This window comes from Carassius carassius, chromosome 45 (assembly GCF_963082965.1).
Source record: "Carassius carassius chromosome 45, fCarCar2.1, whole genome shotgun sequence".
Classification (NCBI taxonomy): domain Eukaryota; kingdom Metazoa; phylum Chordata; class Actinopteri; order Cypriniformes; family Cyprinidae; genus Carassius; species Carassius carassius.
The window spans coordinates 13,551,441-13,695,619 of NC_081799.1; the positions used below are offsets into that span (position 1 = coordinate 13,551,441).

A 144,179-nucleotide genomic window follows, 5' to 3' on the forward strand; every position below is an offset into this window, starting at 1 on the left:
CACTCATCCTGCTATTTTGCAGGGTGCAGAGGATGGCATTCCCCCTGTACCTAGGCCTGCTACTGACACTGCTGGGCCATCTAAGCAAGGTATGCATTGCTTGGGATATAATTATAATTGAAATATAATTACAACCTTTTGGGACACTGTTTATAAAGTTTATAAGTTATATAAAGCACTGATTATAAACACTGGAAGGTTTCCAAATAATGAACCAGTAGGCTATACTTTTAATAGATGTGCACTAATTGAAGCTGTATTTTTCCAATGTATTTGTCTGAAAGTATGTTTTGTCTTCTCTTTTAAAAGTCAGACAGAGGGAATTGGATGTGGCTCTTATAAACATGGTGGTGAAGGATCTGCAGCCCTTCACCATCGTGGACGATGAGGGATTCAGGGCATTTGTGAACAAGCTTGATCCAAGCTATGTCCTCCCATCCCGGAAGGTGCTTAAAATAATGGTCAGCGAAAAGTACAACAAAGCCAAGGAGAAGACAATGGAGGACCTACAAAAGGCCGAATTTGTTAGCCTTACAGCTGACATGTGGTCCTCCATTAATATGGATGGATATCTTGGTGTGACTTGCCATTACATAACACCAGAGGCAAAAATGGCAACTGTTGTACTGGGTGTAAGGAGGTTTTACCAAACCCACACAGCCCAGCATCTCATGGAGGCTAAAGCCTTGCTAATGGCTGAGTGGGGAATAACCTCCAAAGTTCAGTGCATGGTGACTGACAATGCATCTAACATGATCCTAAGTGCCCAGCTACTCCACCTTCGCCATGTCCCATGTTTTGCTCATACTTTAAATTTGATTGTGAAAAAGGCACTAGATCAAACCCCAGTCATCAATGAAATACGCCAGAAGGCCAGAAAGATAGTGGGGTTGTTCAGATCCAGCTGCAAAGCAAAGGACAAGCTTGTGGAGATGCAGAGCTTGATGGGAAGACCAACTCTGAAACTGATACAGGAGGTTGACACGAGATGGAACAGCACATTTGACATGCTACAGCGCTTGTATGACCAACGTGAACCAGTGGCTGCTGCACTTTCCAACTTAAACAATGATACTGCTCCCCTGACAAGTATTGATTATGACATTATTGAACAATCATTGTCAATACTGCAACCATTCAAACTCGCAACAACAGAGATGTCAGAGGAAAAGAGAGTGTCTGCTTCAAAGCTTATACCACTGTACAGGATGTTGCAGCACAAGCTTGCACAGAAAAAAGGAAATGCAACGCAGGAATCAACTGTTCAATTAGGTAGGCCACAATGACCATACTACCCATGTGATTGGCCATAACTGTCATATTATTGTCATTATTATAAATATGTGTTTCTCCTGTTTTGGCTCATAGGCTCACATCTGCAAGAAGGTCTGCACTCCAGATGTGGAGGTTATGAGAGTTTTAGAGCCTTGGCACTGGCTACACTGCTGGACCCAAGGTTCAAAAATGTGGCATTTGGAAATGCTGCCAAAGCCCAGGAAGCTGAAAAGCATATCACACTGGAGTGTGCTTCACTGATGCGTTCAAACACAAATCCTGGTGAGCAGTTTCAGTCTGTGTTATGTTATGTAATCTGAATCATGTAATATAATATATCCTTCATATATGCCGTCAGTTTAGGATTTGTTACTAATTGCTGTTTTCATTTTTATTCAGACCCAGAAATGTCAACATCACACCCATCATCATCATCATCACCATCACCATCAACATCAACACCAGTAGAAACACAGGACAGTTTATGGGAACTTTTTGATACCCGCATCCATCAAACCAAGATGATACACAATGCTACAGCTGATGCCACAGTGGAAGTGAAAAAATACATCAACGATGCGTATTTGCCCAGAACTCATGATCCACTAACTTACTGGAAAGAGAGAGCAGTAATCTTTCCTCATTTGTATGTCCTTGCAAAAAAATATCTTTGTATGCCAGCAACAAGTGTCCCTTGTGAGAGGATTTTTTCAAAGGCTGGAGAAATTATCTGTAAAAAAAGAAGTAGGCTAAGTCCTTCCACAGCAGATAAATTAATATTTTTGAATAAAAATCTCTAAAAAAGTGAGACATTGTGGCTTGATTTCTTTTATTAATATTCATTTTTCATGACCAAAATAACATTATGCACAGTGAGGAGCCTATAGGTTACAAGCTTCACATATTAGAACATTATAATAATAAAAAAACAACAAATTTTTTTAATGGCTCGTCAAGGTTGTTTCAGATCAACACCGGCAAGTGACCACTAGGTGTCACCGTTGAGACGGGTGTCGGATTGATTCGAAGCCTCGAAACAATATGGCACATTTGGTTCAACTGTTTCATTGGTTCACGAGGCCTCGATTTTGCCATCACTATTCGAAGCGCGCATCAAAACGCCAAGTCACGTGATTTCATGCGAGTTCAGTTCATTGGGCTCAACTAGTGATCGTCTCTGATCTCGGATCAGTTTGATCAATTTGTAGACATTTTTTTTTTAACGAGACATTTGTGTAATTAAAGGATGAGTTGTAGTCTCTTACTGGCCTGTTTAAGCTCTCCATAAAACTAACAAAACAAGCCCTGCGAATTAATAATAATTAATTTAAAAACACATTTTACAGACACTTAATATTTAATGGTATTTTATTATTTTGATTGCATTTAATATATACTTTCAAGAAAGCATTTGCATTGGATTTGTTAAAACCACCTATAATTTTCATTCAAATGATCTGTAGATATTGAAGCGAAAATGAAGTGCACCAAAAACAACAGCAGAGGGCGATGGTATAAAGTACACATCCTCTTTTAATTTGTGATATTACTTAAATCACTGCAAAAAAAAGGTGTGGGGGGGGGGTGGTATGGGTTTGGGAAGAGATGCAGGAACTCAGCACAAAAATAATCCAATAATATTTACTGCTGCAAGAATTCCCTTCACTACAATACACTCATGTTAATGTAACTAGCTGCAATTGTGCAAACTACTGTAATTATACAGATTTTATGGAAGGGAAATTGCTGTTTCATTCCATAAAAGCCTATCTTTGAGCAGCTTTGAGATAATCTGTATTAGTGTGTATCTAAATGTTGTAACTCTGAGTTTAATATGTTTTCAAGAATGTCAAAGCATAACAATTATGCTGCATTTTATTGTACATCAAGCATTATTTAAAAGAAAAGACAAGGATGCCGACAGCTCAAGTGCCTTTATTAGGACCAGAATAACAGCTCAGAGCCACTCATGGTTAACGTGGATGGCTTCTCCTAAAAAAACAAAAAACAAAACAAATGGGGCTAGATATTAAATACACAACACTTGAAAAGCTAAGACGGTGACAGGGAGACACAGGTTAGTGACATCAGTCATCCTCATCCCAGTCCTTCTTTCCTTGTGGAGGTTTGGGTCCACCAGCCGGCTTGGCCATTATAATCTGTGGAGGAGAACAGACATTGTCAGACACTTACAGATTTAAAGACAGTCAATTGTGCACAGTGCAATATCCTGTGTGGAAAAAGTGCTTTTAGTGCAAACGGCATGCAAGTAAATCGTGCCAAAAAACCCTGACTGCATTCAAAATGTCACAGAGAATGACATAAGTTAGTAATGCTCGTGAAGAAAAATAGATCTTGAACATAGTAGGTTTCAAACAGACATTTAGGAGACTACCATAATATCTCTAATTAAAAGGGGATAGTTCAACCAAATATGAAAATAGTGTCATTTACGCAACCTCATGCGGTCCCAAACATGTTGGATTTTCTTTTGTTGAACTAAAAAAAAAAAAAAAAAAAAGGATGTTTTGAACAATGCTGGTAACCGAACCGTTGCTGGTAGCAGTATTTTTTTTCCATACTATTAAAACAGGGGTTGGCAACCTACGGCACGCGTGCCAACAGTGGCACGCAGAGGGATAATCGCTGGCACGCAAGCAATAAGGAAAACTATAATGACGAACAGTTTGATGTAATAACTTCTCATAGTCACACAGCCTGTTAGGAGCTACAAATACTATTAAAGTGTGAGAATTAACTTGCATGGATGCACGTGCAAACACTGCACATACTAGGTGCTTCAGATCAAAGCCTCGGTCTAACAGCACTCGTCAATGTCAAAATGACTGAGATGGCCAATCAGATCAAAGTAGGCGGGGTTTACTGTTCACAGAAGCAGAGCGCAAAGCGTCAGTTTAACGTTAAAGAGAGTGAGGTAAGATGAAGCTGCAAATCAATTAACATTAGTCAACTTTTAATAATACGTTTTACCATAGAAATGTTAAATGACCTAAAGCTATATCCAGTGATGAAAAATTTTCTGAAATATGGCCATTTTGAGAGGAAGAAAGTGTGGGGGGGGGGGGAATTATCTCTCTCTGCAGACAATGAAGCGATTTTGCCCCTTTGTTGTTGAGAAATATAATGTAGCGATTCAGTATCGATTAATAAAAGTAGCGTGACAACACTCATAGGTTTATGAGCTTCTGAATGCTACTTTTTGCACAGCACGATCTCAGATCTCTGTGTGCGAGTGGTGTGTGTGTGTGTGTGTGTCTGTGTGTGCACGTTCATCAATTAAAGCAGTGCATTAACGTTGATTAAACGTTAAACTTTTTTATCGTATAATAAAAAATTGTGTATGTACCGTTTAAATACAGAATTATATCGGGGTGTGGGGGGGGGGGGGGGCTGTGCACACTTGGCACAGTGGTTAACCATAAAAATAAGAAATGGCACGTCATGCCGAAAAGGTTGCTGATCCCTGTATTAAAAGTCGATGGCATTCTACATTATTCAAAATCTTATTTTGTATATAACAGAAGAACAAAACTCAAATAGGTTTAGGACAACTTGAGGGTGAGTAAACGATGACAATTTTTACTATTGGATGAGCTATGCCCAACTTAAACTGTTAACTAATGCTAAACGGCGTAAACCATTTTAACTGTGGTGTAATGACAGGCTAAAGCTAGACTCATTTCGTCAACAAATTCATGGTGAATTTCCACACAGTGTTCATGCAACCCGATTCACACTCCATTGGTTAGGCACTCCAAACAGTTTTTGTGCACCTTAGCAATTATTTATGATTTCTTATCAATGATGTGTATCAAATTTGTCGGGCTCCTCATCCCAACCATCTTTGTCCCAGTGTCCTTGCTGTCTGGGGGCTTTGGGTCCACCTGCTGGCTTTGCCATAATAATCTGGCACATACACATCACATTATAATCCAGAAAGTAACAGGCTACTAAAGCACCTAAATTGATAAACATGAATGGAATAAGAAACTGAAAGATACATAATTGTAAAGCTAACCTGATCCACACGGAGAACAGTGATGGCTGCATTTGTGGCCAATTTGATTCCCCAGTGCTTGACCAGGTATGGATCGAGGATACCAGCTTCCACTACGTCCCTCAATGCAGGCCCCTCTCCCTGAATGGTTTAAAACAAGTATATAGTCATCAATTACAGCTTAAAATGCATTATTTTTGGGTCCTTCTTTCTATTTATTTCAGGTCTGCTGCCTCCAAATTAGTAACAGCTTCTTTTTCTCTCACCTCAATATCAAAGCCAGAGTTCTTGTTGCCCTCGTGGTGTGCGGCGTACAGTTTGGAGATCAGCTCATTACCCTTGATGCCAGAGTTCTCTGCCAGAGCACGGGGCAGCACTTCAAACGCCTCTGCGTATTTCTTGATGGCGTACTGCTCCAGCCCTGGGCAAGACTTTAGAGGACATGTTCAAATTATTGACACTCTTCAGGTTTGCCAACAGCAAAATGAGATGAGCCTGATTTGCTTACTTCTCCATAGGAGGTGATGTGTTTCGCCAGCTCAATTTCAGTGGCACCGGCACCCGGACACAGACGTGCATCCTGAGGGGAAATGTTTTTGTTAGGGTCACATTTTGTAATGATTTAAAAGACTTCCATTAGAAGTGTTTTTTGGGGTGGAGTTTTAAAGTAGCTCACCCTGACAAGGACTTTAAAGGTGTTAACTCCATCATCGATGGCACGCTCAATATCATCCATCAGGTTGTCTGTGGACCCACGAATTACTAAAGTAGCGATGGCACCATCCTCTTTATCTAGAAATTAAAGGAGTGAGATGACATGAGCTGTCTGGATAAATCACTGCAAGACTAAACAACATTCATAAAGATCAGTTTGTCTAACAAGCTACAAAAATCAAGAAAAAAGTCACAAAGACATCTATCTGCATGACGTTCGTGAGTGATTTTGCCACATTTCACTCCAAGATCATAATAATAATAAAATATATTTATATATTTTAACTGTTGGTGCATTTTAGCACTGGTTAACTTTTAGTTTGATTTAGATTTAAGTACAATTTTATCATAAATCATTTAAATCTTTTTCATGGTTACAGACAGACTGTAAATTAGATGGAACGACGCATCTCCACTTCCTTCCACTATAGAAAAGTGAAGCCAAAGCATCCCAGTATGGCCGCTGTCATTTTGCATCATTTTGAGACAGAGTCTGCGCAGCAGAGATTCGTCTGGAGTCACAGTCTGTGCAGCAAAGATTCGTCTGGAGCCAGAATCTCACAGTAGAGATTCGTCTGGAACCAGAGTCTGTGCAGCAGAGATTCGTCTGGAACCAAAATCTGCAAAGCAGAGATTCATCTGGAGGCAGAATCTCGCAGTAGAGATTCGTCTGGAACTGGAGTCTGCACAGCAGAGATTCGTCTGGAGGCAGAATCTCACAGTAGAGCTTCGTCTGGAACTAGAGTCTGCACAGCAGAGATTCGTCTGGAGGCAGAATCTCGCAGTAGAGATTCGTCTGGCATCAGAGTCTGCACAGCAGAGATTCGTCTGGAGTCGGAGTCTGCACAGCAGAGATTCGTCTGGAGGCAGAATCTCGCAGTAGAGATTCGTCTGGCATCAGAGTCTGCGCAGCAAAGATTCGTCTGGTTTCAGAGACTGCGCAGCAGAGATTCGTCTGGCGTCAGAGTCTGCGCAGCAGAGATACGTCTGGCGTCAGAGTCTGCGCAGTAGAGATTCGTCTGGCGTCAGAGTCTGCGCAGCAGAGATTCGTCTGGCGTCAGAGTCTGCGCAGCAGAGATTCGTCTGGAGTCACAGTCTGCGCAGTAGGGATTCGTCTGGAGCCAGAATCTCGCAGTAGAGATACGTCTGGCGCCAGAATCTCACAGTAGAGATACGTCTGGCGTCAGAGTCTGCGCAGCAGAGATTCATCTGGAACCAGAGTCTGCGCAGCAGAGATTCATCTGGAACCAGAGTCTGCGCAGCAGAGATTCGTCTGGCATCAGAGTCTGCGCAGCAGAGATTCGCCTGGCATCAGAGTCTGCGCAGCAGAGATTCGTCTGGCGTCAGAGTCTGCGCAGCAGAGATTTGTCTGGAGTCACAGTCTGCGCAGCAGAGATTCGTCTGGAGCCAGAATCTCGCAGTAGAGATTCGTCTGGAGTCACAGTCTGCGCAGTAGAGATTCATCTGGAGCCAGAATCTCACAGTAGAGATACGTCTGGCGTCAGAGTCTGCGCAGCAGAGATTCGTCTGGAACCAGAATATCGCAGTAGAAATACGTCTGGCATCAGAGTCTGCACAGCAGAGATTCATCTGGAGTCAGAGTCTGCACAGCAGAGATTCGTCTGGAGCCAGAATCTCGCAGTAGAGATTCGTCTGGAGTCACAGTCTGCGCAGTAGAGATTCATCTGGAGCCAGAATCTCACAGTAGAGATACGTCTGGAGTCACAGTCTGCGCAGTAGAGATTCATCTGGAGCCAGAATCTCACAGTAGAGATACGTCTGGCGTCAGAGTCTGCGCAGCAGAGATTCGTCTGGAACCAGAATCTCGCAGTAGAAATACGTCTGGCGTCAGAGTCTGCGCAGCAGAGATTCGTCTGGAACCAGAGTCTGCGCAGCAGAGATTCGTCTGGCGTCAGAGTCTGCGCAGCAGAGATTTGTCTGGCGTCAGAGTCTGCGCAGCAGAGATTCATCTGGAACCAGAGTCTGTATCAAAGCCCCTGCCAAACTCCGCAGGCCCAATGGCAAGATAACAATCATGCCACCACACCCCGTTTTTATAGCATCAAATAACTACCTAAAAGCAAACTTATTAGAAAAATGAGCACATAAATCATCTTGAGAACTACCTCAAATGATGGAAACCATCTTTGGGAAAAATCTGAAGTGTAATTTGATTTAATTTGTCTTGCGTCCCATTAGATTACATGGAGAAGGTGGGTTTTTATGACCTATACTGCATCCAGTCACACGTGGTGGGGGGATCAAAACACTTTGGCTTCACTTTCAGGACTCCTACAGAACACTTTGTTACAAATAACTTTTTTATATACCGTATATATACTTACTGAATAAAACTGTTAATGTATTATAAAAAAAAAAAAATTGGTGGCCCATGTGTGTGTGTGTGTGTATATATGCACATTTACACACAGTACTGTGCAAAAGTCTTAGGCCACTAGTATTTTCACCAACAAAAAATATTTTAAGTCAGTTATTTCTATCTTTTACTGTAATGTCTCAGTACGAAATATCAGTTTACATTTCCAAACATTATTTTTGCCATTAAATGTAATTATCCAGCGACATTTTTGTTTGCACAAGGAGTCTGACAGCAGTCAGTGCTCCACACAGAGATCTGACCTCATCATCAGTCTGTCTGGAATAACATGAAGAATCAGAACAAACTGAGACAGACTCAATCCAGAAGAACTGTGGCAATGTCTCCAAAATGCTTCAACAAATCTGCAAAGCTATAGTACTGTGCAAAGTTTTAGGCACTGTCAAAAATACCGTATTTTCCGGACTATAAGTCACACTTTTTTTCATAGTTTGGGCTGGTCCTGCGACTTATAGTCAGGTGCGACTTATTTATCAAAATTAATTTGATATGAACCAAGAGAAAACATTACCGTCTCCAGCTGCGAGAGGGCACTCTATGCTGCTCAGTGCTCCTGTAGTCTACACGGAGCAGCATAGAGCGCCCTCTCGCGGCTGTAGACGGTAATGTTTTCTCTTGGTTCTTGGTTCTAAATAAATGCGACTTATGTTTTTTTTCCTCAATGACGTATTTTTGGACTGATGCGACTTATACTCAGGTGCGACTTATAGTCCGAAAAATACGGTAATGCCATAAAGTGTTATTAATTGCCTTCTATTAAATTAAATCAACATGTGGCATGACCACACTGTGTGTTAAAAAAGGTTTATCCTAGGTGCACTTGTGCATTGTTTTTCAGGTAGCTTTACAGGCAGGTTTCTTGGAGACATTGCCACAGTTCTCCGCTTTGCATCGGGGTCCTGATCACCCTGTCGGGGTTTATTCTGAGATAACAACCGGCTGGATGTACATTATCCCTATTATATATATATATATACACACACACACACACACACACATATGTAGTAAAATTAATATAAAGTAAAAATAGTGTTAGATTTTCCTTACCATGTTTGAAGACCACAACCTGTGTATCTCCAACTTCAGAGAGGTACACACTATCACAGTGTCCCATCTCTTCTGGGGTCGGTGGAATCTGTTTTGAAAAATCAGATTTGAAAAAAAAATTGGTTTTAAAAAAAAACATTGAAACTGATAAAAAGTGACCATAATTAATTTAACTGCCTTGTCACCAACTCACATCATACAAAATGCAGTCATGAAACATAACTCACCAGTCTGGGCAATGCTGTGGCTCCCACCGTTTTGCATAGTCTTCTGAGGTCCCACTTTGAATTCAGCCTGGTTGTAGTACAAACAGCATTCATAAATTTTGCTTTTATTCTCATTTAACAAGCCAACACATAAAAATACAGAATCAAGCAGCACAAAAAAGAAGACATGTTCCTCTCTCTCACCTGACCACCATGAGCTTGTACTTGTTGGCGTAATGAAGGGCCATGTCAGCGACTTTGCCCCCAGTCACAACCACATTGGCCCCTGAATCAGCGATAGACTTCACCTGGGCCTCCATCAGGTCCTCTTCTCCTTTACTGAAATTCATGAGCTCCTCTGCGTTCTTTATAAGTACTGTTCCCTGTGAAGCATCAGAAAGAAATATTGAAGGAAGAAAGCCCAAAAAGCAAAGGAGAACATGATTTAATGCACTTTTCTTGAGCATCATACAAAAGAAATACTGTCAACCCATATATACAAAATAGGTCCATCTAATCCAGTCCAATAAGCATTTGCCTACCTTTGTTTCAGTAACCATGCCATCAAACGGACAGGAGAACACTGCTATCTTTGCGTCTTTCACTGATGTGATGTCTCCTTCTGTCTCTTTCTTAAATACCATCCCATGAAGCATCATAGAAGAGTTCAGTCCACAGCCCTACAAAGAAAAAAACTGAAATTGACCCACAGACACTCATTCATTTAAAGCAGTGCCTAAAATCATGTTATACTTACCAAAATTTTACACACTCTGACATTGTCAACATTGAAATTGCCAGACTCAGGGAAGATAGAGACTGTAAAATAAGTAGTGATAATAAAATGATTATGAATAATGTAATATATGTATATATTTTAAATCACTAAATAAAAAACAAAATAAAATAATCACAAAATTAAACCACTTTGCTAGAGTACACCGAAGCGATCATGCCTTACCGCAGGCCTGTGCAATAAGGTTGCCCAGGAAGTCTTCATTGCCGTATTGTTTGCTCATGACGGCTGAGCGGATCATGGCTGTGGCCTCATCCAGATCGTGCAGGTTCTTCACAGACGAACAGACGCAGTTGGGCAGAATCTCCAGAGCTTTCTTACATGCCATCTCGTAACCCTCAATCACCTGGGATTCAACATAATCATCAGCTCAGGCAAACATGCTATCAATAATGCAAATAAATTAGCAGTTCTCAATTTAACATGAATTTGCAGGGATTAATCATACTATTAATCCCCATAATGCATTCGGGTCTGTTTTGATCCAGAAAAGATACAGAATTTTTTTATTATGGGAACCAAACTGAGTTGGGACTCTAAAATATATATATATATATATATATAAAAACCACTTAATGCAAGCTCTTTCCTGACAGTGATGTACTGCATTAGTGTGGTTGTTTACCGACCTCTGAAACAGACAGGCCCATCCTCAGCAGCTCCTCTGCAAGCTCCAGCAGAGCACCAGCAAACACCAGCACAAAATTTGTGCCATCACCTACTTCCTGCTCTTGCATGTGGGATGCCATCACGATCATTTTGGCTGCCGGGTGCTGAACCTTGAGGGAAGGAAGGAAAGAAAGAAAAGAGAGAGAGACATACAAATATAAATAAATAACAAAGAGACATATAATCTTCCGAATGATATGCATTAGTTTTTTTTTTTTTTCCACAGCTACTATTATTTACCTCCAGCTCTCTGAGAATGGTGGCAGCATCATTTGTAACAAAGAGTTTTTCCAAGTGGTTGATGACCATTTTGTTCATGCCTGTACAGAATTCAATGATCATGTGATACCACTAAAAAGGTCTAATCCATCAGAGTGAAGAAAGAGCCTCACCATTGGGTCCATATGCAGTTCTTGTGGTCTGTGCCAGTTCTTTGCATGCTTGGATGTTCCTGAAAACAGCCTCCTCAAGACCCGAATAGTGCTAATTGTGGAAAGCAAATAGCAAACGTAAATCCAAAATAATTTCATATTTTAAAAACATAAAACACTTGGGGCTGCTTAGTGGTTTCAATATTTAACACCAAATAATATGCTTGTTGATTATTTCAAAGTGAAATACTAGGCAGAGAGGGATCAGTTGACATTTCTATTATGTATAGGGTAATATTTCTTTAAGAAACTTTGCGTACACATCTTGCAGTAATTGCAGACCCATGCACCATTATTATCATACAAAGAAAACAAAAAGCAATGCTACATTGGTATAGATCTATCAGAAAGAACCATTAGTAGTAGTAATGATATTTGCTGGTATAATGTTTATCCAACCGCATTCGTCAGAGCTACGGGCGTGAACATCTATTAAAAAAATTCAAATACTTAATCATTTAGAAGCTAAACCGTTACAAGAGCAAATTAACTGGAACCGAAAAAACACAATCTCTGAAAGCAAATTGTGTTATTTGGTTGAATCCTATGATTAAATGATATGATCAACATATCAACAAACCGAATATCCAGATTACGAATGTGGAACTGCCCTTTTATGGCAAACTGCATCCTTTAAGGTTGAACTCTTAACGTATATATATATATATATATATATACACACACACGCGTTAAAAACATTTTAATATGTAACGTTACATTTAAAGAGTGTTGTGAATCAATAGCTTACCTAAATCAATGTAACGTTACTTCCTTTAATGACCTGTAAGTCAGTTGAGTGTCTGTCTGTCAGTGGCACATGTCTAAAGCTAACAAGCTAACGTTAACTTCATTCTTCCGTTACTTTCTAACGAAACACAAGTTCTGTCAAACACTCCATATTTCATTGAGACCTAACAGTAATGACGGCCTTGTACACAATTGTATTCTTCCGTTGAAGTCTGAAGCGTGTGCTGGTTTTACCGGCAACGTGAGTTGGGCGCTATGAGGCCCATCTTCTAGAAACCTCTATGTGGAGTCACTGCGTGCGCTCTATAAACAACACAATAAGAGCAAAACACTGCTTCAGCAGCCCTACCTTCGCACCATCCTTTAACATCTGAGCAAAGCCCGGGGCTTTGGGGACGTGAAGAGCCATTTTGAGCAGATAAGATTGATATTGAACTGATGCTGGATGAGGCTGCAGTGCACGAGAAGCACGCAGCTAAGAAAGAACAGGCGCCGCTGCAGAGAGCAGAAACACGGATTACTGACCCAAACAGACGAGAGAGTGGAGCGCCGAATGGGTCGATTGATCCCCACCCAATTCGGTTGTTAAGTGATGACGTAAGAAGCGCTGTTTCCGGGTCCAAGCCTCAACTCGCTTCACTTGAGAATACGACCTCAGCAGACGTTTATGAGCACTGTTTATTCATATTAATAATTTAAGCTAAACGCTTTCAAACTAACGGTATACACTACAGCTTCTGTGCTCACAGTGTCCCAAACACAAATCAAACACTTTTCTTTTTATATTTATATTTTCATTGTCTGGCTATCTGGGACTTCGGTACAGAGTTAAAGCTTAAGATGATAAATTTTTCGCTAGTATTCTATCACATTGTGAGTTTGTATTAACACCTTTTGTTGTTTTCTCGTGGTAACTGATAGAGGTTTGGACGGAAGCGCTGCTACATGACGTCAGACTTAACAAGCGAATAGACCCCTTAATCGCCTACGTCACTGTGACGTCACCGCTCTAGCTGGAGGCAAAACACAAGGCAGAACTCATAGCAGGTGCGCTAAAAGTTTGATGTTTTGACTTTAAAATGTCTTCTTGTTGTGTTTTTGGCTGCCAGAATCGAACAGCACTTTTGTTTCAAAACTAAAGTTTTACCGGATCCCGGCAGACATTCCTTCACAGAAATCAAGAAAATTTATTTATTTATTTGTTTATGAACTTTTTTTTCTTCAAAATCTTTATTTTACATTAAAAAAATAATTTAAATTTGTTAATTGGTCAAATATAATAATAATAATAATAATAATATACCCAATATATATATAGATAATTATTCATCACTAAAACACAGTAATCAAATTGTTATAATTAGTTTTTTTTTCTGAGCCATTTTAATCAATTTAGTCTATGACATCACTGAAGAACTATTATTTATTATTTTGTTATATTGATCTATTTCGTTTTAAATATCTTTATAGTTTTTATTTTATTTTACATTTCTGTCTTTAACATTTTTTTTTGTAAAATATAAAAATGAAATAAAAATATAAATATATTTAAAATAAGCAGACTAAATAAACCAGATTGATAAATAATAGAATAATAATCAATACAGTAGAATAAATTCATAGATTAATTTGGCTCAAACTAGTTTCTCAAATGGCTCAAAACTCTCTCTCTCTCTCTCTCACACACACACACACACACACACACACACACGCGCGCGCGCACACACACACACACAATTTTTTATTTCCAGTTTTTGCAATCTATTTGATTTTAGTTTGTGTGTGTGTGTGTCCATTTAAATATACAATTTTAATAAATATTTTAAATAAATTTAAATGTAAAATTATTTTGATAAACCTCATATATGTTAAGTATTAATATCACTTATTTAATAATCTAATAACAAACAATTAGTTTGAAGCAAATTAATCTTTGAACTTATTTTAGTGTGTTGATTTATTATTCTATTATTTATCAATCTGTTTTTTTTAATCCACTTTATTTTAAATATCTTTAGATTTTATTAAAATGTTTATATTAATGTCTTCTTTTACATATATATTTTTTACTTTTTAAAAATATATTTAGATTTTTGTTCTGTGGGACTCGTGTTTTGCGATCAATCTGATGCACACAGCTCTAAAAAAACATCTAAACAAAGCACAAAACTACTACTATGAAAAAAAACGAAGGAAAAAAAACCCTCAAACCTTTGCATTGTTCTTGTGAATGTGTAGGTGACTCAGAGCTGATTGGAGAGAAGGACATTGTTGCAGTGTAAAGTCATCTGATCCATTTAATTGACATCTGGCTGGCACACAAAGAATTACAGTGCCACTCTGACAGACTCCTGCTGAAGAGCTGTCATTACATTGGCTGTGTTTGTGAGCCTGCTTTTGGCTTCTCAGTGTACACTGCGAGGATTACGACTAGTTTACTGTGACTTTTTACAACATAAACAGAGGGAAGAAGATCTACAGGATTCTCAATGGAGTGTCTCCAGCTCTGTGTCCTCTGCTGATCGACCCTTGAGGCTCTTTTAAGATTTTTATTACAGAGTTTTCTGTAAATCCGTTTCTACTGTCAGGTAAGGGGCTTTTATTGCTTCCTATAGTCTTATGTCATAAAAATCTTCTTTTAGCTTTAACGAAGTAAACTTACAGTAGCCAATGAACCTTTTTAACAGGCTAAATAGTAGCCTTTTCAAACTTTTCATGACATTAACATTGGGCTTTCCATCTTCTGTAAAAATATATACATTTTAAGCAAAGTAAATATATATTGCTATAAACAAATATGATTTAACAAGTCATTTCAAGACTAAGAACACTGTGCAGCCAGTACAGAGGTATGATCTCATTTGCTGGCTGGACGAGGATTCGTCTCCAATTGTTTAATCTTGATGCAGCTTTGGGCACATGATGAAATCTTCTCATGACCCCTGAAAGGCTGCTGATCTCATACATCTGATGCATGAATAAGGTTCATATCCATCCGTTTAATCTACATCTGCTCTTTTTCTAGGAATAAATGATCACCTCAGCTAGACGAGTCTCTGCAGATAAACCTGAAGTACAAATCGCTTTCAGCTTGGACGAAACCTCGGGTAACGCATCTGCAGATTATTATTTTAGAAATTTTTATGCTTGTGACAAAGACAATGCGACTGAGAGACTGAAATAGAGGTCCACACGATGAATGACTTCTACCAAAATGGCAACAAGCAAAACCCACCCAAAGCCTCTCATGTGGGATCAATTCAACTTTTGCCATCCTTTCCAAAGAAACAGGTGCCCCCTCTATTTTAGTTGATCTCTGGCATCTTAAAAACAAAATATCCACCTAGCCACAAAGTCAACAGCGCTGTCAAAGTGTTTTACAGCTATCCGGGAAAATGCTTTGATGGCAGCTGCTGCCTGGGCATTGCAGCATCAGGTTTCTGTTTTAATACCTCACTGCTGCGTGATTCACTCATTTGCTTTTAGAACACTGGCCTAAATTTAAAAGCATTAAATACTTCACGCTTCGTCGCTACTTTGCCCAGCGTCCATTTTTTCTTTCCTAAAAGTGGAACACAAATAAAGTCCTACACATAAACATGCTACATTTCTTCTTTCCCACGATCCTTACTTCTTTACTTTTTTCTTTGTGTGTGTGTGTTTGTGAGAGAGAGAGACTAACAGCCACTCAAACTAAAACATTCAAATTAATTTAGTTTAACTAAAATAAATAAATAATAATATAAAATAATAAAATAAAATAACAGCTGGAGCAGAAAAGCCAAACTAAAATACATTTACATAACTACAAAACTAAACTGTAAAACAAATATATATTTTTCAAATAAATTAAAATGAAATAAATGCTAAAATAAATAATGCTATTAATTAATAAACAATCTAATAAATAATCTCATTATTTAAAATGTTATTATTAACATCATGCATATACATAATAAAATTTGTATTATATATAATTTCTATATACATTTTAAACATTTGTACTTTTAAATAATGCATTTACAAAAATGAATATGTTTTTCTTATATTATATTTTATTATATAAAACAATGCAAGACTGATTTAAAAAAAAATAATAAAAATAATAATAATAATAATAATAATAATATATAATCAGTCAGTTAGCCAAAATGAGTTGAAATGGTCATGCTCCTCCACACCTGGCCACATTCCGCAGGAATCACGTGCATATCATGTTTCAGATATTACCCTTGCAAATTTTTATGTATATTTATCCTCTAATTGGCCGTCTGGCTGATGCATGACAATAAACAGGCCTGTTTTTAGCTGGCTGCATCAGAGGATTCTCAGCGTGAGTGAGTGAGCCCCATTGGACATAGCTGTCTGTCAGAGCGCTCGCTAAAGACAAGCCATTGTGAAGAACCTGGGAGATAGTTACTTTCAATCTGTCCGTTCAGGATTTGGAGTCCATGCCCGGACAGGTGGTGCTCAAATTTGGCTTTTCACACTGATCTGGAAGCAGTTTCTAGGTGAATGGCCACATGTATGTTAACACAAGGGAAACTGGCCCTAGATCAGCATAAACAGCTAACTGGACATGTTGTGGTGTCGTGTGCACTGTGGTATGATTTAGCTGATTAGATGGATGTAGATGTCACCACCAAGGCCTTGGAGTAAAGATCTCGAACATTAGCATACCAGACGTGTTCCTCTGGCTTTCTCTTCCTCTCAGAGTTGAAAGATGCAGAGGATCCCCTTCCATCATTCCCTGACCTTGAACAACGCCTGCAGGTAAAGTTTATTAATAATCTGTTTAATACGTGACGGCATAGTACTGCATGCTTAGAATACAATTACAGGGTTTGCTAGAGAATGCAGCTTTAATAAGCCTCTAGTAGTAGTAGATATTATACATCTGACTTTATATCTAACTACTAAAGATTGTGGTGTGTGATAATCACAGTTTAGGGTCATAGTGTGACTGGTGTGCAGAAAAAAAACTGTAGAAAGACTAAATCCACTGTGCTAATATTAGGGTTGAACAGCAGATTCAGCAGGAGTGAGAGTATTTTAAACAAGGGTGAAGTGAAGTGATCCTGCATGTAAGCTTCATGAGGAAAGAAGTGAAACCAGACAGGAATAGTCCTATATTAACCCAGAGAACTTTATGAACATTTGCAGATCACAGAAATATATTACTGCTGCTTTAAAATGTTTGTTGTTGTCTCTTCTTTGACTGAGGATATTTGTTTCTCCTTTGACTATTTTCAGTTTAATGCGCATCTTTTATTCAGTTTATTGGGACATCTACTGTAAAGAATCCAACTTTCTCACTGAGGAAATGTTTCAGCAATGCTTCCGTAAGACCACAAGATGGCATTAGTTTTATTTACTTTTAGCTTATCATTAGACTTAACAGGAAATCAAAATTGAATGATAATATCAAACTGACAAATGATAAATTAGAAAGAAAAATAAATGCATTTTAAATACTAATATATTAAATACTCAAATAAAATATGAACATTGTAATTTATTGTTATTATTATTATTGAAAATACATTTATTAAATACAAATAATAACTACATTTATTTTTTTTAGAATCCCAATCATGTAAATTATTATTAATACATAATATAAATACATTTGTTAAATAAAAAAGGGTAATTATTAAATGAAAGCATGTATTTTTTTGCTGCTTCAAGTCAATAATTTATTATCATTATTATTATCAATGTTGTTGTTGATGATGTTAAAAATACTGTGACGAGTGGGGCGGGGCCGAGAGCCGTTCTCGGCCCCGCCCCACTCGTCACAAATACATTTATTAAATACAAAATAATAATTATGATTAAAAATTACATTTAATTCTGACCATTACAAGCCCATGCAAGCATTATTATTATTATTATTATTATCAATACATGAGTATAAATACATTTATTAAAGAAAAGAAATGATAATTATTAATTAATTAATTAATAATTAAAGCCCATCAGTTTTATTATTATAATTGCTGTTGTTTTAATTATTATTATTAAATACAAATCTTTATTGCATAAAAAATATAAAAACATTTAATCTTTGTAACTAGAAGCCCATCAGTTTTATTAATTATTTATCTTATTGTTGTTGTTGTTTGATTATTATTGAATAAAAATCTTTATATAAAAACATTTAGCTCATAAATTACATACTTTGTATCTAATAGACTTTTTGGTCTTATTGTGGACAGTATGAAAAATAAATACTTCCTCATAATCATTCATCAAAATGTAAACTTGCTTTTCTTTTTCGGGTTACGTCCTCCAACTTTTCACAATGTCCTGGCAAACTTTTTTCCCCTTTTAAATATGTTGTTTCACTCAAAAATACTTTACAGTAAAATGGAGCGTGAATGCTGTATCATGCTGACTTGAAGGGTTGGGTTTGACCGTTGACAACATGACTAGATGAGTACTTTTTCGCAAACTATTTCCACATAACTAATACATTACAGATAACAAAAAAAGGCTTTGTCACTTATATCATATACCCTCGTTTTTTAGGGAAAAGTCTAAAGGGAGCAAACTCTTGCTTACATGTGTCTCTTCACATCATGAAATGTGCTGACTATTGTGTAGATTTAAAAAATCTGAAATCTTTATCCTTCGATATATTTTAAGCAACCTATAAAGCTGTTTATGAAATTATTTAGTTTTTATTTAAATTTGTGCTGCTAGGAAGATTCCCCATAAAAGTGTCCCTCTCTGAAATGCTGAAATTGTCATGCACACACCCACACACACACCAACACATTAGGGGAAAAACTGGGAGAAGTTGAAGCGTTTTGTCGTGTGGCTGATATTCTGTAGGACTGTGGCGTGAGTCATTGCGAAAGAAGAAGTTCCTGACACAAAAGGAATAAAAAAAGTCAAGCATCTCACAAATGTTTCCACATATTATGTTTCATCAATTGATTGAACCCCTCCAGTCAGGCTGTATGACGATTCTGTGTATATTCCAGGATGTAGCAGAAAATCCAAATATAACATCATAAAGAAAAAAACGAAGTTCCTGATTCCATCTCTAGTCAATGCAGCTACATCAGACAGACTATAACATATGTGTCAACTAACTCATTAAAAAGAGCAATTGTGGTTTGTGCTGAAGTATTAGGAAAAACAAAACACTCATAGTGTCACCAATAAAAAAATGTGATGTAATAATGTCATTACTTTCCTCACTAGCCGGTGCTGCCGTTTCGGTCTCTAAAGGAGTCCATTGAAGTGTACAAAAACCACTGCAAGATTGCCAACGAGTTCAACCAGGTCAAACATGAAATCGCCAGGCTGGAAGAAAGGAAGTAAGCTTTAAAAATAACTCAAACACAAACATGTATTCATGATATTACTGAGATCCATTTCAAAGTCAGAGCTGTTAGTTACTCTTTTAATTGTACAAACACAATAGCATATTAATAAAGTAATCTTCAATACAGTATGATTTATATAAACACACACATATTTGTGAGTATGAACAGACAGATAAGACAACTGATCAAAGCTGCCATTGTCTGCCTTCATGGAGTCATGTTGCTCTACTGGTTAAAAAAGGCCTGTGTAATCATCACCAGACCTGGCATACTGTATTGTGGTATGCAGGACTTTTTTTTTTTAATTGCAAGACCACACTTTGATGAAAACTGTACAGCCTAACAAGTATACTCCAATTTTTGAGTTTGAGTTTTTAAATAGTACATTATTTTATTTTCAAACCACATACACTACCGTAATTTGCAAACTAGTCTTGAAAATGTATTATGTTAAATGCCTGCACAACTTATATTTGTAAACCATAAATACATTATTTCAATATATCACACACACACACACATATAGAGAGAGAGAGTGAGAGAGAGGCTGGTTCTGGTTTATTTATAGAGGGAAACACAAAACCCTTCTTGTCATCCTAATGCCACTGTAAATTTCCAGTGTTTGTTCTCTTTCTCATTTTCTTTTTTTCCCTCATGTGTTTTCCACACATGAACTTTTTCAGGTACACTGAGTTTCAGATAAAGCACCAAGCTCAACCAGAGAACCATTTCTGATGTTCTCTAGAGATGTTCTGTATATATAGTATGTCTCTGATTCATCCAAGTGCAGTTAAACACTTTTAACCCTTTTCGTTTCCCGCAACCTTCATATTAAACAAAAGACACAGAAACGTGGCCGTCACCACATTACAACCCTGCTCAAACAGTTAATGGTCCGAAGGCCATATGCAGATCATCCGCTGACTCAGTGCTTTTGTGAGCTAGTGAAACATTACAAACCGCATACAAGACACTTCATCTAGATGTCTAGTCTATAATATTTTTTTTTTCCGTTTGAGATCATTGTATCAATTCAGATACCCAATGGCATCAACAGTTTCACTTCCTATGAAATAGTTTCGGGTACAGAACCGCCGACTCTAGTCACCTGTCTGACACATGGCCCACATATGATGTTATTTTGGCACTAACCTTCCATATAATCATTACATTAAAACAGTCATTAAAAGATGTGATGTAACAAATGATTATAACATGTTATTTCCCCGTTTGTGTTTGTCACGCTCAGGAGAGAGCTCATGGCAGAGCTGCTAGAGGATGAAAGGGTGTCAATGGAGTTTGCACGACTTGAGGAGGAATGCAGGACACTTACAGAAGAGAACCAAAGTCTGATAACAGTCCATAGCCAATGCGCACAGCAGCTAGAGACGCTCCGAGTGATCAGTCAAAAGAGGCAGAGCTCCTCCTGACCTTTGACATCAGTGCAAAAGAGCTTTCACCTCTGGGTCTTCACCACTGCTTATAAACATCTCAGCATTCCTTCAGTGCTTGTTTAATGTACTGAAGCTGAAAACTGATCTTGAATCATATGCTTATACTGAGCGACTTAATCAGTGTATATTTAATACATTTTAAGATAATATGGATGGTATTGTGGCCCAAACTTGAGCTGAGAGGTCCCTCACTCATATATGTCTGATATTGCATTCTGAATATATACTGTTTTTCTTCTTTGTGTGTTTTAAGGGCGTGTTTGTTGATAAATGTGCTTCACTAATGTAAACTGTACAAATGAAATGCTCTGCTGTGAAAGACTGCTCTCAGTAAAAGTTTTTATTGTTTACTGTCTGCCAAATACATAAAAAGGGAATTAAGGAATTACATTTCTGTTCAGCTATTTAAGTTCAAGCTAGGTGACTGGTGACGATAAATGTATGACTACACACCATTGTTTAGTCACTCAGCAATAGGGAACTTGGGTTTCGAAATGTGATCTGCTCATTTTAAGACTGTGAAACTCTTCAAAAATATAAATGGCTAACATCCCATCCAACAACACTGAAATACCAGGTGCATGTCCACAACCAGTTTAGCAGCATGAAAGGTTTGCTTCCTCCAAATTTAGGGTTTATTTAGTCTAGAGCTTTGTTTAGTTAGTGAAGTATTCCTGTTATTTATCAGAATTATGATTGTGAATGTTAAAAATGTAATGGCATATGCATATTTTGACATTTAGACTATTTCTATTAGAATTATATAACTCACAACTTATGTAAAGACTCTAAATAAAAAAGCTATTTTGGTATTAAATGAATGATTTTGAGCATTATAATTTTTTTAAGTTAAGAATACACAAAGTGTGCTTGTATCTGGCCACATTGGTCCAAATATTCAATATGCTGAATATTCCATTTCGTTATTGTTTGTAAGCCTCCCAACATGGGACTGAAAAGGTTAAATGTGTCTGTACAGTGGACTGTGGGTGAAAACCATAGTGAAAACCACGGAAGTCTGGCGGCGAAAAGCAAGGAAGTAGTGACGTTAATGATTGACGGCACAGAGGGCCAATAAGAAGAGGGCTGTGTTTGAGAAGGCGGGACAAATTTTTCACATGACACCAGAGTGAAACACTAGCGCCTCCTTATTTTCATAGTTACAAGTGAGCGCTTTAAGCTAGCCGGAGTTAGAATGTAGAATCAAATCCAACTTTTCCTCTCACTGTCCAGTGATATGACAGGTGAGTATAAACGATCTCTTGTGCTTTAGTCAGTTTTGTGTGTCAAGAGAGACAAAAAACATTGAGAATTGAGATCGGTGAACTTTATAGTTAAAGTTTAAAATGTCTAATTTAACTGTAAAAACGTATGAACTGGTTTAATTTAGATATAGTTCTGTTGCACGCCATACGACCGCGGGTTTTTCCAATGATCACGACTTATCATTTCTACAGATGTTTTTTTTTTTTTAATCGGACGTAGGCTGTGTCTTACAACATAATGGGCTTTCTACCTAGAGAGCATTTTGAGCGTCGTAGCCGCGTTCCGAGTGTTATATTCGAACATTTAAAGCGCGCATGGGATGAAGTCTATATAGGCGCTCACTAGGGTTTGTGACAGAAGCGTAATGTTGGGGTTTTATTACATCTATGCGCGTCTGTTGATTTTACTCGACACAGGATTAGGGAAATGAGTTCAAATATTTCCGTTTAACGACATAAATTGCTCCAGCTAAACCGTGAGGCAACCGGTCCCTACGTTCCTCGTAAAGAGGAGGAGTTTAATGGAAACGGACAGACGGGGAAAGTGCTTGCTCATCCTTTATCAGCAAAACCAAGTGAGTCAGCAGTGAGCAGCACACACTTGCGCCACACACACACACACACACACACACACACAGACACACAAAAACACTCATGACTTGACTAGGTCAAATTCTCAGTACACGGTTAAGATAAGGAGCTCCCGTGGGTTAGGACACGTATGTAGTGAGTGTTTCAAAAAGCATTTTTTTCCCATAGACAGTAAAATATTTTTCCAGCTTACTTCCCGTAGAACGAGAGTTTTTAAGAAGTATCACGCGGGCTAAAGCGCTGTTGAATATCAAGTCGGCTGTCAGCTAGACAGTTGCAAATGTGATAGTTTTCATAATAGTTCGATGCAAAAGAAGTTAATACGGAGTAGTTTATGCTGGAGACACAAATTGGCCAGTTAATGAGTAAATAATTCCAAAACTCCTAAAGCAAAGCACAAAACTGGAACAGAGTCGTGATTGGAGTGGTATAAGTTTCCCCTCCACAAACAAAAGTGTCACTCCGTTCTGGTTACATTCCGGGTTTTCCATTTCCTATTCCCTGCTTCTCTCTCTCTCTCTCTCTCTCTCTCTCTCTCTCTCTCTCTCTCTCTCTCTCTCTCTCTCTCTCTCTCTCTCTCTCTCTCTCTCTCTCTTCCTTCGGCTTGCTCCCTTTAGCAGGAGTCCTATTCCCTGCTGCTTACTAGTGAAATAAATATGAGTGCATATTTAGAGATTCTGGAAGTAAAATAGTTTTCTCCATTAACAATAACTTACAGATCCTTAAACAGTTTGTCAACCTATGCTTTTGTTAAAGCCGTCAGGCTATTTCAACTTATGTTTTAAATAATCATGTTAAACAGTGGAATTCTGGGTGGAAAACTACATTGCCACGATTCTGCAAAACAACAACAACAACAAAATACATCAAAACAAGAAAATAGCACTCGCAAGGATCTCTGCTTTAGTGTCCTTCTGTGTATATCTGTGATAATTCACCTCTTTGCTAGTTTGTGGGTTATAACTCTTTAACAAAAGAGAAAATGCTTCTGGAACCAACGCTGCTGAAAAAGATGGTGCTGTAATTTGTAAAAATTGTAAAAACCGTAGGGGTTTTTAATATTGTTTTCACGACATGGACATCTTTAGAGTTAATATATATATTACAAGTTATGCTGGGCTAGATGCTAGAAATTGTTCTTTCGGATTGCTGCATAAAACTTCCATAATATGATTTTGAAACATCTTTAACCACCAAAAGGAAAATTCATGGAAATTCAATGTTCAAACTGTTTAGAAATCGTGGTGCTGTATGTCTAATGATTGAGTTTTATAACCAAATAATCTCAGTTATGATTAGTACACACGACAGTTTCTTTGAATTGAGCACATGTTCCTTGTTTTTACCATACAGATTAACTCAGCATGTCAGTGAAAAACTCCAAGTCGTTTAAGTTCACCTTCCAGTCATCTGTGCACAGTTCCCACGTTCTGCAATGTCTGAATGAGCAGCGGAAGAAAGATCTTCTGTGTGATGTGACTGTTGTTGTAGAGACCCAGAGTTATCGGGCCCACCGGGCAGTTCTGGCATCCTGCAGTGATTATTTCAGCTCTCGTTTGTCCAGTCATACACCTGAAGGAATTATCGTCAACCTTCCTGATGAGGTAACAACATAATTAAAGGTCTTAGATGAAAAGGAAGGAATGAAGGAAATTCATGGGATATCTTTGGCCCAATATTGCGACAGAAATATTTAAAGGGATAGTTCACCCAAAAATTCTGTAATTAATTACTCATGTCGTTCCAAACCTGAAAGACCTTTGTTCATCTTCGGAACACAAATTAAGATAACAAAAATAACTTTATTTAACAATTCTTAGGAACTGTCGTCCGTCATTATAGAGACAGAATTTCCATTTTTAGATGAACTATTCCTTTAATTCAACATCTATGTGAGATATTTTATGCATTTTAATGCACATGATGTAAAAAGTATTGTTTTGTTGTTGTTTTTTCATTTTGAAGGTTACCTCAGAGGGATTCGAACCCTTGCTGGACTTTGCCTACACCTCAAAACTCATCTTTACTAAAGAGAATGTGCTGGAAATCCGTAACTGTGCCTCTGTTCTTGGTTTCAAGGACTTGGACAAAGCCTGCTTCGACTTCCTTCTCCCCAAGTTCTTTGAGAGCAGCAGAAGTGCATCAAAAGTCCAGAGGAAGTGCTGCAAAACCAAATGCTGCAAATCACGAAGGGCTGAATTGAGCTCGATTGACGGGGATGATGTTATTGATGAAGACACATCATTACTTCAGCCCTCGCAGCTTCAGCTTGAAGTCAAAGAGCCATCTTGTCCTCCTTCGGTGGCCATTGACGATGTCGGAAAAAGCTGTCACAGCCAGGAAGACACAGATTACTCTCTCCTGTGCCCAAAGTACCGGAAGTTTCAAATAGCTTGCGGGAAGGAGCGATCCTGTCTGGATGTTTGCGACTCGAAACCCATGTCCCTTGACAAGTCAGAAGACGATTGTCCTTTAAACTGCCTACCTAGCTCAAGCAATGAAGACGGCAAGGAGATCTTCTCATGTGATAAGACACCTCTCATTAGCGATTCTTTCTCAGATTCTCTTCTGCCTGAATGTTGTCCTCTGAATCCTGGACCTTGCACAGGACAGCCATCATTTCCAATCTGTAATGAGTCGGCACGATCCATTTGTGAAAAATGGGGAACGCCCCCTCGCTCAGGCCTGGAGGATGTTGTGAGGCCATGTGAGCTCAAAGCTGACCGATGCTGTGAACAGAGGAGCACGGAGGAAATCGAGGTGGCTAAACAACTCACGTTCTGGCCGGATTCTTGCCAGGCGTCTCCCTCTGGCCTGGGCTTGGTGGCGAAAGCCTTGAATCTCAACTGTCTGAAAAGCTGCCATCCGGATCCCAGAGCAGTGGAGTGTCCGTTCCTGCAGAACTTTGGCGCAGTGGGAGCTCATCTGCACGATGGAGAGGGGGGGCCAACGTCACAGGGCAGTCCATACATGCCCTCCAACCAGTCAGGGGAGGACTCTGACAGCTTTGACACAGAGGGGGACAGTGAGTCTTACAGCAGTGAACGAGTGTGTGAGGTGAGGCCTGCTTGTATTTGTTAGTGGTGCTTCACTGGTGTGAACAAACCCTTATCCCTAAGCTTCTGTGCTTCAACGATGCATGAAATTGTGTGTTTGTTGAGGAAAGATGTGCATTACATTTTTAAGAGATCAAATGTCCAGTTGTCATGATGGACAATAAAATAGCCAATCAATCAATCCATCATAAACTCTATAGACTCAACCTAAGTAGAGATGGAAATTGCTTTATTATGAGTAAACCGATCAAGATAAAAAATATTTTATACAAACAACACAATGATATTATGAATATATTATTAATAATATTAATAATACATTATTTTCTAATCTAAATGGATGCAGATTTGAACTTTTTTTTTTATTTTTTATTTTTTTTACAATTATATTATTATTATTATTTTGCCATTGTTATTATAGTAGCATTTGAATAATAATATATTATTATTATTAATTATTATATAGTAGCAGTGTCATGTTATAATATTATAATCTATTATATTAATTAATTATATTCATATAAGTTTTGTAATAATAATAATAATAACAAGTATAATAACTAAAGTTGTTTTGCCATCTAAATGGTCACAGATATATTGTAGCTTTTTAATTCACAGATTATTCATATTTTATACAAATATATTATGATGTTATTATGATCATTCATATTTCATATTTTTGTGGTTGTAATTATTAACAGTAATTTAATAATAATAGTATTCTTATGATATATTGGTATTGTATTATTTCATAATATTTTCTCTAAATTAATGTATATAATTATATTAATATAAAATTATTATTTGTGTTATCCAAAGTTGTCTTTGAATCTAAATGGTTGTGAATTTATTCTAATATTTGTTTTCTAATTGTTAAGCAACACATTTCTTAAGAAGTTTGTAATCATTTCAGAAAAGTTGAGCAATTCTCCAGCGATACATTAAATTAGTTAATAGCATTGATGGGTAATTTCCTATAGAGACACACCAAATGGTGCAATTTAACAGCAGACCTGCTATTAAATCAGTATTAATAAAGAAATATTGGTCAATCCAACAACTGGTGTGTCTTGAGACCCACATCTTATTAAGTCATTAGAATTTAATACAGTTGGAATAAGCAAAAACCCGGCACCTCTGTAAGCATTTTTAGATTTGTTAATGTTGCTTGGACTTTGCACTGTTCAGTGCCTTTTGAGCAGTCTGGAATCATAATTACTTTGCACACCTGATAATGACTTGTCAGAGTCCTTGTGAGGTCAAAAATCCACACGAGTCCTGAGTGAACACCTTAAAAGAAGCATTAACCCATAAATCTTTCCTCACTGAATGTTGAGCAAAGTTGACAGTGTTTCAAATCTAAACAGATCTGTTTCCCTCCAGATGGCGCTGCCGCTGTCTGTGGATCAGATCGTGTCTCTGAGCAGGAATGACTTCCAGCAGATGCTGAAGCAGCAGTGCTTGACACGGGAGCAGCTCGATGTTGTGCATGACATCCGCAGACGGAGCAAAAACCGGATTGCTGCCCGGCGCTGCCGCAAGCGGAAACTTGACTGCATACACAACCTGGAGTGTGAAATCGAGAAACTGGTGAGTATTCAAAGGATGCTTATGGTCGGAGGGATCCCTAAAGGCTCAAAGTTTATATCTGTGCACTCTTCCAGAACTTCAAATACCTCATTCAGGATTACAACTGCTTATTCAGTGAATTTCACAAAAACATGGATGGATAACATAGCATTTTTCTTCAAGAAAATGCACTATTTAAGGGATTTTTTTTTGTACTAAAAAAACATTTCATAAGATAAGTTATTTTGATTTATTTTGTTCTGTCAATGAAAGTTTTGATTAGGTAGATTCAATTATTTATGATTTATATTTTAATTAAGGACAATATCAAAATAATAATTTAAATATTTTAAATAATATAAATACTATTATTTTATTTATTTACATTTTTATTATGGTAAAGAATTGTATGGTACCTTGATAGCCTTAAAATAATATTTTATGTAAGGTAATTTAATTTAAATTAAAATCTGTTTAGTTATTTTTGGTGTGAAATATGACCTGGACAGGTTTTTGTGAGATTCATCCATACATTTGAATTGCTTGGATAATTCACATCCATTTGGATTATTTAGTTTTAACATAAACAGACTAATAAACTTAATGTGATGCATATCTGTCAGCTGTACATAAATAAAACAGGTAAATAGTACTAATAAATTTGTTTTTAAAATACACAATAATCAGGTTTATATAATCATCATCAATAAATGCAATACCATTTTTGTTTCACAGTGAACAGGTTCATGCTCATTTAAATAAATGCATTTTGAAAATATGACCATTTAATAAAGTCAGATAATAAACTATGCCATGAAATCTTACCTGTTCCGTTTATGTATGATTGATAGATGCGTCACATTAAGTTTGAATAATTTGTTAAAACGGTGCAATCAAATAAAATATACAACTCAAATGTCAAAAAAGAAAATAATATAAATAACAAATCTTAAATCTAGGCCTAAATATTTTTTAAGTGTATATATATATATATATATATATATATATATATATATGTATATATGTATATGTGGATTCGGTAGCACTTTATTTAACAGTCCTGTTCTTCATATATATACTATGTACTTACTATAGTAATTACAATAACTATGTTAGGTACTAACACTGAACCTACCCCTAAACCTAACCTACCCCCAAGTTACTTTATATTAGCAGAACTTTCTTAGATAAATACACTGTAAGTACACTATAAGTACATGTACTATAAAATAAAGTTCAACCATGGTTTCTTTGTGCTCTGCAGAGGAGTGAGCGAGAGAAGCTGACAGCTGAAAGGATCAAGCTGAATCAGATGAAGATGACGGCCTGGCAGAGTTACTCAGGCCTGTATGAGAGGGTCTGTACTGAAGCCGCCCTCAGACCTGAGCAGCTTCAGGTGCTGGCCAAATATTCCTCTCCAGACTGCCCGCTATCTGCCTTCCTGTGCCCCTCTCTAGACCTTTCTCAGAGTCCCCAGGCTTCAGACCTTTCCACACACACCTGTTGCTCTGGAGCCAAACCACCAGTTACTTCCTCAGTGGAGAATTCTGTTGCACAGTCAAGCTCACAGAACCTGTTACCTCTTGGGGTCGCAGAAGCTCAGTCACACACCTGTCTTCCTGACACCTCGCCATTGGAGTGTAGTTCAATGGTGAAACTCGCCACTGATCTGCTCATCGGCAATCATGAAACCGACAGATTGCAAAATTAAATGTGTTGGTTGAAGGAAGGACCATAGAAAATCACTGAAGGACTTTAATTACTCAACTACAGGTGCATTTATAAAAACGTGACATCACTACTGTCCTCGTCCGATCGTAGGCTGTACATTACATTTTATTTTTTTTACTCTAACTCTTTAAGCATTAGCATTAAGTTTGTATTGGTCAGTGTTCAATGAAGTATTCCTTTACCTAAAACGATCATTTATAGACTTAACACACATGTCCCTGAACATCCTCATGCTCTTATGGAATCAACCTCAATTCACAGTATCATTTTTGGACTCACAACACCACAAACCTCATCTCGCAGCTCAATAATAACCTTTTTTCTTCTCAGGGGACATAAAGCTATTAGACTACACGGTGCTGTAATCTGTTTTGGCTGAAACTGTGACACTCAAAATGTCTCAAAACTTTAGAAGAGACCATTAAATCTGGGAATTAAACTCTCAGGTGTTCAGAACTGCACATACTGCAGTTTCACTAATGTTGTTTTTATGTAATTAAAAAAAGTGTTTGTTGTTTTCTTTCATCATTTAAATGTAATGTTATAACACTTTGATTATTCTGCTCTAATGTTTTGCTTGGGACCAAATTATCCTCTTATCAGAAATTTTGTTAATAAATGACTTTAAAAAAATTATACATTTGAAATAGACTTTTTTCCCCCTTTTAATGAGCTAATTTGGTAAATATATTTTTATTTAAAAAGTTTAATCCTATGTTGTTTATATATATATATATATATATATATATATATATATATAAGAAACTAACAATAACAGACGCACAGAAAGCACAAAATTCGCTAAAATGAATAATAAATATTAAAATAAAAGCTAATTCAAAATGATGAGCGCTGTACTAGAATATAAATAAAACTAAAATATCGCGTTATATATATATATATATAATTATTATTATTAAATATACGGTTTGCCTGCATGTCGTTCAATTATTATCTGACCATCGGAGAACCATGATCATGCAAATGTGCGGTTAAATTATCTAAATAGAAACTTAAAATCTAAGGGGGTACTTACTTACATGTAAAGTTAAAATAATATAATAATAATACTAGAGCTGGGGTAACACTCGAACTTGGACTCGGATTCCAATTTTGAATGAACTCGGACTTGTCACGCACTCGGGTGAATTTGTACTCGGACTTGACAGGGACTTGAACATTTTGGACTGAAAAATATTCATGTGTAATGTGTAACAATAAAACCAGCATAAAGTTGAGATGAGAAATTAGATTCGATTCAATAAACAAAATTCAACAAAATGAAAAAAAAAATTCAATGAAAAAAAAAAACGGTTCACCAGTTCTTTTACGCTCGACGTAATGACGTCATTGGTGATGACGTAATGGCGTCAAGTCTATCAAACATTCAAATATATAAAGTCAGTAATCATAACTTTAGTCAGTTAAAAACCTCAAAGTCATGAAAAGTTTACAATTTTTGTAAAAAGTTTTGCAACAACGCACCCAAATACAGTAACAGCAATAATGTACATACAAGGATTTAAGTCTTGAAGATATAAAGTAAATAAATTAGGTGTCATCAGCGCAGAAACCATGATCCACTTACTATACATAATCCATTGCGATTTATTTGTTATAAAATGAACTTACGTTTCGCCAGATTGCCCTTCATTCAAGCCCTCGGTTTACCCGCGCTCATAGCATTAGCACAGAATCAGTTCAGAATCAATCACCAAAAGAATCGAAGTTCGGTTCAGACGCTCTGTGAGTCAGTCGGCTTCATGCTGAATCACGCATGCACAGTATTATCAGCTCCTTGGTTCTCGAATCGTACGTGTCCGAAAGAAACATTTTTTCGGTTCAGTGTACTGATGATCCGAAAACCGATGCAACCGGTTCTTGACTCGAGAACGAGAACCACTCTAACCGGCACGTGCTGCAGTTCAGTATCATCAGCTGCTCTACTCCTGATCATGTTCTGTTTACTACAAACTCAATTTGTGAATGTGTCATCATTAACTATAAATACAGTACAGATATTTCATAAATCATCCCTTATTCCTATTAAACATAGAGTCTTTAGAGTCTTAATTATTGTCCAACTTCCCTGAAAACCCCTTTGGCCTATACATAATCTACAATATACAGATTAGAAACATGCAAAAAAAAAAAAAAAAATCTATATATATATATATATATATATATATATATATATATATATATATATATATATATATATATATATATATATAGTTATAGTTATTTTATCACTTTCCGATGTTTAACAAAATACTTGAAAAATTACACGCATGCGCAGTATCATCAGTTCATCGGTTCTCAAATCGGACGCGTCCGAAAGAAACGGTTTACGGTTCAGTGTACTGGTGATCCGAAAACCGATGCAACCGAGTACCAAAGACAGGAGCAGCAACCAACAGATGCTGCACAACTCAGCATTGCAGGATTTGCAAGACCAGAATTGACCAAACAAGCAGTGCAACTTTAGGATGCAAGTTCTCCAAGACAACAAGAAATTCATAATGCCATCATTAAGGATCTCCTCATTGGCTGCACTTTACCTCTGTCAAATGTGGGGGAGAGGCATTAAATAATTGAAACTTCAGCTTTAACTGGAGGACAATATAGTGTGATACAATTATAAAACAGGTTCATTTGTATTTTCATGCACTTGTAATACAATAAAACCTTTGAAACCTTTTTTGATAGGAAACTAGTTCTGTTGACATGAAATAAAAATGTTAAATGGCAAAGACTAGTTGTAACAGTGGTATTTTTTTATTAGCCTACATTTTTATATTGCCATTGGTTTAATGGGTTGAAAGGTTAAAATATTAATAGAATGTAAAAATTTACAATACCAATTTATAATCTTTTTAATTTAATTACTTTCTGGACTCGACTCGGACTCGCCCTTTAAGAACTCGGACTTGAGTCCAACTCGGCCCCTTTTGGACTCGGACTTGATGTTTAAAGACTTGGTCTTGACTCGTACTCGACAAAGGTGGACTCGGACCAAACTCTAAATTGTAATAGAATGATTAGTTATGTCCGAGTATGTGACGTGACTGTTGACGTGGGGGGAACGGAGAGAAAAAGGAAGTAAAGTGTGTGTATAGCGTGGCTGCTGAATAGTTGTAAACGAGTTCATTAATAGTCTCAGTAAAAGTTCAAAGAACATATTCCAGACTGGACATTGAATTCTTTTGCAACACATCAAGGGATTATTAAAAAATAATACCATATTTCTTTATGTACATTGATATAGTTGTACCAACAGATGGCAGCACCCACCCAAACATTGTTGCCAAGTCCGCTGTTTTCCCGCGGAATTGGGATACTTAAACACTGTCGCCGAGGGGTTATTTTTATGTCCTCGGGTTTAAGCGACCCAAACAATGTGATTTATACCAGGGAAACCCCTCCAAAAAGTTGAATTTTACCTCACCGGATTGTGATTTTTACCGGGGATCCCTTCCAAACGTGATTAGGCTAGTTTTGAGTAGCAATTAGGCGGGTTTTGTTGTGAAGACCTGGCAGCCCTGCCCAGACAATATTTCGTATTTTCTCAGTCTCCTCGCGTTTGATAAACTATCATAAATTAAAGCACCTGTAGCTGCGTCTGTAATATGTAAACACGCTCTAGTCTAACCAAAGACAGCTCGAGGATAAATTTGTGATATAATTTCATATTACAATCTGTGTTGTCTCAGTACTAAGAATGTGCGCTGGGATAATGACAGGCTTTGAGGCATTTTTCATCATTTCAATCACTTTTATGGATACGTTCTGTCCGGCTGTCAGCTACAGAACAGTTCATGTTAGTGTTCTGTTCCCTTGGGTTAAACTGGCACATTCATCAGTTTCTGTACAGCGACAGCCATCGGTTATAATTGATCTTCACTTGACAAACGACCATCAGAAAACAGATTCTTTTTTGGTATCTCAGTAGAATTCTGGTATTAGTTTTACAATAAATAAATAAAAATCATATTAATGTTCATATTATAGTTGAAAAAGGACACCGTAATAAGGAAAGAATGAGTGAAATAGGTAAACTCTGCCACTGGATGTCTTTCTTAAAGCAACATCTTCATAAAAAAATAAATAGGCTACATTTTCCAAACCTATATGACCTCTGACATGTAGCTAACACAAAAGGAGAGGTTTAAAAGAATGTCCAAGCTGCTCTTTTCCATGCAGTGAAAGTGGATAGGGACCAGTCTCTCCTTTTGTATTCTTGCTTGGAAAGGCATGAGAATGAGTAAATTATCAAGGGCACAATTTCATGCAGTGTGTCTTTTTTAAAAGACAACTGATGTTTTCTGCCAAGGTTGTGGTCATGAAGCTTAAGATAAGATATCGAAAAAAGAAGAGGTCTTCAGAGAGGAACACAGATGCATCCTTCTGTGAGACAAATTGATTTGGTGGATGATAACTGGATGTGGCTTTCCTTTATGTCCAGGTGCCATGGTTGTATTTTAACGTGCCACAGGGAGCACAAAGTCCCTCACTGTTTTGAGAGGAGTTTCAGGTAAGATGAGTGGTGCATGTCATATGCATTTAACCTGTGACCTCATTCATTCAAGATTACAATGATGAAGACAAAAAAGAGAGGAACGGCTTGGAGGTTTTGATTAAGAGTTATGAGGTTAGCAGATTAGGGACAGGGAAAACAGTATTACGGCAGTCTAAACCGAATCCTAGAATTAATCAAAATACTAAAAAGGAAAAAAAAAACCTTAAGCTGGCAGTAAACATCACATTCAGCAGCACAGTAATATTATGCCATCTGTGTGGATTTGAATAAAAGCTCTTATTCACTGATGCACTACACAAGTATAGAGATATGATATATTTACTTGGTATGAGTCACTGATACGTTTTCCCTGATACTTTTGCTGAATTTCCATGTTTTTCAGAACATCACCCCCACAATCCCAGCCATGCCCTGCATCACTGACAGAAATGGGCATTATAAGCCTGATCTTGATCTTATCAAGACCTTGTTCAAGAGTAAGCGAATAATTCTCCAGTGCCTGAATATAATGGTTAGTAAGATAACAGCACCCACTACACACCTTCTCGCTTTCCTCTCTTGACCTCACACAGACTGGGTGTCTTGAGGTCTGCTTCTGCAAAAGAGTATCATAAAGAAGCTAAATCAAAAACTTCATTAACATTTAAGTGCCACAGTAATGGGATAAAGCTCATAAAAAATGGACACAAGAAACTTTCGACCACAATTAAACTACTCACTTTCCCGTTCCTTGAGTAAAATGTCCAAGCTGCAGTTTTTTTTAATAATCATGAAAGTTGTTTTGTCAGTCTTAGTGCTTGACAACCTGTGTTGTATCAAAGAAGAAAAAAAAACAACAACAACAACAAAACTCACCTGAAGAACAACGTAAAAAAAAAAACCCATTGCAAATGCAACCGCAAACCTAACCAATTACTATAAAAATTACTATAATGAATCAGTCATTGTCAATAAATCAAAAACATACATCGCAACCACCAACTTAAGTCCAACTGCCAAACATGGAATCTTACGAGTTGGTTATTTTTAGTTAATCAAAAACGTAGTGTAAAGGTATAAAAACTCCATAATCACGGGAAGAAGGAGGCGGGAACCGGCGTACATTTAAATACAACTTAATAATAAATAATAATTTAAACAATAATAAAATAAACACAAAACAGCGCGACAGCCCCTTCACGGACGCATGTCGCACACAAACAAAACCAAATCACTAAAATAAAACCAAGGCCTGGTCCTCTCTCGTCCTTCACTGTCATTGCTCCTCTTTTGTATCCTTCCAATCTCCTCCGTGGGACTCGAGACCGGTGAGTGGAGCAGGTGTCGCTCATTTCCCAATAAATCCATCGGCCTCACTCCATTCCCACGGCTCTTGGCCCCACCCCACTCGTCACACGTAGCTATACTTTACAGTACAACAAGTCAGTTTCCAAAACGAAATCCAGTCAGTTCTTTTTCTTTCATTTTGATTCAAAAACCTATAGTGCAACCAGTGAAGTTCAGTTTCTAAACTAATGGCGTTAATAGAGAATGTGAAGCTATGTCACGCTGCATTGCAGGCTGGGGCACCACAGCCATTTTGAGAGGATCACCCTCTTCTACAAATGCTGACAGTTTGAGCAGCCAATGGAGTTAGAAGGTTTAGTGGTGTCACTCACTGATCCAGGATCAGTGATCCGATATCGTATATATATATATATATATATATATATATATATATATATATATATATATATATATATATTTACCGATATGTAGTAAGAAATTCATCATGAATATCGATGAATCGAACAGGCTAGATTGTATGTATGGTATATTTAAAACGGAATGGAATTGTTAAAACTGAATTGTTCCGTTCTTTATTCTCAGCCAGATTTAGAAAAGTACTAGTGTAGGCCTACGCTAAATTATAATCAAAAAGAACAAAACATTCAATTTTGGGTAACTATCCATTTAATAGTAAATTAGTCACATTCAGATTCACCTAATTACAAGCCAATAGAACAAGAGTAAGATGTCTATTTGTTTCTAAACCTGTCCTTCAGCTAAACCCATAATCCCATAATAAAAAAGACCTCACTAATGACACAATGCTGTCTAATCAGTGCAGAGGACAGTCATTAGCTCTAATAGAGCACTTGGACTTGTGCATGTCATCTCATATGGCTTAATGTGCGTTTGAGGGTTCTCCTGAGAGCATTACAGAAACTGTGCACCTGCAGCCCTCATTCAAAATCTTGTCCCACCAATAGACAGGATGGCTTTATCATGGCCAAATGGTTTAGAGTGTGTATGTGTGCGTTGAGTTCTGGGTAACAGGAACAGTGGGCTAGAAAGGCCTGAATAGACATCTCATGCAGAGATAAAATAACCCAGCATGCTGCATGCATCTGGTGTAACAGACAGCAGATGTATATCTTTAAATTTGGTAATTAAATGCACTTCCTCTTTGAATTGTTGTAGGGGACGATTTGGTTAGTTGGTCTAGTCTGGATAAATTCAACATGAAATAAAAATTAAGGAAGCATGCAGTAACTAGGAATAGTTCTCACACACACACACACACACACACACACACACACACACACACACACACACACACACACACACACACACACACACACACACACACACACGTTTGTTTTTGTGAAAAGTGGGGAACATCCCTTAGGCGTAATGGTTTTTATACTGTACAAACTGTATATTATATGGCCCTACACCAACCCTACACCTAACCCTAACAGGAAACTTTGTGCATTTTTACCTTCTCAAAAAAATCTCATTCTGTATGGTTTATAAGCGTTTTGAAAAATGGGGACATGGGTTATGTCCTCATAAGTCACCCTCTCCTTGTAATACCTGTCATACCGATGTCATTATACAAAGTTGTGTCCTGATATGTCACAAAAACACGCCCACATGGACACATACAGTATATTAACTATATACAATAATAAAATAAAAAGTATATAAAACAAAATAATTTAATCCTTTACCCATTCACACTAATGTCGTTCTAAACCCATTCTGTAGAAAGAGAAATTTAATGAATATCTAGTTGGGTGAATTCAGTTAAATGGCAGTATATCATGAATGTCTTCAGCTCCAATTGATTTTGGTTAAAAACAACTCAATATTTAATTAGCTGAAAAGGAAATCATAGGAGCTGCCATTGCTTTCCTGTATGTTAGTCAGCACCTTACCCTCCAGTCCAGTAGATGGTGTGATTAAATTCAAAAAGGTTTGAAACGACACGAGGGTGAGTAAAGTAGGGAATTCGCACCATTATCTGGAAAATACACTGACTTTGAATTGAAGTTCAGCCTGCATAGTTTATGTATGACACTGGGGAACAACCTGATGTCTTTTTCTCTTTACTTCTCTCTCTCTCCACTGCTTCCTCTCAACCTCAATGTTCAGTGTGTTTGCTTTGACATACAACGTCCCATAGGTCCCACCAAGCTGTTCAGCAGACAGAGTCAGAGCAGACCTGTCTGTGAAGTAACTGGTGAATGTGAAACAGAAGAGCAATTTTCTTCTATCTTTCAAACAAAAGCTTTCAAAATGAATCAAGATGTTTGTCAGATTATACACTTCCAAATGCAGGCTTCACATCACAGAAAAAAGCTTAGAAATTGTTGTCCCAAATGGCATGCATTAGCTTAAAAACAAAGCAGAAGACTGATCTGTCATTAGTGTGAAAGTGACACCGTACTCTGACTGACAGATAGTGTCTGTTCTCATCTGATGTTGCTATTAATCATAACAGAGGCACTTAGTAGCACACGGACGGATCAGATCTGCAAGGTGTGTTTACTAAAGCTGATCGCATTTGCTATCAGGGGACATCGATCTGACCCTCGGCTATGACTGAGGCATTGTTACACTGTACTGATATAATATACTTATTCTAAATCGAGCAAACAAATTATTTATGAAGTTAAGGTTATTCTCTTTTATGTAGACCAAATTTTTGGGAGGAGGAAAACATTTACATAACATTAACATATGGTGGGTTATAGAATTCTCAGACAAATGAAAATCTAGGAATCAGCTATACAGGACAGACAGGACAGAAAGACGGACAGACAGACAGACTATTTTTAGGCCACTTATCAGTAAGTTTGTAACATTGTGACAAACCAAATACTAAGAAACTCTGAAATAAAAAAATAACATAAGCATTTGAACCCCACTATTACATGATAATAGCTCCTGCTTTTAAAGCAAGGACTCTATGAAGTTGTTTTCAATGGCCATCACGTGTTCAGTGAAGTCTGAGGGCTTTGAAACCGACTGCCAGACCCAAACAGCCCCGAGCAGTCCTTATCTTCTTAAGTGTGAATGGCCCTCAGTCTCTCTGAAGCGCTATAGTTTCTATACGTTTGCCAATAGCCCACGAGATTCCCCTCACATGTGCACAAACTCACAAACACCACAAAACATCTTTCATGTCTAAATTCCCCGGAGGCCAAAAACTGAGCTAGAAAATGCATTGTCTTTCTTGTCCAGACACAGCTGACCTATATATGTAATACAGGAACACCAGCATGTCCAGTCCTATGGTGTAACTGTCTCAAGCATTGTTCAATAAATTACAACTTTTATAAATGAAAAAGAAAAGCATTAAAATGTTTAGAAATACATCTGGCATAATTGTACAAGTGTTTTAGTAAATGGCAATCATTTCTTCATCCATATATTATTGAAAGCATAGGAACTTGATACATATTGTCTCTGAACCACAAACCATGTCCTCTGGTGTGACACCATATCCTCATTTTAAATCAGCTAATTCCATAGAAAACTTGATTAGATGAAGGACCCCATTCACGGTCGAGCTACTGAAAACCCATGTGAAGCCCATGATATGTGCACATATGTGTGGTCAGTTTTTGTCTCAGAATTGTTCAAATATTTAACATTTTTAGAACCATTACAAAAGTGTTACGTTTTGTTGTTCTTTGGTGTGTCATCCCTAAATTGTATATTTTTTTAAACTAAAAACTGCATGTTAAACTACATAATCATGTAAAAAAAAAAATATGCAAATGTCTTGCTAACCGCTAATGACTGAAAAGTTCTTTGGTGTGACAGAGAATACTGAAACTACTGTCACACCACAGAACAAAGATGTCCCACCAGAGGATAAGAGATCTTTAAAAAGCATTTTAAATAAATAAGATTGGTTTAATATTGGTTTAATCAAATTTTTATTGTTTTTTGCTAACTTTTTATTGTTCTTAAATGCAATAACTACATTAATGAAACTATTTGCGGATGTTTTTACAGAAAACTTGTACTGCTGTACAAAATAATTATAAAATGTTATACCTTGTTTTTGAGATAGAAAGAATTGAGGGAGAGAAATTAGTGGAAGAGAGTGGACAGAAATATATAGAGAAAATTAACAGGGATCCACGCAGAAGGGAGGAGATCATAAGAGATAAATACAATAAAAATGAGGCCTTAAAAAGAGTGGTAATATAGTTATTTATATATATATATATATATATAACTATATTACCACTCTTTTTAAGGCCTCATTTTTATTGTATTTATCTCTTATGATCTCCTCCTTTCTGCGTGTTTATATATATATATATATATATATATATATATATATATCCTAATGAATATATTCTGAATATCAATCATATTTAACTGTGCCGCACATGCAGCTGTGGGCTAGAAGAGTTTCAGTAACATACTGATTGACTAAGAGACTGAATTTTGCTGTCGAAGATTATTTTTTGTTTTGTTTAAAATACATGTTGATATAATTTGCATCAAAATCAAACATTTTTTCTCCTTTGACATGTTCAAAATAAATAGAAATAAACTACCATTTCTGTCTTTTAGTGTGACGTAATGTCCTATGGTGTGACACAAATAAAAGAACCACAGATTTGTTTTTGTCAAAATATCTAAAAAAAGAGTATTGCTATAGGGGAGATACAAATATCACTCAACTTAAAATGGTATAATTTTCAGCAGGTTTGAACTAGTGACAGCAAAGTTGGTCTTGAAATTGTCCAACAAGTCATGTGGAAAAAATGGTTAATTATAACATTTTATATTAACGTTTTTATAGACACACTTTGAGAAAATTCATCTGGAGGACACAAATCTAATCAAGATGATCGCCCTCATCTCGTAACGTCTTATCTTTTCTGATATGCATCTGATGACACATCTGATGTATTTTTGGCAAAAAGGCGTTTAATCTTCGGAGAGTAGATTGTCTGGGTCATGGAGCAGGTAACACTTGAAGCAGAGGCTGACCTTTGAACTTAATTTGATTGTGCCTCAGTTTGAGGGAGAATACTTGGGTCAGTCCCTCGAGGCATGCGCTTCGTGTGCAGCAAGCAGAACGTCTTGAACTGTTAGGGTCAAAATGGGGAAAAAAGTAATGGAGAAACAGTCATGCCTTACATTCCCTTTGGAACAGCCACGGATTAGAAGCATCTTCTCTATTATTTTCTGTTGTTATATAATGCTGCAATTAATAAAACCCACGTCACTGATAAAAGAACGCCTGGAATGAGATAAATGCTCAAGAGTGTGTAAAATTCTTTTACGCTTTTATTTCTTAAATCAAGGACAGCACAAGAAAATGCTACCGTATAATGCAATGTGCTTGTACTTTAATAAATATCTCAAAATAAATGATTCCTTTCATTTTCAGTTCAGATATTACCTGTGGACTTAACACAAGACCAACACATCCCACATAATACTGATATAAAAACCTCCAAATTTATGAATAAAAAGCACATAAACAATTGATTGAAAAAACAAACGTCCTCAGAGATTGATGTCACCGGCAGGCTTCTTGCTCGCGTGGCGGTTGAAGGTGGATCTAGGCCATTGTCTCTTTCCTCTGGACGCGTTTGGGGTTACATAAGACTCCAGACAGGCCGGCTCTTCCTCTGTGTCTGCTTCTCTTCCTCAACGCCTTGTGGCACCTGAGGGATATGCCCAGGTCTTCCATCACAGCACTGAAAGAGACACACTGTCAAAAAAGAACACGAGGGCTTGCGTGAGTCTCCACACACACACACACACATGCAGACAGACACACACACACACACACACACTTATAGTACATACACACACTTCAAACATACACACAGCATCCAGTTTGGCTATTCAAATGAATGTGGTGCTTATAATGTCACTGCCCTTGTTTGATATGGTATAAAAAACAATCAGGAAAATACTTGCTTTGGATTTTGAAATGATGTGGAGAAGAGGTTTGGGAGTACATGGTGACTTTTATTCTCTGAAACTCTCATGCGATGACTTCAACTACCACCCTAAATCTCTTCAAAAGAAAGATTCGGTTTAGACTGCAAGGGCACACTATAGATTTGACTTGCTGTATAGCCCATTTTCTAGTGTGATAACGCAGATTTCTTTGTTTCAGAGTGATTCTACTGGTTTTGGTCTGGTCCTCCATGAGATGTTCAAGGCATGAAAGCCACGTCTTTATGCCGCTGGGGACGTGAGAGGCAGATAAAGACGTTGTGAGCGGTGAATTCGCTCCCGGCTGATTACGGTTATCCTGTGGGCTAATTTCAGACCCTGTAATCTAAGACTTTTTAATTGTCCTTTCTCTTTGAGGGCATCAATATTTAATCAAGTCATTATGAAGACTCTTCTCTTGATGTCATTTCTCTGCCAAATACAGCTAAAGTTAATTACATTCCAGAGAATGATACCAGTGTTTCACAACTACGCTCAGTGTCAGGTGTTTGAACAAAGAAGAAGTGAATGAGTGGAGTTCACTGATTGAAGAAAAAAAACAAAAAAATATAATTGTTAAAAATATAATTCATATAGCGGTGTCAAATCGATTAATTGTGATAAATCACATCCAAAATAAAAGTTTGCTTACATAATATACGTGTACTGTGTATATTTATGTGTATATAAAAATACACACACATACATGTATATATTTAAGAAATATTCACATGAATATATATATATATATATATATATATATGATTTATATTACACATAATGTATGTGTGTGCATTTATATACACGCATAAATATACGTATAAAGTACACACACACATTAAGTAAACAATTAACAATCATGATTAACTGATTTCAAACATCCTGTATTCTAATTTATTAAAGTGAATCCAAGATTATAATAAATATTCCTTAAATATCTGACAGTCTTGGCCAATCTTGAGTAAATGGCAAGGAAATGCACATACTTTGTATGGACAATATAGTGTCACAGATTTATCTAAAATAAATCCTTTAGACAAACCATTTTCTGTTTTGCCTCTCTACTCAAGAATCAGGGGGTTACAGCAGAACAGATCATTATCATAACCCTCATGATAATTATCATTACCTTCACTGTGCGGGCAGATCTTTTGATGGAGCAATGAGAACATGAAAGGCAGAATTTAGGCCATCAAATCTAGAAGGTCAATTATTTTTGCTGCGAATGGCCGTAATTGAATAGCTTCTACCAATAAATAAAAGTTTCAGAGAGCACTCCATTTCTTCTCTGTCTGCAGACAGGGTGTGCAATGAGAAATGAAAGTGTTCTTCATCTCCTTGACATAATGATTACATAATGATCTCCTTGAAGACTAAATTTCTGAGCCGCATGGGCGCTGGATTGAGGTCAAGAGTTTGGGCAGATGGTTTGGAAGTAACCAGTGGATGGGCGAAGGAGGGAAAGGAGTTTATATTTCTTTAAATAACGCACAACCCTTACAGATATGAGAGTGTATGGCTAACATGAAGAACATATGTCATCCCTGAGGAGCCGGCCGCTCTCTAAATCTGTTGATAAGGACGTGCCAGAGGAGGAGATGGAATCGCTTCTTTGCAGCTGCTGGGATTGGACTCCATAAAAGAAACAGAAGGCCTTGTGCATGCAGAACAATGATAAAAATAGAACAGAAAGACAAAAAGCAGGAAAAGATCAGTAACATGCAAATTATTAAAGTGTTAATAAAATATAAGCAGCACTCACATGCAAAAAAAAAAGGGTAAATATATCAGTTAACGTTCATCTTTGTTACGATACTAACCATTGATAATCAAATAAATACCCTCATGCAACTGCAAAAATGTAAATAGGGTTGTTAATAGTTTGGGATAAATTTGACCAGTTATTTTTTTTATTTTATGTAGAATGTGCATATATATAATAATTATACATTTTATACATGCAAGTCAAGGCAATTTAATGTTTTTAAAAATATATAGTTACATAACGTTTTAAGATTTTACATAGAAATATATTTGCATATTTTATTAAAAATATGAAATTATATATATATATATATATATATACACACGTACATAATTGACATTTTACTTAGACATTTCTTATCTTTTAAGTCAATGCAATTTTAACTGCAATAATTAGTAAATAATCTTTCCCCAGTCTTTACCTATATTATAAACTAACCACAAGTGTCTGATGGCCATCTTATTAAAGAAATTATATTTCATACTTTGAATTTTAAAAACTAAATTCTGCTATGAGTGTAAATGACTTCAAATCCAGATGGGATGTTTAACAAAAGTGATCTATAGATCAAACAAAACAATTAAAAAGTCAAATAAATGCATTCCAGACATATTAAAATGACTGTTGTGCATCAACACATAAAATTTTACACTTCACATCAAGCTGCTTTAATTGCTAAACTGTGCTGAAAGCAGCACTTTGTCATCCAGATCAGGTAATAAAACTTGCAAGAGCATGATAGTGTACTACATCAATTTTTTGACTCTCTTTTTTGCTATGTATGTCATGCAAAACAAGCAAAAAAGTTTCAGAAATGTAGAAGTAGAACACCTGCATGATAAACAGCGTGTGCTTTACGTCTGCGACAGGTTTCTGTCCAGTGGGCTGCTGCAAAAACATCCGGCAAGTGTTTCATTTGTGTTTACATGGCTCATTTCGGCTGTGACAGCGGTGAGGTAATTAGCTCCTGAAAGACTCAGACCCCACGGGTCTGTTCCGCCAGCCTCCCACTCACCTCTTCAATATCGCTGTTTTTGCGTGACTTGTAGATGAACTCTCCAATGGCCACGAACACAGACAGCACTAGACCAGCGGCCAGCACGATGAAGATGCCTCCGATGTTCTCCACACCCAGGGCACTGGCCTCTTTGTTGTCCTCCTCAGGGCATCCGTTACCTCGCCACCATTTCTCCTTCATCATGTGCAGCTTTCCCTCTTCCTGGAGCTGCAGGATGGCAATGGTCACCTTGTCCCGGTAGGGTGAGCCTGCAAAAAAAAACATAGTTCTTTAGGTGGGGTCACGCAAAAAACACACCAAAATATATATTTTTTAAAACACACAGAAGTCACACTAAACTTCAGTAATTTTAATTTAGAGATGGAGATCATATTTTGGTATTGCAACTTTCTTCAGGCATTGTTTTTCCATATTGTTAGAGTATACATACAATACAGTCTACTTGTTTCAAAATGCATGGAAATGCAAAAACTTATGTTTAAAATCGAATATATAATTAACAATATTTTCCAAAAATTTACTCATGTTATGAAAATTGCATTACCCGAAGTACTTAATAATGAAACCTTTTTAGATAATGTTTTCCAGAGACAGGTGTACATTTTTTGTTGATAACTGCACAGTCATTTGATACAAAGCAAATACAAGCTCTACTTTTAATTTAAACAGTATTCATTTTGTTTCTTTAAATATAAATTTCTAAATTTCATCAAGGAGCATCAAGTCGGAAGTTGGAGACAAATTTCTGAGATATCTTGCATTCTACTTGCATTCCATCCGGTGCTGATGGAATTCAGCCAATAAGTAGGACAAAAAAAAGCAAAGTAAATTCAATGGGAACTCAGTAACTGTGTTGTGTAGTGTTTCCTTCTATAACAAATTCCCAAAAGCACGTAGAAAAGCCACCACTCTTCTTGCCTTAAGCCTACGTTACACAAGGCAACTTTTTGAGCAATTTTGTTGGTCAATCAGGTGAGACACAGGGCCCACGACTGATCTTAGGTATCCAGATATAGAAAGTTATATTTCTAATTTCCACTCTCAATGAAAAAGTGCCTAAGCAACATTACCTTGTGTACCTTAAGACTAGTAAGCAGGGCTCGAATTGAACATGCTACAGGCCTGATATAAAATAACAAATAACTTGCATAAAGTGTAAATATAAAAAAAATGAAAATCTGTGGAACAATATAAATAAGAATAAAAAAGACTCACAGCAGTCACCTTTATGTAAAAAAACTAAAACAAATTACTCATAGTTTAAATAAAGTAAAAATCAGCAAACAACAAATAAACCAAATAAAGAAATGAAAAAAACTTCCAAAATCAGGTTTGTTGAAGGGCAAAAGTCAACAGGCCTTTCAAAATCCCAAATATTGCAAACAGGAGCTTTTGGATTTTGTTTCAAAACTAAATCTTCAGCCCTTGTCTCATCTTTCTCACTTCATTCTTGTCGGTCAGCTCAACTCACTCTCCTCACATGATAAATGAAATATTAGTCCTACTGATGATTTGTGATGCGACTGTCCTTCAGCACTCTGCATTGAGCAGCCGCGTTCAGTTTAGAATGGTATTGATAATTAATAAAAAATTAAAATGACGGTGGATGGCAGTGCCACGGTGGGCAAGAGATGTTGCTGGTGTTGTGGTCTAATACCGGTGACACCATCAACACCATCGCAGCAAGCCTACTGTACCACCTACTGGCGCATTTATTGTCATCATTATTTATCCATGACAGACCTAAATCAGACAAGGTGCCAGCACTACCAGCACAAAAACCCATTTAGCAAAAAATTGACCAAAATTCCTCCATTTCTGGCACCAGAAGGGAAAAAAAGCTTATAAATAATCGTTTTTTTAATAAGGCTAATTTCCATTAAATAAAAACCTTGGTCCCGCTTTATATTAAGTGTCCCTAATACCTATGTACTTACATAGTAACTAGATGTGTACATAGTATGTAACCACACATTGGTACATAGTATCTACAGCTGTAATGTTTGTCTAACTACACACATGTAATAACCCACTGAATGGTATGTGTAAGTACAAATGTGTAACAGGACATTGGTAACAACACTTTTTGGTAATGAAAGTGCAAATGTGTAACAGGACTTACAGCACTTTTTGGTAAAGAAAGTGGTACACTTCATATTAGATTTATCATGTAATTACTCTGATGTTACACAGCAGCAGCCAGTAAGTTAGGCTTTACATATAAATTGTGGTTGGTGTCCAGAATGTTACACTTTATATTGTGGACAGTTCCCGAGGAGCTTCCATGCAAGTACACTGTACACTGATATAACAGTTGTGCACTGACTCAAGTTTCAACTCCTCCCACTTTACATCTCCCTAAACCTACCCAGCTCCACCCCCTGGATCAAATAGTTCCTATTACTCTTATACATGTTGTTGTTACAAAATGTAGTAACATAATTCCATTTACAAGAGCACTAAGTGAAGTGAAAAAAAAAACTGTTGTTACCAATGTCCTGTTACACATTTGTACTTACACAAACAATCCTGAGGGTTGTTACATGTGTGTAGTTACAGAAATATTACAGCTGTAGATATTATGTACCAATGTGTACTTACATTGTGGTTACATACAAGTGTAGTTACTACGAAAGTACACAAGTATTAGGTACACAATAAAAAGCAGGACCAAAACCTTTTTAACAATTACACAAATTTTGTAATCATTATGTAAAATTTGCTACAGGTACCCCCACCCCCAGCCCAGATGAAAAAGAATTGACCACACCATCCCCCCTGAAATATTTTAACAATTTGACCAAAGCTAGTAAGGGTACAGTTAGGCGGCTAAATAGCTTGTCAGACAATATGTGGGGCACCATTACCTATCGGTGTCCCAACTCCATAGCCCTTAGAGTCGATCAGGCCTCCAACCTGGGTGAGGTTGCAATTTCTCTGGGTGATGTACTCTATGCTGGTGGACTCCATGAGGAGGGCATAGTCGGTGGTCAGGACTCTGGTAATCCCTTCCTTGTTGTTCTTCACCAGGGCTGTGGTCTTCCTGCTGCTCATGAATGCCCACATCTTCTCGTATGTTGAGATTTTTGATTTCTAAAAGCAAATAAAGAGTTTCAGAGAGTTGATTCGGTCTTCAAAAAGCACAATATAAAAGACATGATTCACGCCACCTGGATCAATATTTCTTTTCATTCTTTCAAGTTCTTGTCTTCGGATCTTGTTCTTTCATCAGCTACTGGTATGGGCTTTTCAAGTCTGATAAGTTCTCCCTGATCTCTCATTAGGCTGAGTCAAAAGGGGACAAGTTGTAAAATTTTGTGTCTGAGTGTGACAGCGGACAGCAGGGGGAAAATGGGACAGCTGTGCGCTAAACCTCTCACAGCTGATTTGATTTCTTGGTCCTCCACAGTCCTGTATTTTTCTAGATATACGCGGATGTAATCATAGCCTACAATCTCGGTGGATAAAGCTCACATCGGCCTCTGTACACACTTCTGTGCTTTATCTGTGTCACTTGTTTGTCTTTCTCTCTCTCTAAATGATGAATGGTGCATATGTGTGGCTCATGCTCATAATATAGATCACTGGATTATTGGAATTACTGGAATTTTAGATGGCCGGATTGGTGGAGGTAAATAGAGTTCAGGAGGATTTCAGGGAGATTTGTGAATGTGTACGCTTGAGGTATTAGCAAGGACTCTGTGATGGCATCCTAGAAAATGAAAAGAATCAGACCTTTGTCACATTTGAATCAATTAATTTCATGTGACTGAAAGATTAATTTATCGGTTATACTGTTGCACATAATATTTAAGTGCAAAAACCTGCATTCAATATATATCCTTGATATTATATGATTCTATTTAATATATTATATTCGATTGTAAAATCTAATTTCCCGTTTTTATGTTTAGATGACGTCTGCTGTTATATAAATTATTTGTAAAAAAAAACCCTAATCATTTAATAGCAGTTTATTATGCAAATAGTTATATGTAGTTATATATAAACAACAAATTTGGACAAAGAAATAAATATAAAAATAGATATATATTTCTATTTATTTATATACAGTATATTCATATACAAATTTGGGTTCTTTTGGATGCATTACATTTATCAAAGTGACAGTAAAGACATTTAATGTAACAGATATATATATATATATATATATATATATATATATATATATATATATATATATATATATATATATATATATTCTTTTCTTTTCTTTTTTACTTCGTTAATCAAAGAATCCTGTAAATGGACCACAGTTTCCACAAAAATATTAAGCAGTATACCGGTGTCCAACATTGATAATAATAAATGTTTTTTTGAACAGCAAATCAGCATATTAGAATGATTTTTTAAGGATCATGTGAAAATTCAGCTTTAAAATCACAGGATTATAATACATTGTAAAATGTATTAAAATAGAACAGTTTTCACAGTATTTGATCAAATTAATGCAGCCTTTTGAACAGTAATACATACACACTATATACACATTTTTGAAAAAAAAAATACTATAAAATTTTATTATCGGTTATCGTGTGACTACGAACGGTTATAAGCAAATTGTGTTTAGCACAAATTTTGATCTGTGTTTGCATTGCCACCTGATATAAATTCTTAAGTGAGTCTGCCACTAAAACATCCCAGACAGTGTGTGCAAAATAAACAGCACAATTATCGATCATAATCTATTCGGAGAATTCCCCTTTCAGTATGAGGGGACATTTATTGGATGTGATGTTTTTTTGGTTAACACACAACTCGAAACTCATCTGTGTGTGACGCTGCATAAATTTTATTAGTTTGCATCTTATCATGAGACAGATGCACAAGATTGATCTTCTTACTACTTTTTACTTCCTAGCAGAAATTCAATAAACTTACTCCTAAAAGCTCCAGCTCCCTCTGTGCAGGCGGCCTCTTGTAAAATTGATAATTTGCTGAGTGTGTTGACTGTGGCTGACAGTTCCTTCTGTATTTCAATAGCTTTCATGTGAACAGTGTGATGGGGTGCATCGATCCTGCATGTAAGATGTTACCTTAAAGAAAGTCATTGTGGAGCCATCTCTCACTGCTCCATATTCAATTCTAGTCTGCTTGGCTAAATCGTCAGCTGAATCGATTGGGGAGTCCATTCTCTCCACTGTGAGGAAAGCAGCCAGGTTGGCTGTGTAGGAAGATATGATGATTAAAGTGAAGAACCACCAAATCCCTCCCACGATTCTGGTGGACAAAGCCTTGGGCATCAGCTCAGATCCTGAAATAACATACAAGCGCTTAGCAAAACAGACAGTGGCCACAAGTATTTGGACTCTTAAGCCATGCTGAAAAATGTTTGAATGTCATTGCAATAGATAACAAAATACTGTCACAGTGTCTGGGTTGTGTTCCCTGGGTTTCCACTAGGTGTCCTCAGTTCCCACAGTGTTTATCATTTATCACTTCCTGTCTCCTTATTTGGTCACCTTCCTCCTTGTTTAGTTAATTGATTGTTCCCCACCTGTCTCCTGTTTCCCCATCATCCTTTTGTGTATTTATACCTGGTCTGTCTGAGTCTTAGTCACGGAGTCCTTGTTTAATGTTGATGTTTATTCATGTCCGTCATCTTGCCTTGCCTTGTCTTCGTGTTTTGTTTATGTTTGGATTTGTTGGATATCGACCTCTGCCTGGACTGTTTATTCTTTGGATTGCCCCTTTAATAAATACATACCCGCAATTGGTTCTCTCTCCTGTGTTTTCCATAACACCGAACGTGACAGAAGGACTCCGTCACTGCAAGAGCCAGCGGTATGTCGGCTTATGTCTCCTCCCCAGCCACAGTGCGGGAGAGGAGTGGATTTGAAGGAACTCGTCTGGTGGTTTTCCGGGGAACCAGAGGAGGTCGCCGAGGAGGGAGTGGTCGAGAGGATACTGAGCACCGCTCTCAACCAGGGCCGCCCTTCGACCCGGGGCTCGTGTGGGATGGATTAGAGCCACCGTCTCACCATGGCGGACGGAGAGGAGAGAGGAAGCGCACGTCCGCCACAGTGGCGTCACTGCCCATGATGGCCGCTAGTCCAGCGCCACGAGGCAGGATGGACGCCAACACAGCACCACAACCCAAGGCGATCACGAGTCCAGCGCCACGGTGCAAGATGGCCGCCAGCTCAGCGCCAACGCCCAAGAGGGCCGCTGACTCATTCTTGGACTATTTCGCTACGCTGTCCAAGATCCTAGAGATTCCCAAGACGGTTGACGTCATGGCTGCTGAGCCAGCGCCACAGCACAAGATGGCCGCCAGCCCAGAGCCACAGCACAAGATGGCCGCCAGCCCAGAGCCACAGCACAAGATGGCCGCCAGCCCAGAGCCACAGCACAAGATGGCCGCCAGCCCAGCGCCACAGCACAAGATGGCCGCCAGCTTGCAACCACAGCACAAGATGGCCGACTCAACGCCTGAGTCTCCAGACAAGGTGTCACCGACTCGCCAAAATAGAGGGCGGAGGAGGAGGAGACAGGCGTCTACCGTTCCTCAAAGCCCAGAGGACGTTCCCGAGGCGGTGCCCGATGCTGTTCCGGAGGCCGAGGCGGTGCCCGATGCTGTTCCGGAGGCCGAGGCGGTGCCCGATGCTGTTCCGGAGGCCGAGGCGGTGCCCGATGCTGTTCCGGAGGCCGAGGCGGTGCCCGATGCTGTTCCGGAGGCCGAGGCGGTGCCCGATGCGGTTCCGGAGGCCGAGGCGGTGCCCGATGCGGTTCCGGAGGCCGAGGCGGTGCCCAATGCCGAGGCGGTGCCCGATGCTGTTCCGGAGGCCGAGGCGGTGCCCGATGCTGTTCCGGAGGCCGAGGCGGTGCCCGATGCTGTTCCGGAGGCCGAGGCGGTGCCCGATGCTGTTCCGGAGGCCGAGGCGGTGCCCGATGCCGAGGCGGTGCCCGATGCTGTTCCGGAGGCCGAGGCGGTGCCCGATGCTGTTCCGGAGGCCGAGGCGGTGCCCGATGCCGAGGCGGTGCCCGATGCTGTTCCGGAGGCCGAGGCGGTGCCCGATGCCGAGGCGGTGCCCGATGCTGTTCCGGAGGCCGAGGCGGTGCCCGATGCCGAGGCGGTGCCCGATGCTGTTCCGGAGGCCGAGGCGGTGCCCGATGCCGAGGCGATGCCCGATGCTGTTCCGGAGGCCGAGGCGGTGCCCGATGCTGTTCCGGAGGCCGAGGCGGTGCCCGATGCCGAGGCGGGACCCGATGCTGTTCCGGAGGCCGAGGCGGGGCCCGATGCTGTTCCGGAGGCCGAGGCGGGGCCCGATGCTGTTCCGGAGGCCGAGGCGGGGCCCGATGCTGTTCCGGAGGCCGAGGCGGGGCCCGATGCTGTTCCGGAGGCCGAGGCGGGGCCCGATGCTGTTCCGGAGGCCGAGGCGGGGCCCGATGCCGAGGCGGTGCCCGATGCTGTTCCGGAGGCCGAGGCGGTGCCCGATGCCGAGGTGGAGGCCATTCCCGATGCGGTGTCCGAGGCCGCTCCCGATGCGGTGCCCGAGGCCGCTCCCGAGGCCGTGACCGAGGCGGTGCCCGAGTCCGTTCCAGAGGCGGTGCCCGAAGCCGAGGCGTCTCAAGTCTCCACAGGCAGTCCAGAGTCGAGTCAGGTTCCAGTTAACCCTCCAGAGGCGAGTCAGGGGCCAGTGAACTCTCCAGAGTCGAGTCAGGTGCCAGTGACCTCTCCAGAGTCAGGGCCAGTCACCGTTGAACTTTCAGAGTTAAGTCAAGTCACTGGGTGGTCTGCTGCTCCGCCCTGTTGGACTCCGGCATCGACCACAGGGGCGTGGTGGTCATCTGCTCCACCCTGGAGGACTCTGGCCTTGACCACAAGGGTGTGGTGGTCTTCCGCTCCGCCCTGGGGGGCTTCCGCTCTGACCACACGGACGTGGTGGTCTTCCGTTCCGCCCTGGGGGGCGTTTGCCCTGACTACACGGTTGTGGTGGTCTTCCGCTCCGCCCTGGAGGACTCTGGCCTTGACCACAAGGGTGTGGTGGTCTTCTGCTCCGCCCTGGGGGGCTTCATGTTGTTGTTTTTTTCTCCTTTTGTTTTTGTGTTAATGTCGGTCCCTGTTCCTTTCTGTTAGTCTGGCCCTCCGTCCCTCCCCCTGAGCCTCCACCTGTCCGCCTCCCTCCTGGTCTCTGTTTTGTGTCTGTCTTGGAGCGTCTGGGAGCCGCTCCTTAGTAAGGGGGTACTGTCACAGTGTCTGGGTTGTGTTCCCTGGGTTTCCACTAGGTGTCCTCAGTTCCCACAGTGTTTATCATTTATCACTTCCTGTCTCCTTATTTGGTCACCTTCCTCCTTGTTTAGTTAATTGATTGTTCCCCACCTGTCTCCTGTTTCCCCATCATCCTTTTGTGTATTTATACCTGGTCTGTCTGAGTCTTAGTCACGGAGTCCTTGTTTAATGTTGATGTTTATTCATGTCCGTCATCTTGCCTTGCCTTGCCTTGTCTTCGTGTTTTGTTTATGTTTGGATTTGTTGGACATCGACCCCTGCCTGGACTGTTTATTCTTTGGATTGCCCCTTTAATAAATACATACCCGCAATTGGTTCTCTCTCCTGTGTTTTCCATAACACCGAACGTGACAAATACAAAACCAAGTGACATTTAACAAAAAACAGCTTTACAAGCAAATGACATTTAACAAAAAACAATTTGTTAGGTTTTTTTAAATAATAATAGATATACTGTTTAAATGGGATGAACACATTTGACATCTGCACTGTAGTTCCTAGGAATTGATTCTTACATCCACTTAAAAGTGTATTTCTTTGTTCAGACAGATGGCTGATGGAGTGTAAAGAGCAAAAAACCTGAAATCTGATTATCTTACTAAGAATAACTTTCTTCTTAACTACTATTTCTTCTTATTTTCTTACTTTAAAGGGTTAGTTCATCCAAAAATGAAAATTCAGTCATTAATTACTTAACCCTCATGTCGTTTCAAACCTGTAAGACCTTTGTTCATCTTCAGAACACAAATTAAGATTTTTGTGATGAAATCCAAGAGTTTTCTAATCCTCCATAGACAGCAATGCAACTACCACGTTTAAGGTCCAGAAAGGTAGTAAGGACATCGTTAAATAGTCCATGTGACATCAGTGGTTCAATGTTACGAGAACACTTTTTGTGCCCAAACAGAAAAATAATGACTTTATTTAACAATTTCTTCACTTCCGTGTCAGAACATCTTACTTTGGATTCCAAAGAGGATTGGTCTTGTGATTTTGGAACCACATTAGGGTGAGTAAATAGTGACAGAAATTTAATTTTTGGGTGAACAATCCCTTTTAAAAAATGCATATACTTCTCAAGAATCTTAGTTTTCTTAATAGTGGTTAAGACAAAACATTATATCATAACAGTCTTTGTAAATATGTATTTAAAAGGCCCATTTCAGTCTAGAAAGAGTGCAGATAAATGCAACAGACTACCAGATCCTGAGAAAAGATAATCAAGATGGTAATATGCTAAAAGATACTAACAATACTGAGAGATAATAATATGAAAGCAATGCTGAGTGCTAAACTCAGGTCTTAAGAACGTTCCTTGTTTTTCATTCGACTGTCATGAATTCAGCCCCTGATTCAATCAACATATACATGAACTTTGGTTTCGAATGGTCAGATTGGATATCAGACATTACTTTTTCCATAATTCTTTTCCAGAATGAGAACAGAAAAAGAAACGCTTTAGGAATAGAGATGCTGCCTTCCTCTGGACCTTTATCTGCTGATGTTGCTCTTACCTTAGAAAGTGGTTTACACACTTTCATCAACTATTTCACAATATTTGTTTTGTTTTACTTTTGTTTTTTACTGTAGAATAATTTCTCTTCTCATTTTTTAGAAGCACTGTCTCTTCTGAGAAAACAACCCTGATACACAGGCATACACAACGCACACACACACACACACACATCCCCGAACAATCACCCACACAAAAGGCTGAGAGTCACCAGGGACACCAGCAGCGTGAAGCTCGCTGTGACAGACTAAATTATTTTTTCTTTCTTTTTTTTTTTTTTTATCAAGGGCTCATACTCATACTAGATTTTAACCTTGAGCTTAATGATAAATCTAATGTGTGTTATTCTAACTGGGACTTTTTTACTATGGTTGGATAACTTAAAGCACTGATAGATAGCTAGAAAATGAAACCGTCATGGGAACTGTACTTCATCTTTGAAAAAGCCAAGAAAAACTGAATCCTTATCTTGGATGAACCTTTTTGAACCTATCTTTATAAGCAAAGTCACCATTCTGATTAACTATGTGTGTTATTAAAATACATGGGAGGAGAACATCCTATTAACTGATTCATTTGTGGCAATTTTGTAGTTAGAAAGACATACCTAAGTCTGATATATGGTATATAATATGATATATGAAGCTGCAGTGATTGTCTTTCATGCACAGATACCCAGGTGAGGTGGCTGGAAGTTGAAACGATAGCACAATTCACAGTGTATGTGTGTGTATGTGTGTGTGTACTCTATGTGCATTTGTATGCCTTCAGCGTCATGTGGAGCACAATTTTCAAATCAAATTTTATTGCCAGCTATAATTATTACCCTTGATCTGATACATCTAACAGCAGTGATTACCCACCAAAGCAGTCAGCAAAAAAGAAAAAAAAAAAACACTGCCATACATGCTGTTTTCATTTAAGGTAGTCAGTTATAAGAAAAATAATGGACAATGATTATATATTATGTTACATATTTCTTAAAAGAGGGGAAAAAGGCTAATGTAAAAGTGTTTACTATCTTTCAAAGCACTCTGCTAGCATTAGTGTATCTAAAAAGTCAAAACTAAATATGAACCCCACTGAAAAGTAAAAGGAAAAACTAGGCTAGTTGGCTAGTCAGGTTAGCTAAAATAGTAAATAACCAGCTTGACTTGGCTGGAAGATCAGCTGGTCTCCCAGTCTGAGAAGTTAAAGAAGTGGTCAAAACCAGTCTGCAAACCAGCTATGACCAGGCTGGAAGACCAGCTAAAACCAACATTTTTTTTTCATGATCTTGACCTTTCAGTGATGCTTATGCTAATAAATCCCTTTGAAATATATAAACATTTTTACATTAGCCACCTGGGGAGCAAGAGCTCACTGACAGACACCATGAGGTGTGTTTGTTCCTTTGAAAATGCTGTCTGTGTTGCTTCTCTCAGATAATTAGCATAGCTAAATGCTAACTACTGACCTATGTCTTACTCTTAAATGGCATGGGGAGAGCACAACTGTCAATCATAGTTCTGATTTTATCACAGTGTAAGATTAGACCACAACTTCAATCTATTCACTGAAGCAAAAAAAAGAAAAAAAGAAAAAGGAAAATAAAACAGACAGCTGACGAAACCCCAAACAGAACCGCAGAGGCTAAACTTTGAATAATCCTCTTAAATATTGCTCTGTCAGCTTCATGACAAAAACAAACAGCAACTATTTATCGCATGTTCTCACTGCTTTTCTGCTGTTGGCTAATTGGTACAACCATGTATGCTTTAATTGATGAGATGCTTCAAAAAGATGACAAGGTTATTTCAGTAACCTCATGTAGGAGGTTTAGCTGTGGTAGGTAATAATGCAAATACACACACACACACACACACACACACACACACAATGAATAATTAACTAATCAGCCCAATTAGCACTATGAATGTGTGTGGGATTCAAAAAGCCTGTTGATCCTATTTAGGGGTCCATTTTATAAATATATTTTATCACTTTTTATGATAATGATAGCCAGTGTTTCTTGCACCAACAAATCTAATCTAGATTTACATAACCATTTTTCACTCTCTCTGACCTTTAGAATTGAATTAGGATTAACCCGTTATTTCCCGTTGTACCTTTAAGATTGTAGTTTTTCTAAGTATACACCCACTTTACATCAGTGCTAGTAATTTTCATTCTGAAATTTTAACATCCACCAGTGACACAAAATGCCGACCACTGCACTCCACCACTTTTCTGTAAAATTCCTGTTAGTGGTCCTTCTTCATGGCTGAGCGGTTGTTCTGATGTAAATAAGATTTATCTAATATTTCAGAAGAAAACTCTTTGTAACGTGAGGTCAGACTATGCTGCATAATGATTTGTCTGGTTCTCCAGTGCTCATTAAAGCTGCTCTTGGTGTTTCACACTTTTCTGCACACCTGACAGGTCATCCATTTAGTTTCATACCTTCTGTAGCGGAACCTACAAGCCTCTCCTCACTAGCATCAGATCCATTACACCAGAGGAAACCCAACTAAAAGTTTGCAAGCCAGAACAAAAATCAATTTTATAACTGGATGTGACTTATAATTTTGCAAGGATGTGTTGTCAACTTTATACAACTACAATTCCCTACTGTATGAATGTCACTGCATAACAAATCTCAAAGACCCCTTAAAAAACACTTAACAACGCTTTCTTTTCTGAAAATTTGTATCAATTCATTTTAACCAGCTGATCTCAAGGTGATTTTTAGTGAATGTATAAAGTCCCTTAAGCTCACCTCACAGAGATGTAGCAGAGCAGCCACAGTGCTTGTGCCGTTTTTCTTGATCTAAATAAATGCCACTTGGTTCAGTGTTTTTTGTCAGCTAAAACAATGCAGCAGTCTTAAGGTGTTTTGTGTGACATACCTTGACGCATTAGAGCCGCAACACCAAACCATAAACTATTCAACAGTGTGAAGTTGTTCTCAATCACTTCAGAAGACGGGTTGCAGGAGTGAGGGTTATACCATTCATATGGTGTAAACCTGCCAAGAGTCAAAGAAAACAGCTTTACACAGGAGAAAAAAAAAGATGCAGACAACACAGAAGACTGAGTATTAATACAGCGCTTGAGAGGCTGCATGTTTGGCAATTTCTAAACCGCTTTCGCAGAACAGCTAAAAATTGTCTTCTTGCTACAGGCTATCAATGACTGCTCCAACCAAAGCTTAATAAACATCTTGTTTTACGGGAAAACTTTCCAGTGTTTCAATATCTATGGTTACCAAACAAAGAGAGAACTGGAAAAGGAATCTTAAGTTAAACTGCAATGTGCTTTTTCATTAACCAATTTAAATGTTACCTAACTGTTTTTTTATACCATTATTTTAATTAAAATTACTAAATTAATTACAAAAAAAATAGCCATTAAAACTTGAAATGTTTAATTATTCACTGAAAGAATTTTTGATTTTTTTTGCCTGCATTTTGAATTTTGCACTTGCGTTGTGTTTTACATAAACATAAAAAATATTACTTATTAGCGCTGTCAACTTAATATATAATCCTGTGATTAAAATTAAATACACATATATCATAAATTAAATATGTAAATTTACTGACTGTGACATTAATAAAAATAAATATTTTATAGTAACAAACAAGATCAATAAATAAATAATAACAAACAAGCTTTTTGAACACAAATCGTTGTAATGTTTATTCATTGCATTTGTCTGCCTTGAGCACTGCTGCATCACATTTTTTTTTTAATCAATACTCAATCTTTTTTTTTTTTTTTATACAGTGCTGGAAGCCAAAAAGGGAAAACTGGCGGAAATTTCATTTTGAAAGTGATTACTGTTACACAAGAACATCTGAAAGACACGTTCTCCATTCTTCAACTCAATAATTGGGTCATTAATAAAACCCTCATGGTGAATCGATGCCTGATCAGAACGTGTCACAACACTCATTTGTCATGCCTCACGGTGTGTAGAATCTCACTTTATAAACTGCTACTATCGAAGCTGCCAAATTCAAGATCACAGTTTAAAAGCCCCCCAGCAGACTGTCTCTGTGAACAAATGGGTCATTCAGTACACATGAACCCACACTAACTCTGAGACCCCACCAGATGTCCATTAAAAGAGTCATTTGCCCATTTGCATTTTAATTGAACCAACCAATCATCTGGCTCTGATGGGGTAGCGTGGCATGCATGATATTCTCTTTAGGTAGACGTGGACATCTGCCAATGTTTATGAACTGGGCTTCAATACAGACACAACCTTGTATTCGCTCATACAAAATACAAAACATTGCTAACTTTTTTAATTGCATTATGTATTTATTGAAGAAAAAGTGCATCTGGACAACCATGACTGAAATTTTTACATCATTAATCTATATTCTGACAGCAATATAATATCGTCTTGGCACTGTGCTTATTATATATTGATCTGATTCAAGATCAAATCAGCATTTTGATTCTGGCGTCTCATAAGTGAAGTGATATAATATGAGAGAAATACACTGCTTTAAATGCACCCCCACAAAGAAACGTGATATCTGTCTGCACACTCTGCAAAACAGCTCTACATTTTAAATCAGAGGGCGCAAAAACTTCTTGACAGCTTCAAAGAGAGATGTACGATGTTCCCTTAAGCTGCAGATAACAGCAATATTCTTCAAATGACAGCCTGATAATGTGTCTTACATGTGACGTCAAACTATAAAACATCTGAAGACATTTTTTGAACAATTGGGTCAGTGTTCCTAGATCTGAAACCCAATTTGCACATTTGCTTTGCTATATTTCCAAGAAGCAGATGTTAAACCAAAACGTTCATCCATACCTGGCTATAACAAAGAGCACACAGCTCACTCCAAGACAGGCCAGCAGTACGTACATCCAGATATCTGGGGTGAGAGGGTTGAGGAAGGAGAAGACGCCTGGATTGGTGCCGTTTGGTTTGCGGTACAGTATGCTGATGCCCAGGGTCATGAAGGGTTTGGAGAAGTCAATAACTTTCTCTCTGACATAAGTGATGGTCAGCGGAGCCACAGCCAGGTCAGCTATCTGGTTATAGGGACAAAAAGAGGTTTACAAGAAGACAGGAACTAATTTTGATGCTAGGAAGAAAATGCAGATAATATCACTGAGATGCAAACAAGTGATGCCTGTGGGGATGGATCCCACAATCTGTTTGAAGCTTCCTATTGCTTTATGAAGCTCATTTAAACAAAAGATGTGCAAAAAGACTCTTTTATAGATTTATATTCTAACTGTACTGATAAATACTGCAAAGACACTGGAGGTTGATGAAGGTTATTAAAAACAAAATCTATGTTCAAGTACAAGGTATTCATAATCAATTTAAAACAGACTTTTTACAGCCGGATGAAAGCACAAACGCTGTTTCATATTGAAAAATATCTAATTAATTTCACAAAGTATGTATTGCATACACAAATGTAGTCTTCCTGCCAAAGCTTTAGGCTACTTAAACTTTCTGTAAATAAACATTATCAAGCTAATTAAATCAAACATGAAACAAAACATAATTCTTAGCTCTTCTAAATTGCCTGTGAAGAGCCAAGTTACAAAAACATCCATTTGAAACGGAACTTTCTTGGTTAATCAGGGTATTAAAGGGATAGTTCACCCCAAATTAAAAATTTTCTTACCCTCATGTTGTTCCAAACCCATAAGACCTTCGTTCATCTTCAGAACACTAATTAAGATATTTTTGATGAAATCTGAGAGCTTTCTGATCTTCTACAGACAGCAACTCTACCACCATGTTCAAGGCCCATTAAGCTGGTAAGGGCATCATTAAATCAGTGGTTCAACCATCATTTTATTAAGCTACGAGAATACTTTTTGTGCACAAAAATAAATAAATAATGGCTTTATTTAACAATTTCTTCTCTTTATGTCAGCCTTCGACGCGCGGTCACAACATTACCACGGATGTCACATAGATTATGTTAATCATGTCCTTACTTCCTTGAACGTGGTTACTTGCATTGCTGTCTATGGAGGGTCAGAAAGCTCTCGAATTTAATAAAAAATATCTTAACAAAGATGTACGAAGGTCTTAGGGGTTGGAACGACAAGGTGAGTATCATTTTTGGGTGAACTATCCCTTTAACAGTCTAGTTGTAGTCTCTGAATAGCGAGATCTAAACTGAAATATAATGAAGTGAAAGGCAGAAGGTCATCTACAAAGGCTGCATTTGAATGTTATGATCGAAAGACCTTGAACATTTTTGTAAAGCATCATGGGAGATCACTCACATGATCGATTAGTTCCCGCACCATGCCGTTCCATTCGCCTTTGTCATTCTGAGCTCCATATTTCCCATCAGAAACCAGCTTGACTTCATAAGTGAATCCCAGGATGTTGGACAGCTCTTTAAGCAGGTCTAGACAGTAGCCCTCGAAGCGATCGTTCCCATACAGCACCTTGTCAGACTTCTTATACATAACGTAAGGGTTTTCCTGTTCACAAGATAAATTCACATGCAGTGACACAGTTGGTAAAATGTATTATACTTGATTTAAATATGTCACAAAGGCAAAGTTAGCTGGTCAGATGAGAGACAAAAACCAATTATAAAACAAATGTAAAATTGTAAGTTATAAGTTTACCAGGATTGTGGTGACGATAAGCGTTCTGTTAGCCATAGAGTCTGTGATGTTTTTGTTTTCTTTCATCTCAGTCAGTTTGAGGCCGGTATAAGAGTTCCACACTCCAATCTAACAACACAGTAAAAATGACAAGGCATGAAGAACATGAGTCTCTGTTTCTGAGATGACAATAAAAGAGGGACAGGCTTTATCAGTGAAGACTCATAAAATAGGTCAGGAAAGGAAAGGGAGAGAAAAACTAAATGAAAGAAAATTCTAGGTCTAATCCATTTGATTGTAAAACACTCCTTTACTGCCCAATAAAGCACTCAGCTATCCTATTTAATGCATGGTCTACAAATTATGAATGATTTTGATGCATTCATTATTAAATCACACAGGAAAAAAAATGCACTCTTACTTTTTACCTGAACACAACATCAACATATTTTAAAGAGTTACACATTTGTCCACTAAAATAGAAGATCATAGTAAATATTCTTAATGCATCACACTTGAAAGCCATGCTGAATTGATGTTGTCATAAATAGGAAACCCAATGACATATAAAGATGGAATCAAAAAAGATTATGACAAATGCAATACTTCTTTAGAAATAAAAGCGTGAAACTTTACTGATCCACTTGCTAGCCAAATATATTACACCATTCACAGGATTTCTGAAGGATCGCGTGAAACTGAAAGCTGGAGTAATGTCTGCTTAATGAAGCAGAAACACTCTTTCCAACATTTCAGTAAACAAAACAATGTCATCAGGATATGTTGTATTTTAAATGGAAATACTTTTACAATAAATAAAGAGGATTTTATTGTTTGTCAAGCTTGAGGAGTTTGATATCTTAAATAAATATGATCACAAAAGAAGATATTACCTGAAACACCCTCAGTCTTATTTAAACTACAAACTGCATTAGAGAAATCAAATTATTCTTGTGAAAAGCTTATTCTTTTTTTTTCACAAGTCTCAATTGTGAGATATAAACATGCTTTAAAAATATATAAGGTTCTAATTATCTTGTAAAGGAAATAAGTCTCCGTTAAAATCAACACTTTGCACACTTGTAAAACCTGTTGCCAAATTACTAAATAACTTTTAATAAAAGCTGAATTTATAATTTTAAGGATTTAAAGGGTAGAAAGTGGTTCGAAAAGCTAAATTATGACAGTTTTTGACATGCTAATTTGACTAACATTATACAGGATCTTAAAATAAAATAACAATTAAAAGTACGATATGATCCCTTTAAAACAGAATGTCAGCAGTAAAGGAATTAAACCAAACTTGCTTTTCTCCGCTTAATAAACCCTTTGTTAACACAAGCATAATCTAGTGTATGTTTATGTATGGCACTTGTCACACAGCTCATAGGAGTCTGAAATGAGCGACTTATTCAAATTAATTTTAAAAGTAGATTAGAGCTGCTCTCTAAATATCTGCTCGTGGTTTAATGCACGTTTTTCTGCACGCCTGAGCTGGCTTGTATGGAGATGTGTTACTTACTGAGGCACAAAGCATTGCAGAAAATGCGCTTATTTTAAAATGCTGGATATTGAGTATGGTGATTTAACTGTCATAACTATAACTGGCACACAGTATGCATCTCAGCGAGACATTCTGGCAGAATTGACTGGCAGCGATCTCTTTCCATAAGGAAGTGAAGGGATTTCTGCAGGGAGAGGGAAGCCGATAAAAGGGCACTGGGTTTACTGAAGTGAATATCACACAGGGGAGGAAATCCAAGCTCTCCACAGGTCTTAATCACGAACTCAGGGAATGAAACCAAGACTGGAACAAACCTTTGTCCATAATTTAGTAGGTCGTGATACAGCATCAGGCGCTCGCTTTTAGGAAGAATTGAAGAGTTGTGTAGTCAGCATGGGAGCAACAAGGTCAAAACAAATGATCTGGATAATTAATAGTTCTCCTTTGAGAAAAACATATTCAAGAGTCCACTTACAAGGAATTTATTTAATCTATATTGAAATACATAAAGACCTCAGTTCAAGGTTTCCAATCATTCCTGCTGCTGTGGAAATCATATCGTTGAACCTCTCTCATCAGTGTCCAGCTAAGCTGACTCACCTTCGCTGTGCCATCCTCCTTGAGGCTGATGAGGTCTAAGTTGAACTCTTTCCGCAGACCATCAGTCTTGTTAAGGACTATCCGTCCTGTCAAACCATCCCACTGGGCCTGAAGCACAAAAACAGTATACAATAAGAATGATGCACAACATCAGTTTTACTACTGTATCTTTCAATCATAGCGGTAATGGAATATTATGCAGCCTTGGGGCATGTGTGTCACAATTTTATTTATAATACATCAAATTATAAATTTGGGGTCCATGAGGTTTTTGTTTTTATTGTTTTCTCTCTTATGCTCACAAACGCTGCATTTATTTGATCAAAAATAGTCAAAGTCACCTTTATTTTCAAGAGCTTTATACATTACAAATTGTGTCAGAGCAGTTTCACAGAGATGAACAGAAATATAAGAGAATCAGTTATGGAAACTCAACTAAAGACAGATCAGTTCAGATTCTGAGGTAAAGCAGCTCTAAAAAACAATCATGTCATTATTCAGCTCGAGTTGATTTAGTACATAGAAAAAAAAAATAATAATGTTTAACAGAATAAGAAATCTTTTGTAACAACATAAGTGTCTTTACATAAATTGAATGTGTCCCCGCTTACTATAAGTATTAATTTCTTTAAAAGAAAAATCTCAGAGTAGTGCATGGTGGTGTACAATATATTAAACCAATGTCTCTCAGTCAATGTATGTGTTGTTTTTGTGCCCAAATTTAGTAACAGTATTACAAAACATCTGTGTTGTTCCTCTGTGAATAAATGTAACCAGCTGCTTCCAGTTCAGCAGAAATGAGGGTCAAACCAGCTCCTATGTGCAATATTAAAGTGCAATATTGAAGTGTGGATGACACAGAGTTTTTAAACGACTGTTGTGACTTATCAAAAAACAAATCTTAGAGCATGAACTTTAATAAAAGGGCTATACTAACTTGCTATGGTGAGTTTACATACAGTCTGACATTAATATTAAAGCCATTCTTAACAATATTAAGATGTGTCTAGTGTTTGAGAATGCTTTATATTGACTTCAGCATGTATAATATACATAAAATCAGACCTGACTGTATATTATTTCCAAAAGCAAAAACATCATTTCCCCTAGCTTTGTTGTACCCAAAATAAGATTATATAATCCCAGAATTCAATCATCTGAGGCAACTAAGGAAGAGTAATAGCCCAGTGCAAGCCCTCTCTAGCTTTGATAAGTGGGTGGGATATCAGAAAAACAGCACTTCTGTTCTCAAGGTTGCAGTGTTTCTCAGAGCACATCTCCAAATAACAGGCAACGGCTGGCCTTCAACACATCACCAGCTCATGCTCAGGTGAATACACCTTCAATATCACGGAGGATACTTGGAGACTTGATGATGACCTCTATGTATTGTAAACCATTTCCACCATTTCAGGGAACTGTAATGAAACCACTGGAGACAAGTGGTGCACTGCATAATAATTTGTTCAGATATGCCAGGAATTATGTATATATAATTTAACCCAAGTGCCTCGCTCAAGGCCAAAACATTGCTAGTGCATAGGGCAACTCCTGTGGGATTTGAACCTACAACCTTTGGGTTTCCAACACAAACCTTTAACCACTATGCTGAACTACCAGTTTTTAGATATAAAATACTTTTCTGAGAAATCTACCACAACATACTTTTCTGAGACATCTACCATCTATAAAGATCAAGCCTGCTGGGTAGGATACTAGTCTGTTAGTGCTGACTTACTGTCATATCCACTGAATTGCAGTGGCGGTTAACAATGGTCACATGACTGGTCACTTTAAATTTGGTTTGATTTGTCGGGTGAGAAAAAAAATGCTTTTGGTCATGAAGTCAGGCTTGGATTATAAGCATTGCAAAACAAAACAATGAATAAAGTAACAATTACAAATGCAAAAACATTAAAAAGCAGGAATGTGAATATTTTCTTAAAATATAAACTTGCTTTAACCAGTGTAACTTCAATGTTACAGTTAAGCTGCGATTGTTGCAACATTTCACTTCTTTCTAAAAGCAAAAATGCTCCTAAAATGTCTGTATAATATGATAATGAAAACACATTTCCCTTGTTTTTTTGAGAAGCAGAGGGTGGTGACCCTAATATGTGGATCATAAAAATGTTTAGTACCATAATAAACATAATTATACTTATTTTTCACTTCAACCCTACAATTTGGCTGCAAGCAGGAATAAATACTGTGAAAATCTCCCTTACATGTGTGACTAGAGCTGTTGGTCTTTTATGCAGTGTTGTATTGTCAGAATCATATGCAGTGGAAAATAATCAATGCTCCGTAAATGGGGTGTAAAAACATTTTCCTTTTTTTCTGATACAGTACAGGTGGTCCATAATTTGAAATTATATTTCAGGTAATACATTCTGCAGCTTTTTCCTCATAAAAGGCGGACCCCATAAGCAATACCACACTGATCAGCATCTCCTGCCCAACCGGTCAACATAAACAAATACTACATTTAAAGCTGTTCAGCCTTCTGTCACAGTCGATTAGTCACACTGAAATTCACATTACAGTACTTAAGAGAGTGAAAATGACTTAAATAGACAGGACAAGCAAGAACAAAAGAGTAAATAAAATGAAGAGGGATTTTATTTGTCCTGGCAATCTATTTAAAACCCTTCAGCACTGCTGCTGCTGTAGTTAAAGTGAAGAATTTCAATGGCCGCAGCACATATGAAGTTCACAGAAGGATGTGTTTTTGTACCCTACAACATTTAGCACATTAAGAGTGTTCCTGTAGCTTACAGTAGCGTCTGTACAGAGGCCTCTTACAACACAGCGTTTTATGGCTTTAATGGGGTTGTATTACAGAGTTTATGGGTCATTAAAATGTAGCATCTGGACTCATTAGTGTTCATCTTAGTGTTGGCATGTATAGAAAACTAACTCCACACTTGCTCAACTCAAAACAAGCCTAATTAGACACTTATACATGAAGTGCGACATTTTTCAGATGCTCAATACTTTCTCCATTCCCAGTTTAACATGTGATTTAAAGCCATTTAATGGTTTGTTGGTTACAGTGTAAACACTGTAGCTCTGTGGCATTTTCAAAACATAGCTCTGTGTATTTGAGCAGCCCCAAAATAGCAACATTGGCTCAACTAATAGCATGAGCTTGTTTTTTGATCAATGGAGGATTGTTAAAATGTTCCAGGAAACCTGTCTGAAAACAGTCATTATGTTGATTTAATTTGATGATGCTAGTATAACATTTGGGTTCTGAAAGTAAAAATCCCATTAATTTACTCCATAGGGGAACTGATTTTGAAAGATAACTTTTAAAGATAGACCTACTGTGAGCTAAAAGGCTGTTAATCAGTGACTTTTTGAAGCTTAGGCCTGTCACAGAGACAAGTGTGATTCCTCGTGAAATCTTTTTCAGTGATATCTGTCAGGTAGTAGCGTAGGTAATAAAAAACTAGCTAACAGCAGCTTCAAGTCCTGTGGTGCTCTGTGATTAAGGTGCAAGGACTGAGGGTTCCTAGTTCAAACAAATATGGCAGACTCAAGCAGGGGAATAAATTCAGCCTCTGCAGTGCTGAGCCATGCCGGGCCGCCCCCTCTCTAATGCACTGTGGCACTTTTCATTTTTATATATATTTCTATATAAAAAAAATCTACCATAAAGTCTCTTCCATTTATGAAGCCAGTAATACTTCGACTGCTGAGACGCAATGCAAGTGGAACTGAAAGCATATCTAAAAATCTTACTGAAGAGGATATTCAGAACAAACTTTCATTTCCCTCGACAACCATTTTGTGGTATCACAGGTATTGATTTTTTTGTGTTCTGGAGTGGAGGGGGACACACCCCACACTCAGACATGAAGGAGGACTGTAATGACCTCTCAGTTCAAACATGGTGAGAGCATCCAGCAGTGATCTGGGACTTAAAAAAGATCAAAACGCAAAGGTAACAGTATCCATATTCAGGCACCTCTGCCCTGAAAAACATGTTTTTCATCTTCAAATAAATATTTATGTAACCTTCGGGTCACAAATGAGAAAAAAGCTGTGTAAAGTCTAAAAGAGTTCAAAAAGGCTGTCTGATAAATATTCCACAGCATGTCAAGCATCATTCACACATACATCATGATTCACATCATACAGGAGATGTATTAAATAACCTATTTTTCGACTCGAGTGACTACAACTGTTGCAGATACAATATGGACCCATCAATTGATTTGACAAAAGGTTTAATTTTATGTAATGCAGAGACTACCAACAGGATTGAAGACACTGGAGCTCAAGTGATTGTCTCCTGCAAGACACTATTTTCACTGCTCTGTGGTTTGTTTTTAGGATTGATACGAGAAATATGATGTAACAAATATTTTGAGTAAATTTGATTCATTCATCGATTAGTGTACATCTTGTTAATGATATGACGAATTATGTACTGCTTCAATTTATATACATACACTATAGTCCAAAAGTTTGGGGTGGGTGAGATGTTTTTGAAAAAATTATCTTATGCTCACCAAGGCTGCCTTATTTGACCAAAGATACACTAAAATAGTGATATTTTGAAAGATTATTATAATTTAATATAACTGCTTTTTTATTTGAATAAGTTTATAATGTTATAATAATTAATAATTTATTCCTGTGATTGCAAAGCTGAATTTTCAGCATCATCACTCCAGTCCTTAGTGTCACACGATCCTTCAGAAATCCTTTTAATATGCTGATTTCCTGCTCAAGAAACATCTTCCTTACCACAAACATTTCAACAGCATTGTACACATCACACTTTATTTTAAGGTCCAGTTCTCACTATTAATTATTACTTTTTTTTTTTAAATCAATGAGCTCCTAATTGGCTGTTTATTCATAGTAAAGTATTTGTTAAATGTTTGTATGAGGTATGATTAAAGGATAAAAAATATGGCATGCAAAATAAGGCGTTAATTTGTACTTTATAATTACTTCTAAGCAGCCAATATGCATATTAGTTACTAGTGAGAATTGGTCCCTAAGCTAAAGTTTTACCGTTTCAAGTTTACAATTAGAACAGTCCACCAAAAAACACAATTCAGTCATCATTTTATTTATTTATTTATTTATTTCATTTTTGGGTGGAGTGTCCTTTGAATTGTAATAAATGTAATTCACTGAAAATACTAAACTTGCCAAGTTGGAGATATTTTACAAGTAAAGTGTCTACAATTTTTCACTTACAATCAAATTGAAGTTTACAATTCAAATCAGTCGAATGTGTATGCTACATAAAGTACAATATTCTCACCTCTTTAAACAAGTTCATGAAGCGTGGGCCGTACCTCCAGGGCTTGTGTCTGTGGCACTGCAGGGAGCTCACTGTCATCTGCGTGGCCCGCTGAGATGCAACAGCAACCATGAACACTGCATCATACATGAGTGCAGCCTCAGTCTGTGGAAGGAGAGGAATTTACACATGAAATATGCTTTAAATATAATCCAACTTCATTATGCATTAATATACTGGCAGAAGGTGTTTTTTGTTTACCATCTGCACAATACTGGATGTTACGTAATGGTATTTAAGTTTAATATCCTTTCCATCTGATCGCAGTAAGAGAGCCCCTACCCGCCCCCTGCTGCACGCACCTTATGTTTCTCTTGGTGTTATTCAGTGCTAAAATGTGACCTGGATGGTAAAAATAGATTTGAATAAATCTCCCGATGCTTCCTGCTTTAAGCCCTTCATGCATGTCTAATGAGGTTGAGTGTGCTAGCAGTATCTACACTGCCTTCTGGAGGACGGGTAGATTAGTCAACATTGGTGAGTCTTAATCCCAGTTATTCTAACTGTGAAGGAAGGGCTTACAGGGAGAAGTTAGGCTCCTGTTTTAGTTTTGGTCTTTGTGTAAATGAGGATTTTGAGTAGTGCGATAGGCTCATTTTAATGTGCATTCACACTGCAATGTTTGCAATCGCCAACTGCAACAGATGTGACTACAAATTGTCCTGTTCATGCAAAATCTTACAGAAGCGGATCAAATACTGTCTGTAATACACTTTTCCATTTTGCTGTTTTTGTGACGTAGAATCAATTCTGAAAATTAAAGGGTGTCACTTCAGTTTAAAAAAATGAACTAGATGTGAACAGAAATATATGAGAGCAGACTGATCCTCACAGTCATAATGCCGCTCATGAGTCCACTCTCAGGTTTGGGTGGTGCCAGCTGGCGTTCCATGGACCACTTCTGGATCACGGAAGCCACATATGGATCATCTAGATTCAGGAGGCGGAAGGCTGTCATGTTGACTCCACTATAGCGATACGACTCAAGATCCAAAGCAAACATATCCTGCAAGGCAACGAGAGTTTGTCCAGATTTAGCCTTAAGAGCTGTGCAAACTTTGCACAAGATATAGACTCTTCATGCCATGTTTTTCCATTGCTGTAAGAGATGAAAACAACTGGCTCCATTTCAGTTCATATGGTGGAATTTTTCATCAAACTGGCCACAATACACTTGAAGTTGAACTGGACTTTGAATTACAGAAAGTAGAATTTACTGAATGACTAAATTTATCAGGTAATCCATTTTAGGAAATATAAATGTGTATACTGTACACATCGTACACAATTCTATAGGTGACATTTCTAATAAATCTACACTACTAAGTTTGGGGTCGACAAAGTTTTCTCATGTATTTGATTATAACATTTGTTAAAATGCATTTAATCCTTATGATGGCAAAGCTCAATTTTAGCAGTCATTACTAGTCTTCACTGTTACATGATCCTTCAGAAATCATTCTAATATGCTGATTTGGCACTCATGAATCATTTCTTGTATTATCAATGCTGTAAATAATTGTGCTGCTTAATATTTTTGTGGAAACTGTGATTTTTTCAGTACTCTTTTATGAATACAGCATTTATTTTAAATATAAATATTTTATAACAATGTTAAAAAGCCACTTCTGGTCAATTTAATGGGTCCTTTTATTTTAACAGTAGTGTATCAGTTTTCCTGTTATGCTTTTAAATCGTTCATATTCCAATACTTTTTTTAACCTCTTGTAATTTTCTAATAAGGTTGTCATTGCATAATTCAAAGTTTGTCTTGACAAACCTTTCTTTTTCTGTAGTTAAAAATTAGACTTATTGCAAATTTGCTTTGAATTTGAGTTAATTTCATTTGACTTAACCCTGAATTTAAATTCAAACTGCATTCTGTTTGTTACCGAATTTCAAAATCATTTGAAAACAGTTCTGAAATTGGCACAACAAATGCTAATGCAGTAAATGCTTTTTTTCCCTTTTTTAAAAAAAAAGAAAAAAAACCTTTTCCAACAAAAGCTTTGGATTGTGTGGTACAATTTCACAAATTCATGTGTCAATGAGAATGTCAGCATATGACATTTAAAGCCCTGTGAACACTGTCAAACATAAATCAGGATGAACAGTTCTACAGTCTGACATGAAAGACAGTTGATGTGGCCCAGGGTGCACAAAGGTTTCATGTCACAAAATATCAATAGGCTCGAATCATACAGTCTGACAAGCAACAATTATAAAAACAGCAGAAAATCACTCAACCTCTTATTAATTCAAGCACTCTTATTAATAGCAAGCAGTCCGCTTTTCAGACTCACCAAAGTAGTGAAGAAGAAATGGTAGTACTCCGTCATCATACCCATCGACATCAGCTGTGGGGGAGAAACATAAAACATTTTTTGGGAAGGATTGGAAAGGCTGAGTGTAAAATAAAAGTTTCAGCATTTTGAAGGAAGCATGGCACAAACTTTATTACATCTTTCTGCTTTAAAGTGGAGCTCTGAAATCCTGCTGTGCCACAGCATGCAAGAGCACTTCACTCTCATTTTCAATCCATTTCTATCTGAGTGACGTACTTTGCGAGTTCAAAGAAAGTTCAGAGTGAGAATATACAAAAATAGTGCCGCACCTGTTTGAGAAGCTCTGCGGCTACTTGGTAGGAGCAGTCGAAGATGATGTAAAACTCTTTTTCTTTCTTCATCTCCTTCAGCAGGGGGCGACTGTCACCTCCTCCCGATGCCAGTTGGCGGATACGAATCTTCAGGTTGTTTTTGGACGGAGCTTTGATCAATTCCTGCATACGCATCAATCCTTGAAACAAGAGAACACAAGAGAATGATTGAAGGTGGGGGGCAATGGAAGAGAAACAAACTCATCACAAGCTGCAGTAATTACACTTTTGATTTCCCCATTGTGACAGCAAATGTTTACAGGGACCGTAAATTGGGACTCATCTATTCCGTTGATACATAACAATCAGATGTTTTTTTTTCCCGGCTTCTCTTTAATCAAAAATGTTATCTAAAGGCAGAACAGACCTTTGAAAGGGATAAAAATTACTCTAAATCAGTCAGTGTTATTAGATAATTTGATACTTTAACTAAAATATAATTGCGTACTGCTCTAAATCTCTCTTATTATTTAAACAGATTTAAGAATAATAGTAAAGGCTAGAGAAATCCAGAAATATCCTTTTAAAATGTAACTTGGTGAAAGCCTAACGGTTTCGCCTAGGCCGGATCAAAAGTCCACAGGTCTCTGGGGTACAAACGTCCACAAAGCAGCGTGATGCAATCACCTCCAGAAACACACAATCTCAACTATAAGCCACATTTAATGACATTGGCACAGTATATAAACTGCAGTTGTAGTTTTTATTCACATGTTTATTGTTTTATTAAATATATAAAAAATTCGTATTTTTTAGTAATAGTTATGTGCTTTTGATATTTGTATTTGTTTTTAAATATTTTTAATTAGCTTTAATTTTTGTTTCAGTTTTAGTTATTTTACACTGAAAAATTTTTGAAACGATTTTCACTCAGAAATGGCTAGTAAATTACATAAAAAATACAAGTAACATTAAATCTAATGTGAAATTTTGAAATAGAAATAGAATTGTCATGTGCATCAATAATTTGTTTTATTTACAACTGGAAAATGTTATAGTCTATCATTTTTATTTTATTTCAGTTTTTGTGCCAAAACAACATTTCTAAAATTTCTGAAGCTATCTGCCCAGCACCCACTGCTTCAAGTTCAAGTTTTTCATCTTTATTTAACTTTATTTAACAATAACAACATTGCAACAGATTTGTAAAAACTACTAAACAGGCTATCTTGCAGATCATTTCATCATATGTAAAGCTTGTGCATTAAAGGGATCATATGACGCTGCTAAAAAGAACAATATTTTGTGTATTTGGTGTAATGCAATGTGTTTGAGTGGTTTAAGGTTCAAAAACACATTGTTTTCCATATAATGTACATTATTGTTTCTCCTCTATGCCCCGCCTTCTGAAACTCATCGATTATTACCAAGCTCATCGTTCTAAAAAAGCAAGGTGTGCTCTGATTGGCCAGAGATAATTGGCTGTTTATAAACTTAAGTAGTTTGTAGATTAGTGCATACTGGAGATGCGAACCATTTCAAATGATTCAGTTTGATTTAGTGAACTGGTTCGACCGGTTCATTAAGAAGATATGGTTAAATAGAAAAATTTGTTCATGATCCGGACATCACTATGAGACTAAACCAACAAAACCCAATACAAACAAGGCATTTGTTGCATCCAGTTGGGACATAATTACTGATTATAATGACTTAAACTGTCTTTTTACGCATTGCTTTGCTTATTGCGCTGCGTAAACAAAACCATGTCTTCATTTGTGATCAGAGAAACAACAAGCCTATTCTACACTGCAGTTCCACTTGTGTCCTCTTTCGGAAGTCCAAACAAAGTAATTTTGCTTTTACAACGAAACACAGTGTCTCCTCCACAACATGGTGCTGGCTACATGAGCGAGAATAAAATGTTAGAACAAGTCATTTTAAGGGGGTGTGGTTGACTCTCAACTTCAATAAAGAATATCTCTTAGGATTTGAGACTTTACAGATCTTCATTATGCAACAAGAGCTTGTAACACTCCAAAGAGAAAGAAAAAATTTAAATTGCATCATATGATCCCTTTAAAACGTGATTACTCTGTGAATGAATATCAATTCCGATTCAAATTATCTCCTTATGAACTCCTCAATTGCTTTAGGGCATTAATAATCAAACAAGCTCCTGGGTCCCTATGCTTACGGAATGAGACTCTGATATGGGGCCATCAATTACATATTGGGCTCCAGTACATGTAGGGGCCCCTGGGAGTCACAACGATGAAATCAAAAGCTTCTTCATTGCTCCTGTTTTCTTGTTTTTATTATACTATATTGTTCCCTTTATATTTTCTAAATTGTATTGTGTTATAAACCACAATTCTAAGTCATGCAGTATTATATTGAATGTGCACAACAATTAAAATGGTTTCCTGGTGCAGGATCTGATCAGACCATCTAAGCTACCTGATTTAATTTATCAATTTCAAAATTTGTCATCAAATCATCATGGCTTTGTATTACCACCCTGGCTGTTTGGTACATTCTTAAACAAGCCTTAAATATTAATCTCTACCGAATCTCAAAGGGATCGAAATTGGATTACAGAATTTCATATTTTGTAGAAAATATCCTATGCAAGATCAAAGGGAAATTCAATAAAAGAAGTGGCAGACTAATATTAGGGACATGAATTTCTTATAAAGGCAGCACTATTACACAAGTTCAATGTAAATGACATGCATAATGAAATATGGCATCATAATAAAGCCCAATAACATCCAAAACACAGATCTGAGCAACAAAACTGCTTTGATGCTCAGAAACACAGAGGTATGAAACCCCTTTTAGCCACAGGCTTCAGTTATTTGATTTAGTCTTGGCCATATAATGATGTATTTCCATGCAATGACAAGATCATAAATCATGCTATCAAAGTATGAGATTTCTAGACATAAACACACCGAAAGTAGTGTGTAGTTTGTGTTTTCAAACAGATGGCTCACAGGAATTCCAGACAAATCACACTACAGCAGAGACGGTGTGATGTGTAAATACTAGGGTAAATTTGCGCTGGCATCTGTTCCCTGAGCTCCCCTAATGATTTCGATCCAAGTCACTGGCTATGAATCAGACACACTAATCATTTTGAAACTGGTCAATCTGACACTAATTTGAACAATTTCTGCAAAGATGCTGGCTACAGTGTCACCATGCTCATTTTAAGATGTAGAAATAGAAGTATTTGCGGTGTAATTTTCCATTTGTTTTGCGGTTATTTGTTTTTATGTGTTATTAAACTCTGGATTTGTTTGTCTGCATTTGATTTGCTCTCCAAATTAGTTTGTTGCCATCAGGGGATCTCTTGAAGTGTGTTAGTGAACTACATCATTATGCAGAATTTGCATATAATATGATTATTTTGATACATTGTGTTGTCTTTTTGCTGCTTTTTTTTAATTGAGAGGAGAGGGGATTTGGATCAGGATGTGACAAAAGCCACATTTTCTCAGATTTTCAATCCTAAAACAGCATTAACAACATTTAACAGATTGTCTAGTTGGACATAATGCAATGGCTGACTTGATTTTGTGGATCACATACAATGATATTTTATTGGTTAATATTATATTATTCCCCTCTGTGTGCCACTGATTACATCAAAAAGAAGTAATCTCAGAGACAGAGAAAGTTATTACAATTTGATGACAGATTTGAAACAACTTTGATGTTTGATCTTTTTGATGTTTGATTTGATAAAGTATGCACAATAATGACCAGGCACAATTTATTCAAATGCATACAGAGTCACACTTAACTAATGTTAAGGTGATTTATATATTTCTATTGTTTGATTCTGATATTGATTATGATGATTGATGATTTACATATTTTATCATCTCATTGAGAAAAATAATAATAATTAATAACCTGATTAACTGTCACAATCAAAACATTTCTTGAATATGAGCCAAGGCCTGTAAAATAAATGGCTGTGATAACAACGTGAGAGATGTTGTTCAATATTCAGTCAATATTTCACTGTTTTCAAAACCATTTTGGTTTAGAAAAGGTCACAAAGTCAGAATATAGAGAAAATGAAATATGGTATTGAAATGATGCTGTCAAAAGGAAATAAACTGATAAGGTCAAGGGCGAGTTAAACCAGACTGACCTAGAAAAAACAAATGAACACTTGCCACCTGAAATCACATTAAGCTTGCCAATGCCAGATCTAAAACGTTTCACCACTGTGCATTTCAAATCAGGGATTTAAAGCAAAGAAGCTGAATTTCAATTCTGTGGGTGACAGTGCTCTGCTAATTAAAGTAAAACCAACATTTACGGGCTGACTGTGTGCAATTTGTCGTCTATAAATTTGCTACTAGCAAACCAGTTACAGAATTGTCCTATATCAAACATCGGCAGAACAGAGAGTGCAAGCTGACAGCAAAAATATATGAAATGCATGAGAGCATGTACAGCAAGCCCATGTTTGAGAACCAGCATTCAAAACATATGATGCCATAAGCAGTGCTGGAGTTCCTGTTGAAATCAGATTGAATTCCCACTTGTTTCAAATATAATAGAATGTAAATATATGTGGACATCAGTTACTCTTTCCAGAAGAAAAGAGGATTTCAATATAAATGTTGTGGCCTGTAGTATGTTTTCAAGCTCAAAAGGTATAAAAATCCCTCTTCAAAAAGCCTCTCAACAAATCCTCAAAAAAGCACATTGAGGTTGCCTTCAAAAACCCCTTTTCTAAACCATAACAGTCACTCACCTGTGCTGTCCTCATAAACCACAGTAACAGACTTCCATTTGTAGAAAATGACTATGTCCAGGATAGCCCTGCTTATGGAGGTGTACTCAGGGTAGAGGTTAATGTAAAAATTGTCCTTATTGTCCACAGACGGGTGTTTCCAGCGCGTCTGGATGTGCGGCACCTCTAGGGCATTGCAAATGGATTGGACGGCACTGACCGAGGAGCTGTGTGAGGGGCCGAAGACCGCCGCGACCCCCAGGGCCAGCTGGTCACATACTGAGACAGGGAAAGAAAAACATGTGACATGAAAAAATATGTGGTGGTATGAAAAAAGAGAAGAGAAAAGCACAGAACAAAGCGTGCACATAATAAAAAGCAATAGTCTCATTACATTAGCTCATAATGGCATTTTCCACCTACAAGATGTGTTGAATTAAATATTTTACATCTGCCCCTTAAAATGGTTAATTTGGACTGTCCAACATCAGATTCACTGACTTTTTCAACTGTATTTAATTGATAATCAAATAATAATATAAAAGATTTATGTTTATATTAAATAACTACGAACCGATAAAAACTAAAAAATGTACATATTTAGTACATTCGTCACAATTTAGGCAATTTTTATAGAATAAAATCGGAAAATCAATACATAATACAAACAGAGTCATACCCCTTCGGGAGGCTTCAAAGCTGTCGAAGAGGTTTACTCTCTGGATGTCGTAGGTCAATGTGGTGTTTGGCATCAAGGTTCTGTTTCGGTTGATACTTGTAATTGCAAATTTAAAGGCGAGTTCATCCATGCTGACTGGTTCATTCTCCCGCGTCTCAAAGATGCCCCCTTTAATCAAAATAGAGAGACAAACAGCATTAAGTAAAACTGCTTCCAAGTACAGTAGACGTCTAAAGATGTGCTTATTAAGACAAAAACATTTAAAAACCGGTATGAAGCTAATTAATTAATAAAGTTCAAATCAATGCCTTAGTAAAATATAAATCTTATTAAAATCCAGTTCAAAGCACTTAGGGCTGCAACTACTAATCAATAAAATCGATTATTATCAATAATGAATATCATTGAAAATAGGGCAAATGACATTGCGATATTTTATTTTCTGCGATATATATTGCGATAAGAAATCTAATCAAATTTTTTCTTACAGACAAAAATGGGGTGAGCACACTTACATTCTCATTTTAAATAATTTAAACATCGACACCATCGTGTCAATTGATTAATATGCGCGAGGGAGAGAGAGCAAGACAGTGCTCGTGTTGTTTGAAGACGGTGAGCTTGTGGCTCTCTCTCTCTCCCTCGGTCTCTCTCTCTCTCTGCCCTGTCAAAACTTTCGTTCTATGATGGTTAAGCTGTGCAATTAATCCGCGAATCACATTCGTCAAGGGCCGGGGAGCAGCTGGCCCGTACAGTTAATGAATAACGGATCAACTACGACAGCCTACATCGCACATCCTGCGATGTGACTATCATGGATTCGTACATCGCGATGTCGATGCTTAAATGACAGATCGTGCAGCCCTAAGAAAACGATTCTCATTATTGATTAGTCGGATGTGCCCACAGTGCACGTACATCTTCAGCTGGTCGCATCAAATTACAGCACTGAATAACACATTTTTATGGACAAATGCATCTACAAATACTGGAGGAAACAGAATGAGTTCCTGCAGGAAAAGTACGTGATCCAAGCTGCCCAAAACATGATAAATCTTTATTTTAAACTTCAGGCTGATGCATTAATGTAATGGCTTGCCCTGACAGGCACTTTTACAGATATGTGTGTGCATCCTCAGCGCAAAAAACGTATCTGTAAATGTCCTTATCTGTATCCTTATCTGTAAATGTTCCCAATTCACGCAAGCCTTTCCATTTTTGCATAAAGGCCCGTCCTGACAGTCTGTGTTAAACTGAAATCTTTACTGAAAGAGCGCCGGTGCGGAGGACGCACGCGTTAAACAGACGGAACACAGTGAGAAGGATACACTATTCAGCGCAAAAACTATAAAACTTTTTTATTCTGTGCTGAAAACTGTTCATGAATGATATCATTTGTCAAACAGTTGGCAAAGTTCATATTCCCCCAGTCCAGACCACACTGACGTTTGACACAAGTTGACAATTTAGGATTGCAACAACAGGCAGAGGCAGAGGTCTTGCTGCTCTTTATTAAATAACAGCCCCTTGAGTGATTGACACCACTCAAAAAGTCAGGTAGCCTTTGAGTATTTTTCACTTAAGAAAACATTGTCCTTACAGTCTGTAATAAAATGACGAACAAAGAAATCAATTACAAGCAAAAGAACAAAGACTGCAATATCAATATGTGATGTCATTTGCATACAGGTTTCAGCAGGTTATTTAGCGATCCCATAACATTTAGAAAATCTCGACTCATGCAGATTTACCCGCTTAAGAAATTCAGACTAATTGGCCAACACCTTGTTTGACCTTTAACATGCCATTTTTAAATCACTTCCCTTGCTGGCAGTGAAGCTTATTCTCAAAACTTCACAAGGTTAATCAACATCATCTCTTCTCAATGATCACATGCAAATCAGAAGATCAAAACAGACTGTTCACACCTGAATCAGCAAATGATCATGGCCAAAACATCAGACTTTGTTACTGAATATGCCACTCAGAAACCAATTTAACTCAGTTGGGTGCAAAGTCAACATGCATAAATGTCTGGAGTAAGTGGCCAAGACTTTATGTGGAGTATATCTCCAGAATTATGCATGAGCATCTGGTACCACACACATTGTTATGTCATATTACATGTAACGCTGCAGATACTAGAACTACACATCATACGAATACAATGCAAAATGGTGAGATCCATCTGGAGGACATCCACCTGAGATCAGACTCTATTCATAGACGGCCAACAAACAGGTCTCAGCAGGAAATAATGGGCCATTAACTTGTCAATAAACAGCCAAACTCCAACAGTGAAAGTGACAGATTGGCTCTTTAATGTAAAGACTGTGGATGAAGATAAGAATAATTCAATGGAAATGTTAATGTGTATGAGATGAAGCTCATCAGAGTGTAGATACAAGCTTCTGTGAAACCTGGTCTCAGTGGCTTGTTTTGGCTTTCTGAAAGCTGAATTGGAATGAGCAGGACTTAAAGCCTAGCCAGAAAGTCCTGCTGTGGATAACACCGTCTGATGTTCAGATAGTCCCTTGGGAAGAGCGTGGACCGAGCGATCCACACGGGGAGAAAGGAGAGGAGATTTTGTCTGTGAAAAACTGATTGCTTTCATATAGAGGGAGATAGTCATACTGGGTTGGACTGGGAGGCTGGAGATGAGAATGAAGCCTGAAGCTTTTCTAGACAAGGCAGATGCACTTACATGAAGGAGAGTTGATAACAATGAGTCTGGCAGCCAACAAGCCTCGGTTCATTTTTGTGGAAGTATCAAATCTACAGTTTTGCTGTGTTTATTTACTCTTTTTCCACTATGACTAAGAAGTCTGATCCCTCATTGATCTTTTATTATCCTGGAAACAACAAATCCATCTAGCTTAACTGTTTCTTTAATTGGAACATTAAGAGTCAGCCATTGGAACCGTATAAATCTACAGTGTCTTTAAGAAATTAGGCGGCATTAGATTTGAATGAAAAAGCAGACAGAGTGGCATGTAGACACTTTTGTATGTGTGTGTAGGAGCTGCGGTGGTTACTTGAGCATCCTTTAATGCTTTATTTCTATTCATTGGAAAATGGTCCCCTAGAGATGTCCAAAGCCTCTGCCTTTCACCTTGGTGACAGCAACTTTAATGAATCCATTTTCTATCATGTTTGTGTCATTACATGCATTTCGCCCTTGTGATAAACAATAAGTTAACAAGAACGTTATGGGCTTTGGATCTATATGCTTTTATGTTGAGACAGAGTTTTGCATATTTTTATGATTTAAAAAATATTCTGTTAATACTTTATTTCATATCAAGGACCATGTTCTTCTCAAACGGTAGCAAAAAAAAAGAAAATATAAATGCATGACGGTTATTATAGTTGACTAAAATAAAATAACTTATTTTAATACAGGTATGTAACAAGGCAACATTTCTCATTTTCATTTAGTTTAACTTGATGTACTAAAATATCTAAAACTTGAATGAATAAAAACTATAGACATATTTAAAAATTACAAAAACATTCTATACAGACATTTAAAAAAATTACAGGAATACAACAAAAAATTTACTAAAACATTTAAACATCATATTTAAAATAACAATAAAAAACTAGAATAGTATCTCACTTATACTAAAACAACATTTATACTAAAACATATGTGACTCTGGCTGTGCAAAACCAGCTTAAGTCATTTTTTGTGATTTACTGTTTTCTACATAAAATCATCCTTCAAAAGGTAAAGAACATTCTGTGAAAATGTAACCTTGATATTTTTAATATTGACTGAGTAAGGACATGTCAAAGATATAAATCATAGTGAAACTGATGTTTGAAATCAAACTTTGATGCTTGTTATCTCACTTGTGTGTATGTAGGTGATTTTTCATTTTTCAGGGGTAGTAGCTAAAGGAAGGTGTCACGGTTCGTGAACGCACCGTCTCCAGCTGTAGTCATGTTATGTCATGTTGATTGGTTCATGTGGGTGTGGCCACTGATCGCCTGATCAGCGGCAGGTGCATCTCATTCCAACCGCCTATATAACGCCCTGTCTTTCGTCTCCTGTTTGTCAGATCGTTGTTTGAGGTCCATGTGTTGATGTCTGTTCGTGCTCCTGTGTTCCTGTCCTTGCCCTGTTTCCTGTTCGGTCTACTTTGGATTATCACAGTCACTCACGGATTATCACCACGGATCACCGATCTACCACCACCGTCATCTCTACCAACGCACTCAAATCACCTACCCACCTGTCTGTGCTGCCATCGTGGTTCCTGCGTCACTCACCAGCATTCATCCATCACAACTCCTGTCAATAAACTACCTTTACTTGCATCTGCCTCCTGTCCTCCATTGTTAGCGTCACAGAACGATCTGACCAACATGGAGGCAGCGAGTAATCAACCTTCCTCCCTCGAAGTTTTCCTCAGCGCCAGTGTTCGGAGGATGGACTCCCAGGAGCGGACTCTTAACGACACTGGTCGCGCGGTTCAGGCTTTAGTGACGCAGGTGTCCGAGCTCACCCAACAGTTCCAGCTATTACGAGCTCCCACTGCGCCACTCACACCGCCTGCTCCACCAGCCCCATCGGAGGTCCCCTCCCAGCCGGAACCACGCCTCCCGATTCCGGAAGCGTACTCGGGTGAGCCCGACTATTGTAGAGCTTTCCTTAACCATTGTGATATGCATTTTGCCCTCCAGCCTAGAACCTTCGCCAGTGAGAGGGCCAAGGTGGCCTTCGTTCTGACCCTGCTCTCTGGGAGGGCGGCATTGTGGGGAACAGCGGTGTGGGAAAACCAGGACCCTTGCTGCGCCTCGTTCCAGGCGCTCTCCGCCGAGATGAGACGGGTCTTTGATCGGGCCGCCGCAGGACGGGAGGCGGCCAGGAGGCTGGCGGAGTTACGCCAGCACGAGAGATCCGTCTCGGACTATTCCATCGAGTTCCGGACCCTGGCGGCGGAGTGCCATTGGAACGAGGAGGCGCAGTGGGACATGTTCCTGCATGGGCTGGCTGACCGCGTCCAGAGGGAGATCTACGCCCTGGACCTTCCCCCGTCGTTCAATGGACTTATTGAGCTGGCCCTTCGGGTCGATGCACGTCTGGCACGGATGGAGAGGAGGGGGCTACTCAACACCCCATCCAGGGGACCGGCAGACGTGCGGTTCAGCGGCGGGGACGTGGCCAGCCCCGTCTACGATCACGAGCCCATGCAGGTAGGGCGAGCTCGGCTTTCCCGGGAGGAGAAGGAGAGGCGGAGGTCCCTGGGCCTTTGCCTTTACTGCGGGGGAGCCGGACATCGAGCCCACGCCTGTCCGGTAAAAGGGCCAGGCCCGGTAGTACGCATGAGGCTACTATCGGGTGGGATCTCCGCCGAGAAGACCTCATCATCATCATCATCATCATCACCATCATCTTCTACGCTCCTCCCGGTATGGCTGCGGTGGTCAGCACAGACACATCACTGTCAGGCACTACTGGATTCCGGGGCTGAGGGTAACTTCATGGACAGCACATTAGCCCACAAGCTCCACATTCCCCTCAGACCTCTTCCGCACCACATCACGGTTCACGCCCTCACTGGTCAGCAACTTCCCACCATATCATACATCACTGAAGACATTACACTCATCACCTCTGGCAATCACTCTGAGACCATCTCTTTTCACATCCTTGACTCTCCCCTGGCACCCATTGTCCTCGGACCCCCTTGGCTCCTCCTCCACAACCCTAGCATTGACTGGCTCTCTAACTCCGTTTTGTCTTGGTGTAAAAGATGTCATGAGTCTTGTCTAGTGTCTGCCTGTCCGTCTGTGTCTGTGTCTGTGTTGCAGGAGGAGGCGGTGGATTTGTCTAACGTGCCCGCTGAGTACCTCCATCTGAAGGAAGTGTTCAGTAAGTCTCGGGCTGCTTCTCTTCCTCCGCATCGTCCTTACGACTGTGCCATAGATTTACTATCAGGTAAGTCTCCGCCTAAGGGCAAACTCTATTCACTTTCTGTTCCAGAGAGGGAGGCTATGGAGAAATATATTTCTGATTCTCTAGCTTCTAAATTCATCCGCCCTTCCTCTTCTCCTGCGGGGGCGGGGTTCTTTTTCGTGGGAAAGAAGGACGGATCTCTGCGACCTTGTATTGATTACCGGGGACTGAACAACATCACGGTAAAGAATACTTATCCTTTGCCGTTGATGTCTTCGGCCTTCGAGAGGTTGCAGGGAGCGTCAATTTTCACAAAACTGGACTTACGCAATGCGTATCATTTGGTTCGGATCAGGGAGGGGGATGAATGGAAGACCGCTTTTAACACCCCCAGAGGGCACTTTGAATACTTGGTTATGCCCTTTGGGCTCTCCAACTCCCCAGCGGTCTTCCAGGCACTTGTCAACGACGCGCTGCGAGATATGATCGATCAGTTCATTTATGTCTACCTGGACGACATATTGATTTTTTCTTCGTCTCTCCAGGAACATGTGCAGCACGTCCAACGAGTGCTTCAGAGGTTGCTAGAGAATGGGCTTTTTGTCAAGGCGGAGAAATGCGAATTTCATGCACAGTCAATTCCATTTTTGGGGTATATCGTGTCGACTGAGGGAATACGCATGGATCCCGAGAAGGTTAAGGCTGTGGTAGAATGGCCAAGCCCAGATTCCCGTAAGGCCCTACAGAGGTTTCTGGGGTTCGCTAACTTCTACCGGCGTTTTATTCGCAACTTCAGCCAACTAGCCGCACCTCTGACCGCCTTGACCTCCGCCAAGACTGCGTTCAGGTGGTCGGACACAGCTGAGGCTGTGTTTGCCAAACTGAAGAGCCGTTTCATTTCAGCCCCTATTCTGATTACCCCTGACCCTACACGTCAGTTCGTGGTGGAGGTCGACGCATCAGAGGTGGGGGTAGGAGCGGTGTTATCTCAACGTTCTCCCTTAGACGACAAGGTCCACCCTTGCGCGTATTTTTCATATCGTTTATCTCCGGCAGAACGAAATTATGATATTGGTAACCGAGAATTGTTGGCAGTTAAGATGGCATTAGAGGAATGGCGACACTGGTTAGAGGGATCGGGGGTTCCTTTTATAGTATGGACTGACCACAAGAATTTAGAGTACATTAGCACCGCCAAGAGGTTGAACTCCAGGCAGGCTCGGTGGGCACTTTTTTTCGGACGTTTTGACTTTACTATCTCGTACCGCCCGGGTTCCAAAAATATCAAACCCGATTCTTTGTCGCGTATTTTTGACCATTCCGAACGCCCGTCCACTCCCGAGTGTATTTTTCCTGAGACATTAGTGGTCTCCACTCTCACATGGGAGATCGAATCGAAGGTCAGAACGGCCTTAGAAGGGGTAACGCCTCCGCCCGGGTGCCCACCGAACCGTTTATTTGTGCCGGAGGGATTAAGGTCCAACGTTATCCAGTGGGGACATTGCTCGAATGTAGCTTGCCATCCAGGGGTTAACCGTACTAGATTTTTAGTCAAGCAACGATTCTGGTGGCCACTTATGGCTCGCGACATTCACAGTTTTGTTTTGGCTTGCTCGGTTTGTGCCACTGGTAAGACTTCCAATCGGCCCCCTGATGGGTTACTCCAACCGCTGCCGGTTCCTTCGAGACCCTGGTCCCACATCGCTCTAGATTTTATTACCGCCCTCCCACCCTCCCAGGGAAACACGGTAGTTTTAACCGTGGTGGACCGGTTCTCGAAGGCGGCCCACTTTATTCCCTTGCCCAAATTACCCTCAGCCAAGGAGACAGCGTTGACCGTCGTAGACCACGTCTTTCGTTTACATGGCCTCCCGATAGACGTGGTTTCCGACAGGGGACCCCAATTTGTGGCTAAATTTTGGCAAGAATTCTGTAGACTACTGGGAGCGACTGTAAGTCTGTCCTCAGGGTTTCACCCCCAGAGCAATGGTCAAACCGAGAGAGCCAACCAAGATTTGGAAAGGGTGTTGCGATGTTTGGTCTCCAAGAATCCTTCCTCCTGGAGCCAACAATTGTCTATGGTGGAGTACGCCCACAATACCTTACCAGTATCAGCTACGGGCCTATCTCCTTTTGAGTGTAGTGTAGGTTACCAGCCACCTATTTTTCCCAGTATGGAATCCGAAGTTGCGGTCCCCTCCGCTCACGCCTTCGTCCAGAGGTGCCACCGCACTTGGACCAGAGCCCGTGAGACTCTACTCCAAGCGGGGGCGCGCACCAAGGCCAAGGCCGATCGCCACCGGTCTAGGCCTCCCGTATACGTCGTGGGTCAAAAGGTGTGGCTTTCAACCAAGAATATTCCTCTCCGGTCCGTATCTAATAAATTGGCTCCCAAATTTATTGGCCCGTTTACTGTCACCAAAATCATTAGTCCGGTGGCAGTCCGCCTTAAACTCCCTCCTACGTACAGGAGAATTCATCCCGCCTTTCATGTGTCCAAAATTAAGCCCGTATTTCATTCTCCCATTAATCCGCCTACCCCGGTCCCTCCCCCGCCGCGTCTCGTAGATGGGGAGACCACCTATTTGGTAAATCGTATTCTGGACTCTAGAAGGAGGGGACGCGGATTTCAGTACTTGGTGGACTGGGAGGGTTACGGTCCGGAGGAGAGAAGTTGGGTACCTGCCAGGGACATCCTGGATCACTCCCTTATCGATGATTACAATCGACAGGTAAGAGATTCTGGGGACGCCAGGAGGCGTCCTTAGGAGGAGGGGTACTGTCACGGTTCGTGAACGCACCGTCTCCAGCTGTAGTCATGTTATGTCATGTTGATTGGTTCATGTGGGTGTGGCCACTGATCGCCTGATCAGCGGCAGGTGCATCTTATTCCAACCGCCTATATAACGCCCTGTCTTTCGTCTCCTGTTTGTCAGATCGTTGTTTGAGGTCCATGTGTTGATGTCTGTTCGTGCTCCTGTGTTCCTGTCCTTGCCCTGTTTCCTGTTCGGTCTACTTTGGATTATCACAGTCACTCACGGATTATCACCACGGATCACCGATCTACCACCACCGTCATCTCTACCAACGCACTCAAATCACCTACCCACCTGTCTGTGCTGCCATCGTGGTTCCTGCGTCACTCACCAGCATTCATCCATCACAACTCCTGTCAATAAACTACCTTTACTTGCATCTGCCTCCTGTCCTCCATTGTTAGCGTCACAGAAGGTCGATTTGTTGCTAAAAGTTGCTAGATGATGTTATAATGTCATTATGCGATAATTTCATCGCATAATCACAATGCAAAATTGTCACTTTAAATCTTAGCAAAAAAATATATTTTATATGTTCATTTAGATTTGTTCGTAAAATAATATAAATGCATAATATAATATTTATATACAAATAACTATTGAATTATTGAACACATTTTTGAACAATTTAAGTTTTTTTATTAGCTAGTAAACTAGTAAAACTAAATTCTGAATAATTATAGTTTTAAGCAGTGTATTAGTAGTTAGTTAGTATGCTACACTCTAAGAGAAGTCTGTAAAAATAGGCCACAATCTACTATGTTATTATGAAGGAATTTTCCATATTGATTTTTCACAGTTTTTATTTTACCTGCATTTTTAATTACACATTATATTTAGTGTTTTCAGGTTACAGGGTTACAACGGATAACCCTATACTAGTACAAAATTACTAGTACCTTTACATTTTTCTAAATATTTTTCTTACAGTGTACAAAGTGTATCATAAATGAACAATTATTCAATTATTATTATTGTAATAAAATTAAACAATTGCAAATAGCAGGAACTTAATTTACATGATGTGTGTCTTGCTATGCATCTTTGGTTTCCTCTTTTTGTGTAATTTAGTTGGTAATTGTGTGCCTTTTTATCATTACCATTTGTAGTTGTGGATATCCAATGTTCTTTTTGAGCATCGGACCAAACTCAGGGAAGCAGAGAGAACAGGGTGCAAATCAAAAGATCAGTCAGACCTGAGTTTGTATCAGTCTTTGCTTTAATCTTTCTTTGCTGAAGACCTAACTTCCAAATCTTCAAACTTCCACAAGATCAACAGTGTTCCAGACATACGTAATCTCTTTAAAACGTTAAATTATCTCCTCTGTCCCCCTCCACCACCTCCCACCACTTACATAACAGCTGATGATTTCGCCACATTCTTCACAGACAAAACTAGAACAATCAGTAGTCAATTCTCAGCCCCATACACATTGGACCACAAACCAACCAAACCCACTGTTAAAACTCCCATCTTCTCCTTCTGTCCCCTCACTGAGGCAGAAGTATCAAAACTTCTCCTCTCCAGCCATCCTACAACATGCCCTCTAGACCCAATCCCCTCACACCTTCTTCAAGCAATCTCTTCTACACTCTTACCACCACTCACACACATCATCATCATCATCTCTTCTTCCCAGGCAGACTGTGCTACTGTCAGTCATGGGCGCATTGCGGCTTGCAAAGGCTGATTCCAAATTATCAGTTCTTATTCTGGTGGATCTATCTGTCAATCATCAGATACTCCTGTCCACCCTCTCATCACTGGGCACCACAGGGATTCTTAGCTGGTTTGAATCCTATCTCACTGGTAGATCTTTCAGGGTAGCCTGGGGAGGGGAGGTATCCAAAGCACATCAACTGGTCACTGGGGTTCCTCAGGGATCAGTTCTTGGACCCCTCCTCTTCTCCATATACACTACATCACTACGTCCAATTATAAAGGCATATGGCTTCTTCTACCATTGCTATGTTAATGACACCCAGTTCTATCTCTCATTTCAACCAGGTGATCCAATGGTAGCTGCACAGATCTCAGGCTGCCTGGCGAATATCTTGGCATGGATGAAAGAACATTAGAGCTGAAACAACTAATCGATTTAATCGATTAAAATCGATTATTAAAATAGTTGTCAACTAATTTAGTCATCGATTAGTTGCTAAATAACTTTTATTTGCTGTAAGCAACTCATTTCGTGCATATTTCAAATCTGCGGTGACCAAAGTGTGGCAGTAATGAGCCACCGGAGGTTTTACTCAGCCAGTACAGCAGGAGAAGTAGCGAATAGCCAATAGCTGGCCTCGTTTTATGTCACGTGCTTCCCGAACAGCGTCTCTGCAGCATTCAGCAGGATGTGGGAGTACTTTACTTTGAGCCTTCAAAAAAAGAAGAGTAACCTGTAAACTCTGCACTACTGAAATGTTTAAGGGGTCATTCACATATCGCGTCTTTTGCGCTCTCAAGTTTGTTATTTCCAATGTAGGCGCTGTATGCGCGCTCATAATGGAAGCGACGCGGTCGCGACGCGCCCGTTTTTCCAGGCGCGTCCGCACCGAGTTAAAAACATCTAAACTTTTCAGAGAGCCGCAAGCGCACCGCGGGTGCGATTTTAAGAGCTGCAAATCCATTTATCCTTTGCTGAAATTTCTGCCTCTTGGAGAGAGCACGTCATGGTTGCTTAGCAAAGGCAGACGCGCTTCTGCCCGAGCGCTTTGGAAAGAAGGAGAAAGCGGCGCGCCTAGCGTTTTCCACGCTTTTTTAGGCGCAATATGTGAACGGCCCCTAAGACTTTTATTTGTGCAGATTCTCCAGTACAATGTTGTTTGCAAATGTTTAGTCGTAAAAGCTGATAACATTGCTTTTTAACAGTTAACATTTAAAGCTTTACAAACATGTTCTGTGATCAGTTTGTCGTTTACCAGTTCATAATTCAGTCTTGCAGCCTAATTATGACTGAATGAGAGAGGTAAATGTTTAAATATATTTGAAATGCACTTTTTTTCTAAGTATTCACTGATCTTTTTCACACAGCAGGTTTTTTGTGTGTGTCCAATTTTTTTTTCTGGACAACCTTCTGATGGATTTTATTTTAAAATGCGAGTTCCATTCAGGTTTCATGCCATTGGCACTTTTTTCAAAGGATTGTTTACAATTTCACAGCAAAAGCTATAAAGCTGTTTCCCAGTAAATAATAAAATAAAATGTACTGCAATTTTATTCTGTTTTATCCTTCTTCTTCGTGAAAATATGTTCTGAAAGATTCCTTAATAAGCTTCGTTCGGGATGTTAAACTACTTTAGGAGCTCTATGGACTGCCATGGTGAAAACATTATTTGAAATCTCCTTGCGAAATTTGCTATGGCTCAGTGTTTTGATTGCAGAAGAGTTCGACAAAGGATTACTAACACATAATAAAACAACTCCAGGTATATTTTTGATGAGGATATGACAATGCAAAATGGTTAAAATCTTTTAAAAATCTATGCTGAATGATAAAGACCCTTTATTAATAATTTACTTGGGGAAAAAATGGGCAAATCTAAAATATAAGTACATAAACCGATTAATCGATTAATCGTAAAAATAATCGACAGATTAATCGATTATCAAAATAATCGTTAGTTGCAGCCCTAAAGAACATCACCTACAGCTCAACCTGGCAAAGACTGAGCTTCTTGTCTTCCCTGCCACCCCAACCCTACAGCATGATTTCACCATTCAGTTAGGTTCTTCTACAATTAACCCATAAACTTCAGTCAGAAATATTGGTGTAATCTTTGATGACCAGCTGACCCTCAAAGACTATATTGCAAAGTCTGCTCGATCTTGAAGGTTTGCATTGCACAACATCAGAAAGATTAGGCCCTTACTAACGGAGCATGCTGCACAAAATTGCTAAGTTGACAACACTCAATTTAGCAGAACTTAAGAGAAAAGCAGGCATTTGGACAAAATCACTTTGATGTAAGGGAGGGAGAGACTCAAAATGTTTCTAAATTTAAAATGCATTTTTGCACCTTTTGTGTTGTTTTGCTAATTAAACAATTATTTAAAGTATAAAACATTGTTGTTTACAATACACAGCTAGGTTTTTAAATCATATTTTTAGGGGGAACAACCCTCTGGGATTTCCGCCTATGTATCAATTATCGATTATTAGCTTTTTTGTCAATATTTTATCACTACCTCAGTTAAATTTATAGTCTGGCAAAGAGTATACAGCATATAATTCACAACAGCTGAAACTTTTACCAGTGGACAATTAATTTGCAGTTCATATACATAACATGGAATGTTTCCTGTCTCCTCCCAGAACCTGTGTTGGTGACAGGTGACACACGCAGAATGCAGTATGCAATGCCTCCCCTCTGGCTTTGACCAGCAGACAGTTCAAAGACTCCCAGTGCTGGTCCTAGCAAATGCTAAACAGGGCTCCAGACTGTGACCATTTTCTCTGCTGGTGCGACTAATTTTTGTGAGCGTACGGACTGGTGTGACCACCACGTTGCCCAACTCATAAGCTATTCCATTTCGGTTGCATTTGAGAAACATCAAACAGCAAAGCGTTTATCAGCTCGGACCGTGACACAAACAAACTTGTCCGAGCTCATAACTGCTTTACTCAGGAGCCAAAGTTGATTTTGCGACACTGTTATAATCTCTGTTATAAACAGAGTTGACATACGTCAGGAATCCAGAAGCGGTGACGCTAACTGTAACCATGGTGTTGTGGTAGAAATAGTCGAATTCATTATATCATTTTCAGGGTTTGTACAACCTTTTGAGAGAGAAATTCAAGCACTTTTCAGTGACTTTCAAGTTTTTCACACAACTATTTCCAGCACTTTAAAACTCGAAGATGATCCAGTTTAAAAGTTATTTCTAATGGGATGAACAAAATATAGCCTACTTTGTGGTAAACAAACACTTATGTAAAATTTAAAAAAAATATATAAAATAACAATTATAACCAGTAGATAGCAGCAGAAGAGCACTTATTGGCTTATTAGTCATTCATTTCTACCTTTTCTCTATATTTTGAAATTATAAAATCACTATTATAAAATATCAAATCGTCAAGAAATCAAATTTTGTCAGAATTTTGCACTTTTTTGTGTATGAAGTAAGAATAGTCACAAACTCTTCTTCAATTTGCTACTAAATCACACATAATCATTGAGGTTGGTCAGTTTCATATGCTAGAGAAATAATGGTACATTCAATAAGAGTGGAAGATACATATTTTCTGTGTTTAAAAAGTAGATTTTGCACCTGTTACTGTTGTTAATAAAAGCTAATTTTGTATGCATCTTAACTCAAGTTTAGTGCTTTACTGTAAAATCTGTATAAACAATAAACAAATAAAAATAAACAAGAAATTAACATGACATATTATTCGTAACTGCACTTATTAATGCAAAACAATGGTAATTTTATGATTAAATGACCCAAATTATCTTTATTTTCAGTACCCCCACACATCATCCCCAAGCGCTACCAAATCTGCTCCTGACGCCACTATCTGTAGAACTTTAGTGGCGCTGGTGCCACTGCTCTCAAATGGTAGTCTGGAGCCCTGCTAAGCATGTTTTAGCAGGCAACACAAACTGGTTGGCTACAAGTAGTAGCTTCTGCTATAGGCCAGGATTTCAATTTTATAGATGCCATAGACTCCCAAATATGCACGAGGGACCTGCATTCTAAAATTGACCATATAAAAATTTCCATAAAAATTATTACCAAATATTTACCATATACAAATTACATAAAGACCCAATTTATACTGAGCAAAAATAACACTATAAATAGGTAATAATGTGTAAACAACTTTTTGGAAAATATTTAGTTTCTATTACATTTTCTTCTTTATAACTATTATTACTTATTATACATTATTACTTTTTTTTTTACTAGTTGTAGTACCCTGCTGTTAGAAGTATTCCTTATGTGTGTATTTATTTGAATAATTTTTCGCTTTTTTTATTTTAATCAATTTTATTTACCTTAATCAATTATTGTATTTTAGTCTAATCTTATAACAATTTACAATTAATTGCAATTTATTTTATGCTATTTTTTTTTTTACAGTATATCAAAACATTTTTCACAGACCCCAGTTTGAAAACCCCATCAACAGTCAACATAGTGTGGACCACAGATATCACAGTATTAATTTTAAACATGCAAGTAACTTTTAAAGGCCTAATTTTACTGTCAACAAATGCTTGAGTGGAAATATTTGCTTCAGATTTTTTCATTCATTAAAATTCTGCACACATAAATAACAATCCTACAAAGGTTAGGCAGTTTTCACATTTAAATTGACGTAAATTAGCTAAATTATGATTAGTTGTCACCATTACCAGACTGTGCTACTGGATGCATTGTCTTTTTTCTTTTTTTAGCTCACAAGGTTTTTGTGTCTCTTATTCTTGCACATTTTATGCATTCTCATTTCCCCTAGGAACTGGATGATGAAGGAAACAGCAGGTCTTTTCATTCATAAAATACTGGAGTTTTAGCAAATAGCTGTAATATATACCCTAATAAAAAATGAGTGCAATTATAGTCAAAAGATTTTCTTTAACATTTTTTATAGTCAAACGCATTTCTTAAAAATTTTATCAAAATTAAAATCTCAAAGGCCTTTTGGAGATTATGTCTGCATGCAGCCCTAAAATGCTCTTGGTGTTTAAGTGCCTTCATTTCCCTCAATTACTGAGTTCAATGAACTTCAATGAACTGAAGATGATTAAACCCTAAGACATTAAATAAAAAACTAAATGGCACTGAAAGTGACACCACGTCTAAAACTCATTCTCTCTGAGTAAGTACCTTTTTTAAAATAAGTACATACTTTTTCACCATTAAAAAATTTCCATATAGTTTGAATGAGTGTCATATAAATGTAATCCGGACATACTATATTCATCATGTTGTTATAGTCCTGTGACCTACAACATTAGTCGTGCTGCTATTCATAACTCAGATACACACTCTCATGAAGATCTCAAGAAATAGTAGGCCATCTGGGCACTTTTCCCTAAATACTGTAAATTCAGACATACTATTTTTTCACATGCTGTTTGTTGTCTGTTATATAGTAGGGAAATAGTGTATGGAAATAGTGTACACAGCCATGGATGTAGCCCAAATCTTTTGGCACAGAATAAGAATATTCAGTGACTTTTTTGAGACTTCTAAAGCGCATTTGACCTTGTAATTCCATGAAGGATCTCAAACTCTTCTCTGTAGTTTCAGTCAGGTATTGTTTTTCATTCCACACCCCGGATCATTCCGGGAGATGTTCGATTGATGTTTTTCAATGTTACATATCTGTCAGCTCTAACAATATATCAACTGCACTGCCCTTACCCAGACAGAATGCTCCACTCAACGATCAGTCCTAGAATGAAACATTACAGTAAGAACACATGTAATGATATCAAGCATCCAATTTTGGCAAAAGAACAACCAATTTCAACAGTTTATTAAAAAAAAACAAAATTCGCAAATGCAGAGGGCAAAACCTGGCTGATTAATATAATGAATTGTTATATGATTAAAATCAGTACTTAATGTTGATGATGAGTTTCCCTTTTGCTCCACTCAATGTAATTATTCATATTTGAATCAGATAATTAATTACGAGGAGTTCAACATAAGTACATTTTTGTAAAAAATTTCTCTGGATCTTCTTCATCACAGTTGTAATGGACACCTGATGGCATGGATACATGAATTTTTTGGTTTACTAATGGCTAAATGAAACCGTTTGTTTATCTTGTTGTGATCCTTTTAGTTTGTTTATCTGTATTTCATGCTGCACTGCACTGTGACCGCTAGCTGTCACAACTGGGTTTTGGATGAACACAGAGGCATTTTGTGTGTCATGGTCATATTCACATGGACATATTCACAATAAAATGGAAGTAGCACCAAATCTTTTCATTCATATTGTGACGTACATCCAGATAAGTGTTGTCACGGTACCAAAATTTCAGTATTCTGTACCGATACCAGTGAAAATCCACGGTTCTTGGTACCAGTTTCGCACACACACACACACACTTTTTATCACTAAAAATAAAACCAGTGCCATTAACTTATTTACAATTGTGTTAAAATTTTTCTACTAGTAATATAATTATGAAAAACAGTAAAAAAGTTTCTAGCACAATGCCTTTATGTAAAAATGAACTTTTATTTTGACGGGCTACCGTGAATACCTTTAAATTGACACTGGTTTTACTCAAATGAAACGGTAAAATGCTTGTGAAGTGACTCAGAACAGTTCTGGTGATGTATTTATGTCCTCATTGAGATGACAGATGCTGAAATTACTGGAAGCGTCACATGTTTAAGTCTATGTAGTAAAGAAACCCGCACATCTCTGCCATTCATTCATTAACACAGAGACATGCAGAACATGCAGGATTCAGATTTCAACCAACTTTTGCGGCAGATACTAGTCCATATGGAGATTTGATTTGATAAATTTATGCCAACTTTGACAAATTCCGTGACTGTCCATATTAAAATGTAAGTTTCATTTTCATTACTGGATTTGAGATTCTATCCACATTTTCTGCTTCGCGGAAATCATAGCGCTGTATGCGTCAAGAACCAGGTTGACCGGGTACTCGGTACCACCGGTACTTAAAGAAACCTGGTACCTGGTAAGAGAAAATCTTTCACTGTTTTTGACTAGATCACTTTTGTAACTTTAATAAGAAGAAAAATAGCTGCAAGCAGTGATTAACAGAGTTGATTTTCACAGTGATTTTCATGTTGATAGAGCAAATGGTTGTGCAGTTATGGCCATTTTTATGTTTTTTTCTGTGGCCAAGCTCTGCAATTTGTTTCCTGTGACCTCAGATTGAGCTCTTACATAAGTGTTCTGAGTTTAGCAAATATATCTCATTCCAAATAGATTCTCTTTCTCATTCAGGAGTTAAAGACATTTTACTAAAAGTGGCCCTGCCTCTTTGGAACGTCTTTGGCGTCCCTTTGCGAATGCAAGTCGAAAGTTCAACTTTTTTGATAATTGTTGATATTCACTCTCCAGAGAATTTAGAAGTTCTGAGTGATTTTGTCACTTTGATCATTGTAGCATCCACGTCAGGCCAATTGGGGCGAGCCTTGGTGATGTTGTAGGTGGTAAGAGTAATACCTTCCCTTCAACTTTCTAGTCTCTACAATTTATGGTTTGAAAAAGTAAAGTGACATACAGCCAAGTATGGTGACCTTTACTCGGAATTCATGCTCTGAATTTAACCCATCCAAAGTGCACACACACAGCAGTGAACAAACACACACCATGAACACACACCCGGAGCAGTGGGCAGCCATTTATGCTGCAGCTCCCGGAGAGCAGTCATGGTATTGCCGGCCCTTAGGGTTAGGAGTCAAACTCTCTAACCACTAGGCCATGACTTCACTAAGTCGTTTGGTCTGCACGATCAGTTTTATGTGGAGATCGCTGATCCTTGGCCATTCTAACAATTACAATAGGGTTTCACCATTACATGCATGAACCGCTAAATATATATTTAATTTGCACAGTGAAAAATATGCAGTGTTTTATACATTTGATTACTTCATACAATGTACTTAGCATTTCATATTAACCTCTATTTGTTCTACTGTAGTTTTTTGTCCTATTGCTTGTAATTTTTATTCTTATTCTTATTTAATCGCTGACTGTTTACCTGTCTTCAGTGAGCATGAGTTTTGTTTTGTATCATTACGATGAAATAAAATTACTCATATCATGAGATGAATGTTGTAGGATTTACTTTAAAAAAATTTTTAAACAGAAATTGCTAGTAAATTTCACATACAATTACAAAAATTGGTAATTAATGCATTGATTTTGAAAGACGGTGTTTTTCTTGTAAAACTCTTTTTTTAAACTAAAAAGTTAAAAAAAAAGGATAATATCCATTTAATTTCATGTTAAAAATTACATTTGTACATTAACTTTAATAGAATAGAATAATAATAGGTTTCTCAAAAAAATTCTGTTTTAGTGCATCTTTAAATTACTTCAGTTAATATAATACTTTGTCAAATCTTCAAAAAGTTCAAAAATTTCAAAGTTCTGCACTTTGCTACAAATATTGTGGCTCTTATGATGAAGTGATTAAAATGTTCCTCACTTGTAAGTTGCTTTGGATAAAAGCATCTCACAGCTGAATAAATTTAATGCACACAGTTCTTGATTAATCAAGGTCATGAGTCTTGAACCTTCTTTCTAATACACAAATCCCTACAACAACAAATGCATGCATGCACACAAACAGACACATACACAAACCTGCACACAAGTGACTGCTGAATATTCAGGTCATCTTGGACACAGTCTTTTTCTTTCTCTATGTTCTACTTTTCAACATTTCTGTCACTGTCTATGATTTATTCCACACACTCCTCATAGAGACATCACAATGATTTCTGCAAACACACAGGCCAAATACATCATCTAAGAAGAAAACTTGTTTCTCATTCAAATTCATGAAATCTTGTTCAAACACATCCCTTCTGACAAACACAAGAAAACACAAAGGGATAAGGAGGCAGCATGCATACCAATGCTCTCGCAGAGAAAGAGCCAAAGACATTAGCTATTCTCCATTCTCTCCGCCACTGTGATCGAACCCTTCGATTTTCTCATGGGGCCCATTCTAAACACTAAAATTTGTTTATTGTTATTTCAAGCTCAATCTATAAGAGGCGAATAAAAGTGAGTATGTTCTGATGCAAATATTTACAACCTACATTGGTTGTTAATTATTTAACAAATACTTCATAAAGTGTTCAAAAAGACGCGACTTTTGAAACCAGGTTCCTAATTCACCATAGCCATAAAGACTTTTAGGGAAATTCTGCTGACGGTCAAAGAGCAGTGCCATTTCACAGTGCTGAACATACATCTGAGGCCACATGGATCCAAATCTAAAAGGATTAATTTCCTCTCATAGACTGTGAAATACTTTCACCAGCACTGCACATTCCCTCATTCAACACTGTGATACTTCCAGAGCCCAGAGATTATTTTAAACCACTCTCAGGAATGAGCTGATGCAGCTGTATATTCACAACCAAATATTCTCTAAGATTTTAAAAACCATAGTTTGAGCAGAGCTGAAAAATATTAAAAGATTTATAGAGATCTTGTGGTCTTGCCCGACACAGTTGGACCAAAGCTCGACACTAACACAATTGCTGCCGTACAGTCACAAAATCTGTTCTAGTAACCAGTGGGATGATAAATGGCATTCAGGAGACATCCTATATAGGACACATTTATGATTTAATTTTCAGGGTAGACGAGTAGACAAATTTAGTTTTTTTCCTTCATGCTGAAACTTCCTCCCCCGCCAGACAGACTCGGCAGACCCAAACGTACTGTGAGGGTCTGCTGGGAACGTTTGGCCGAGTCTCCTGTCAGAGAGATCTTCAACTCCCACCTCCGGCAGAGCTTCGACCGGATCCCGAGGGAGGCTGGAGATATTGAGTCCGAGTGGACCATGTTCTCCACCTCCATTGTCGAAGCGGCCGCTCGGAGCTGTGGCCGTAAGGTTTCCGGTGCCTGTCGAGGTGGCAATCCCCGAACCCGGTGGTGGACACCGGAAGTAAGGGATGCTGTCAAGCTGAAGAAGGAGTCCTATCGGGCCTGGTTGGCTTGTGGGACTCCTGAGGCAGCTGACAGGTACCGGCAGGCCAAGCGGACTACAGCCCGGGTGGTTGTGGAGGCAAAAACTCGGGCCTGGGAGGAGTTCGGTGAGGCCATGGAGAAGGACTATCGGTCAGCCTCGAAGAGATTCTGGCAAACCGTCCGGCGCCTCAGGAGAGGGAAGCAGTGCCCTACCAACGCTGTTTACAGTAAAGGTGGGGAGCTGTTGACCTCAACTGGGGATGTCGTTGGACGGTGGAAGGAATACTTCGAGGATCTCCTCAATCCCGCTGTCACGTCTTCCATTGAGGAAGCAGAGGCTGAGGGCTCAGATGTGGACTCGTCCATCACCCAAGCTGAAGTCACCGAGGCAGTCAAGAAACTCCTCGGTGGCAAAGCACCGGGGGTGGATGAGATCCGCCCTGAGTACCTCAAGTCTCTGGATGTTGTGGGGCTGTCTTGGCTGACACGCCTCTGCAGCATCGCGTGGCAGTCGGGGACGGTGCCTCTGAGATGGCAGACCGGGGTGGTGGTCCCTCTTTTTAAGAAGGGGGACCGGAGGGTGTGTTCCAACTACAGGGGGATCACACTTCTCAGCCTCCCTGGGAAAGTCTATGCCAGGGTACTGGAGAGGAGAATCCGGCCGATAGTAGAACCTCGGATTCAGGAGGAACAGTGTGGTTTTCGTCCAGGCCGTGGAACACTGGACCAGCTCTATACCCTCTACAGGGTGCTGGAGGGTTCATGGGAGTTTGCCCAACCAGTCCACATGTGCTTTGTGGATTTGGAGAAGGCATTCGACTGTGTCCCTCGCGGCGGCCTGTGGAGGGTGCTCCGGGAGTATGGGGTCCGGGGCCCTTTGCTAAGGGCTATCCGGTCCCTGTACGACCGGAGCAGGACCTTGGTTCGTATTGCCAGCAGTAAGTCAGACTTGTTCCCGGTGCGTGTTGGACTCCGGCAGGGCTGCCCTTTGTCGCCGGTTCTGTTCATGATTTTTATGGACAGAATTTCTAGGCGCAGCCAGGGGCCGGAGGGGGTCAGGTTTGGTGACAACACGATTTCGTCTCTGCTCTTTGCGGATGATGTTGTCGTGTTGGCCTCATCAAGCCAGGACCTTCAGCATGCGCTGGGACGGTTTGCAGCCGAGTGTGAAGCGGCTGGGATGAGAATCAGCACCTCCAAATCCGAGGCCATGGTCCTCAGTCGGAAAAGGGTGGCTTGCCCACTTCAGGTTGGTGGAGAGTTCCTGCCTCAAGTGGAGGAGTTTAAGTATCTTGGGGTCTTGTTCACGAGTGAGGGAAGGATGGAACGGGAGATTGACAGACGGATCGGTGCAGCTTCTGCAGTAATGCGGTCGATGTACCGGTCTGTCGTGGTGAAGAAAGAGCTGAGCCGCAAGGCGAAGCTCTCGATTTACCGGTCAATCTACGTTCCTACTCTCACCTATGGTCATGAGCTTTGGGTCATGACCGAAAGGACAAGATCCCGGATACAGGCGGCCGAAATGAGCTTTCTCCGCAGGGTGGCTGGGCGATCCCTTAGAGATAGGGTGAGAAGCTCAGTCACCCGGGAGGAGCTCAGAGTAGAGCCGCTGCTCCTCCACATCGAGAGGGGTCAGCTGAGGTGGCTCGGGCATCTGTTCCGGATGCCTCCTGGACGCCTTCCCGGGAAGGTGTTCCGGGCGCGTCCCACTGGGAGGAGACCCCGGGGAAGGCCTAGGACACGCTGGAGAGACTATGTCTCCCGGCTGGCCTGGGAACGCCTCGGTGTCCCCCCAGAAGAGCTGGAGGAAGTGTCTAGGGAGAGGGAAGTCTGGGGTTCTCTGCTTAGACTGCTGCCCCCGTGACCCGGCCCCGGATAAGCGGAAGAAGATGGATGGATGGGATGCTGAAACTTTTAGATGATTGTATCAAACCACTTACTTGAATTTGCATCGTCTTGGACTCACTGGCATCACGTAAACGCAGTTTAAAGTTACTGTGCTATTGTAGAAATGTGATTATTAATTAAAGCTATGATAAAGCCCTAAATTATTTAGTATTTGAAAGTATCTGATAATATAGTGGTTAGATAAAGCAAATAGTATTTAGCTTGTCATGTGTTCTCAAAAAAACAATGAAGCTGCCTGCCATACTCCATGTGAATTAAAACAGCTTTTATTAGGTCGCTGCACACACACACACACACAATTGGGCTCTTCTGCAGTTCTTTGGAGTGGTTAATATAGCACCACTGCTATACAAAAGAACCTGTAGGGTTAGTTCTCCCAAAAATTAAAATTATTTTATTAATTACTCAACCTCATGTCATTCCAAACGCATAAGAACTTTGTTCTTCTTCAGAAAACAAATTCAGATTTTAGATTAAGACAAATTATAATTTTTTTTTTTAATTGATACAAATTTTACAAAAAGTATTCTCATTGCTTAAAAAATTATGGTTGAACCACTGATGTCACATTATTTTAATCGTGTCCTTACTTCCTTTCTGGACCTTGAACATGTCAGTTGCATTGCTGTTTGTGCAGGATCAGAAAGCTCTCGGATTTCAATAAAAAATATCTTAATTTGTGTTCCAAAGATAAACGAAGATTCCAACCTATCCCGTGGCATCAGAAAGGCTAAGAGACAGTACTCCAGGAGGATAGCCCATTGATTCAGCGACAACAGAGACACTGGGAGCCTGTGGCAGGGGATACAGACCATTACGGACTACAAGCCCCCATGTGGACCTGTGACAGCACCATCTCTCTGCCAAATGAGCTAAACGCCTTCTTCGCTCGCTTTGAGGCACAAAACAGCACCACTGCATAGAAGACTCAGTGATGCACCTCCTCCCGGCAACCAGGTGATGACGCTGTTCCCGGACCGGCCCACATCTGGCCCGCTTGAAATCCATGCGGGCCAAATGTGGGCCAGATCTGGGCTGAAACTGCTTGCTGTCCGGGATGCTTCAAAGCTACCACCATCATTCCAGTCCAGAAGAAGCCGTCTCTATCCTGCTTCAAAGACTACCATCTAGTTGCACTTACCCCTATTCTCATAAAGTGCTTTGAACGGCTAGTCATGCACCACATCAAGTCTGACTTGCTGTTAGACTTTCTGACTGGAACACCTCAGGCAGTACAGGTCGGCAGCAACACATCCAGCAACATCACACTAAACAATGGGGTACCCCAAGTAGGGTTGTAACGATATACCGGTATGACGATATACCGCGATATAAATATGTACGATTATCATACCGTGTACATTTGCTTATCTATGGTATTGAGAGAAAATAACAAACACAGAATCTCACCTGCGCCTAGGCAACAACGTTCAACCTAAGGGGCCATTCACATATCGCGACTAAAACACGTGGAAAACTTTAGACGAGCTGCTTTCTGATTTTTTCCCAAAGCCTTCTGGCACTTGCGCTCTTGAGGCGTCTGCCGTTGCTAAGCAACAATGACCTGCTCTCTCCATGAAGACGCGGAAATTTCAGCAATGGATAAATGGATTTGCAGAACTAAAAATTGCTTGCAGTAGCTCTGCTACTTGATTTATTTAAAAATGGCAATCCATATACAGCTATGATCAGCTGTTCCTTCATCTTGGCTGAGCTTTCAACGTTGTTACGGGAGAGGTGAGGAAGATACATGACCTGCGGTGCGCTTGCGGCATTATGAAAAGTTGAGATGTTTTTAACTCGATGCGGTGCAGAGGCGCCTGGATAAAACGAGCGCATTTGCTACTTTGACACAAATGACGCGATATGTGAACGGCCACTAACTGTTCTCTTGCTCCACCCAAACGTACAGTGGAGACAACATCAGAGACAGAGGCCGTTATCTCTAATCTCTATCCCACGTCAAAATATGAGTTAAAATTGGCACTAGTAGGCCTATGGGAATACTTTTTGTATAGAAAAGACGAATGCTTATTTGTCCTTGAAGGTAGACACAGTTTGAAAAAACTGTGGTCGGAAACCGGCTGCAAAATGAGGAAACGCATCGAACATGTTTACCTATTCAGAACATCATCATCCCGTGCAGATATAGCTATGTCCCATTTATAATTTAAGGTTAATGCATTATGATTTCTGTGATGTGGAGTGAAGCACAGAATCCAGTCATGACAATGAATTTACAGTAGCTAGCTAATTATTATTTTATTTAATTATTAATGATAAATATAAGTTATTAAACTAATAAATAATCAATGGTAAAAATGTTCTTGTTTTTGATTAATGAAATTTGAATAAAAACATGCTTTCAAATAATTGTCGATAAGAGATTGATCGATTAAGGCTGTTAAAGGTTAACTGATGTAATGTTGGGCTGCGTGCGGCTCATGCGCAGAACACGTGCGAGCGGCTGTGAGTTACGTTGACCGTATCATCATTCATTCACAGTGTACTTATTAAGCTTTTAATGTGATTTAAACTTTAAAAGTACATTAAAATAGAAAAAACACAAAAGTCCTTCAACATGAAAAGAAATATAAATGTAGTAACTAAGTCATTTCATCAGATAACTGCACTCTGCAGGGCTGCGGGACACAGGACAGATAGACTATTCATTCCTACAACTTGTTAATTCGTTTCTACGACTTATTAATTTGTGGCAATTGTCCATGTTTTGTTAATTTTGTTCCCTAAATAACCCATGATTTAACTGAAATAAGGGAACAAATTAATATATCGAACAAATTATTAATTCATCAAATCTTTAATTTCCCTTCCCATGTTTACCACACACAGTAAGAGATGCGATTAAAAGTGAAAGATAATAAAATAATCCTGCGAAATTAGAAAAACCCTAGAACCCTAAAAAAGAAACCAGTAAACCAGAACAATTTAAGCCACATTAATGAAGGCTATATCTCGAACGGCATCGAGAGGCATGGTCACGATCTAACATTTTCCTAACCCTGTGTTTTTTTTCTCTCTCTCTCTGTCTCAGCTGTTTCGATCACGTCGGAGCCTGGAGCACACGTATATTCTAGCGATTCAAACTTACATCGCAGTCTGTTCATTATCAAAATAAAATAGTCAACTAAACATTTAAAAGGTTACACTGGTCAGTTTAAATAGACCGTATACCAGTCCTCTCTGCTGTTCCAAGGATGTTTTTGCTCATATGAAGAGGATCTTTTCTGTGTATGTGCAAATGTGTAAGTAGTTTACATTATAAATAATAGTTTAACATTCAGATACATTGCGAATATGGAAACATTTGGATTTGTGCCGAATGAGACATGAGCAGTAATCTCCAAATAAATCTAGTCAAAGCATAGACAGTAAAAGAAATGGACACAGCGACCCCATTGGAACTCAATTGAGACAAGTGAAGCCCATTTTTAGCAATTTTTAGCACTTCCGTTTCTGACGTGCAGACTCCAACTAAGCTTGATGACGTCAGCAACCTGTCTGACAGATGTAAATCTTCTAGTAGCTGTGCGTGCAAACTGCCATCGTTAATCTTGCAGAGACGGCGAGCTTGAGCGGGGAGTTCTTTGGCGTGAGTGAGCAGGAGTAAGTATTCTGATTAATTATTTTGTATAGTATTTTAAAATGTAACGCCAGGGCTTGTAACTATGGGCTTCTCTCTTGACGTCTCCCTGATTGCCTGCGAGCTTCTCCTACTGTCTGTACGGTAATTTCTCTACTGTGCGACAGAGAGTCGAGTGGTTATGACGCAATCGTTAGCCTATTTTTACAAAAACTACGTTTCTACGGGGCCATAATGTAACATAGAAGGTAATAGAGCCCTTTATACATTGTTGTGTATCTTTAGAAATAAATAATGAACAAATGGAGTCTTTAAACGCCTCAGATGTAAAGTTATTCGCTGTCAAAGTGACGCCAAAATGAATGTGAGTCAATGGGATGCTAACGCAAGTGAAGTTCTGCTACAAGATGGCGGCCGACTTCAACTTCCGGTCGACTTCCTTCCCGCCTGAGTCAAAGCCTCGCTCGCTCGTCCTCGTCTGCATGCACGCGCTGTCATGACCTAATGCACTGTATGATGGATTTTTAAAAACATATAGGCTAGGCCTACCGGAACGCAAAAATTCTAAATCTGACATTTTCTAGAACAGAATCCAGCAGGATCAAATTAATGTGAGCAACAGTGTTTTAGTGCAACAGTGCCGATGGATGCGGTTCACTTGATGCATAGCGCAGTCACACGTGCGCCACAGTTACATTTGGGATCATTTTATTTAAAATGCCATAATGTCAGTTGAAAACATTGCAACTGTGTTTTAAAATACAACAACGAGCACCACAAAACCATTTAAAGAGGCGCGTTCAGCGGTCTCCGTGAGGGATAGGAAAGTCAACAAAACAAATTGATCTAAAATGTATGGCGCTCTCTCTTCATTTTATAAAATAATCCTATTCACATCTATTCATTTTATAATCCTTCTACTAGAATTTTATTCAGACCAAAACCCCCTTTTAATTCAAGTGAGAAAGCGTTTTGTGTGTGTGTGTGTGTGTATGTGTGTGTGTGTGTGTGTGTGGCTTTTGCACATCCTGCCATGCCAGTGACTGCTACCTGCAATAAATCCATTTTGTAGCATTATGGTTAACGATTAATAGAAAAATTGATTGTTAATTTAAACGACAATCGATTATGGAATTAATTGATTGATTAACTTTCAAACATTTGTTCAACCCCCCCAGCCCCCCCCCAATAAAACAGTTTTGATTGTTTAATACCGTATACCGTGAAACTGTATAACCGCGGTATTCTCTGAGACGATTATCATACTGTGAAAATCTCATACCGTTACAACTCTACCCCCAAGGATGTGTGTTGAGCCCCCTCCTCTTCACTCTGCTGACCCACGACTGCACAACGTCACACAACTCCAACCTCTTTATTAAAGGGTAAGTTCACCCAAATATTAAAATGCTGTCATTAATGACTCACCCTTGTGTCGTTCCAAACCCGTAAGACCTCCGTTCATCTTTGGAACATAGTTTAAGATATTTTAGATTTAGTCCTAGAGCTTTCTGTCCCTACATTGAAAATGTATGTACGGTATACTGTTCATGTTCAGAAAGGTAATAAAAACATCATTTTTCAGATTCCAGATTTCAAATATTTGTATTTTAGCCAAATACTGTAGTGTCCTATCCTAACAAACTATACATCAATGGAAACGCTATTTATTCAGCTGTCAGATGATGTATAAAAATGTACCCTTACGACTGAGTTTGTGGTTCAGGTCACATATAGTTCTACAAAGGTTCTCTAACTCACTGGAACTTCTGACCAGCATAAAAGTGATTCAAAACAGCTTTTGCTATTGTAATTAATTCCCCTTCATAGCAAACATATAAGAGTGTGTTTCTCTTATGGTTCTACACGGCACTCTTATGGTTCTACACTATTTGACCAAAGTGCTGTGTAGCACCTATAAAGGTGGTTTCCCTATGATTATAAGCCGATGATCCACTTTTAGTGTTATTTAACGCCATTTTGAGTGTTTTACATCCCTCAAAATGGTCTATACAATCAATTTAGAGTAATTGAAAATGAAAATTAATTAATTTTTTAAAAGCAATCCATGCAAATTTTGTTTTGTTCTGTATAATTCAACATCTATTTTTAGTTCACACTTTGCCCATAATCTGTAAAAAAGAAGCACTAGCTGTACCCTGTCGAGCAATGTTGACATAAACATTTGTGAAAAGCTGAGCAATGTCAGTGTATCCATTATGGCTCACGATTATGCAAACTAAGCCCACCATCCCTCCAAGTCTCCAGCGACTTCAGCTTTAGATGGCAATCATAACATTCAGATGACAGATGGCAGTTGGATGCACCTATATTTTCAAGAGAACATAGGGACAGTCTCCTGTATCTCCAGCCTGATATACAATGTCCTACCAAATCGGTGTGTATGTGTAAGGGTGTGAGTTTATCTAATAAAATGATTCATTGCTCCAACACACATCCATCTTAAAGACAGAGCACTGTGTGTTCAAGATGACAGAACATCTGTAAACCAGCAATATCTGATAAACTTTGACAAATGTCTCCGATAAAGAGGGTCCAAACATGGTGTGGGCGAAACAAGTCCCCTCTGGATGAGAATTGATAAAATACCTGTGGAATCAATAGGGCAGTCAGAACGTTACATCTGGGGCTAAAGTACTCTTTCATTCTGCTCTATACACAAGTCCTAGGAAGAATGACACAAATCAAGAGTAGATATATACAGTAAACTTAAATGTAGATTATTTCAATGCCTAGTTTATTTATGATGATGCATGTCCATATGAAATATTATTTATAGTATTAGTATTTCAACAATCCATCCCACAGAAGCAATACACCAAGCTTTCTGTTTCAACTGAAGTCCCATCATTCAGAGAGGAACATCAAATCAGACTTAGGTAGGAAAGAGGATTAATGTAGGTTGTTAAAACCCGCTTTGGGGATTTACCGTGATGGCAAAGTCAGACACCAGCAATCATAAAACCCTACTGTGTCCTCTATGTGACTACAGGAAGCTTTATCTCAATAACACACAGAGGAGAGCCAGTGATCAAATCTCTCAAATCTCATTTCAATGATGCTGATGGTTTAATATTGAATGAGGAATGCATTTATGCCTTATTTACTTTCAAGATGACCTGCCAACTACACTTCTTATTTAAAGAAAGGTCAACACATTACAAACAGTACAAGTGACTGATATTCTTTGTTAATGATTTCATCCCATTTTGATAAAGTTTTAACCATTAGTTAGACTTCTGAAACAAAATAGATTATTACAGTAGCTATATCAACGACAATGCTGATAATTTAAGTGAATATGAAGACCAAATTCAACATGGATATGCAGATACGACAAATAAACTAAATGCATTTAGAGGTCATGAAAACATCAGATAGACTATATCTTTAAACAAGCAATAACACTTCAAGTCGCTTAAAGAGCCGTGACGTGACAAAAAAGACACTCGATGCTGAACAAACACTGAAAGTTGATGAATTAACAATAATCGCAGGTGACAATGACGAGTCGTGATAAACAATCACTTACCAATTCGTATGACCTGCTGGTCACCAAGGTAAAACTTTGACATCAAGTAAAAAAGGAAAAATAACAGTCTTCTACGCTTCTCCATGGCTCTGTAATCGAAAGAGATTAAAAAAAAAATAAACTTCATGTCATAACAATGGATTTAAGGAACCATAGCGCGCGCTTATCAACTTCCATTCACCTCCCATCGCGTGCAATGGAAACAGCTCCTCGAAAAGCCAGTTACTGCCTCAAAAACAACACGTTTTCATCCTTTCCCGAAAATCCACGATGTAACGAACTCTTCAAGATATTTCAGGTAGGATTTTGTGCTGATAGCCTTTGTTCATCGCTTCAAATACTTGTAGCTCTCCGCACGCGCACCGCGAGAATAGTAAAGAGCGCATGCCACTGACCGACTCATGATCCGGACGCAGGATTAAAGCTAAATCTGCTAAGCGTTTGGCTTTCTTCAAGACCTTATCTTCATGTTTAATTTCACACAGATTGAAGATAAATTTGAAGGGTCTTAAATTCTGTTTAGGGTTCTATTTCTAGTTTTATTGTTCAAACTAGCCACATATTTAGTGACAATCTGTTTTAGGCAAACTGAGCTGAATCCTTTCATAGAAAGTTAAATAAGTCCTCATAATTAGTTCATGCTCAAAATATATGCGTGTACGGGACAGTCCACAGAAATAGCAATGTCTTGTTCGCACGAAATGTTCTTTTGAACCGATTCTTGATTGATTGATTCGGTCGAAAACATTAATAAAGCTTTAGATCACACGGGTGCAAATTAACTTTCTTTAGCAAAAAAAATAAATAAATAAAAAATTATATATTAAATATATATATTGTTAATTTGAAACGCATATCCTATTAGTATCAATTATTTTTAATTTACCGTGAAAAGTAGCATTTATCAAAAATCAATGATCATAATTTTTAAAACTCTTTAAGTGATGACTCGGTTGATTTGGTATTGTTTATGGGAAAGAACCTATTCGGAAAATAGAATCGGAGCAAGAAACGGCACAGTGAATTAAAAAGCTTGCTTTTTTGCAAAACGGGGGCACACAACCCCACCTGTTGGACAAATCTTATAACAGCAAAGGAAGAAGCAGGAGATAATAAAATGCTATGTAAAATGATATAAATTATCATAAAAAATATATTTATAAATATTTATAAGATGAATATAAAATTTTATTTATTTGACTGAATTAAACTTCTTAATATGATGCACAATCATCAGTTGTAGCACATATAGAAATATCCCTTCAGTTTTTATTTTCCTTATTTGTAAGTGAATTAAAAAAAGACAATACTGTTACCAACTTAACCATTGTTACAAGAGAGTATAGGATGGCTGAGGTGTTTAAACAGTGTGTTTAAACTGATGTCGCTATGGCTGGAGCAATCAGCAAAGCTTTTTCTTCTCCTGCCCTGATGAGGGGCACAGAACAGCACTGCTACAACCCAGCTGTGTATAGCAAACATAAGGCCAGCCAGCCTACAAACAGAGCCACCCCATGTGGAACTGAACGGAGCTCAGACCATGATCGGCATGGAAGATGCTGAGTGCCGTCCAGGACACAGGGGTGAGAGCAGTGAGTGAAGCGAGCAGGTGCAAACAGGCTGCTATAATCAGGCAGCAGCTGGCACTGTCAGGACGGGTGCACTGAATGCTCATGAGTGAACCGATCTATGCATCCGCAGCCAGAACAAAAGAGAGAGTAACAAGTAATGAGTTGACCATGTGGTTGGATCTAAATAGGCTTTGCATGTTAATGAACTGGCATCATGTATAAAAGAACATTTAGTCCAAAGCCCTTCATATTCTGTTCATGATTCAGAGCGTACAGTGAGCTTCCACCTCGGTAACCCTGTGATCACAGAGAAAACTGAAATAGCACAAATCATAGCTACTATATCAACACATAGGATTCTTGCTCTCCACAGTCTGATGGATGTTTCATTATTTTGATTCAGAAACTCATCCATGATTTCTTCTTCTCAAATCTCTATTTTTTTAAACCTCTGTTGATGGTGTCTGCAAGTGGCAAAGGTAATATTGATGATCAACTGTGGCTGGTAGGAGAGAAGTAAAGAAGAATTTCAGTTTCAATCCTGAAGCATTTCAAATAATGCACGGTCACATCTTTACCTGAGTGCATTTATTGACATGCTTATGATGTATTATTAACTGAAATTGACTAGTCAGCAGGCAGAAGTGTGCAGAATGAATAAAAATGTTTCAAGAGGTGAAAAAAAAATTACAATCCATAAAGCAGATCGACCACAACAAATATTTTCACAACCCATAATAAAGCAGTTCAGTGAATAGAAAATAGAACTACAGAGTCAAAGCAATGCAATTCTAGCGATCCTTCAAGAGATCAGCATAAAACTCACTGTACTTACATGACGGTGGATTACATTTCTCCAAGACACTGCATGGAATCAGAGCAGGACTGATAAGGGCTCTGGGAGTGTTAGAATGTTTTTATTAAGCATACATTTCCAACATTGATGTGGGACAACTGTCCCTTAGTTTGTAGTTTTGGTAACATTCTTCTTCCCTCAGGCTATAATGGCCTGGAAGCTGCCTGAAATTGAAATACGATGTGCCATTTGGCAAATGGAACCTCCTATTTATTTTTCATTAAATGGCAGAGAACTGGTTATGAGTGTTGTACTTACTGTAAACACTGTAAATGGTGCATCATTTTGGAAGTCAAAATTGGTTCCTCTTCAGGAACTCAAGCTGCGTCGAACAACGCTTTGGGGAACGCGCTTAGCATGAGCGATTCTGAATATCGTGTGTAATCAGTCCAATGGAAGAGCGTGACGTCACAGGCAGTGTGACGTAAGCGACCAGGAAGCTATAAAAGCACGTGCCGCACAACTGGCGTCAGCTTTGCGTCTTTCAGCAAGCGCTCTGTGTGTGACTGTCACTTGTTTGTCTTGTGAGTCTTATTTACTGTTGTCTGTCCAGTTAGAGCTCCAAGTCATGCCGAAGAGCAAGGCGAAATCTAAGCATAGTGATGGCGATTCCAAATCACGTTATAGGTTGTGTGTTCCTCCCTGCCCGCGATATATAACGGGTGGGGATACACACAGCTTGTGCGTGGTTTGCCTGGGAGCGAAGCACACTGAGTCGGCTCTCGAGGGGGCCGACTGTCCGCACTGTGAGCGTATGTCGGTGCGGCTGCTTCGTTCCAGGAGGGCCCTCTTCGAGGAGGGGGCCTTCGCCGGCGTTCCAGGCAGAACAGTGGCTGCACTCGTGGGGTTTGGCAAGTGGATTTGGTGGAGGGAATGGAGACGGGCTAGTCCCTATCTCCTTCCACTTCCGTCAGATCCGGCAACCAATCTCTGGAGTCGGAAGCACGCTCTGCGGTTCCTTCCACCCAGGGAGAGGGATCGACGCTCCACCTCTCTTCCTCAGAGGAGGTCGATGTGGAGTCGGTCAACAGGGTTTTCGCCACCCCATTCGCCGCAATATGAGGAGCTCTTGGAGGTGGTTAATCGCGCGGTGGCAAAATTAAGCATTGAGTGGCCTGCCGAGAAAACGACCGAACTGCAGCGAAGCAAGCTCGATGAACGCTTCCTGCGCGCGAGTCAGCCACCTCCCAGCCAGGGCCTTCCATTCTTTCCCGACCTGCATGATGAGATCGCCAGGTCGTGGAAACGCCCGTTTTCAGCCCGCCTCTACATCCCCTCGTCTGACTACTACGGCAACATGGTGGGGATGGGAGAGCACGGCTATAGAGCGATGCCCCGGTTGGAACAGACGCTCGCGAGCTATCTGTCCCCCGGCGCGGCATCGTCTCTAAAGGCCCCGGCATTGCCCTCAAAGCCACTCAAGAACAACATCGGCTTTGGTGGGCAAAGGGTATGCGGCTGCAGGTCAGGCTGGTGCGTGTCTGCACACCATGGCGGTGTTACAGGCGTACCAAGCCGACCTGCTTAAAGAGCTAGATGAGGGAGAGGAGATCAAGTCCCATGATATTTCAGAACTAAGAAGGACCGCTGATCTCTCCCTCCGCGCCACCAAGGAGACCGCCCGAGCGATTGGGCGGTCCATGGCAGCGGGACAGGGTCTGCCTCATGGATGCCCAGATCCAGCCGACTGGCCTGTTCGCCGACGCAGTCAATTCTGTCATTGACAGGTTTCAGGAGGCCCGCAAACAAGCGGCAGCATTCCATAAGTTCCTCCCTCATCGCTCTCTCTGGGCGGGAGATGCTCCAGCCGCACCCTAGCTCCTCGTATCGCAAGGCCCAGAAACAGAGCATCGCCTCTCGTGCTCCTCCGTGTCGGGAACAAGAGTCCCAGCGACGCTCTCGGCTGAGGTCTTCTAAGCCTAAACAAGATCTTATGGCAGTCATACAACCCGAATTCCGGAAAAGTTGGGACGTTTTTTAAATTTTAATAAAATGAAAACTAAAAGACTTTCAAATCACATGAGCCAATATTTTATTCACAATAGAACATAGATAACATAGCAAATGTTTAAACTGAGAAAGTTTACAATTTTATGCACAAAATGAGCTCATTTCAATTTTGATTTCTGCTACAGGTCTCAAAATAGTTGGGACGGGGCATGTTTACCATGGTGTAGCATCTCCTTTTCTTTTCAAAACAGTTTGAAGACGTCTGGGCATTGAGGCTATGAGTTGCTGGAGTTTTGCTGTTGGAATTTGGTCCCATTCTTGCCTTATATAGATTTCCAGCTGCTGAAGAGTTCGTGGTCGTCTTTGACGTATTTTTCGTTTAATGATGCGCCAAATGTTCTCTATAGGTGAAAGATCTGGACTGCAGGCAGGCCAGGTTAGCACCCGGACTCTTCTACGACGAAGCCATGCTGTTGTTATAGCTGCAGTATGTGGTTTTGCATTGTCCTGCTGAAATAAACAAGGCCTTCCCTGAAATAGACGTTGTTTGGAGGGAAGCATATGTTGCTCTAAAACCTTTATATACCTTTCAGCATTCACAGAGCCTTCCAAAACATGCAAGCTGCCCATACCGTATGCACTTATGCACCCCCATACCATCAGAGATGCTGGCTTTTGAACTGAACGCTGATAACATGCTGGAAGGTCTCCCTCCTCTTTAGCCCGGAGGACACGGCGTCCGTGATTTCCAACAAGAATGTCAAATTTGGACTCGTCTGACCATAAAACACTATTCCACTTTGAAATAGTCCATTTTAAATGAGCCTTGGCCCACAGGACACGACGGCGCTTCTGGACCATGTTCACATATGGCTTCCTTTTTGCATGATAGAGCTTTAGTTGGCATCTGCTGATGGCACGGCGGATTGTGTTTACCGACAGTGGTTTCTGAAAGTATTCCTGGGCCCATTTAGTAATGTCATTGACACAATCATGCCGATGAGTGATGCAGTGTCGTCTGAGAGCCCGAAGACCACGGGCATCCAATAAAGGTCTCCGGCCTTGTCCCTTACGCACAGAGATTTCTCCAGTTTCTCTGAATCTTTTGATGATGTTATGCACTGTAGATGATGAGATTTGCAAAGCCTTTGCAATTTGACGTTGAGGAACATTGTTTTTAAAGTTTTCCACAATTTTTTTACGCAGTCTTTCACAGATTGGAGAGCCTCTGCCCATCTTTACTTCTGAGAGACTCTGCTTCTCTAAGACAAAGCTTTTATAGCTAATCATGTTACAGACCTGATATCAATTAACTTAATTAATCACTAGATGTTCTCCCAGCTGAATCTTTTCAAAACTGTTTGCTTTTTTAGCCATTTGTTGCCCCCGTGCCAAATTTTTGAGACCTGTAGCAGACATTAAATTTTAAATGAGCTAATTAAGTGGATAAAAGTGTACAATTTCTCAGTTTAAACATTTGCTACGTTATCTATGTTCTATTGTGAATAAAATATTGGCTCATGTGATTTGAAATTCCTTTAGTTTCATTTTATTAAAATTTTAAAAACGTCCCAACTTTTCCAGAATTCGGGTTGTACAAATAGCAACTACTTTGCTTGAACAAACTTATACCACATACAAGGACAAAAACAACCTGCAGTAGAGGAGAAAAGGAAATGCAGGGTCTGGCTCAGTGACCATTAAATAGGACTCATTTGTACACTTCTACAGGTGGGAAATGCAGCAAAGATATTGTCAGCGTTCTGTTTTGTGGTTATTAAAGCCATTAATGATGTATTTTTATGGAGAAAAAGCTTCAGTTTGTCGTCAGCTTGGTGCAGCACTTCCCTGCCACCTTGTGCTTGCAACGGTCATGACGAGGACATTTTCATAGACATTCCAGTGGGGCATCAAAATCTGAGTGAGATTTTGATTTCCCTGCTTCTCCCTTTGAGGGTTAAGATTAGGTGTGAGGGTGGGTTTTAGTTTTTAGCAAGCATACACTGAATAGACTAATCAGAAGACAAATTTTCACATTAATATTTCAGTACAACACCTTTTCTTCTTTTGGAGTCATAATCTGCTGAAAAAAAACACCAAACTTTATTTAAACCACAGCAAACAGGTGCCGCGTTGACACAGAACAGAGCACATACAAAGTTATTAAGATAAAACTGCAAATATAAATTAGGAAAATTTATTTTAGGTTAATAATTATTTCCACAGTATGAACATACACAGTCTCAACAAGGCAGAGGATAAAAGGAAGGAGTTTTTACACTTTTGTCTTAATCCGGTCCACTAAAAAGGATCCATGGCTGAAGGTGCAATGATTGTTTTTCACGGGGAAGGGCATATCTTATTTTAAAATACATGTGCAGAGTGTAACATGTGTGTCTTTACCTTTACCATTGTACAAAATACCACGAAAGACCCAAACTCTTCAAAAATCTCATTCTCACTGAGACAAATTCAGTATTAACAGGACAAATCTGCTACATTTCATCACTTTGTAAGGGTGCTTTGAATTAAAATACCTTATTTATGCACCTAAAAGTCTGTTGAATTCCCCAGCACACCAAAGCTCACTGAGCGAGGATTATGGGCATTTTGATTTCCTAACAAATAAATGAAATTACATTATTGCAGTTCTTCCTAATATATTCAAGTAGAACATTATTTCTCTGTGTGTTCTGTGTACAGTGATTGTTAATACTGGGTTGCTGGTGACCTACGAGCAAAAGGGAACAAAGACAGCAAGCAAGGAACTGTTGGGTTTGTAACAGGAATGGCATTAAACAGCTAGCTGAACTGTCATGACATTTTCAGGGAAATACGTGTAGCCATTACGAAGAACTAGCAAGGTTATATAAAGCATCAAGTCACAAATCCCTGAATAAAAATGAGGACATGAACTAAACAGATCGACCACGATCTTGTGTTTCAAACAAAAAGGATCAACTGAAAGGACATGTAGCTGCCTGTCTGTCAGTATGAAGCCTCTATAACACACTGGCTGTACAGTTGTACTGAAATGGCAGGAAGTCTGCATTGTTATAAGGGTGTAGTGGCTTGAAACATCAAGAAGTTTTTCTATGGCGCAAGTTCTTCAGTTCTGGCTTCAAAGTAGGATTGTCAGTGCATTGTGTCTGTGAAGACTTGGACTCTCTTTTATTCTTGCACAAATTGATAAAACATCGCAGCTCACACATTCCCTCAACACTCAGAAGATGTCGCTGTTGCAGCTGTTTTTAAAATCATCCCTGCGAACCCAAATAACCTCGCAGTCCCTCTCAGAAGCGACACCCTCCACCGCGCACTGCTTTCTCAGGAGGGTCAGCTTCAGGGGGGCGTGGGATTTCGGAGGTTTGTCTTCCGAAAGTCCGTTGAGACCTTTGTCTTCGTCTCCTTCTACTGAAAGGGCCTCTAAAGACTCCTCCAGACTCGGCTCAGAGGAAGGGGCCCGGACGGATTGGCAGTACTCATCGTCGTCGCTGAGGATGTCCGTCTCCTTCACGTCATCCTGGTTTTCGTAGTGCTGCAGGTCGAACTGATCCTCCACCCAGCGGTCTGTGTCTCGGATGGGCTGCTGGGGTCTCTGGAGCGAAGACAGCGGGGGCTCTGTCGGGGAGATGGGTGAGAGCTCCTGGGACGTGCCGTCGTCGAAAACCACACTCATGTCTATGGTGAAACGATTACGGATCAGCTTCCGGCGGCCGAGGGTTCGAGATGGGGCTGAAACTGGAAGAGAAGCAAGCATGAATGCCAAATAGAATTTTTTCTTTAAACAGCAGACAGTTTTCTGCTTTAGGAAAGAAAGCAACAATATTGTTTGGTGGACACTTGGATTTCAATTTGTTATGTAATAATCAGCTCACCCTAAAGCCTGAAACAAAACTGCAGTGTTAATCATGTTAACGAGAGTAAGATGGAAAGAGACACAGTGGGAGAGTTAGCAGGAATATAGGGAGAGGAGCAGAGACAAGGGGAATGTTGCAGAAAAAAAGTAATCAATGTTCAATTTGCGTCAGATGTCCCCAACATACCCGCCCTGTTCATTGTGGGTCGTGAACCCTTTAGCGCACAAAGCCGCTTCCCTCCAAAGGGAATATACTGCTGATTTGGAGGCAAACTCTCTGTCTTCATTAACTGCCGGCGTTGTTTGTCCCTCAGGATAGAATGAACTGTATTCAGGAAGTCTTTTTTACTCTCTGGAGAGCTAAAGATATAAAAATAAATTCAAATATTTTAGTCAGGAACAGAACAGAAATATACTGTTTTACAGTGGCCCCAAAAAAGTATTTTTTTGTACCCTTAAACCAAACTTAAATATGAATGCAACTGCATTATATTAACTACAGAAGTTAATAAGGGCAAACTTACAAGTTGGTATTATGACAAAATAATGATAGAAATGTTTGGTTAAAGACAGTAAAACATGCTGCTAACATTGTTTTAGTATGCGGCTAACACTTAACATGTTTAAAACATGTTTTGAAGTATTGTTAGCATGTTTTAGCTTGTTTCAACACATTCATTGCATCTTTTAGCGTATTGCTAACACATTAACAATATTAAAATGTCCTATAGTTTTGAAGAAACAAGTTTTACAGACAGGGCTTAGACTAAGCCATTATTAGGGCTTAATTCAATTAGGACATTTAAGTAATTTTTATTAACATGCCTTGGGAAAAAAAATAAAATAACTGGTGTGCATCTTGAGACAAAAACAAAGGCACTGATATATTTTAACATCAGTCAGTGCAAGTTTCTTTCATTTAAAACAGCTCAGACTTGCACTTTAGTCTGGGACTAAATTTAAGCCTTGTCTGTGAAACTGGGGGTAAAAATGATACTTGAGGCCCACTTAGTCGAACCATTCACTCATATACCTAATCTTTAGACCAAGTCTGCAAAACTACAAGCACATTACATGCTTAAAACTGTTTGATATTGTAAAACAAACTTTTCGCAAAACTTTAAACACAGTTACCTACATTACACACATCATTTGAAACTAACAGCTCTTTTGTTTAATTTAGGAAACACTGCCATTTTAATGCCGCACTCATTTACTGATGACCTACACACAATCAATCATCCATCCATCCATCTAGAACATGCCTACAAGCCAAATCAGACAGTCAGCTTTATTTCTAAAGTAATTTATACAATATAGATTGCTTCACAATAGTATCAAATTCTCATTCTGCTATAAAGCAGCTCTAACAAATCAATAATGTCATTATACAGCTCAGCTCAAGTCAGTTTAGTTGCATATCTGTAAAATTAATCAGCCATACATACAGTGTATGTGCATATGCATATACAGTATGTGCGAGTGCTGTGACAAACTCCTGTGCTCCACTGCACTCACCAACTGTGTGTGACATTTGCATTTGTGTTTTGTGTGTAGAGTTTTGAGAAATGTAGCCATAGTTTCAAAAACCACCATGGTTTTGCTACACTACCCATAGTTTAACCATGGTACTTTACTATAGTAAAAGTGCAAAGAAGTTTGAGAATTATGAATTGACGTTCTGGACCTAATCTTACCTGCAGCAGATGTGGAAGGTCCTCTCGGGTCTCCCCTCAGATTCTGACCTCATGTGAACAATCTCACACATTGCAGACCCCTCTGAATCTGAAATTTAAAAAAGGAAAGGTTAACAATATGCTGGTAAAAGGACTGTGGGAAACCCTGTAAAGTACAAAACCTCCCAGGTCAGCACAGGGTTGATGAACCTCATGGAAGACACAGACCATGGGACAATGAACCAAAGTGCAGACCACAAGATCCTGTAGGATGACCTTTTAACCCCTAACCAACGATAGGGAATATCAACATTCTGGCCTGAGCCAGTTGAGCCAAATTTACTATGCTCATCAAGTGTTATCAGGGCACAGGGATGTAAAATACATTACATACATTATCAGAGTTAATCTAAAGCATGAAGTTAATATACCATGGTCTCAATAGGTTTGTTGGAGAAGAATGAGACTAATAGACCAATACTTACTAGGGAGGTTGCGAACTTGGAGAGCATCTGTAGAGATCATGTGTCTAAACCGAAAAGGGTCTTTCTCATCAAGGATTGATGCTCTGTGAGATCCACCCTGAGACAAAATAACAGCAAAACACATTTTTGGGGGGGTTTGTGAGGATCAAGGTTACATTTTAAAATGTATCTTTATTGGCATCCACCACCTGACACACTAAAAGACAGGAAGTTAGGGGAGTAATGTATTCTCTACGTCAAATGGTTTTATAATATCGCAAACAAGTGAAAGGTTTTAGAGTCAATGGTTAGAGTTTTGTTGGCCATGTGAAATGAACCAAAGAGATGACAGAAATGAATCAAGTACAAGGGAATCCTCCCTTCACACTCGACTAATGTGCTCTTCAATAAAACTCAAAAACTACACCTCTTAAAAGAGCTAGACTGCAAGCACTTCGAGCCCATGTCAGACCTCTATTAATGAATAATGAAGAAAGGGAAAAAGCACTTACGATTTTTTTCTTGTGCTTAGAGCAGTCCTTATACACAAAAACAACTGCTGTTCTGAAAACTGAGGAAAAAAATTAAATTAAACATTAAGACACACAAAATCATCCAACACTTAACATTCACAATAGAGATGCTTGAGGCTCTTTTCAGAAGAGTTGGAGTAAAAACGTGACCCGGTGAAATACTGCCAACTTCAATGGCAAACTGACCCATTTTTATTAAAGCCTCTGAAGAGTTTCTTCTTTAAAAATGTCTTAGCCAAAGGGGAAAAAAGCCTTGTGTATAAATGCAACTTTAATGTCTTAAGAGCCAAGGACAAGGTGGCTCCTCTAATGCCATTGTGCCCAAAGATACAGCTGGTCTTTACTGATGCAGGAAACCATTACTGTACGGAACAGACTAATGAATAAGACAACAGGATTCTATTTCGGGAAGAAGCATTTTACAAACACTCACCGAACGCAGCCAGCTCTGGGTCCCTCTTTCCCTTCATGAGAGAAGAGGGTGGGTTGATCCAAACCACAGTGTCATGTAACAAGAGGTCACCCATTGACAGGTCAGCAACCTGGAATAAGAATAAACAATATTGTAGATGTTAGAAGACATCAGTGCACAGACATTTGATGGTGGCATTACAATATTTGTTGCAAGTATCTAGTATCAACAAAAGCTAATTTTAGAGTTACAAAGACTTAAGAGAGACTAGTGGAACAGTACCTCTTTTTTGTCAGAGCTCTGCTCGCTGATGAGTTGGTCAAACACAGCTCCATACTCCTCATGAATCTTCTGCATTTCATTTATGTGACTGGCCACTTTGTTCATGGCTTTCATTGCAACTACAAAAAGATAAGACTTAATAAACTGCAACTAAAGAATTCAGTTTTTTTAAGCCATTTGGAGCATTTTGTCTTTAGAAATACACCATCTTTCTTAATCCAATATAATTTTGTTACTGTAGCTTTAAGAATGTGTGCAAATGTCCTCTATTCTGATTAGGGCTGCATGATTTAGGGGGGAAATGCGTTTGTGCTTTTTCTGAAAAAATATCATTATCATCATTTTAGAGTACATTTGTACAATAGCGATACTAATATTTATGGTTGTCTTAAGTACTGCATTTTTAAACATTTAACTAAACTATTTAATTTGGAGAAAAACCACAAGGACTCTTAAAGCTTCAGACAACGCTTCTCATTACAGAAAAATGTTTGGTGTTCACAAATGCATGAGTCCCCAAACTCAGAGCACCTCAGTTCATTTTGCATCTACTCTTAGACACTGGGTCACCAGCTGCTCTGGTGTAAATCAACACAGTGACGTGCTTCACTCTGAAACATGCAGCACACATTTAAATAAATTGTGATTTGATAAAGTACATGAAGCAATGTCACGAGTCTTATTATGATTAATCATGCAGCCCTACTGATTGACTAATCATTTTACAGGTAAAGACTACTACAGTATATTCCAAGCCTTGATAAACAGTCTGAATGAACTGCAACAGCAAACAAATTTCAAGAGCAAGCAAAATTCTGTTTTCAATGATGTGGTCTTTTCAAAACCTGCTTATCTAGCTCAGAAGAGGAGCTGCATCATATTACACTACAAACAGATCTGCCATGGCCTAAGATTATGCTCAATTAAGTATCTAAATCTTCATATTTACCATCCAGATGGTAATGTTCCTCGCTGTCAGGGTTGGTAAGGGAGTGTAGCTCCCTCAGGAGTAGTGGGTATTTTAAGACTCTCTGAATGGGTTTGATCAGGTAGGACTCCAGCGTGGAAGAGTGCTGTTGCCTGGGGTTCCTCTCAGCCAGGAATGCCTTGAACTCCGGGTCTGTTTTAGCTGCACCAAAAGTGTGGTGAAGTTAAGAGATGGCACAAGAATTTCTGATCAGTTGCATCCGTAAACTAGACTTTAACTTGGACAGGGGTCTTAACTTGATAAAGACAATTACATTTGAGTAAATCAACTTTCAACATTCTCAACCGCCAGAATGTTCTGCCAGCCTGACATTTCAGAAAAAGTTTATACTCCAACACATTTATCCATTACAATTTCAGACAATCAAGTAAAAGCTTTATCCACTCTTTCCACAGGAAACATCTTAATTCACATGCATCAGCGAAATAGCTTTGGTGCCTTGGGAAATGGCAATTTTTCACAGTAGACCCCTACAAAGGGTCATCATTCCACAGTAAAATGCTTTGGGGTACATCATTTGCTTGTGAGAGAGTAAAAACACCCCTCTAGTTTTGAATAAACTATGAAAACTGCCCTTTGGCAGTTGGTAGGTCTTCAGAACAACAACTTATAAAACTAGCCAACGTAAAGCAGTCAATGAACATGGCAATTAAATGACAAGGAATGGTTCTCAAAAAAACAAGGGCTCCCCTGCACTTTAAAACATTGATAATTGTGCTAATGCTTGTAAACCAGCCTCTGAAAGTGCAGTGGCATTACCTTTGGTAAGGACCTTTGGGACCTTCGTGTGGCTGGCACAAAAAGCACTGTAGATCTTAAAACGATCTGCATAGTACAGGAAGGATCCACCAAGAGAAAACAGAACTTTCTGGAAGTTAGAAGAAAATGAATTAGAAAACACAATTATTCATAATAAAACGTGCAATTAGGAGACAATAGTGACCTTCTTATGGTGTCAATCGTATTAAGCATCTACTCAGATGTTCCAAAATTATGTAATAAAAAAAGGACAAATTTAACTGCACCTTGAATTGATCCACTCTCTCCAGTTTGTCTAAATCTGGAACTAATCTGGTTCCATCTTCCAGAGTTTTCAGAAACTCCACTTGGAATTCCACCATCTCCGCCAAGTTTCCAAAAAGCACATCCAGCTACGAGTGTAGAGGGAATAAGAGATGCGTAAATCTTATTTATCAATAATATTTTCAGAAGTTAATTATATGATTAATTCTATATTTTAAAATATATAATTAATAAATGTTAAATATAAAAAAAAAAAAAAAATTCTCACCTCATCCTGTGAGAGGAAGCTCTCCTTCTGCAGGGGGTTCAGGTAGCACTCTATCAAAATGTTCAGGTCCTGTAGATGGAGAGGGTCAAAGACTTGTTCATGTTTTGCTTTAGTGGAGCTTTTATATTAGAAGTTGTAAACCAGGAGTGATTTTCATCCAGCAGGTTTATCATGATCAAATCTAACGTTAAAAATCGAAACAACGCTTTAAAAGCACAGCAGATACTGACCTTAACATAGGTCCTCTCAGTGTCCACCAGCTCACTGATGACCTTGCGCAGTTTATCAGCATCGGAGAGCTGGCGTGGGGTGAAGAGAACTGGTAGGGGTGAGATGGGGCTGGGCACACAGGATGAAGAGGAGGAAGATGAGGAACAGGAAACAGGACCCTCGGTGGTATTCATATCATGAAGGTTGCGACAGAAGGCAGTCACCTGCTCTGTACTCTGTGGAGGCAAACAAAATGTCAATTTTAACACCAGGAGAAATTAAATGCTGAGATACACTACATGACTTAATTCTGAACTAAAAACCCATATGCCTCTAAAATGCTCACCAGCAACAGGCACACACACCCACACAGGTATTCAGAGCATTCAAGATTCAGAAAGATGCATTTCCAGCTCCAAACTAACATTCAGCGATATTCTGGCTGAACTCCACAGACAAGGCACATCATGCCTTGGCTGAAGTGTAATTACAAGTGTCTGTGCGATAAATAACTTTAAGATGGTCTATGTCAGATCTTTGAAAGAACTCTTGTAATTTAGTACTGAACAGTTTGTCTCCTTGGGAAATCTGGCACTGGGTGGATTTTCCATCTAGGAACTTGTCAACAAGTTTTCAAAGAGTACACCCTGCCCTCAGCCAAGATTACTTGGGCTTCCCACTATTGAAAACACCCTCATATTTCTATAAACATACACAAATCACATCTAAAAACCTCGTCCCCTTGTACTACTTACTGAATGTAATGCATTTTTTGACACCACTGACAAAAATTACACAACATGTATGCATCCGACAGATTACAATCCAAATATCTTCAACCTCAGTGTCACATCTCATATGGTCACAGCACTACAACAAGAACTCAGACTCAGGATAGTGTTCAGGAAGAAGTGGAACAGATTCAAACAGACAGGAGGAACAGAGGACAGATGGGGCTTCCAGCAGCATGAATTCCTCTCTGATAAACACAGTGACGGACTGACAAAAAGCCTGCAAACCCCAGCATGCCTTAACCAGCCTGGACAGCCCGGAGAGAGGTGGTGCAATGTAGTGATAAAAGTAATGAGCTCTATCGTTTTTCCGGGTTAAAAACCATTTAAGTTTTATCAACAACATCTGTGGTATGCTTTGGACAAAAATTAGAAAACTTTCCCTTGTTCTGTAAACAAAAAAAAACAAAAAAAAAAAAAAACACAGATATATTAATGTTCTTGGAGTGGAAGTCTTTTGGGAAAGCGTTTCAGCAGGTTTGAACCTAGCAGCTTTCTGTTCATGTGGTTAATGTGTGTGACCAACCTGAAACCGGTGCAAAATCTGCACTTTTTTTGCACTAATGATGGTGTGGATTCACAATGAAATGACTGGATTGTGCCCACAACAATTCACTGAACAAGTGGACAAGGTGTAAAAATACTACTTTTCTAGGTGGATGGATTTCAGGATGTGTTGTACTGATGTAAAGTCACATTAGCAAAACGTTGGTAAGATTTCATGGGTAGCATAGTGTAGCACCACTCGCTTTGTCGCTTTGAAACCAATAAACTTTATTTTGGTCAACATGGTGAATTCGTATGACTAACTCGAACCAATGGCGAAAAATGTGAAGGGAACTGTTACCACTCTCACAGTTAAACCACCGATGTCACACTGACCATTTTAATGATGTCCTTACTACCTTTCTGGGCCTTAAATGTGGAAGTTGCATTGCGGTCTATGCAGGGTCAGAAAGCTCTTGGATTTCATCAAAAATATCTGTTTTCTGAAGATGAATGAATGTCTTACAGGTTTGTAACGTCACGAGTAATTAATGACAGGATTTTTGTTATTGGGTGAACCAACTCTTTAATGCACTTACAATAGAATTCTCTGGGACAAGTGTTCGAGCAGGTTTAATTGCAGAAACATTGATTTATAATTCTGCTGAGAATTATTATTTTTCCAGTAACAATGCATGCTACTCTATATGGGGGAGGGGATACTACTTTCCTAGGTGGATGAATTTCTGTTTACGCACTATTGGCATAATTCCAATGGGTGAAATCTGCACTGTGTAAACAGTGTTACTTTATGCATGGTTACAACACAAAAGTTACATCAAAAACCAAGCAAAAGTAGCTGGAAGTAACTTTTTATTTAGTCATAACACGATTAAAAAGGCTAGATACCATTTAAGTTTACACAGAGAAGGTTGGTAAAGGACTTCACATCAGTCCCATCCTAACACATGAAATGTATGTGCTACAGTTATGCTATTAAAAAACTTTTTTAATTTGTTTTTGTAACAGAGAGACAAATCATTTAAAGGGGTAATTGTGGTCATTATACTTAAGTTGACCCAGAACATCAGTTTAAATATTTGAAAACCATTCTGTCCAATATTATACATCTACACATAACATACTAATCCACTAAATCTGACAGACACAGAGTGTTATTAAACAGAGCTCATGAACTAAGTACATCACACACACACAAAAGAAAACACTCCAGCTCACCAGTTGCAGCATGTCATAGATGGACTCTGAGGAGCGTTTGGAGCTCCTGTGCCTCCACAGCACAGACATTCTTCCTCTCAAAGGTCACAGATTTCACACCAATGCGACCCGCAGTAAAACCACAGGAAGCGCCTCCACCTCAAGCTTATCTTTATGCACAAAATGTCACGACCCAACCGCGAGAGCGAGAACCGAGCTACTCTGACCAGAAACAGATACGCAGAGTGTGTCTTCTTCACTACGAACTCTACATACCACAATAGCTTCCCTGTGCACACAGCCTCCTCCCTCCTTTCCTAGAATTTCTCCCTATGTTTCTGCTTGTCTGAGCTGGTTTCTAGCCGGATGGATGGAATGGGGCTCTGACAGCTGTGGTGGTACAGTAAACACACAGAGAGGGAGAGAAACGAGAGTGAAAATAATAATAATAATAATAATCTTGGCGGCAGCAGGATGAGGAGCACAGAAGAGGAGGGGGACACTGGGACAGCCACAAGCATCACATTATACCACAGCTGGGAAAAGCACAGCTCTCAGATGAAAACGTCAACATGCCGAGAACAAAGACGACAGGTGTGGAACAGTGTTTGTCTTTGTTATGATGAAAGTGTGGAAAATAATGACCTTAGACAAAGATGGTTTTTTCAGAGATGCAGTGCAGCCATTAATTCACAGGTTTCAGATATGCTGAGGTACTCACACTGGGGATACAGGTTTGAGGCTGGCTTGCAACATGTCCTAAATTACTCACCTTTTCGTTTAGTAATTTTATTATGATTCAATAAGTTTCTATAGGCAACATTTGTTTACTTATTTTAATTTGTTTAAATCTTAGTTTAAATATTCGTTTTTCATTTTATATTTCATTTCTGCTTTATTTTGAATAAACACTATTTTTAGTTTTATAGTGTTTTAGAGAGGAATAAACTTTTTAATTTAAGTCAACACTACTCACACAAGTGCTCATGTTTCTATGTTCGATGTCACCATGAAATGGCTTATATTTCTGAAAATTACTAAGTTTCAAAACCATGAACTGCAAAAAAAGAAAAGAAAAAAAAAAACAGTATATCATACCTTAACCCATTCAGCCAGTATTTTTGGTCATGACTCCCCAACCTACTTTCTCTATTAGAGAAGCTAATAACTATCTTTAAGCAAAAACACAGAACAGAAAACGTTGTCAGACCCACAGTCACACACTTGACAGGAGCCTTTAATGGCTTGTTAACTCTTCTTATCAATGCATAGACTCACAGAAGGCAGGAAGAAGAATTGTTTCCTTCCCTGGAAAGCAATGAAATGCCCTTATCAGGCTCTCAAACTGACTTCACAACTGCACACATGAAACAGGGCTCAGTTTCTTAAAGGAGCTTTCACTTTCAAACGGTCTTGAATTCCATCCATGGTCATCTAAACATCTTTGCATTTTCATTTTAAACTTGAAACTCAGAAGTTAATTTTACACGCATGCTACTAAAGCTCATGGGCCCAAATAAGAAAGTACAGACCTGCTTAAATGGCAGAACATCATTGGTTTACAACAAATAAGCCGAGAAACTCCTTTGCTTATACAGTTTCTCTCTCTTTCTCTCAAAACTCACCTTAGACAAGCTTATCGGCTTTGCAGTACCTCAGAGCATTTACGACTGGAAAAACATGCAAATCCATAAATTTCTCAGGAGATTTCATGGGATGCATGTCGTAACAAGCATAAAGCTCCACATCGTGTGCATCCTCAAACCAATCACGATTAAAAGAATTCTGTAGTACTAACCTCCCTCTCCTTTCCTTTTTCCACACAGACACACACACAACTAATCCAGGCTGATGTGAAAAGTCAATATTTAGACAGTTAACAGCCCAAATCTATGAGCATGCATTCGTATTTCTCCAGAGTGATAACTCTAGAGAAGAACTGCTCGGATGGTTGAACTTGCATTGTAGATAAGTCTGGAGAGTGGCAGGGGAAGACGTTTTTGGGTTTAGCAGGATGTTGCACCACCTTCTGTGAGATACATGTTGTCATTATCAAGCTTGGAAAAATAATGAAGTCCTCCTGTCCTTTGTCTTCTAGGTTGTCTGTTTCCTCCGGCGGGTTTCTCCATAATTTATCGGCGTTAAGCGATTCAAATTGATGTGCATAATCAAGCAATTAGAATGCAGAGCTAATTAAAGAAGATGTCCCCCTCTCTCTTTCTCCCTCATCTCAAAGCAAGAAAAGAAAACATAAGTGATGTGAGATAATAATGATAACCAACCGTGTGATTAATTTGGGGGAGAGAGAATGAGAGAAAATGAATCTCAAATTATGCCCAGCTGAATCAGCTCCTCTCTCCCTATGATTGTGTAAAAACGTATACAAATACACATTTCTGACAGAACAATAGACAGCACAGTTCAAGAGGAGATACCGACTAGAGCAAGCGCGTTACTCTGTGGCTAAATGGTCTGACAGTGTCCAAAAAGAGCATATGTATTTGGTAGGTTATGTGCACAATATTAATGTCCTACCAACTGATTCAGTAACATGACACATGGACGGGACAGAGGGGAATGGGACAAAACAAACACGCAAGTGCTGACAGAATGTGGTGTTTATTGGGTGAGTTATTAGGGCTAAATGTGTTTCTGCAACAGATGGTGTGCTGGAGAACAGGCCAGAGAGACTGTGGCCGGCTGACAGTGTCGGTGTGACAGACAAGGGCACGGAGAGAAAACATACAAAGACAAAAAAAGAGGGCAAAAAAGGAGGCCAGATATCAGATCAGTAAATAGTTCTACAGAGAGCGAACACAGGCTATAGAAGGCAAAAGAAATCGTGAAAGAGACAAATCAATCCTGAGAATGACTTCATAACATTTAAACTGAAAAAAAAACACTACAGTTTGGAGTGGAAGTTGCATAGTGTGTTTTTAGTGCGAGTCCAAACATTTGAGACCACAATGAAAACCTGGAATTCAAAATACAATTTAAACCTGGAAACAAGTTGTGAAAAAAAAAAATTAAATGCAAAATGCATTGCAAAATAATTTAAATTTAATTGTGAACTTAATCACAATTAAGTTTTAAACATTCTGGGGTTCATGCAGCTTGAGTGCTGCAGACATTAAAGCAAATATTTCAGTTCTTTCCACTCAATTTGTTCTGCTGATTAAATATTCAACTAAAAATAAGATTTTTGTAGTTTTAATGTAAAAGTGGATGCAGCCATGTGAAAGGCATTTCAAGTGTACAAAAGCAGTTAGTTATGCTGCTTGATATTGATGAACTGGTATTTGGCATCATAAATCTACATTTTTTCATTGTAATCAAACACACTGATGTGTAGCTCAAATATTTTTACTGTTTACGACACTTTGTGATTGTCCTCCTAGTCATTTATCAATAGCAGCAATGAATAAATTCTCGAGCATGCACAGAAAATAGCTCAGTTCCAAGTTTTAAAATAAGGTGGTTAGGAGCACATTCACTAGTGGTCACAAACATTTGGATCCTCAAGTACAGTACATGCACGAGTGTGTGTTGACAGGTTTCATTCTGATCTTGACCTTCATTAAGCAGACTATGTCATCACTTCCAGTCTGTGTGATAGTATGAGTGTGTGTATGTGTGAAGAACCGCAAGGCAAGACAACCTGTCTTCCCATCTGCTGTCATCTCTGAACACAGCCTTCAAATCAAAGGTCACTTAGATCACATGACACAAAGCTCTTAACCAGCCATCTGATTCCAGTCAGCATCTGACTCCAAGACAATATCAGAAAATAAAGAGTCTATATTTACCCACCCCAAACAAAAGCAGAGGCCACAAAACACCACTAAAAAGGCCCAGCTACAAAATACCCTAGGATGCCAAGCTCTATGAATCAAAACCAGAAGCTCAATCTACTATAATTCAGCCAGACAAACTGTTCAAGCAGAGATTTTTGATGAATCTTCATAGCAGGTGGTCTCTAACCTTGTGTGGCGAGTCTGTTTCATCCTCCAGGCTGTCAGCAGGGCTCTCAGCCATTAGGTTTACCCCGTCTTCACCTGTGTCATCAGGGCTGTGCAGCACCAGGCCAAGACCTTCATCCAGGATGTCCTCTAGAGGGAGCAAAGGAGACAGACAGGGACGGGATGAGCTACAGGACTGAACAAGACACAAGCTATCACAGGGTACTTACTGATGATTCATAGTCTCCTGAACTTCTGAACTTTTTTTAATAATCTAAAAATAATTATAATATAAATGTATAATAAAAAAATAAAAAAATTCAGCAAGGATGCATTTAATTGATCCAAACTGACAGTAAAAAACATTTGTAATATTACAAATTATTTCCGTTTTAAATAAATTCTCTCTTTTTTTGTTTAAACCTTCTATCAATCAAAGATTCCTGAAAAAATGTATCCCACTTTCTACAAAAAAAATAATAAGAATTAAGCAGCACAATGGTTTTCAAGACAAGAGATGTCTTGAGCAACAAATCAGCATATAAGAATGGTTTCTAAAAGATATTATCATTAACTGAAAGAAAAACCATACAAATGTTTATTGATAATAATGAGATGTATTCAAAATATTCCTAAAAAACTATAATAGCAAGTCAATTATACAAAAAAAAAAATAACACTGCACTAAAGACTGGAGTACCGCTGAAGATTCATCTTCGCCATGACAGGAATACATTTCATGTTAAAATATATATTAAAATAGAAATCAATTACAATTACTTACTAAATTGCAATAATATTCCAAAATACTGTTTTTATTGCATTTTTAATTAACAATCCAGTCTTAATGAGCATAAGAGACTTCTTTCAAAAACATTAAAATCATCTTATCAAACTCTTGAACTATAGTGTATTTCTAGTAGTACTGTATGTTGATGATAGTCAACTTCTGGGACTGATTTTTACGATTTCTGAATCTCAAACATTGAAACAAAATGATTTAAAAGGTGGAGCAATCTCTCTTCTAGTAGCAATGGCAAATAAAACTGATAATGATGAAGTTTACCCTGACTTTGGGAGAAGATGTCAGTGCAGAGGTCCTGCGCCCCGTCCGATCGGCGGGGAGGCATCTGGCACAGCTGGTGCAGATCAGTAGCAGGCAGCGTGCTGACAGTCAGGGTGAGAGAGGGCAAAGAAAACGCAGCCTGCATATCAGCCAGCTCCAACACACTCGCTGGCTTACTGTTCAGTTTCAGAATCTCATCACCTGCTCGCAGACCTGAACACAATGTTAAACAAATCAAGTTTGTAACCCCAAAATGTAATTACATCACTCAAACATACAGTCAACGGATAAAAGTTCATACTGTAAGTTTCTCTTAAAACATTTAAAACCCGTGTTTTCTTGTCGACTATGCTGTCAGAGGTTCATCATTAATGCATAAAGTTATTTATACAACCACATTAAGAAATTATTATTTCTTTACTATTCAAATGTTTTAAAGTAAATCTTGTTTTATGTTTTTAAAAAAATGTTGTACATACAGGATGAGAACAAAGAAAGAAGCTCATCTGCTCCTCCCCCAACCACTTGACTCCCTCTCTCTTAATTATCAATTACTAACACATCAGCTGCTCAGTTAAACTCCAATAGCTCAGTTAACGCTCATTAGATGGGACTGACCGGTTTAATTGATTATTGATGCCTATGTTCCTGCAGGAACTGAAGTTTTTGCTCTGTTCTTGAGCTTTTATGAATGCTGTATGGGTTTACACACATGCATGCATGCACACACTGCCTGAAGTGTGACCCAGTTTTACATGAAGTGAAATGTCAGCTGTAATAAAGCTTTTGTTATTGGATGGCTCGGCTCTGCCTCTGGCACTAGAGTGATGATGAATGTTGGGGTGATGTCATCAACAAACGCCCCCAGTGCTATGCATCCAAACTGTCCTGAATTTGAGTATAACCTCCAGCAAATTTTGTCCTTGTGTATTTCACACAAATTCTCTTCATTCAGTTTGGACAGCACATGGTCTTAATGAGCCAGTGCTTTGTTGGGACACCCCCCCCCCCCCCACACTCCAAAAAAAAAAATCATTCTGGAGCTGTCCACTTGGGTTTGTATCCATCTGCCTTACTATTCATAAAGACAAGCCTTTTCTTGTACATTTCCACTTTTGCAAGGCCTTCTGGGTAGAATTACTAATGAAACTGAAACAAAACCCTGATAAAACCAGCCTGGGCTGCGTTTCCCGAAAGCATCGTAAGCTAAGTACATTGTAGACCCATTGACACCAGTGGAGCCACGATCAACTTAGGCTTAAAGGGTTAGTTCACCCAAATAGCAAAATTATGTCATCAATAATATGTTGTTCCAAACCCGTAAGACCTCCGTTTATCTTTGGAACACAGTTTAAGATATTTTAGATTTAGTCCGAGAGCTCTCAGTCCCTCCATTGAAACTGTGTGAACGGTATACTGTCCATGTCCAGAAAGGTAAGAAAAACATCATCAAAGTAGTCCATGTGACATCAGAGGGTCAGTTAGAATTTTTTGAGGCATCGAAAATACATTTTGGTCCAAAAATAGCAAAAACTACGATTTTATTCAGCATAGTCTTCTCTTCCGTGTCTTTTGTGATAGAGTTCAAAACAAAACAGTTTTTGATATCCGGTTCGCGAACGAATCATTCGATGTAACAGGATCTTTTGAACCAATTCACCAAATCAAACTGAATCGTTTTAAACGGTTCGCGTCTCCAATATGCATTAATCCACAAATGGCTTAAGCTGTTAACTTTTTTAATGTGCCTGACACTTCCTCTGAGTTCAAACAAATCAATATCCCGGAGTAATTAATTTACTCAAACAGTACACTGACTGAACTGCTGTGAAGAGAGAACTGAGGATGAACACCGAGCCGAGCCAGATAATGAACAATAGACTGTTTTTCTTACCTTTCTAGACATGGACAGTATACCGTTCACACAGCTTCAATGGAGCGACTGAGAGCTCTCGGACTATATCTAAAATATCTTAAACTGTGTTGCAAAGATAAATTGAGGTCTTACGGGTTTGGAACAAAATGAGGGTAAGTTATTAATGACATAATTTTGTTATTGGGTGAACTAACCCTTTAAGATGCTTTTGGGAAACACAGCCCTAGTCAGTCTGGCCATCTTAAACCAGCTAAGACCTGTATTAGTCTGATTCAAATGGGTTTTTGCAGTAAGGAAAGTCCAAGCAGAGTGTGTGCTGTACATTCAGTCAAATTCAAGTTTAATAGTTTGGGGTTTAGCACAAATCCCTGACCCTTAGTATGAGCAATAATAATAATAGCGATGCTTATTTTAGTGAGCACTGCTAATTAAAATACTATGACACTCAATAACTGGACTTATTGTAACAGAGAGTATCTGAAACCGTTCTGAAGGCTGCTCTTAATGAATGCACTCGCTTGGCACAGATATCACTGGCAGGGTGGAATGGTTTTAATTTGCTCCTCTTGGTAAGCCTGTGCTCATGTGAGGGTTTTTTAAAATGATTTTCCTCCAGTCCGGTGGAGATTTGGGTCAGTCCTCACAGTTAAGACTCCTGCATATTCCGCTGCTAATTTCTCAGCAGTTTTATAGACGACTACAGGTGAGGCATAAGGTTTTGATTTGAGCCTGTAAAAGCTGCCAAATAGAGGCAGTAAAGGAATCTAGGAACTTTTTTGTGAGGCATTTACACAGTGTTGTTTTACTGTAATCGCCTCTGTGTAAACTACAAAACTTAAAAGAAAATCTGTGAAAACTTGACAACCATGTATACAGTGTTTTCACAGACCCATGTGATACTGTGATTTGACATGTTTTGGTCATTGCATGTGACTCGTTCCATTGTGGTGTGGCTTGTTTCTTTTGTGTGGTGTTAACCAGGGCTCTGAACCGGTACAAGGAACAAAAACGAAAACCGGAAACGAACAAAATTTTGACAGGAACAGAACCAGAAACAGAAACAAAATCAAATCTTATAGTTCCGAACAGAAACAAAAATTTGAAATGGCCATTAACCGGTTAATAACGTTATTTTATCATTCCATTTAAAGGTGCTCTAAGCGATGCCGGGAGTCGTAATTTCTCGTTGATGTTCAAATTGTTGTCAAACAAAACGGAGGCTAGCTAGACCCTCCCTCCTCCTCATCCGTGCACTAACCCCCAAACCCCACCCCCAAATCTTTCTTGTCGGTTATTGGCTGGAACAGTTTGTTATGTTTCATGGTGCGGGTGAGCCCAGTTTGTTTTTCTTGTTGTTTGTGGAGCCTTTGGTGTCTAGAGAGACCCCGCTTTTTTACAGTGTGTTCAGGGGACAAGCAGCTAGTGGATAGTGAGGAGATGTTTGCTGGATGTGACAAAAAATGTTTTGGCCTAAAAAATGTGTGACATCACTTAGAGCACCTTTAATATTTGAAATTTGCTGTCAACTAATCACGAATTTCAGAAGTATGTCATATGCAAATGTGACGCTGAACCCAATGAGTGAAATGTCCGTTCAGCTGTGAACTCATCATAGGCAAGTCTCAATGGCAATGCACCGCCTTCAGGGCCAGATGAAGACCAAATTAGGCCTGATGACGCAGCGCAAAAAGGGGCTTTTTTTCTCGGCGTTGGTGCATGTGCATTCGACACTCAAGCGCCAGCATGTTTAGCCTTTCCTGCCCAACTGAGGACCGCAGCTCTCCTTTGATTATTCCCAACTTTGAGAAGCTCCGCTTGCCAGAGGCATTGGAAATCATCATGCACAGATAGATGCGTAACCCAATTTCGATATTTGGAAACGTCTGAGAAAGATTAAACGATGACAAAAGCTCGTACAAGCTCTGCTGCTTCATTCACAGTCACCGGTTTCTGAGTGCGCATGAATGCAGCAAACTGTATCAGCTAATTTTGACCGATTAATAATCAGTTAAACGGTTTAGAAAATAATTTATTTATTTTCAGTAAATTATTAAAATATTTAAAAAGGTTTGCTGCATGGTTAAAATACGCTACGTATTTTATAATACGATATATATATATATATATATATATATATATATATATATATATATATATATATATATATAAGCTTCAGCTTAAATTAATTTGTTTTTCGATTGACGTTTTTATAGCCTAAACTTTAGAGGATTTGTTTTAGAGAGAAACTAATAGCTGTTTTTATAATGTTTTTAAACATTTTGCTTTAGACTACAGGCATTTTAGCCTTCATTATTTCGGAAGTAATAGGGCCAATAAATGCAACGTGAGCCGCAACTTTTTTTTCTTTTTTTTTACTCTCAAAACGCAATCTTATACAAGTGTTTTTTTTCTTTTAACACTGCAGCAAACATTTTTAAATATCTTAAAAATACTTTGTCTTTAAAGTGTTGATAGAATTTTTTTTTTTTTTTAAGTAGCTTACATTTGGCCAAAATCTAGAGAAGATGATGCTGTATTGGCTGTGACTAAGCGTTAGATCTCTATTTGTTCCTTTTCTTTCTGAGTAAAGAAAACACTATACTTTATTATTATTATTATATTATTACTATTATTAGACAAATTCTAGGCAAATAATATAGTTTTTTAAAAATAAAGTTATTAACCGGTATTTCTTCCACCCGAACCGGTTTCGGAACGGTAATAATATCAGAGGAATGCAGAACAGAAACGTTAACATATCGATTCTGCCCGGAGTGAACCGATTTAATTTTTTTTTTCGTTTTCAAGCCCTGGTGTTAACTGTGTTGTGTTATGGCTTGTTTTCATTATGTTGTGCTAATAATTTGTTACGTTGTGCTAATTTCACTGTGTTGTGCTAATTTCATTTTCTTGTGGCTTGTTTCCGTTGTGTTGCACAAATAATTTGTTACGCTGTGCTAATTATGTTGTTTTGTGCTAATTTCATTGTCTTGTGGCTTGTTTCCTTTGTGTTGTGGCTTGTTTCTGTTCTGTAGAGCTAATCTAATTGAATTGCGGCTTGTTTCCGTTGTGTAGTGCTAATAATATGTTGTATTGTGCTAATTTCGTTGTGTTGCTACCTGTTTCCGTTGTATTGCAGTTTTTTTTCCACTGTGTTTCCATTGCCAATTTCATTCTGTTGTGTCAAGCTTATTTCTGTTTTGTTGTGGAGATTTTGCACTACTGTGTATGTGTATATTTGTGTGCGTGTGTGTATAGGATTTTAAGTAACTTGACTTGAAATTGTGTGGCTTTAAATTAGTATCTTCCCCAACACTGTATAATAACTGAACTGTAATGAAGAACTGCTATCTGCTGAGTTCCATCACAAACCTTTGGCAAATGCCAGACCTCCAGCTTTGACATCAGTGATATGAAGCTGCTGGCCTCCGTCCTCCTCTACAACCACCACTGAAAAACCTGGCGAAGAGAGAAAGAGACATAACTAACTAAAAAAGAAACAAAGAAGAGGAAGAAATCAGATATAAACTGAACAGCATTGTTACCATAGCCTATGGCACAGGACTCATCTCTGTCAAACTGGATGACTTTGGTTGTCTTGGCACAAATTTCTATTTCTTTGTAGAGCTGAACAAAGGAAGAGAGAGGGGGGTTCATATTGATTGCACTCTATGGATGTACAGTTCATTTACAGTATGACTTCAGAAAGAGCTCACATACATCATGGAAAATGTCTTAGTCAGCTGAAATTGATGGTGTTGATATATAAGCTAAATATAAATCAGCTCATTCTTAAGAGAGTCTGAGACAAAACTGGGGCTTTGATCATTTCAGGGAGAGTAGAAGTTAGAGAAAGTCAAGTCTCTACAGAGAGAAAGAGAAAAGATGAGAGGAGACATGGAAAACACAATGACTCTCTGTCATCTTAGACGAACGACCATGAAAAAAACCAGCACATTAAATTAGCTTTTGAGGTTGCAGTTGTTGCAGAGGTGGTTTTCCCCAGACAAACACACACACACAGAGCTAAGGGGGTAGAAGAACTATTCAGACTACATTATGCAGTACATGCATCTTCTACATAATTCATAACATATGCAGCAGCCTCTCCTCACTCGGTCTGAGAGTTTAGACTCACTTTAACCTACATCGCAGTCAGAACTCAAAATTTTATTCTATCTGCTGCGCATTGCAGAGTCACAGTCTAATAAATTCACCCCACGCTGCGTCTGTGACCGCTAAATGCTCTTAGCTGTCCAGGACACGTGTGGCCGCTGACAGGCCTTTTTTGCTGGACTTACCAGGTCACAGAGGTCTTCCTCAGGCTTGGGGATGTACAATTGCACTTGATTCTCAATGAGGAACTTTAGCCGTATATAGTGCTTGGAAAAAAAAAAAAGAAAAAAAGGAAAATGAATAAAATTGCTTAGGATCATTATAGTTAACTAAAATTAAACCGTACAAATATTTAGTTATTTTAGTTACATGAAATACAAATAAACGTTAACAAATAAAATATAATATTAACAAAATTATGCATTGTGTTTATAGATGCTTTCTATGAAATATATATAAGTAATAAACAAAACATCATAAAATATTGATTTGAAATTAAATTATGGTCTGTGAGAAGAAATAGACCGTGAGTTGATACAAGACATGAAGCTAGTGCACTTATGTAAGAAATTGTCATATACTGTATACAGTACTGTTTAGAATTTATTATACAAATATATTTGACTACAGAATGCTGCTGACCAACCGGAATAAAGTATTCCAGAGAGCTGTATAAAAAGAAGATTAACAAATAAGGATGTCTAAATAAATATCGAGAAACTATTTACATTCAGCAATAAACCTCAGCATTTAATCCATGACAAAGGACATTAAACTTTATGTTGGCCAGTGTGAATTGGTTCATATTTTATTTCAAGACTTGACAGAAAACCATTTCTGTGATTTAGTGTGGCCACTTTGCAGGATAATTTATTTATAATTCTATATGTTTCATTCTATGCTGTTACAGACTATCTAAAAAGATGCATATAGATGACTCATAAATTGAAACACCGGACAGAGTAACTGCAGTGTGATTGCTCCAGTGGCATCCAAGTGTGAACGGGAAGTGATGTCTGTGTTCTCTACACCAATGCTTGAGGACAAATTTATGAGAACGGTGGATAAGAGCATTCTAGAACACCCTGCAGTGATAGCAGCTGAGAACGGACAAGGAAAGAGGCCGAGAGCTACTACAGCAGAATGATAACAGGAAGATAACCGCAAGAAGAAATAATCCACTGACACTTTAGCCGTTTGCCTTGGGAAATAGTAAGTTCTAGAACTTTCTAACCTTAAAGGATGGGAGGGTGAGTTTTGTGTTTTCAAGAAAGGAGTTACATGAGATGTTAGCTGTGGACAAATCATAAGATTACTCTTTTATGATATCGAAGTGTGTTTAAGGTGTTAAATTTCCTGTTCATTGTTGCTAGTGGGCTGCAAGATGATGGCATAGTGAAACTGGAATATTGTTTGCTAAAGAAACACAGGGCACAGCTGACGTATCCGTGGCTAATGTGAGCTACCGCCTCAGAACAAAAGATGACACATGCAAGGCGACAGACAACCACCAGTCAACAGGTTTCAGATGACCATTATATCAGGGTTCAAAAACAAATAATGTGTGAACTACTTTTTCTGTATTGATATATATATTTCTGTATTTAAACTTTTTGGAGGGAAAGTTCAAGTGGGTGTGGTCAAATTATGCTAATCTTGTCACAGCAATGTGGTTTGATGTGACATTGAATGGACAATATGAAGAATAAACAATTTAGTTACCTGAACTTGACTGGATTTAAATAGTCACAATGAAATGTATTTGATTTGAATAGGTTTGTATACATGATATTTACCCTGCACAGTGCCTCCAGGGCCTCCATGGCTGAATCCCCTGGCTGTATGATAGCCAACACAGGCCGATCATCAGGTAAAGAGACCCAGGACGGTGTGAGATAGTCAGGTACCCAAACGTCACTGTCCGTCTTGTGTTGGTCAAGACTTTTCACCAAACCCTCTTGGTCCTTCTGTTAAAAGAAAAGAAACAAACTATTTAGGAAGGTACTTGGTGTCAGCATAACATGCATTGCAATGCATTTAACTTACTGTACATAATGTGATGTATTTCTGAGAAAAAAAAAAAAAAATTTTTTTTAATGTACTGATATACAATTGCAAATCTTTAGTTTTAAATAAATATAAAAACCAGTATTAGATATCAGTATGTATCTAATATATATCTATATCTATATCTATATCTATATATATATATATATATATATATATATATATATAATATTCAATGGCCTTTTTTACGTATCAGACAGATACCGATATGACTTAAATTTTGCACACATAAAAATGTGGATGATGGATGATTTGAAATTATATTTTACATTTTAATATTTATATTTTACTGTTTTATGGCCTGATTTACCTATTGGGCTGACAAAAATGACTGCTTAAATATTATGTAACCTTATAAAAATGTAGTATGGACTTTGAATTCAATCACCAAGAATAATATTTTATATTTTTGTTTATATTCTACAATTGTATTTTACTTAATAGGCTGTAGGACTGAACTTCATTTCAGCTATCTGGAATGGTATTAAATATTATACTAATATTTTAAAATTTTATGGCTTATTTTACTCTGATATGAGATAATGACAAGACTGCTGATATATTGTGCAATCTTAAAAATACAGAAAGGAACTTGATTATCCATCAGATTTCTTGGATTGATTGGTTGATATCAGTGTTGGGTAAGTTATTTAAAAAAAAGTAATCCACTACAAATTACTAATTACTTCTTTAAAATAGTTTTTTCATTACATTACTGATTACTGCATTTAAAAAGTAATCAGATTACTAATTACTTTACTTTCAAGTTTACTTTACTTTTAAGTTATCAAACCTAAAAAAATGCACTACAAAGAGAAACTCATAGTTCTTTAATTAATTTAATATTGACAGAAAAAAAAGTATTATTTTTATAACCTACACTTTCAATATCAAAAACCTTTTTTTTTCTTTTTTAAAATAAAGAAAACAAATTGGGTGCGCTTTCTGTATTCTCAGTCTCCGCAAATATCTTCCTAATATCAGTCACTAAAATTAACAAAAATGACCTTTCATTGCATCTAAATGTTGTAGGACTCGTCTGCATCTTAGCTCACATTGTTCGGTGATTTATTAAAGGGCATACTGACCCGCAAAACATGATTTTTTTTTTCATAATTTTTAACACCGCGATTGTAACTTAAAAGTAACGTAATTTTATTGACATAAGTAACTGTAATCAAATTACATACATTTAAAACGTAACGCATTACTTTACTGCGTTACCAGGAAAAGTAATTAGATTACAGTAATGTGTTTCTGTGTAACATGTTATACCCAACTCTGGTTAATATCAACAAGAAGCCAAATAGCTTTAAATTATCTCTACTAATGAAGTATGCACAATCAAACCAGGAATGTACATCAAGAAAGTAAATGTGTAAGAAAACTGAATACCACAAGAAGATTTTAGACAAACCACTAAATGCAGATTTAAAGGTGTCAGTTTTCCAGTTATATTTGCACAAATCGGCCTTATCACACTTAAGAAGAGCTGTCTGGATCGATGCAGCAGACAGTGTGATGATATCTAATCTGAAACTAATTAACTTGGCATCCAAGCACAGCAATGTGCAAGCCCCACACAATACTCAGCGCCTCTGTCTGACAACGACACTGTTAGACGTCTGGCGGGTGATCGATGAGCTGACGTGTACCGGCTGGGATGTTCATTGTGGGTCTTTCGAGGGCTCTTGGGTCTGTCAGCGGGTCTGGCCTGCTGTCAGTGACGGCATGCTGCCTGGCTCAGATAGCTTATCCCACACTATCGGGTGACAGCCTAGTACCCTCCCCTTCCCCTCAACAATCTGCCCGCAGAGTAGCTGCGATGGTGGTCCCCCATCATGGAGAGACAGCAAGCCCACACATGGTGAAGGAGAGCGGGAAATGGGTCAGAGGGACTTAAATACTCAGATACTGGCAAACACATGCAGACAATACATTAAACACTCCAACATTCTGTCACTCAAACGTGCATACGCTCCCCTCCCAAAACACCCGCCATCTGCCTCCTCTGCTGGCTCTTAATGGAAGAGGAGCCCAGGCCTCCCGCCACTTCTCCCAGAGGCCCTACAGCCCAGCTTGGGTATCTTAACTCTCTCTAGCTCTTTCCAGCTCCCTTTGGGAGCTCCATACAGCCCTTACATCTCAGTTCTTATGTGATCTGCCTCTGTAAGGATTCTTTTTGACAGTTTTAATTATGCAAAGCATGCTGGGAAGTGTTAGTGTCCTCCTCACCAGCATCTCCTTTCCAGTGTCCTCAAACATGTGCTCGAGATTCCTTTTAACCGACTCTTCACCGTCTACGAACACCTGAGGTTAAGACAAAACCTTCAGTTGGAACCCACCATATATGAAGTTATTTTAATGCACTTATAGCACATAAAAAATAACCAATGCAAATTGTATGAAAAATAAACAGTGATTTGTTCTATTGAACAAATGTATATAATGTCTAGTTGATGTGAACCTGGTTGATGCTGGGTCTGCCTTTGGTTTTCTTTTTTGAGGTAGTGTCCAGACCCCATAGAGAGGAGAACCGGCTCTTTCGTTTACTGGAGGAACGTGACAGGGCCTGAGTACGTCTCTGAATTCCCCCATCTGTCCTTGCTGCCACCTGTCCGACACAAACCCGCATACACAAAGTAAATAAACAACTAAGATATTTTCAAGCATATGTGATGATAATTTTAAACCATTTAGCATTTGTCACTATGGAGGAAATCTTTAAAGGAATAGATCACCCAAAAATGAAAATGGGAAAAGTGCAGCATGAACATTGTTTAAAACATCTCCTTTTGGATTTGTCTGGCTTTGGAGCAACATGAGAGTGAGTAAATGATAATAATTGTCATTTTTGGATGAACAGTACCTTTAAATATTTTACTAATCCCATGATTGTACAATGAACATTAATATTTAACATTTAAGTGACACACGAAACATAGATTTATTTAAATGAATAACTCCTGAGGGCCATTTACACTAAGGATAGCTCTAAAGTGCTGTCAAACAATTAATCGAATTCAAATTGAATGTTTTTATTTACAAAACATTATTTAATTATTATAAAATATTTTATAAATATGTTATAAATATACACAATACACATATATACTATATAAACTAAAACTTTTATTTTGAATGTGATCGTTTGACAGCACTACTACAAAGTTTTAATAATTGTTATAATTCTTTGAGAATATATCCACAACTATAATGATAACTGTTGGAATCGCTCTCACAATGTTTTTTTTTTCATCAATGTTTTTTTCATAACTGCAGCTCGCAGTGGTGTAGACGCTGGTACAATTATAGTTACTGTTGTTGTTGTGAACAGACCTTTATTATGCCTAGAGGTTTTAGACTTCATTGATTACAAATGTGAGAAAACTGTGTTCAGTGACACTGTGAGAAAAGATCAGGAAAGAGAAGGGGGGAAATACATCCCTTTGCCTTTAGGTTTTAAAGATCAGTGATGGGAAAGATTCTGACCCCATGACTCATTTCAGAAGCAGTATACATCAACTGCCATGGTGTGAAAATGTTCTGTTCACACACCAACATGAAACCACATTCTCATTTCTGGGATAATAAATGTTAGTGACACAAAATTTATAAAGGTATCCTTAGTAATCAGACCACATGTTTGCATAGACATAAAATCTTAAAAGTTTAGCGGACATCTGCAGAACAAGACAAAACTCTGTGAATTGTATTATATTTAAGAACACAGAAGAAATTAGAAAATAACTTTTATAAAGTCATTTAAGGTTTAAGGTTAGTGACTAAGTGTCAAAATAGCTAAAAGGAAGTTTCACAAAGACAGTTATTGATCTACTGCTTGAGTGCCATTGACGAAACACTCCCTTTTTCATTACTTAAAACGTCAAAGATTTTCCGTCAATCTTGGTTTGGTTTTTGGAAGTCAGTGAGTTACGCAATTAAATGGAAGTTTTATTTCCACGCCTCACTGTGACTCTTGATGTGACAGTTGCAGTCCTCTGGCTGCATATTACGCCATTCTGTACATTCTCTGCTGAACCACAGGAATGACAAAAACACGATGGTGACAGCATGTTTTGTTATGCAGTTTCTGTTAGGACTCAGGCCAAGAACAGGCTGGCAGTCAGCTCAAAACTCACCCGGTTCTCGTGGAGTGGATTAAAATGAAGTGGATATTAACTAAACATGCTTGAGAGTGTGAATGAAAGGAGTAAGTTTGCGAAACAGAGAGAAATAGGGAATAATGCACTGATATTGAGTGTTTTGAGAGCATGGAGGTGAAAGTGAAAGTGAAAGTGAAGTGACATTCAGCCAAGTATGGTGACCCATACTCAGAATTTTGCTCTGCATTTAACCCATCCGAAATGCACACACACAGAGCAGTGAACACACACACACTGTGAGCACACACCCGGAGCAGTGGGCAGCCATTTATGCTGCGGCGCCCGGGGAGCAGTTGGGGGTTCGATGCCTTGCTCAAGGGCATCTAAGTCATGGTATTGAAGGTGGAGAGAGAACTGTACATGCACTCCCGCCACCCACAATTCCTGCCGGCCCGGGACTCGAACTCACAACCTTTTGATTGGGAGTCCGACGCTCTAACCATTAGGCCACGACTTCCCTAAAAAGGTTTGTATGTATGTGTGTATTTCATACCAGGGCATGGAATGATGATACTGAAAAAATGCCAAGACGACCCATGGACAGTTTGGTGGAGCGGGAAGCAACGGCGAGTAGGCGTTTTGGATTTGGAAGCTCGCCGCCTTGCAGGCTGGACAGGTAACAGCGATAGCGGAACAAGTCCATATGAAACTGCTCCAAATTCTGCTCCCAGAGGAATATCTGAACAACAAGAAAGAAAGATTTAAAATCGTCTGTTTTGTCAGTATTTTAACATGCTCTGCGCTTATTGTTTTTCTGTGTTCGCACACTGATGAAGGACCCTAAGCTGCTGACTATTAGAGTGTGGGCAGTGTTTTTAATACAGTTTTGTTTACTGTTGGAGGACGCTGGGACAAATCATTAGTCAGCAGGCCTCCTCCAAGCCAGCATGACCTGAGTCTATTCAGAGACCATGGAGGAGTAAGCCCACCTCCGCACAAACAGACGAGTACATCACATACACAATAAGTGAACAGACACATACTTAGACTCAACTTTTATGTAATATCAATCAAATCACGTCAGTTGGAGATTAAACAGACGATGCAAAAATACACAGTAGCATCAGACATGTCAGAAACACCAAATCTGTGAGACGTGTCCTAGTAAACAAATGAAACAATTATTGAATGACAGTTTCATCAGGGTGTGTTTATAGGTGAAGTTTAATAAGTTAAAAGTCCTAAGGCGAAGCTTGCTTTATTTATGGAATTATTTTTGGAGGAACCAGTGGCAAACAAGTCTCACTAGTACTTAAACATAATTCTAGACACCACTGACTCTCCAATAATGAGCACAATTTAAAATCATCAGAAAATCAGAAATGCATATGCAGCATGTTCATACCTGCTCTAGGATAGTCTTCCTCTTCTTCCCATCAGTGACGGCAGAGAGCTGCATTTCGCCCATCTTCTTCATTTTCTCATCCATGTCGATCTTTTGTTCAAGCTTCTTGATCTCTGAGCGCAGCAATCGTACGGTGTCCTCGCGGTGGTGCTGACGGGCGACGGCTGCGGCGCAGGCTGAGTGGATGGCGGTTATCCAGTTTTCCAGCTCGGTTTGACCTGATGTCTAAAAAGAAGTGAAGCAGAACATTACTTCTTATCACTATAGAATGCCCAATGGCAGTTTGTCCACAATGAGCAAAACTTGAAGGCACAGTATTTAAAAACAGGTACTCCTTATATATTGTAAGGTTATAAACATCACTATTAATATAATATAATTTAAACAACGTAGCAACACAGAGATTCTTTCAGCACCAAATGACAATCACGTAGATTTGACTGTCGGGCCTGACGCGTTAACCTTTAAGAATGTCACCTGGTAAGCAGGATGTTGTCAGCTGTCACAGAATAAAATGTCACTGAGACACACAGAAATTCAGAAACACTGTTCAGCAGTTTCGAATGATACAATGGACCATGAGCATTGGTGCGGTACAATTCTATATCAGCTGTTATCATAAATGTGAGGACAAAAACATAATCAATGGCTTCAAATGCTGCCATGAAGAATTCAAGTTGAGGAGTATCTGGAATCACTTTAATATTAATCTTTCGAGATTCAGACTGTCCTACCTGGAAGAGGAAGGCATCTCCCAGTGCATTGCTCAGACAAAACACAAAGTCTTTCTTTGGATGTTCTGGGACAGCCTGAACAATGCTGTTCTCCACCCAGACTGCATGTTTGTGGATGCTGTTGTGGTCAATCCCTGAACGTCCATCCGTTTCGTAAAAAAACAGAGTGCATCCTTGGAGGATAAAGTAAAACGGAAGATAAGAAAACATGGAACTGTGAATGTAAAACAAGTTTAAGGATTTGATTAATCTACACCAATAAAAATAGGAAAGTTTGATGACAAATTTTTTATGAACTGTATTGTCTCAGATGCTATTCTGTGTTCTTTTTACATTAACAATTGCAGTAAGAAGTTGCCCAGGGCATTAAATTAGATTATGATTGAATAGTCATGGCAAGACTACGAACATCAAACCATCTGAATCAAAAGCTCAGAATTTGAAAATAAATTTATTAGGGTTTGATGTGATTACCCTGATGAGAAATAGCAGGTGCATGATATTTTGTAACTGGTGCGGGGTCAAGGAGTTGCAAAATGTAAAATGCATCACATACAAATGTAAGAGGCCATCCAGGTTAACAATGCACAATGTATTCATTATTTCCACCTTTTTTCTGAGTAACATGGAAAGACTTTAAGGATAGATCAGAAATAGTAAGAGTAGCACTATGCCATTCCAAACATATCACCTTTGAGTGATACCCAGTACTGTTTCCATTTCCTTTTCGCTGCTGGTTCCACCCTCTTATTCTTTTTGTGGCCCAGGAAGTTCTTCACAGCCAGCAGGCCGGCCTTCCGCACAGTGCCCTGCACTGTGCTAATTAGAATGTCTGAGGGATAAATGGAGCTTAGCGTTCCACTGCTCCTCTCATCGCTAGCAGCCGAAACTGCCTCTTCGAGGCAATCCCACGTCTGCCGGGAGTTCAAGTCCAGCTCCTTACGGAAGTTCTCGTAAACGCCTTGATCTACACCCGGTTGACGTTCACGGTCTCCTCCACCTCCGCTGCTACTGCCGCTGTCACTTCCCGCAAAGATGCTTCCACTAGCAGTAGAGTAGACAGAGAAGGACGCAGACATAGCCTTGCAACGGCGTGAGGAATGCTCGACTTCAGCTGCGCCACCGTCAATACCGCTGTCTCCATACTCGCTGCCCTCACCGGCCGTGATATCCTTCATGCAAACAGAATAGGTTACTGGAGATGAAAGACATCACTCCCTCTACAGTTACGGCTACATCCTCCAAACAAGAATTCCTTCTCAGAATTTCACCCTAAACAATAGTGTGACATTTCATAAAAATTGTAATGGAAACTATCTTCCATTGAGCTGATAAATGGCTCTTTTTCTTTCTGCTTTTGGCAGGAACAAAGAAAGAGACTAATATGTACTTGTTCTCTACTTGTTTACCTGTGCATAAAAGAGGAACAGAAAGAGGAAGACAAGATAGTGCAGCTTCCCTTTGCAGGTAGATCATGCAAAGTATCATGTTTCAAAAACACTGAGCAGGTGTCCAAAGTAGCTGTCAAAAGGCATGAACATGACTCAGGGAACATCTGAATTGTCCTGTGAGACCACTCAAAGTTGGAAGCTCTTTGGCAAACACAGACAGTTCAGATCACATCAATAATGCACAATCACGAAAGTTAAAAGCTATCTGAATTTGGTTTTAAAGACCCTAGAGGGTTTTATCTTTCACATTTAGAGCTAAAAGTGGAGGAGATTTGAAATTAAAAGAGTTTCCTTAGAGAATCCCATAATTCTATTGCTCTTTATCCATTTCTTGGGTTAGCTACTTAAAAACTACCAACTAGGTTCTAAAATAAATGAGAAGCTTGGAAGTAGGCAAAGTGGTCAAAAAACACGATTCTTAATAATCTGGAGATACTGCAGATAACTCACTGCCTGTCTTTATTTTCAGATGATTTGGAAAAACCATGAGTCAGAGCATAACTCACATGTGTTGTTTGTGCCCGCCGTCCCTGCATACGTGAGCAGATGGTAGTCTGGTGATTGGACAGTCCTTCCGACAGGCAGTGAGAACGACGACAAGGAAGAGTGTATGCTCCATATCCGTTGCCTTCCTCCTCCGCAGGAGACAAGATCTCACCGTTCATTACACCCCCCTGCTTCCTCTCAGGATTGTGACCATTATAGAGATGGTGGGAGCCACGAAGAGGAGGTAGTCTCTGTGTGCAAAGTTCGTCTAAAGAGTTGGCTCTCTCTCCTGAGTGAGTCTCAAGTGTCCGTGGGCTGGAGGTGCGATGGCGTCCTCCACAGTTGGTGAAGCCTTTGTCTTCTTCCTCATTTGTCCCTATAATCTCCTCTGTGCTTGTCAGATGCTCTTGGCTTAGATCCGACAAGGAAAACTCCATGGAATCCTCTCTCCACATGTCAGCAGATTTGGAGCGCTTCTTCATAAAGCTGCCACCTTCCCGAGGACCATCTCTGGTCCTCTGAAGATATGTGTCCTCACCTGTGAAAAGTCCTTCATAATCACAATTGTCTGCCACCACTGTGTCCAACTCCACTCCGTCTTCAGAGCCTGGCGTGGTGGTAGGATCCCCCATGTTGTCGTGGAAGGACATCGGCCGCAAATTCATTGCCATCTTATCCATCCAAATGGTGCCTCTATAGCCCTCCAAAGCATTCTTCTCATTGAAAGGTTCCAGGCCATTTTCACTCAGGGATTGTGGGATGGAAGGGGTGCTGCTTGATTTTGTGCTGGTCTCAGAGTTGCGGTGTTCAGTCTTGCTGGATGAGGCATGACGTGATCGTCGAGACTGCTTGTTAGAGATGCGAAGTGATCGGGTCATGTGCTTTCGTGAGAGATGGCCCTGCCCCTCACCGTAGTAGGCGTGGTCACCATTTTGGCTCTCTATGTTTCCCATTGTTTAATGTCTGTGGAAGACAACATGGTTTAGATATAGGACATGTTACTGCTTACACAGATGAAGACCTACCAATCACTAGCAAGATTTATGCATATGTCTGTGTGACATTTAAAAGATAGATTAGCAAGTATTGGGGCTCTCAAACCTGACAGACCAGCAAACACCACATTCTTCCAGAGATGCTTTTTACTTTAGAGACAATAAAAGACTCATGCAGCTCC

At 38.8% G+C, this 144,179-nt stretch overlaps 5 protein-coding genes across 13 annotated transcripts in view; 2 read left to right on the top strand and 3 right to left on the bottom strand.

The window, feature by feature from the left end:
• Positions 1 to 3,190: 3,190 nt before the first annotated feature.
• LOC132127091 (T-complex protein 1 subunit theta-like) lies at positions 3,191 to 12,804 on the bottom strand. 2 transcript variants are annotated; one of them, XM_059538718.1, is made up of 16 exons: positions 12,651 to 12,804; positions 11,516 to 11,606; positions 11,364 to 11,443; positions 11,084 to 11,233; positions 10,620 to 10,800; positions 10,416 to 10,477; positions 10,201 to 10,338; positions 9,863 to 10,041; positions 9,680 to 9,746; positions 9,453 to 9,540; positions 5,970 to 6,085; positions 5,802 to 5,873; positions 5,560 to 5,724; positions 5,315 to 5,434; positions 5,070 to 5,202; positions 3,191 to 3,434 (listed from the first exon to the last, which is right to left on the bottom strand). In XM_059538718.1, exons 1-15 carry the CDS (start codon positions 12,708 to 12,710, stop codon positions 5,095 to 5,097), a joined length of 1,677 nt encoding a protein of 558 aa, XP_059394701.1. In that variant the 5' UTR covers positions 12,711 to 12,804; the 3' UTR covers positions 3,191 to 3,434; positions 5,070 to 5,094. The 2 variants fall into 2 exon arrangements, with proteins under 2 accessions (XP_059394701.1, XP_059394703.1); XM_059538720.1 differs by lacking the exon at positions 5,070 to 5,202.
• Positions 12,805 to 14,489: 1,685 nt separating this feature from the next.
• On the top strand, positions 14,490 to 21,142 carry LOC132127310 (MAP3K7 C-terminal-like protein). The gene is made up of 5 exons (XM_059539109.1): positions 14,490 to 14,889; positions 15,327 to 15,408; positions 17,016 to 17,074; positions 19,514 to 19,629; positions 20,888 to 21,142. Exons 2-5 carry the CDS (start codon positions 15,333 to 15,335, stop codon positions 21,066 to 21,068), a joined length of 432 nt encoding a protein of 143 aa, XP_059395092.1. The 5' UTR covers positions 14,490 to 14,889; positions 15,327 to 15,332; the 3' UTR covers positions 21,069 to 21,142.
• Positions 21,143 to 22,206: 1,064 nt separating this feature from the next.
• LOC132127087 (transcription regulator protein BACH1-like) lies at positions 22,207 to 29,853 on the top strand. Its single transcript, XM_059538714.1, has 5 exons — positions 22,207 to 22,336; positions 24,302 to 24,552; positions 24,914 to 26,005; positions 27,388 to 27,594; positions 28,838 to 29,853. The coding sequence occupies exons 2-5, from the start codon at positions 24,313 to 24,315 to the stop codon at positions 29,282 to 29,284; spliced, it is 1,986 nt and encodes a 661-aa protein (XP_059394697.1). The 5' UTR covers positions 22,207 to 22,336; positions 24,302 to 24,312; the 3' UTR covers positions 29,285 to 29,853.
• A 10,621-nt stretch (positions 29,854 to 40,474) lies between these two features.
• Positions 40,475 to 105,670, bottom strand: LOC132127255 (glutamate receptor ionotropic, kainate 1-like). Of its 6 annotated transcripts, none has more exons than XM_059539039.1 (18): positions 105,150 to 105,670; positions 75,704 to 75,871; positions 75,046 to 75,303; positions 70,284 to 70,465; positions 69,973 to 70,026; positions 68,502 to 68,675; positions 67,631 to 67,774; positions 62,344 to 62,451; positions 62,058 to 62,102; positions 60,261 to 60,368; positions 59,907 to 60,110; positions 58,462 to 58,685; positions 56,531 to 56,649; positions 48,933 to 49,150; positions 46,743 to 46,968; positions 43,873 to 44,123; positions 42,594 to 42,746; positions 40,706 to 40,845 (listed from the first exon to the last, which is right to left on the bottom strand). In XM_059539039.1, exons 1-17 carry the CDS (start codon positions 105,274 to 105,276, stop codon positions 42,612 to 42,614), a joined length of 2,745 nt encoding a protein of 914 aa, XP_059395022.1. In that variant the 5' UTR covers positions 105,277 to 105,670; the 3' UTR covers positions 40,706 to 40,845; positions 42,594 to 42,611. The 6 variants fall into 6 exon arrangements, with proteins under 6 accessions (XP_059395020.1, XP_059395025.1, XP_059395024.1 ...); XM_059539038.1 differs by having other exon boundaries at positions 40,739 to 40,859; XM_059539037.1 differs by lacking the exon at positions 42,594 to 42,746 and having other exon boundaries at positions 40,475 to 40,859; positions 105,150 to 105,669.
• Positions 105,671 to 111,709: 6,039 nt separating this feature from the next.
• Positions 111,710 to 144,179, bottom strand: part of tiam1a (TIAM Rac1 associated GEF 1a) — a 51,852-nt gene continuing 19,382 nt past the window's right edge. The window contains exons 3-28 of one of the 3 annotated variants that reach the window (XM_059539781.1): positions 143,023 to 143,965; positions 141,757 to 142,237; positions 141,066 to 141,238; positions 140,332 to 140,556; positions 139,480 to 139,665; positions 137,288 to 137,434; positions 137,056 to 137,130; positions 134,539 to 134,720; positions 133,721 to 133,733; positions 132,939 to 133,019; positions 132,183 to 132,264; positions 132,010 to 132,096; positions 126,762 to 126,974; positions 125,718 to 125,845; positions 119,262 to 119,477; positions 119,032 to 119,100; positions 118,766 to 118,891; positions 118,500 to 118,608; positions 117,702 to 117,881; positions 116,753 to 116,871; positions 116,492 to 116,600; positions 116,038 to 116,096; positions 115,547 to 115,643; positions 115,083 to 115,170; positions 113,573 to 113,745; positions 111,710 to 113,267 (exon numbers count right to left, since the gene is read on the bottom strand). In XM_059539781.1, the coding sequence (XP_059395764.1) occupies positions 112,750 to 113,267; positions 113,573 to 113,745; positions 115,083 to 115,170; positions 115,547 to 115,643; positions 116,038 to 116,096; positions 116,492 to 116,600; positions 116,753 to 116,871; positions 117,702 to 117,881; positions 118,500 to 118,608; positions 118,766 to 118,891; positions 119,032 to 119,100; positions 119,262 to 119,477; positions 125,718 to 125,845; positions 126,762 to 126,974; positions 132,010 to 132,096; positions 132,183 to 132,264; positions 132,939 to 133,019; positions 133,721 to 133,733; positions 134,539 to 134,720; positions 137,056 to 137,130; positions 137,288 to 137,434; positions 139,480 to 139,665; positions 140,332 to 140,556; positions 141,066 to 141,238; positions 141,757 to 142,237; positions 143,023 to 143,955 (4,869 nt within the window). In that variant the 5' untranslated portion in view covers positions 143,956 to 143,965 and the 3' untranslated portion in view covers positions 111,710 to 112,749. Of the gene's footprint in view, positions 113,268 to 113,572; positions 113,746 to 115,082; positions 115,171 to 115,546; positions 115,644 to 116,037; positions 116,097 to 116,491; positions 116,601 to 116,752; positions 116,872 to 117,701; positions 117,882 to 118,499; positions 118,609 to 118,765; positions 118,892 to 119,031; positions 119,101 to 119,261; positions 119,478 to 121,757; positions 122,017 to 125,717; positions 125,846 to 126,761; positions 126,975 to 132,009; positions 132,097 to 132,182; positions 132,265 to 132,938; positions 133,020 to 133,720; positions 133,734 to 134,538; positions 134,721 to 137,055; positions 137,131 to 137,287; positions 137,435 to 139,479; positions 139,666 to 140,331; positions 140,557 to 141,065; positions 141,239 to 141,756; positions 142,238 to 143,022; positions 143,966 to 144,179 lie in introns of those variants that run through there. The other 2 variants (XM_059539778.1, XM_059539780.1) reach the window with 2 other exon arrangements.

Excerpts from the sequence above, each read along its gene's own strand:
- LOC132127087 (XM_059538714.1), top strand. The coding sequence starts at position 24,313 with ATGTCAGTGAAAAACTCCAAGTCGTTTAAGTTCACCTTCCAGTCATCT. Across the intron at positions 26,006-27,387 it reads GCAGTGAACGAGTGTGTGAG|ATGGCGCTGCCGCTGTCTGT; the intron begins GTGAGGCCTGCT and ends GTTTCCCTCCAG. Across the intron at positions 27,595-28,837 it reads AGTGTGAAATCGAGAAACTG|AGGAGTGAGCGAGAGAAGCT; the intron begins GTGAGTATTCAA and ends TGTGCTCTGCAG.
- LOC132127310 (XM_059539109.1), top strand. The coding sequence starts at position 15,333 with ATGATCACCTCAGCTAGACGAGTCTCTGCAGATAAACCTGAAGTACAA. Across the intron at positions 17,075-19,513 it reads ACCTTGAACAACGCCTGCAG|CCGGTGCTGCCGTTTCGGTC; the intron begins GTAAAGTTTATT and ends TTTCCTCACTAG. Across the intron at positions 19,630-20,887 it reads GCCAGGCTGGAAGAAAGGAA|GAGAGAGCTCATGGCAGAGC; the intron begins GTAAGCTTTAAA and ends TGTCACGCTCAG.
- LOC132127091 (XM_059538718.1), bottom strand. The coding sequence starts at position 12,710 with ATGGCTCTTCACGTCCCCAAAGCCCCGGGCTTTGCTCAGATGTTAAAG. Across the intron at positions 9,747-9,862 it reads TACAAGCTCATGGTGGTCAG|GCTGAATTCAAAGTGGGACC; the intron begins GTGAGAGAGAGG and ends TACTACAACCAG. Across the intron at positions 5,874-5,969 it reads CCTTTAAAGTCCTTGTCAGG|GATGCACGTCTGTGTCCGGG; the intron begins GTGAGCTACTTT and ends ATTTCCCCTCAG.
- LOC132127255 (XM_059539037.1), bottom strand. The coding sequence starts at position 105,276 with ATGAAGTTTATTTTTTTTTTAATCTCTTTCGATTACAGAGCCATGGAG. Across the intron at positions 62,103-62,343 it reads AGGAGGATGGCACAGCGAAG|CGAGCGCCTGATGCTGTATC; the intron begins GTGAGTCAGCTT and ends TCTTCCTAAAAG. Across the intron at positions 44,124-46,742 it reads TGGAGTTGGGACACCGATAG|GCTCACCCTACCGGGACAAG; the intron begins GTAATGGTGCCC and ends TTTTTTTTGCAG.